Source organism: Canis lupus, chromosome 32, assembly GCF_011100685.1.
Source record: "Canis lupus familiaris isolate Mischka breed German Shepherd chromosome 32, alternate assembly UU_Cfam_GSD_1.0, whole genome shotgun sequence".
In the NCBI taxonomy this organism is placed as follows: Eukaryota; Metazoa; Chordata; class Mammalia; order Carnivora; family Canidae; genus Canis; species Canis lupus.
Window position 1 is genome coordinate 20,495,679 of NC_049253.1, and position 144,179 is coordinate 20,639,857.

The window sequence follows — 144,179 nt, forward strand, 5'->3', positions numbered from 1 at the left end:
TAAATAAAATCTATTTTTAAAAAAAAAAAAGAAACATAGATGAAATAGAACCCCACTGCCTGGAAAATTTGGGTGAAATCTAGGACAGAGATAAAAGACAGTCTTGAAAAATGGGTTTCATGTGCCAGCTATAGGAAGAGAAATTAACAAGTATATTTTTAGAAGGTTGAATAGCATGGTATACTTAGATGAAATTAATTTTCGTTGTTTGTTTTTCTGGGAAAAAAACTTTTTAAATTTATTTATTTATTCATTCATTTATTCATTCATTCATTCATTTATGAGAGACACACACACATAGGCAGAGACACAGGCAGAGGGAGAAGCAGGCTCCATGCAGGGATCCTGATGTGGGACTCGATCCTGGATTTCCAGGATCAGGCCCTGGACTGAAGGTGACACTAAACCACTGAGCCACCTGGGCTACCCTCTCAGAAAAATTGAGTTTGACTTTGAAAGAATTTCCTGTGTTTGTTGAGGCAGTTAGACTAAGTACGTTAGGTGATTTAGCTATCAAATACATATTTTTATCATTTAATTTTAAAGTTAAAAATGATAGAAAAAATAACATTAAAATATATTTTGGCATCCTCCACAATAATACACAACTAGGGGATCCCTGGGTGGCGCAGCGGTTTGGTGCCTGCCTTTGGCCCAGGGCGCGATCCTGGAGACCCGGGATCGAATCCCACGTCAGGCTCCCGGTGCATGGAGCCTGCTTCTCCCTCTGCCTGTGTCTCTGCCTCTCTCTCTCTGTGACTATCATGAATAAATAAATAAAATCTTTAAAAAAAAAATAATACACAACTATTTAGAAATTTGTGTGTTACTGCCAGATGCATGCATAACACTTGCCTACTTATTCTAACATTGCATACAGTATTTTTACTGTTTTACTTAATATTATCTCATAAACATCTTTGTATTTTAAATTCTTTCCTTTTTCAGATATTACTGAGGGATTTTAAGAGCATTTCAGACTTATATTGACATTTTAGAAAGATTCTGTCTTTGTCATGGAAGAAAGAGACATGGAAACAAAGATATTAAGTAAGCAATTGTTGCTATTAGAGTAGAAACATTGGTGGGTTTTTTTATTATTATTATTATTATTATTATTATTATTATTATTATTATTTTAAATATTTTATTTATTCATTCATGAGAGACACACAGAGAGAGACAGAGACATAGGCAGAGAGAGAAGCAGGCTCCCTGTGAGGAGCCTGATGCAGGACTTCATCCCGGGACCTTGGGATTGCGACCTGAGCCAAAGACATACATTCAGCCACTGAGCCACCCAGGCTCCCCTGTTGGTGGGTTTTAGAGAAGCAAGTTGAAATGGACTGTCTTGAGAAATATTTTAGAGATAAATCAATGGCCAGGAAGTATAAGAAAGAAATGCACAGAATGGAGCTTAGCACTAAAGACATAGATTGAGAAGCCATTGTCAAAGTGGCTAGTTTATGAGATTTTAGATAGAGAGCTTATAGAAAGAAGAGAAATCAGCATTGATTGAAAGGTTACCCACTAACATCAGATTCCATAGGCATCAGGGTCACCCATAGTGTAATAGAAGGCAAAATGCTGAGGAAAAATGGAATCCACATTTTCAATATATTTGCTAATAAAAAGAAAAAATATAGTGGTAATTTGAGAGACAAACCAGTGAAGAGAAACAGATTCTCTTTTGTTAGTTTTGTTAGTTTTGTATTTTTAATATTGTATATTTTTGCAAACCTAGCAGGAGTATTAGGAGAAGATAGTTATAAAGCAACATCCAAAAAAATTAGAGAAGAGATAAAACAAGACATGAGAGAGAAATGCAGGGGATGTTAACTTCAATTTATTAAAATCCACTTCTAAAGCATTGGAATTTAAAATGAGAGTAGAGTGAAATATATAATTTGAAACAAATATCTTTTTATGCAAAGTAGAAGCATTTTTTAAAGAAGGGCAATCTTTTGTGTATAATGATCATGTAAGTACTCAAGATATCTAATAACATCTTTCTACTGCTATTTTAAGGCAAAATAGTAATTAATAGACATGTTAAAACTGTAGTTAGATAATTTAAAAATTATCCAGAATCAAAAACGTTAAGAAACTCATAAAGTTGAGAAACCTGGGAAGAAACCAAACAATTGTTGTCAATAAGCTTCACCCTCACTGCCCCACAAACTTTAATGACCCCCATGATTCCACTCTGTGTGTCATGATCGTTATGATTGTGCATCACCATACATACAGCCTCAGCTCAGCTTTGTTCGTGAGACATATTTTAGTGCACTAAAAACAAATTAGTCTAATTCTATTCTTTCATTGTGACTCTTCTCTAGTTTCTCAGTGTTCCTGTCAAATGAGAAAAGAGTTCTTCACAGAAACATGGAAATCATACATTAGCTTATTGGCATATCTCTTCTCCCTTTTCTTTTGGGTCACTATGAGATTTCTCAGAATTCTTTAGGATAATGTGGAATTCTTTCAAGTTTCACGTAAGCACAGAGGTATACAATGAATTAAGTGAACACTGAATTTAGAAATGTAGTGCTTGCATTTGAGCTTCCATTCTGTCATGTAGTTTTTGTATGAACCTAAACAAACCTTTAACCTCTTCAGGTCTCAGTTTCCTCATTTAAAAAATGGAGTTAATAATTCTTCCTTAAAACATGTGTTGGAAGATACTGGCAAATGATCATGTGCAATAAGCCTTTTTTAAACTATGTTCCATTTTTCACATCTCAGGCATTTCCTCTTATTATTATCTATTCTCGTGCCTAGGGCAGAGACTGGATGGATAAAAGGACTGCATTCTCATTTGTCTCCAACTGAAACAGGTTAGGGTCAAACAGTGAGGGATCACTAAAATGGAAAGTATTAGTCCATGTCCAAGGGCTATGAGTGCTAAAACCAGGGAAAGTACACCCAATGGATTCAGCTCAATTCTTCTGGTCCTGGGGCCGTCAGAGCACCAGAGCTACTTTGGAGCTATCCATGGGACCAATGGAATAGTCCATTTGCCTTCTCTCAAAGGCAAGGTCATTTACACAGTCAGTTTCTGAAATCTACCCTTGAAATGTTGAGACAATCTCAACTAAGCAAGCTTTGTCCAGAAAATCCGTCATCATTGTTGGCATATGGCACAAATTGAAATGATTTGGCAGGAAGGAACTTACTTGATATATACTTTATTCTTTCACCTCATTTAATAGTTTATATATATATAATATAAATAAATATATAATATATAATATTATTATATATTATATATATAATTTAGGATTATATATATTCCTAAATTTCTACTAAGACACCCTTTCTGAGCTATGCCCATCCATCCCAACAGAATTCTATAGGTCATATATGAACCTAGTGCTTCTCACATTCAAGGCCCAATTAACTGATATAAATAAGTGAATTACCTAGGATGATGCTACAATATAAAACCAAGACATATAGATCTTATACATTGGATAAGGTGGCTATTTCATGCCCTTACTATAAATATCACCCTCCTTGTGTAGGGAGCATAGGGAGCATAGGGAGGATACAACAGAGAGAAGTTGACATTAGCAGAGATGGCTCCAGGAATAGCACAAAGCAGATGTGAAACTTAGCTTTACCAAGTATTGCCAATTGACATCAAATTTGGTCCTTGCAAATAGCCCTGCCTTCTAAAGTTCCAGGTTTTTCCACATTTTGTTTGATTTATTTTTTTTTTTTCTTTTAAGCCAGATTTCCTGTAACAAATCCATGCTTTTGCAATGTAAGAGGGGTATCACTGAATATATTTACAAACCAAGACTTTGAGGCTCCTAACTTGGGAATTGAAATCAGTCAAGAGGAAACAGTTTTGGGGAGAAAAATCCAGCATTTTCAACAGGGCACTTAAAATTATGAAGCTTTCTCAATGTGTTCTGGCTTTAGAAAGATGGCTTCTACAGTTGGATTATGTGTCTCGGGGAAGAGAATAAAATTGTAGATAGATGTAATTATGGATGGGGGAAAGAGTAATGGTACTAGTGGGCAGCTGGGTGGGTGGAACATTTCTTCTCTGCCTCAGTCCTAATAACTCTCATGCTACTCTACTCTTCCTTTCCTGTTTGCGTGACTAAAATGTCCTAAATTCAGTTAAGGATAATTGAGTTAAATCAGTTTCCTATCCAAATAATATTAAAGTAATGATGTATGGTACCAAAAAAAGGGAACTGCCTTGTAAACCTCTATTTTAAGCCTGAGAAGCTGCCCAATGCAATTTATTCTTCTCTGCCCTCCCTCTGTGTTTGAGAAATGAAGCAGTGTTTTTGCAGAGCAATACATTCTTTTCCTTATGCTCATATCTATCTTCTTCATGTTGGCAAAAGATCATTGAATTCTGTTTTCAAACATCTGAACTCTTACTCTTGCTGTAGTGACTGCCAGGTTCTGCCACAGAGTCAGAGGAGCTGGAAGGAGCCCTGGGAAGCAGCCTGCTGAGCAAATGGCTAATTAATGTAATGCACTTTAAAAAGTATCCATAATTAAAAGCTTTATTGGAGAGCAAGATGAAATCATTCACAGAAGTTTGGCTCCATGTTCCCCAGTTCCCCAGCAGGCATGGTTTCTTAAAAACAGTCTCTTAAAGTAATCATTAATGGTCTGTAATGTAAATGTTGAATTTCATAATCATATGCTTTTTCTTATTATCTTGAAAAGTCTGCTTCTGAAGCTAAGAGGAGTAGCCTTGTTTGTTTGATGTTTTCATGTTTCTAAAGTGAACTCATTGGTATTGTTATTTGGAGCATAAAGTGAAGTTTTCAACAGGGCTGCCAGGTTAAGCATGCTGTGAACTACACAACTCCAGGGAGCATTATTTCCGTGGGAGAAATGTGACTGTGCCTTCTAGAGTTGTGCAACACAGCAATCCTGCTCAGAGCATTATTTTTATCATCCATCTATGGCTCATCCTTCACATCAGCTTTCCTCTGTACACATCAGGATTTTCTTCCCTGGTGCATTTGGGAAGACATCAAGGTTCAGATTTAAGCAGTACTGATTTTTAACCTAAAAAGGCTTAACAAAATCAAAGAATCTCTTCTCCACTTGTCTCTGGATTCCCAATGGTAGAATTACTTTTATACTGTCAGTGTTTAAATACACAAGCAGTGAATGAATAATGAAAATAACCTCACAGTAATAATTTATTCTTTGGGTTTAAGGAATGCTGAGAGAAGCTGAGTGTGAAATTCTGGATATTCTCACAGATAACAAATATGCCAAACTCTTGGAATCCCTATACAAACTTTCAAATTTGAAAAATCAAGTGTAATTGTTACATATCCTAGTGCCACTTTTGTAAAGCACTAAAAGATTAATATGGTTTACATAACTTTGGAGTATTTTTACTGGTAAATACTGTAGATAAGATTACTAAATCAGAAGACAAATCTTTGAGTATATGCAACATATCTTTATCTGATCTTGTAAGCAAAAATAAATTATTTCTTTTTATAATTTAAGAAGAATATGTTTTGCATTGTAAAATAATCCAATTCTAACATTTCCCCTAGGAATTCTTTAGGAAAATGTAGATGATAAGATTTTGCTGGTGACAAGGCAGTGATTTCGTTTTTATTGTTAAGCCATTTTTAAATAGCTTACATGGAGAACTGCTTTTATGTAAAAGCTAGAAACAAAACTATCTATAAGGACTAATATAGTGTGTGTGTGTATAATTCATATATTCAATATAATTTGTATATATATATATACACACAAATTCAACTTTTTCTCTTTCTCTCTGTCTCTATATATATATACAAACACACATACCCACAAAAATTAATTAATTAATTAATTAATTAATTTATTAATTTATTTATTTATAAGATTTTTTTTATTTGGGAGAGACAGAGAGAGCAAGCACAAGTGGGGGAAGGGCAGAGGGAGAGGGACAAGAAGACTCTCTGCTGAGTATGGAGTCTGCACGGGGATCTATCCCACCCTGAGATCATGACCTAAGCCACGTCAGATGTTTAACTGACTGAGCCACCCTGGCCCCCCCCCCGCCATTAATATATAGCTTATATGTACAAAGTTTATAGACCCTTGGCCCATAGATCTACATTAAGTGTTTTCCTTTTTTTTTCTGTTAAAGTTCTGTCCATACCTTTAAAGTATTTATGCTGCCTTGTAACTGTTCATTCAGTTGTGTTCATCACAAGATTACAAGTGCAATGCGAGTTAATAATATAATGAGTGAGACTCCATGGACCCAAATCTTGACCCTATTATTTATAAGGTCTATAATCTTTTTTTTTTTTAATTTTTATTTATTTATGATAGTCACACAGAGAGAGAGACAGAGAGAGGCAGAGACACAGGCAGAGGGAGAAGCAGGCTCCATGATGCACAGGGAGCCTGACGTGGGATTCGATCCCGGGTCTCCAGGATTGCGCCCTGGGCCAAAGGCAGACGCTAAACCGCTGCGCCACCCAGGGATCCCCTCTATAATCTTTTTTTAAAAGATTTCATTTATTTGTCCACGAGAGACACACACACAGAGAGGGAGAAACATAGGCAGAGTGAGAAGCAGGCTCTCTCTGGTGAGCCTGCTGTGGCACTTGATCCCAGGACCCCAGGGTCATGACCTGAGCCAAAGGCAGATGCTCAACCACTGAGCCATGCAGGTGTCCCTATAAGCTCTGTAATCTTCAGCATGTTATTTAGTGTGATTTTGTCTTAGTTTATTCACCTGTAAATTTGGGTGGGGGAGTAATAATGGTGTCTATGCCATAATTTTACTAATTTTAATTAGTAAAATTAAAATAATTTTAATTTTAATTTTTAGTGAGAATTAAATAATTTTTAAATGTAAAACACAAAGAATAACACTTGACATATATTGAGTGCCTAATATCTATTAATATGGTATATTCCAGCATCCAGTGGTACATTTTTTTCTCCCAGCAGAACTCAGTAATCACGTCCTGAATTAATCATATTAATTTATTATAAAACAAATGCTTAATACTAGGTAGCATTAGAAGAAGTATTAAATAAACCAAAAATCCCTACTTTATTGTTCTCAATGAATTTAGAATGCCACTGGAGAAAAATCAATTTGTAAATTATTTTACAAACAGATAAAGCAAGAGGTGATCAGATGGCCATCCTGGTAGAGCAGAATGATTCAGAAGTCCACATAGAGATTGGAAAGGTCTCTAAGAGCATTGTTGGAAAGGAAAGACATGAACTACACCATGAAAAATAGTTGAAATGTGACTAAATACTCACAAAAGCGCTCTTTCCATACAACAGCCTAGTCAGAACAATGTTGTAGGTAAAGTATGAGTCATTTTGCGGTCAAAGAGGTCACCAGTGTCACTGGTACGCAGTCATTTTTGGTAATTATACCTTAAAAATAGCTCTTTTTTTTTTCTTTGAAATTCAGTGAATGCTTTAAATTGCTAATTGATATATTTTGTCCTCAATTTAAAGATGTACATTAGAGGGGAGGTGAGGAAGAAAACAAATGAATACAATGCTTTATTAAAGCCTGTTTTGCTGGCTTCTTTTTCTTCTTTCTCTCCTAAGAAAATAGATCAGTGGTAAGCAGTTTTCTATAACTCTGCTAGACAGCAACCTTTTCGAAAATTTAACTATGACTTTTGTGGTTTTTCTTGGTATATTTATCTTTATACTGAGTAGGAACACCAAATCACTGATGTCTTTTTGTTTATCATATCTGCCTCTATCTTTCATGGTAATGACGTTTATAATAATTCTCAGCCTAGAGTCTAGAAAAAATTTTTTTTAGTCTCAAGATATCTGCCCAACAACATCACTTTAGATAAAATAAATTGGTAGTTTCAAGGTCATTTTAATAGCTCAATAATTGCCTGAAAAATGCCTATTTCCTATTAAATTTGAACAAACTAACAAAAATTAATTAATTGGCATACATGTTAAAAGAAAAAAAGGCACGGCAACTAAAACAAACAAGTACTGAAATGTGTGCAGACTGAACTGAGAGAGAATTTGGTATATTTGAAAAATAGAAAAACAGAGTGAAATGTAGAGGTATAAAGGAGAGATTGGCAGTATCAAATCAGAAAGGATGATATAAGGCATGCCAAAATATTGTTGTTTCATTCTAATCCAACGAGATGCAGTTAGAAGGTTTTAAGCAAGTTCTAGTTCAAGTTAAAAAATATTGTGCTGGCTGCTATGTTCACAATCAGTTTAAGGAAAGTGAAAACAGAAATGCTGGAATCAGAAAGTAGTTTTGCTAAGTAAGAACTAATGATGACTTGGCTTACAATGATGGCAGTCAAGTTGGAGATAAATAGATGGCTGTAAGATAGACTTGGGAAATATGATTTGCATCATTTTATTAGGTATGTGGGATAAAGAATACAAGCATCAGGCTGAGTTTCAGGTTTATGGCTTGTGAAGTGTTGTTAATTATGGTGCTGTTTGCGGACTTAGAGAAGTCTAGGGGAGGCAGAAATTTCAGAGAAAAAATAGAGTCATGAGTTCTTTTTTTAAAGATCTATTTATTTATTTGAGAGAGAGAGAGAGAGAGAGAGCACAAGCTGAGGATAGGGGCAGAGAGAGAGGGAGAATCTCAAGCTGATTCCATGCTGAGCATGGAGCCTGATGCAGGGCTTGATCTCATTACCCTAGATCATTACCTGAGCTGAAACCAAGAGTTGGACACTTAGCTGACTGTGCCACCCAGGCTCTTCCAAAGTCAAGAATTCTTCTAAGGACATTTTATATCTGAGATTCCCATTGAAACTTCAACAGACTATGACAAGAAGACATTTGAAAATATGAGTTTACTGCTGACGTAAGTTTGTTTTTATTTTTATTTTTTTTTAAATTTATTTTTTATTTATTTATTTTTTTTTAATTTTTTTTTTTGTTTTGTTTTTAAAATGTAAATTTGGGAAAGTAAACATATAGATCGCATTTAATCCTGTTAAAGCATTTGGGAACACTTTAGGGAAAGAGCAGTTACAGAATAAAACCCTTGATTGACCTCTAAGTAATTCAAACATTTAGCACAGGTAGAGGGAGGAGGAAAGTAGGACAGTCTTCATTACAAAAGCCAAAATAAGAGCATATGTAAAGATGGAGAAAGTGATCAATGGCATAAGGATAAAAATGTATTCTTTAGATTTTACAATGTGTATTACAACTGGCAACTTGAGTAAGATTTGTTTTAATCAAGTGATGGAGACACAACAAAATAGAAGTTGGTTAAAAGGATATCATCAGGGATCCCTGGATGGCTCAGTGGTTTAGTGCCTGCCTTTGGCCCAGGGCATGATCCTGGAGTCCCTGGATCAAGTCCTGCATCAGGGTCCCTGCATAGAGCCTGCTTCTCCCTCTGCCTGTGTTTCTGCCTCTCTCTCTCTCTGTGTGTGTCTCTCGGAATAAAGAACTAAAATCTTAAAAAAAAAAAAAAAAAAAAAAACAACAACAAGGATATCAGCAGATAGGAAATCAAGAGATTGTCAGCAAATTTGCCTAAGAAAGGAAGTATATTTAGGACAGTTGCTACAGTTTCATGTTATCCATAACACTCTGTTAATATTATTTTGTTTAGGATTTTCATTGTTTACTTATTACAACCAATGCAGGGAATTGGTTATCTTTGCTTTACCAACATGTTACTATATAGCTTTGCTTTTTAATGATGAGCTTGTTTATATTTCAATGGTGTTCTTTTTAAGGAGAGAATAATATAAACATGCCATTGATGTGGAAATTAGTAATACGACAGCTCACCTTGAGACTAGATTTTAATTGACTAAGCTAGATGAATTCCTAACACCAATTGCATGTGTAGGATCCTACAATAGTTGAATTTAAGCTCAGATTTCAATTGCATAGAACCCTGTTTTCAATTTGACTCCTATTTTCTATTTGAAATTCTGTCTTCTGGATGCATTTTGAAAAGTTTCACCCCTTCTCTATGGTTACCTGGTGGTAATGAGGAGATCTCTGTGACCCCACAATGTAAGAGAAAGGAAATTTAACCTCTTGCATAATTTGTCAGTCAACTATTTACAATCTTACCTGCCTCTAAAAATGATCTTAATCAAATTATTATTTCAATATGCCAGTAATCATCACTTTGTAAAAGCTATTTAAAACCTATTCTGGTCAGTCTCTACTTTGTCATTGACTTTACACATACACACACACATACACACGCACACACAAGAGTGGATTCCTTTAAGTAACTTATAAAAAAATTAAAAACACATTGGAATTTACTGTCACTCAGAGCCACAAATCACTATTTAATCTCTGAGGAAGAAGAGGTATAATCCTCCCTTAATAAAATACTCATTCTTAGATGTTCTGCTAAATTACCTACTAACACAATTTTCAACTATACCAGGACTAACCACCCATGCATGAGGAAAACTGGAGGATTTGGAATTTATTTGCATTGTATTCTCACTCTCCAGGCTGCTGCTATATTTTAAACAGAGGCTTTTTTCCCCCTAGCCAATGGTATCAAACTGATATTCTCATTATCCAGACATGGTAGGACTATTCTCTGATATGGTCAATAAAAAGCCCAGCAGGTATAAGCTATGGTAAGATTTTGCATATGAGGCCAGGGGCTCTCAGCACAAAACAGATTTGTACATGGGGTAGGAGTCACAGATGTCAACTTGAATTTCAATTTTTCTTTATCACCTATGTTCACCTATGTTCCTTATTTTTGTTATTTCTCTATTATCTTTCTATTTTCCCTACTTCAATCTTTAAGTGACGAACCATTAAGTAACTTTGGTTGTGAAATTCAACTCAGAAAATAATTGTCCAACAAATTTTCTATTTACTTTAGCTTTGCAGCTGTTCTAAGAATTACCTGTTTAGATCTGTTCTATCTGGAAGGGAAATTTTGCCTGTATTCTACCTAAAATTCCTTAACTTACAGCTTTCTAGTCCAACAGATGCTTTTTATATGCATGAAACAAGTAGAAAATCATGAAAATTGAGTTTGTCATATTCTTCACTTGGCTATGGCTCAAATTTACATAGGCTTACCTTCATTTTCTTTGAATACTTGATATATTACCATTTTATCTTCATAACTGCATTACTGATTTTATAATTTAGAAAATAACAGATATGTCAGAAATTCCCTAGGTTGTGATATATATATATATATATATATATATATATATATATATATATATTATAAATATATATATATATAAAATCGCTCATTCTGAGGGGCTGATGCATTCATAAGGACTAGTCAGGAGTAGAGGTTCACACTTAGTGCCAAAGGGAAGACTGATTTAATGTCTCCATTAAAAAATTGTTGCTCCATCGTGTAGGGTAGATGGATACATTAGAGATTATAGAAAATGGCATCTTTTACCCCAAAGTCACCCGTTGAAATCTGAAGCAAAGCGAGAGTGACTAGTAGTAAATACCATAAGATAATGGTACATAAATTTTTAGTGAAACATCATGAAGACTGCAAATTTCATTTTCTAGTATTTTGTTTTGTTTGCTTATTGCTTATTTTATTTGCTAATGTTTTCATATCATTTATATCATCAGAACTCGGCACTTTTGAGAGTAAAAATCAGTGTTAAAATAACATTATATAACTTAGAATACATATAAAATATTTAGATATAATGACAACTTTAGCTTCTATTTCAACTGGGAAATTATTGCAATTTGTTAGATTCAATAAACAAATAATGAGACCACAACCAAATCAGTTCTATATCTTCCTCATAAGTTTCTGTATTTAGAAAAAAACATTGTTTTTTTTCAAGATACTGTTCTACATAAAAATATTTGTTAATGTTACATAAGTTATTACTGCCAAAAAGCAAATAACTATATATCTTCATTGTTGAACAAAGTATAGTAGTTTCTCTAGCATCCTTTCCAATGTCTGATGTTCAGTGTTTCTTCGGTTGGTTGTGAACCAACCTTTACAACAATTATTTTCAGGTCTTGTTTATATTGGCTATTCTTAATTTCCATAGCAGCATTCCTAATTTAAAATTTGCAAACAGTAAGTAGGACATTTACTCTCACATTTGACTTGCTTTGTGTCAAGTACTATTGGAGTAACTGTAGACATTTGGTATCTGGGTAGGTGGAAGTTAATTTGGGGATACATTTACTTTGGACTTAGTTGAATATATATTTTTTAATTTATACTATATTCTCTATAGAAAATGATATTACAAATTATTATCATATGAAGATGTGATCAAAGACTATATAGCCAAAAAACCCCACCTTAATATATAGTTAAGTTATTGCTATTCATTCCACTGTCAGAATGGTTCCAGAAATATCCTACCACTTTTATCATGACTTGAAAATGCTAAACAGAGGTTTTACCACAATAATGTGAATGTATACTAGAACATCAAGCACTGAAAGTATGAGGATATGAAGAAGCATCAAATATATAAAGGCATGAGCTAGAATCAGGTCTATGGAAAATTATTCCGATCATTAAATGTGTAAAATAATGAAAAGATAATTTTATTCTCATTGACAAAAGTTTTCTCCTGCAGAAATATACTGCATAATTCACTGTTAACTATCACAAACATATCATACATGTTTTTCATTTTTTTAAGAATTATATTAAATAGAATCTGTCAAAATTTTAGAAATAAAACTCGGTACCAGTACTAAAAGATTTCATACTTTGTACATCTCAAGTATAATTTTACTTAATCAGTCAAGAAAGGTTAAATTATATTTCCATTATTGGCAGAAAGTTCTACAAGGCAAGATGGCAAAAGAGTAGGGGTCCTCAACTCATCGGATCCCACAAACTTACCTAGATAACTTTCAAAACATCCTGAACACCTATGAATTTGACCTGAGATGTAAAGAGAGAACAGCTGGAATGCTACAGGGAGAAAAGTTTTCACTTCTAACAATGTAGGAAGGTGAAAAAAATAAAAAAAAGAAATAAAGTGGGGAAGGGGAACTGTGATAGCAAGGCTAAATAAAGTGGAGCAGCAAAAGCCTCCAGGGCACAAAAGCCCAGCCCCAGTAAAGTGGGAACTTTAAAAATCTGCCCCTGAGTTTTCCCTAAGGAAAAAGTGCTTACCAGGGAAATTGGGCAGAATCTCGGGAGGGGGGATCCCTGGGTGGCGCAGTGGTTTGGCGCCTGCCTTTGGCCCAGGGCGCGATCCTGGAGACCCAGGATCGAGTCCCATGTCGGGCTCCCGGTGCATGGAGCCTGCTTCTCTCTCTGCCTATGTCTCTGCCTCTCTCTCTCTCTCTCTCTCCCCCCCTCTCTATCATAAATAAATAAAAATTAAAAAAAAAAAAAGAATCTCGGGAGGGGCAGAGAAGCATCAAGATTCCTGGAGTCTTGGGGGTGCCTGGGTGGCTCAGCAGTTGAGCATCTGCCTTTGGCTCAGGGCATGATCCTGGAGTCCTGGAATTGAGTTCTTCATCCAGCTCCCCTTGGGGAGCCTGCTTCTCCCTCTGCCTATGTCTCTGCCTCTCTTTCTCTCTGTCTCTCATGAATAAACAGATAAATCTTACAAAAAAAAAAAAAAGATAGGAGGGGGCACCTGGGGAAAGCTCAATGCAACTGGAGGAAAGCTCACTGCAAACTCTGGTTCCATCTCAATAAAGAGCACCACAGTCCTCCAGGGCATTTGGGAGAAGCCTACTGGTTATGTGGGCCAGCTCTGGAGCTGCCTTTACCCTAGAGCCTGGCAACAGAGAGAGGTGGCAGTCCTCTGTTCCCTTCTGGAGAGCCAGTCCCCAGGAGCATGGGTGCAGCAGCACAGGGCCCTGGATCTGAGGGAGCCAAAGTGGACAAGGCCAGCTATCCTCCATTACCTTTGGGACAGGCAGAAGCAGGGAGGGCACAGGAAAGCAAGAACTCTCCTGATGCTGGACACCCAGCAAGCTGTGCAGACCAATGCACCCATGCCGGCCCCCAGGAGCATCTAGTCCAGTATGGACTAGGAGACTGCAGTTAGTTACTCTTGGAGAGCTTGACTCCAGAGCTGGAAATCTGGCTGCTGCCTTTTTTTTCTTTTCTTCTTTGTTTCGCCTTGTGCCTGGGAGAGGCAGGGCCACTAGAGAACAAAGGCCTCACAGGATACACAGCTCATACTGAGCCCAGCACCTGGCAGGGGCGGGGCATCTCCACCCAGGCACAGATACCTGAGAATCAGCACAGCAGACCCTCCTCCAGAAGAACTCTGGAAGTATAAAGGAAAAGCAAGTTTACTGAACAAGCAGCATTGGAAAGCTCCAGGACTGAGGGAAAATATACAGAACTAGAGGGTCTTTTTTTTTATCTTTTCTTTTCTTTTTTCTTTTTTCTGTTTTTTTTTTTTTTTTTTTTTTCATTATGACTTGTTTTTATATCAGGTTAAAAATTTCCAATATTTTTTCTCTTTTCCTTCCTTAACTATAATATTTTACCAACTCTCCATTTTTAAGCGTTTTCCTTTTTGACTTTCATATTTCTACAATTACATGTCTTAGATATATTTTTCACTTCTGGATTGCCTTCAATGTGTTTAATTTAATTTTGGTAGATATACAAGATATGTGTTTTTGTTTTTTGTTTTTTCTGTATCATTTTGTTTACAGTGGTGGAAGTTAGTACCTTCTAACACAAGACCAAAATACACCCAGAACTAAGTAGAACACCCTGTTGGTTCATTGTGTGAGACTATATTCTCTCTTCCTTCCCATTATACCCCCTCTCTTTTATCTCATTTATGTTTTTTTGGTCGATGTTGAGTCTTTATATAAGTATTGCTGGTTTATATAAATTTGGGAATGATCATTTTCTAACATACAAAACAAAATACACTCAGAACCAAGAGGATCACCCTCTATGTCCCCTCACGGAGATTATATTCTCCTCCACCACCACTTTCTCACCACCACAATCACTTCTTTTGTTTTTATTTTTCTTCTTTTTTTTTTTTTTAACTATTTTGTTTTAAGATTGTTTTTTCACTTTTGTGGCCCTTTTATTTTGTTCTGTTCCTCTTTTCATTTTATTTTCTGGTCTCTGACCTCTTCAGAATCATGTAAGGTGTATTTTACTTAGGTTGTGGTTGATAGTTTTGAGTCAGCTTGGTCATATAGCCACTCTGTGCTGGACAAAATGACTAGAAGGAAGAATTCACCACAAAAGAAAGAGCCAGAAACAATACTGTCTGCCACAGAGTTACTGAACGTGGATTTAAATATGATATCAGAAATTTAATTCAGAAGTACAATTATAAAGTGACTGATGGCTCTGGAAAAAAAGTGTAAAGGACTCTAGAGACTTCATTACTGTATAATTGAGATCTAATCAAGCCAAAATTAAAATAACTTTAACTGAGATGCAATCCAAACTGGATGCTCTAACTGCTAGGGTTAATGAGGTGGAAGAGAGAATGAGTGACATAGAAGACAAGTTGATGGTAAAGAAGGAAGCTGAGGAAAAAAGTGAAAGAGCCGACAAGGAAAAGGCTTAGGGAAATAAATGGTAGCTTGAGAAGGAAAAATATATGTCTAATTGGGATTCCAGAAGAGGCTGAGAGAGAGAGAGAGGACTGCAAAGGATATTTGAACAAATCATAGCTGAGAAATTCCCAAATCTGTGGAAGGAAACAGACATTCAGATCCAAGAGATGAGAGGACACCCACCAAAATCAATAAAAACCACTCAACACCTAGACATTTGATAGTGAAATTTGCAAATGTCAAAGGTAACAAGAAAATTCTTAAAGCAGCTCAAGACAAGAGATTCTTAACGAATAGGGGGAGAAATATCAGATGAATAGCAAACCTCTCCACAGAGACCTGGCAGGCCAGAAAGGGCTGGCATGATATATACAGGGTACTAAATGAGAAAAACATGCAGCCAAAAATACTTATCCAGGAAGGCTGCCATTATTGACTGAAAGTCGTATTTAATCATTGCCAACATGTGGAAAATAAGGAGTAATATGTCAAAAAAATTAGAGAAAGTGTATTTTATGAGATATTAAATGGCTAAATAATAGAAATTTTGTCATAGATGTCATAATATTCTTATACTTCTCAACTTTACATAGATTGAAATTTGTTGTAACTTCTCTTATTTTAAATATATATTCATTTTGATATTTGATTTTATATTTGTGTTTGCTCTTTATTTTTTAAAGAAGGTCCTCTGGTATCATATTTCCTTAATGCTCCCAACAGGGCTATAAAGGGTTAAGAGCTGGTTAAGAGCTTCAGGAGAGCAGTGTGGCAATTTTTAGCCATATTAAGTGTAGGCCTGTTTTGTGACTCAACAATTCTGATTCTGAGTATATCTATCCTACAGAAACAGCTATCTATAATAGGAATGATGAATGGAAATGAATAGTTCTAAAACAAAAGAGACCTCTTGTGGTAATTTCCTAGGAATTGATAATTGATATTTTTCTAGGACTTGAGAAGCATGTTTGATTTATACCTCTTCACTTAAAGTCAGGGGGAGAAAAGATTGAGTATTTATCATGGAAGAAATATTTAGAGGTTGCATTTGTTAAGTGTGGTGTAAGTATACTTCAGAGGTAATTATTGCTCATGGCTCTTTTTTGTGTATAAAATTACATATTTCATGAATGATAATGATGACATAAAATCAAAATAGACTGAAAAATAGACAATTAATTGAATAGGTATGGTTCTTTTCCCTCTCTGCTTTATTTTTTTTTTAAGTTTTTATTTATTTATGATAGTCACAGAGAGAGAGAGAGAGAGAGGCAGAGACATAGGCAGAGGGAGAAGCAGGCTCCATGCACCGGGAGCCCGATGTGGGATTCGACCCCGGGTCTCCAGGATCGCGCCCTGGGCCAAAGGCAGGCGCCAAACCACTGCGCCACCCAGGGATCCCCCCTCTCTGCTTTAAATTCTTATCTTTGCCATGACTAGCCTTTAATTTTTTTCTCACTCTCTTTTCTCACTTTTTGCTTGATTTCATTTCTACTATAGAGTTCAATAACACTGGTAATTTTAATTTCCAGTTAAATAAACAACTGTTTACCAGAGACAGTTCTGTCAGCTCAAACTAAATAAATATAAATCTGAACTTCATATGGTGTTTTTGCAAAATTTTATCCTCAGCCTGGAAATTGAGATCAACATTATTTGCTAAGAAATTGAGGAACTACCTTAGAGTCCTCTGTCAATCAAGAGCCAAATCCCATTCTCTTGACACCTTAATACCTCTCATCTGCTTCCACCTACATCTTTTGGTGGATATCTTGCATTAGTTTCCTTTCTTTTTCCCTTGTCTCTATTATTTCTATGCTTACTAGTGGCAAGTAGTTTTTCAAATACAAAAACCTAGCTATAAAATTCATATAACTTTATTATTTGGCCCTAGCCTTCATTTGGAACATAATCACTTATTTCTATAACCATATTAAAAACAATATGCATTTGGAATTACTATTTCTAAATCTGCCATTTTTTTCTCTTCTAAATTTATTTCTACATGTTGTTCTCTGTAAGCTTTACTGACTAATGCTCCTAGATCAAAGCTCTCTTGCTCCTCCCTCTTGCTTTGATTTTATTTTGGGGCAGATTTTTTAAAAATATTTTTTCCTTTTTATAGAGATTTTATTTATTTATTCACGAGAGACACAAAGAGAGAGAGGAAGAGACATAGGCAGAGAGAGAAGCAGGCTCCATGCAGGGAGACCAATGTGGGATTCGATCCTGGATCCCAGGATCACGCCCTGAGCCAAAGGCAGATGCTCAACCGCTGAGCTACTCAGGCATCCCATTTTTGGACAGATTTAATGATGTTAATTGCCCCAGTAGACTCCATCTCATTCATATAATCTCATATCACCTCCAGTGGTTACATTTCTTTAACTTTTATTACAGCTAGAAGAGTATAATGCTTTGAGGATACATTTATCTTATCCATATTTTATCTGTACTTAGTACAATGTCTGATGCTATTCAGTAAAGGTGGATCACTCACATTCATACATTCATGAACAAGTGAAACAACACCAGTCTCCTCTAAGATTTATCTGAGGCTCAGACCTGTATGACTCACTACTTAGATCTCTACTTGGAGGACCTCAAGACTAATTCCCAAACTGAACTCACTTTCTTTTCTTCTTGCTGGGCCCATTGCATCACTTGCTTCCTGATTTGGTAAATGGCACTATAAACTATTCAGCTTCCCAAGCCAGAACCCGAGGAGCTAAATTTGACTTGTCCAAGCAATGAATACATTCTGTTGATCATTCTTTGAATAGATCTCTGAATTATGCCCATTTCTCTTCATCTTTACTGCTCTATTCAAGTCCAGGGCATCACACTGTTACCTGCTTCAGTGCTGCAGCAACACTTTGACTGTTTTGCTAGCTTGGCTCTTATCTTCATTCTCTTCTATTTTCTACAACATAGGCAGAATGTTCCTTCTGACTAGCTCCAGGAAACCAAACAAGGGGTGTTTTAAGAATACATTCCCACTGAGGTGAGTTCTGTGAGACAAAGCAAAGAGAGCATTAAAAAATTGGAAAGAGTACCAAATTTCATATATGCCACAAACTTAGGACATTCTATTTATATAGATAAAATCTATCTATCCTAGAATTAACATTCAAGAGGAAAAATTATTTTCTCTGTAATGCATATTAACACAAGGATTAAAATTTTAAAATAAAAGCATGCATTTTCAGACAGAATAGTCCCATTTGGCTGCTTTGTATAACAAAGATTGAAAATTGCCGGATATTTTAGGTGAATTGTATGTCCTAAATTTGTACCTCAAAGACTTTGATGAAGATATATTTAAAGCAGAGATATAATGCATAATTGCTAGAAATTTTATCCTGGTAATTATTAAAATATAAAATTTTAGATCACACAAAAACCTATACCATTTTTAAAAGTATACCATTGTATACCATTTTTAAAAACTATTAGGTGGTTCATAAGCAAAAATGTTTGAAAACTATTGTTTTAGTAGATTAAATGGAAGAAAGACCACACTAACCTATTGGAAGAAGATTTAACCATGAAAATTATCAGAGTAACATGACAATTATTTAAGTGAAGAAGACATACTTTTTTTTTCAGTATTTTCCTTAAGGTAGTAAGCATTTTATATCACAAGTATAAGGTTTTATATGAGGTCTTATTATTTGACATTTCAATATATTGTATAATAGAAAAGAACATCCAACAATTATGACTATGGTATGAAAAACTAAGAGTTTTAATCTGCTTTGTAAGGAAATCCACTCCCATAGATGTGACTATTGTAACTTTCCCTCAATTCAAGCAAGTCAAACTCTCTCTCATAGTATGGGATTCCATCTGAGTAAGAAATAGAAAATCCAGTTCTAAGAACATAATATATCTGTACTGATATAAAGAATATTTGCAGATTAAATTGAAATATTCTGTGTCATGAAAACTAAACAACGCAGACAGAATACAGCTACAAAAGTTAGTGAAATGTGATAGCATTTTGATGTTTTAATTTTGGCTTATCTTTTAATGTACATAATTTTTTATTTTAATGACATAGCCATGACAATCATTTTCACTGTCTACAAATAACATGTGTTTAACTTAATTATCATTAACTACTTATTCAAATATTTTTGAAAAATAATATTTTTTAATTAAATATTTTCTTAAATTCACATATTATTCAAATGTATAATATAAATATGTATCATTTAACAGTTTAAAAATCGTGCTAAAATATCAGTAGAAAAAGTACTATGTAACTTTTTATTTTTAATAAACTTAACTAAATATTTGTTACCACTAATTTTGAGCATCTAATTTCGATCGTCAGATTACATTTTATATACTTCAGATTGAAATACAAAATCTGAACCCAGCAAATAATTTATCCCCATGACAATATGCTGAGCATCTCTCTAATTATAAACCAAGGATTCTTTGTTATTTAGTAAATAATCAAAATAATAACTAATAGCAATTCTAAAATTTTCACAAAGGTAACTAATTTTCTATCATTCCCTAAATGTTTTGGCAAGTGGGCTTATTAACTCAAAAAAGCTTTACCAGTAGTGTAGGTGCCAAACAGACAATGTATTCAGTCCTGGCACAAAATGTCTTATTAAGAATTACCAAGAACAAGATGTATTAAGATGAGACTGCAACACTAAAACACCAAAAACAAATAAATCAAAACTTAAAATAGAAACCATCATAGCCATGGATTCTTACAGAATATTCCAGAATGAAATCTGGATCAGTGGATTTGTTAGGTGGAACAACCACCAAGAGAGATTGAAAATGATATTTCAACTGGTAAATGGAGCAGAGATATTCAGGAAGGAAGAGAAGAAAGAAAACTATAGGTAGTAAAAACAAAAAAAAGAAAACTACTCATCTTTTATATCTTATAGAATTAACAAAGTAGTCACAGATTAAAAGTAGATAATGCCCACCTACAAAATAAATGGTCAACCCAAGAATTTACTGATGACCCTCTGAAGATAAATGTCTTTGTGAGCACATTAGAAAAGCACGAAGCGGGATCCCTGGGTGGCTCAGTGGTTTGGCGCCTGTCTTCCACCCAGGGCTTGATCCTGAAGTCTCAGGATCGAGTCCCACATCAGGCTTCCTGCAGGGAGCCCACTTCTCCCTCCTCCTATGTCTCTGCCTCTCTCTCTCTCAATGTGTCTCTCATGAATAAATAAATAAAATCTTTAAAAAAAGAAAAGAAAAGAAAAGCACGAAACAATAGGAAAGATGACAGAAAGACACGTCCAGGAAAGCCTAAGTCTAGTTGACCCTTGAACAACACAAGCTTGAACTGTGTGTGTCCACTTATACATGATTAAAAAAATATATTAACAGTATAGTACTGTAAATGTATTTTCCCCACCTCCCTGGGATTTTCTTAATAACACTTTCTTTTCTCTAGCTTACTTTATTGTAAAAATATAGTATATAATACACAGAACATACAAAATATGTGTTAACTGTTATGTTATCAGTAAGGTTTCCAATCAACAGTAGGCTGTTAATAATTAAGGGATCAAAAGTTATATGGGTGGAATCAAAAGTTATATGTGGATTTTTTTATTGTGTGTGGGGTTAGAGCCCCTAACTCCATGTTCAAGGGTCACCTGTATATTTAAGATATCTATATATCTTTAAATATTGTATTATTGGAGTAAAAAATATTTAATTTAGGATTGTCAACCTGCTATGCCAAAAACCCAATTAATATCGTTTTAGGATCATTGCACTCACTAGTATAAGTTGGTATTAAGAATTTCTTCCCTATATTTTCTCAAAGATCAGGAAATTGTTGCAGATGCATCAATTTTGCTGTATCATATGAGGTTAATTTATCTGAAGAAATTCAAGAAAATTTGCCGAGACCCCTGGTTGGGTGAGTCTCAGCTCCTATAGTCTAGATTATCAGCACAACATATACTGCTTCAATATGGAATTAATGATCTGAGAATTTTTGGTCACTAGCACCTTAGGTACCAGGATCGGACATAAATCAAAGCCAGTTCAAGAAGAGGGATTTGCTAGTGCTAATGAGGAAAGTTTCCCAGTTAATTCAATTCAGTGCAACATTTCTTTCCTGTTATTTTGGCAGCAATAATGCCTTGGGCTGTTATATGAAAAACAAATTCAGTAGCTCAATATTGATGGGATGGGACTGATAGAGCCATTATCTCACTCCAATACATTGCTGAGAGCAAGCATCTCAGATCCTCTGGATGATTCTTTAAATACCTATGGGAATCATGGAACTTTCACTACAAGGCGGTGACACCAAGATGCCCCTAATGGTAATCACCAGAGAAAGGAGGAGACAAATCCTCAAGAGGGACTCCACACGGCTTTCCAGGGAGAATAGTGGAAGAAGCAAATCTGTATGCTGAGTTGGGAAACAAAGTTGAGACACAGAGTAATGCTAATTGCATGTTTAAATTTAAAGACTCAAGTTGTACCTTCTTAATGAAATTCTGAAAATGAGAAAAAGGAAAGAAGTCCCCAAAGGTGAAGTGAAAAGGACAAGTGAGCCTCAATTACATAAAAAGGAGTCTACAGAAATTTGATTTATATTTTTAGAAAAAAAGAAAAAAGAAAATGACACACACTTGTTACAACTTTGTCAAACCTTTGAGCATTTTTAAGTTTTGTTTGTTTTTACTTTTGTTTATTTTATGGTAGTAATTGCTATGAGTGCACTTGAAATTTTAAACACAAAAGATGCATAGAATACAAAGTACTAGGATAAGGAAAGTGAAATAAATATCCTTTCCTTATTAAGTTATTAAACAAAATTTATTATTTTGATACTTTATTATATGTCAGACTCTGACACAGATGAAGTTCCTGGTCTCATCAAACTTACATTTTCCTGAGGAAAAGAGAAAATAAAGAAACATATTGAATAGAAAAAATAATTAAATATTGTGGTAAATGATGAGAGAAATGAAGATATATGACAGGGTCTGTGTTTTCAAGGCCAGCCTAGATGGGACGGGGATGATTGATCTGGGAAGATAGTGTTGCACCACACAGTCTGGTTTGGGAGATTAAAGTCCCCAAAGCCAAAGTCAGTAGTAGCAGCTACCAGGAAGGAAAGAAAGCAGGAAAATATCTTATCCTTGCTAATAATGAAGAAACTCGAAATACTAGGAGCTTGAAAAGCCATTTGATGAAGCATTGGAAAGCTTGAGTGGTTTTGCACTGGAGAGCTATATTGGTTGATGCTCACAACAAGCAGATCTATGTCTGGGGAACTCAGGGGAGCTGGGCCACTGAGATGTGGGTCCTATTAGCAAAATGTCTAGGAATGTAGAGTATCAAGATTAAATTATTTGATAGGATTGCCATTAAGCACATCTTCTGTTTGATTTATTCACATATCACCTTCACCCTATACTATGTTCAAATGCTATTTATGGGTATGGATTTGGATGAAAGGAGAGAAAAATTCAGTGGTAAGATATTAAACAGTGGCAAATATCTAATTTCCTCTGTAAAAAAAACAAGTTTCATAATACATGATTCCTCCCCCCCCCCCCCAGTGTTTCACATTTGAAACAAAAGAAAAACTTAAAACTTATTGATGAGGAGAAAATAAAGGTAGATGAGAGAAGTGTTATGGAACAATATAAAAGCACAAAATGTGTAAGACCAGTCACTCTTACTTTTATTTAAGCTTTTGCTAGAATAAATTGAGTAGAAATGGAAATGTCTGTGCTCTGGATATGTTGTGACATACACTTAAGGTTTGGCTTTCTTCTCTAATACTAGTTTGGAATGGTCTCCTTGTCCTTGACTTCCCCTTTTCTCACTAAATTTACTATTTCCCTGAACAAAAAGTAAGAACCCCCCACCCCGCCTTTGTTTTTTTTTTACCTATTCTATGCTCTTTTATTTGCATCCAATTTTCTACTTTAGAATAATCTACTCTATATTAATAGTCTCTGTGCCTTAAATGAGGTTTTGCGATTCATGTAGGTAAGACCCATATCTGACCAACATTTTACTCCACTAGTCTAGCAGAGGGCCTTTCACACCGTGTAGTTATTTCACGCCTTAGTGTCTGACTAAAAACGTCACTAGGCAAGTGATCTTTTTCTCCTTTCTTTCTTTTTAATTTTTTTAATTGACCATAATTGACCAAAGGCATACTATAAGCCCTTCCTATAATTATTATTATTATTTTTTGAAACAGTATTGCCACTAAAAGAAAACAAAAGCCACAGTCCTGAATTCAAGTTGCAAAGCACAGGAGACTTAGCATTTCAGACTATGAATTATCCAACATTTTCAATACATCACTAAGTCTTAATCCAAAGAATGCACAACAGATGACTTCCTTTTGCTACATACTGCAAATTTCTTCTGTGTTCTTTTTATTTATTTATTTATTTTAGTTTTATTTTCCTTGAAGCATAGGAAAAAGAAATGTTTCGATTTTTCCTTTTGTTTAGCTTTCAACAAACCCAGTGATTTAGAAGAAGGAAGCTTGCCTGAACTCAGTTTTTATCATCCCTTAGATGAAGCATGACAGAATTGTCAAATAGCACATCTCCTCTCACCTGTTACTTTGTTCATCTTGAAAAGGCACACAGTCCTCAGAAAAGGCTGGCTTTAGAACAAAACACATCATTTATTACCTCTGAATGAACTTTGAAGAGAATGTATATTAATTTTCTTTATATTTCCATTTCTTTTTTTTTCAGTATAAAAATATGGAAATAAACATCCACATAGTAAGCTAGATGCTCTTATGCTCTCTGGGAGACAAGGCAGTGGGAACCTGTGAAGTTTAGGGAAACCAAACTGTTTAGAACCCTGTAAGTCCATACAGTAAGAACATTTTCTATAAGAAACATTTTCCAAACTAGTTCTTGCAAGATGATCTTTAGAAAAAGAATAGGGAAAAAAATCATGGACAAAAGTTTTTGGAAAACTACTTAAAAGCACAAGCATATCTGCTTATGCTGCACAAGCATATCTTAAAAGCGTATCTGCTGTGTAGATTAATGATACATAGGCAGAGGTTAAATATGCTGAGAAGTACTACAGGAAAGAAATGTGTTTAATTTTTGTGACAAAATAATTTATTGAGGTTTGATCTCATTTTTACTCTTTTGCAATGTCCTCTTCTCCTCTTTTAGGCAAGTAGCCAGATCCATTCTGATTTCTTATTCCTTGGCCCAAAGCAGAAGATTCTTCATGTGATTAATTTCTCTTCTCTTTCTCTCTTTGTGAAAGTCTGAAGTTATTAAAGAAAGGATGATAGTGCCCTACAGGGGAAAAGAGTTTTGAACAGAGACATAAATGGGAAAATTTCCCAGACTGGGAAATAGTCCTGACTGAAATCAGCAGGTCCTGGGAAGACTAGGGATGTATCCTCCATGACATCACTTTTGACACATTAAAAACTCAGAGAATAAGGCTGCTAGTAAGAACCTAGATCCCAGGGCTTTTAACATTAGAAAAATAAGTCATGTGGCACAAGCTTGGCACAAAAGCCATGGAGTTGTAGCCTATCATAGGAGATCACATGACCTAGGACAGTGAAGATGTGGGTAGTTACCATGTTGGAGTTAACATGAGCAATAATCCCCACACCTTTTGCTGGAACCTTCTAAACCTTTTCTATTCTTGTGCAACCAAGGATTGTAGGTGAGTAGTCAAGAGACCCTGGTAATAGCTAATGTTCAATTTCCTGCCAAACTATCAGATGGTAATTGAGTTTGACTTGATTTTTAAAATAGGTAAATATATTATTATATTATTATATTATTTCTTATACACTCTTGTTTATAAAATAGAATTCAGATCACCACATTATTTAATCTGAATCCTCTTCTTAAATAACAACATAATTACTGAACACATTTAAAGGATTCAAATACATTAAGTGAAAAAGAGCTGTGGAACTATGATTTCATGAAACATATTTGGTGAATGAAACTTGGTAACACCCCTCTGAAAGAATTTCCTATGTTAGAACTGTATGTTGCCCTAGTGAAACAGTCCTCTCTACTACCACTCAAAGGGTAGGTACATGTATATCCACTTAGATAGCCAAATGAGAGACCCAGCAGAGTGTCACTCCTATGGCTCGACTTATTTTGCAAATATGCTAGTATCTGAGAAAGCTGTATTTCCTGCTGCCAGCCTGATTATGTGCATCTTCATGGGCCCAGCAAAGGAGACTCTTTGCTTTGATGTGCCCTTAAAGCAGTGAAATTTCAGTAGGGAGCCTATGGCTAAGGCTTAAATATGTCCTGATTTACAGTGACCCACACTAACTCTGGAGCTAGACTTCTGTATTCAAATCTTAGCTTTGCTGCTTAATTGGTATGAACAGGTTATTTGTTTTTTTTTTTTAATCTATAAAATGGTAATAATAGCACTTACCTCATAGAATTATTGTGAAGATTAACATAGTTATGTGAAATGCTTTGAAAAGTACCCTGGCACATATTAAGCACTGTGTGCATTTTAGTTACCATGTGTGCTTAATTAGCAAGTACAAAATAAATGCATCATTTCAAAGCCATATGTTTTCTTTCTATGTCTCTATTTTTTTTAATTTCAGACTGCTCTAGGGTAAAAAATGAAAACGCCTGATGATCTCTTCTATTACAGTTTTATAAACCAAATCTATATTTACATGTTTTTATAATCAATATATTCAGTGCTCTAGATAAAAGCTGTACTCTAGATAAAAGCAGAAAATCTGAAGAAATATCCATTTATAAATACAGATTCATAGATGGGTCTTTCTATGAGTAACATTCAAAATTAAATCAGTTGAATTAAATCAAAGTCTGGAAAGCTTCTGAAATACAGGAAGACTCCATCAGTGGAAATCACATTTCGAGTAAGGAATCAGAGGTTCTGAAAGGTGTTTAACACTTTACAGTGCAATTGCAGTGCATCATCACAAAGAAATTTGGTCCAGGTGTTGCATTAATTGTGATGTATGGGAAAAGTCCATAGCTGATTGGTCATCAAATGTGAATTTTTATATGTGAAGTGATTTAAGTCTATTATGCTGTGCGGTAAAAGAATGAATGCTCTAGATTGAGCTCACATTTGTTCTTTACTGACTGTAGCCATTCATAGCTTTTTGAATTTTCCTTTAAAATACTCTTTTTTTCCCCAAATATGTGTTATGAACACATAACACATGTCAGAAAAATAAGACAAACTCTTCTGTTTTTATGTGTTCATTCAGTATTTATGATTCTTTTGTAACTACAACATATATGTGGTTCCCACAAATACAGATAACTCACATGTTTATTCCCTTTCGTATTCCTGTTTTCCTCAGTCCTTATTATTTATGTTTTTTAGCCTCTAAGTTCTGACAACAGTTAATTCAATTTGGAGAAAATCGATATGCTTTTTAAAAAGTTGTGAATTACCATTTTAGCCATTTTTTAAATGTACAATTCTGTGATATTAAGTATATTTGTATTGTTATGAAACTATCACCACTATCAATCTCTAGATCTTTCTTCCTCTTCCCTAACTGAAATTCTATCCATTAAACACTAAATCTACACCTCTCTCCAACCACATCCCCATACCCAGGCAACCACCATTTTACACTCTATGAATTTGACTACTCTGTGTACCTTATATAAGTGAAATAATATAATACTTGTCCTTTGGGATTGGTTTATTTCATTTTGCATAATGACTTCAAGGCTCATCCCTTCTGTCGTATATGTCAGAATTTCCTTCCTTTTGAAGGCCAAATAATATTCCTCTGTGTGTGTGTGTGTGTGTGTGTACATCACATTTGTTTATCCTTTCAATGGATATTTGAGTTACTTCCACCTTCTGGATTTTGAGAGTTCTATTAGAAACCTAGATGTTCAGTATCTATTTGAGTCCATGTTTTAAATTATTTTGAGTATGGAACCAGAAATAGAATTACGGTATCATATGGTAATTTTGTTTAAGTTTTTGAGGAACTTCCACATTTTTATCCAGTATCTGCGCTATTTTACATTCTGCCAGCAATGCCCAAGGGTTCTAGATCTTCACATCCTCACCAACAATTGTTACTTTCTGCTGCTGCTGCTGTTGTTATTTATAATGGTCACCCTACTGGGTGTAAAGTATTATTTCATTGAGATTAAAAGCAATGTTCTTTTTTAAAAGATTTATTTATTCGTTAGAGTGAGAGAGAGAGAGAGAGAGAGAGCAGGAGAAAGAGGGGCAGAGAGAGAGGGAGAGAGACTTTCAAGTAGACTCCTCACTGAGTGCGGAGCCAGACCTGGGGCTCCATGTCACGATCCTGAGAACACTACTTCAGCTGAAACCAAAATTTGGATGTTTAACCAATTGTGCCATTCAGGTGGCCCTAAGGCAATAGTCTTAATGGTTAAGTTAGACTGTGTATTTGAAACTCTAGTCCTTATTTTTACCTCTTTTGTTCCTCATTTTTCCCATGTATAATGAGGAGAGTACCTACCTCCTAGCACTATTGTATGAATAAATATGTTAACATTCATAAACTACTCAGAATAGTGCTTGGCACAGAATAAGTATATAAGTATTATTCAAATATTAGCTTTTATTATTATTCCATGTTTAAATTTTTTCCTTAAACTTTCTGTATTTAATACTCATCTGTTTTCCACTCTTCTCAATTTTTGCTCTACACCAATTTTTGCCATGTTTCTCTATTTTAGAAATTTTTGAATCTCTTTTATAAAGCATTATATGTCTTTTATAATTCTAGTTGTTTCAAACCATTCTTATTTTCCTTATAAAATCCATTTTCCTTCTTTCTCACCCCAAACCTCCCAAACAGAAGTGTTTACATCTATAGGAGGCAGTACTTCTTGTTTTCTAACATTTTCTTTCATCGTACCTTGTTTTTTTATTTTCTCTAGCATAACATAAAAATCATCTTTTTTTATTTCCTTCATGTATTTTTTTTACTCTAAGTTCTATTTCCCTTAGGCTTCTAGGTGACTATTGGCTCACAGCTACCAGCTGTATTGCTTCTGCATTTGTGAAGTCAACCCTGGAACTTTTGCATACACTGAGCCTACTTGTCCGGGATGCTGCTCACAATGCCTGCTGCCCCTCACCACCCACTCTTCCTGAACTTTTTATAATCGCCTTCCTAAAGCATATCTGTAGCTTAGCCTGGAAAAATGCTTACTCTCCGTGACGTGACCCAGAGGTAATTACTCCTCTTTTCCATGGTTACCATATCTGTCTCACAAACCTCTCTGCCAGCTCTCCTGGAGCTCAGAATCGGTCATCATTCACTTTTAGCAGATTGACAGTGTCTCCTATAGTCACTATTCCATTTCTGAAAAGACGAAAATCCCCCTGCAGGTACAAATACTTTCTCTTTTTTCTAACACATTAATGACAAGGGAAAAAAAATCATTCTCTAAGGTCATCCCAAATGAATAATAATCTGTTAAGTAGACACACAAAATCCACAGAAATTTCACTCTTGAAGAAATCCTCCAAATGTCTTCTCTTCCCTTCCAAAATAGCGGTCCGGCAATTTTTTTCTCTCCCCTGAAATCCTCCTCCTCACTGAAACAGCTTCATATAAACTTTGCCAAAGGGCCAATGTAGCTGTTTCTGCTAGGATTGTTTCTGCTTCACTTGTCTGCAAGGCCCTGACTTGCATGTGGTTGATGAGCTCATCTGTCCCTAAATCTCCCCTGCTTTTCCCAAACAGAAGAAACTGTTTTCTGGAAACTCCCATAGCCCTGCTCTGAGAGCACTGTCTGTTTTCTATCATGATTTATACCTATTTCTGTGCATATTTTAGTCCTATTACAAAAAATGAGCTCCTGTTTTGGGATATAAATGTCTCATTTAGTTTTTATGCCCTTCCTATATGGATTGAGACAGAAAAAAAACAAAACTGAAGAAACAGAAAATTATGTGATAGACAGCAAGACATAGCTAACATTCTTCCTGCTACACATATTGCCTTTCATTTGTCTTCAGGATGATTAAAAAACAACAACAATAATAATTTACACAGGTATACCGTAGATACATTGTGGGTTTGGTTGCAAGCCACCACAATAAAGAAAATATTGCAATAAAGCTAGTCAAATGATTTTTTAAAATTTCCCAGGCATGTAAATGTTATGTTTGCAGTATACTGTAGTCTATTAAATGTGCAACAGCATTATGTCTAAAAAAGCAATGAACGTACCTTAATTTAAAAATACTGCTAAAAAATGCTAACCTTTATCTGAGCTTTCAACAAGTCCTAATCTTTTTGCTGGTAGAAGATATTGACTCAATGTTGATGGCTCCTGAATGATTGGAGAGTGGTTACTTAAGGCTGGAATGGCTGTGGCAATTTCTTAAAAGAGGAAAGCACTGATATTTGTCTTATTGATTACCTCTTCCTTTCATGAATGGTTTTTCTGTAGCATGTGATGGTGTTGGATAGCATTTTACCCACAGTAGAACTTCTTTCAAAATTGAAGTCAATGGGACAGCCTGGGTGGCTCAGAGGTTTAGCGCTGCCTTTGGCCCAGGGCATGATCCTGGAGACTGGGATTTAATCCCACTTCAGCCCCCCTGCATGGAGCCTGCTTCTCCCTCTGCCTGTGTCTCTACCTCTTTCTTTTCTCTCTCTCTCTGTTTCTCATGAATAAATAAAATCTTTAAAAATTTGAAGTCCAAAAAAATAATTAAAAAAATAAAAAATTGAAGTCCTCTCAAACCCTTCTGTTGCTTATCAACTAAGTTTGTGTAATATTTTAAATCTTTTGTTATCATTTCAGCAATCAATCTTCACAGCATCTTCAGGTATAGATTCCATCTCAAGAAACTACTTTCATTGCTCATCCATAAGAAGCAACTTGTCATCCATCAGTTTCATCATGAGATTGCAGTTCAGTCCCAACTTCAGGCTCTATTTCTGATTCTTGTTTTCTTGCTGTTTCTACCACATCTGCAGTGACTTCTTCCACTAAAGTCTTTAATTTTCAATATGCACAGTACCTTTGAAGCACAATAAAACAAATATCAATAAAACAAGGTACACCTGCATATTTAAGTTGTGACTATAGGAGATAACTGTGTTAATGTTAACTTCACAGTTGCAATGTACATGAGAACATATGAATATACATATATCAGAATAGAGGGAGTTCTACTTAAAAATGTTTGCTAGACTTGTTTGCAGTGCACAACAAAAATATGATATTCTAAATTTTGAATAAATTCAAAGTAAAGCATTTGAACCATATTTTGTTTGATTTAGATTGATCTGCATATGTTGGCAACATCTTAATAGGTAGTTTGTTTTTTTCTCACATGAATGTAGGAAGTTCAGAGTTGGAATGGCTACTCTGTGATTATAATGGGCCTAACCTCACTCTGTTTTAGAAATCTTTTATCTCAAACATGTATCTTTTATGTAATTGTCTAATATGACCTCTTTAATTTCTTTCAAGATGTTTGCATTCCATTCAACAGGAAAAAAAAAAGGGGTAATAGCAGGTTATAATTTCTCTTTAAGGACATTTCCTGAGGTTGTACACACTATTTCCATTTCTATCACATTGTTCAGAACTTAGTTATATGACAACACATATCTGTACAGGAGGGAGCTCTTCTGTCTAGCCCCAAACCAGGGTTCCTCTGGTGGAAGAAGAAGAAGGAGGAGGAGAAGGAGAAGGAGGAAGAAGAGGAGGAAAAAGAGGAGAAGGAGGAGAAGAAGAGGGAGAAGAAGAGGAGAGAGGAGAAGAAGGAAAAGGTAAAGAAAGAGGAAGAAGAAAAGAAAGATAAGAAGGAGTAAAAGGAGAGAGGGCAAGGAGAAATGGAAAAGGTGGGAAGTAGAATAGACTATGAGAGAGCCAGCTGTCTCTGTACACAGTGAATAGATAGGCTAAGATCATTTTGGGACCTACATACTCAGTATTTTTAGGAAAATTGTTCAGCTGGATGTTGGAACTTAAATTATTCCAAATCAGCAGTATCCAAAGGCCTGTGTATGGATTTGTATTAGGCAGGTCAAAATGAGAAAAATAAGAACACAGTGAGAGTCTGATAAAGCTTAATTATTTTTTTAATTCAGAATTACTCTTTGACTTGATTTTTAAATGCCTTACCTAGTATGCAGTTGTAGGCAGAGAAGAGTGTAGTTACTATTGTTTTTTAAAAATGAAATATCTAATTTGCATAGTATATTACCTTTTAGGATTGTCTTTTTTCACTGAGTATAATTTCCTGGATATTCATCCAAGTTGTTGGGTGTTTCAGTGATTCATTTGTTTTTATTGCTGAGTAGGATTCCATGGCAAGGATATGACATAGTTTATTTAAACATTTCCATATATCACAAATACATATAACACAAATGTTGCTGGGAATATTTGTGTACAGGTTTTTGTGTGAACGTAAGTTTCCTTTATCCTCCCTCCCCTGAAAAAAATGCTCAAGAGAGTAATTGCTTCCTCATATAATACTTGCATGTCTACTTTTGTAAGAAACAGCCAACTATTTCCAAGAGTAGTTGTACCATTTGACATTCTTACCAGTAGTACATAAGTGATCCCATTTCTTTACAATTTTGCTGGAACTTGGTGTTAACTGTTCTGATGAGTATGTAGGGAAAAACTTTTTTTGAAACAACAGCTGATCATGTGGGCATTTAGAAGAAGGGAAATAAGTTATGAGAAATTTTTCTCTTCTTTTTCTTTTTTTAAATTTAAATACATTTGAGGTTATTGTTGGGTACCATCCCTGTATTCTAAGGATGATGTAATCCAACTAGCTTCATAGAGGTGATATGTTACTTGTATAAGTTAGATTAAAAGTGGAATTTTTTAATTGTGGTGCCAAATCTTGCATTTAATCACTTTTAACTCACTCATTCCCAAATATTTACTAAGAGGCTCTTCCTACTTAGATATACACAATATCAATTAACAAATTTAGTGATAATTATTGCCATAAAAAAGGCATATTTTGCTGTTGGGAGAAATCCCAGCCCAATAAACTAGCAAGGTGCAAATCCAATAAAAATTCAGATATTAAGACAGCCTCAGATCTTTTGCAAAATATTCCTGATGACTATAAAACATGAAAGAGAAGTCAAATAGCCAAAAAGATTATACCTATAATTAAGAGATACTCAATATGCCAAATTTCAATAAACACTACAAGATCTGGATGAGTTGCTAAGAATGCTGGAACTGATATGGTAAAAACATTGTTTTAAAACAAAACAAACATTTTTAGCATGATTCTACTTTAGTTGGTCATTTTCTTAAAAATGAAAACAATGTGGGAATTATCTCAACAGAAGAATTTTAGGATATGTCTTCAAATATTACCTTCAAATTTCAGGAATATTTTCTAGATTAAATGGCTGTACTTAAAAATCACATGTTTAACTAAGTTACTCCCTCTGCTTCAAGAAGATTTACTCTGAGATATGGATGCTATTAAGATTATTTCCTGACATTTTAAGAATTAAATATTGATGCAGAGAGTATTGGTATGATGAGATTCTCAGAACTGGAAATCCGAAATATCATTTAACTGCACCTGTTGGCAGTATATATGTTCGGTTTGCCAACATATAGTATAACACCTAGTGCTCATCCCATCAAGTGCCCTCCTCAGTGCCCATCACCCCAGTCACCCCATCCCCCCTCCCACCTCCCATTCCACTTCCCCTTGTTTGCTTCCCAGAATTAGGAGTCTCTCATGTTTTGTCTCCCTCTCTAATTTTTCCCACTCATTTTCCCTCCTTTCCCTTATAATCCCTTTCACTATTTCTTATATTCTCCATATGAGTGAAACCACATAATGATTGCCCTCCAGTTGACTTACTTCACTCTGCATAACACCCTCCAGTTCCATCCACGTCGAAGCAAATGGTGGGTATTCATCCTTTCTAATGGCTGAGTAATATTTCATTGTGTGTGTGTGTGTGTGTGTGTGTGTATGTATATATACCACATCCGCATTATCCATTCATCTGTTGATAGACATCGAGGCTCACCTAATTCTACTTATTGGTGCACCACACCAGCATCCTTTCAGTTCTTTGAACATGCTGAGTCCATTCCCATTCAAGTATCCCTGTGCACATAGATTCTTGTCTTTGCAATAATCTTTCCTTACTCCTTACATATATTGCAGATATATTTTTGTTGCTTCAGTTTAAATTCCACTTCCTCAGAAAAGGCTTTCCTAACCACACTATTAAATCAATACTCATCTAACTCATACTTTCCCTATCAGGGCATCCATTTTGTTTTAATAGTACTTTTGCTAACTTCTACGTTTCTCATTTTCTTTGTTCTATTTATTCCCTCACTAGACTGTTATTTCCAGAAGGGCACAGTTTTTTGTTATCATATTTCCCATCATATCTTCAATACCTGCCCAGTTTCTGTAGTATAAAGAATAAAAGTTTGTGAAAACTTAAGCACATATTAAAAATAGGCTCCATTGGAAGACCTAGGTATCCAGGAATTAGAAAGATCCATTTGGTTATTGAAATAAGTCTAAGACACCTAACTTGTAAATGATAGGAAGAAATATAGGCAAGAAAGAGGACTCATGGGAGTCAGAAAGCCAGAATGATGCAGTGCCCCAGAAAGATGTTCTAGTGGCATCAAAAGGATCTGGTATTGTATAGGAAGACCAGACCTGGGATCTGAAAGAAATAAACTGCAATACATGTAGTTCTAGAAAGTGCTCTAAGGTTCTATATTCAGGAAATGAGCTCCAAATTCATATTACGAAAATGGTATGCATGATTTTTTTTTAGTGCTGGGTTACAAGAGACCAGAGGAGAACCCTGGCATTAGAACTATGACTAGCTGAAAGAGTGGCATAATGTGAGTCATTGACGATTTCATTTAGGGATTCCCAAATTCTACTTGGCTCTGAAGAGGAATTTTCCTAGTACTGAAAGACAACATCTGAGTACTAAGTATGCAGACATGGTTTTATGAAGTTGAGCCAGAATAGCTTCTGGCTTTGGGATTGAATTGACCTGAGTTCTTATTGAAAGTCAGATATTAAAAAAAAAAAAAAAAAAAAAAAAAAAGAAAGTCAGATATTTAGAATCTAGTAGACCTTAGAAAGCAGTTTATGAAACTTCTTATACTTATTTTATTAATCATAAAGTTCAGATAAAATATTAACTTCTTAGAATTATTGTGGAGAATAAATGGTTAGCATGTATAAAAGGCTTGCCATGATACATAGCACATTGCAATCATTCAGTAAATACTGGTTGCTGCTATCATTCATATTTTAGATCCTGGGAGAGATGAATAAGAATAAGGTTATTGACAGGGCTCTAGCCTGTCCCTTTTGCTCTTATCTGCTCTCCATCTCCACATTCTCTCACAGTAGGTACATCATGGCAACATGTATGTGTGAAGAAGACATATTCTTACCTACTCTACGGATGTTCTCCTCAGTCTTTCTGAAGATATGTATATGGAATGTTCAGTGCTTCACTGCAGGAAATTAAATAGTGCTCTCTAAGAAGAAAAACTAATTATGATTGAAAAATCATGCAATGAAAGAAACACTGAATATTACACTCAACTGCAGTAGATTACTTTTTTGAGTATTTATTATTTCTGCATTTAAAAAGAGTAAATGGGCTTGTAACAAAGGTTCTGCGGATTGTTTAAAGTCTTAATAAAAGTCAATCACAAAGGTAGAAATAAAACCAAGGATGAGTGAATCTCAGTATGGGGATGGAATTACTAAGCACAGAGCTATTGTTCTTTGGCATTCCACACTACCCAGCATTTAGATTTTGTAGTTTATATTCATATCAGAAAGAAAAGAAACATTCTTTCAGCTCCCAAGCTGCATAAAATTGAACAATACAAGTAGGTAAATTTGGAAACAAATTATCATATAGCATCAGATGCAGGTGATATAGATTTGGGGAGTTCTTCAATCACAAATAAAGAAAATTTGGGAGAAGATGAAAATGTTCTAGGCATGAAGGTCACTGCTGAACATTCATGAGCAAGCATAAATACCACTTACAGTGCTGCCAGTGGAAATGGCACTGACTTGTCACACAGAGCAAATAAAATTGCCATAAGATCAGGAAAAAGAATCAAAGAAGAAAGTCAACTGGAAATTTTCATATGCTCAGGCAGATATTAATTTATTTTTCTTCCTGGGCCTGACTCCCAGAGTGCCATCATCATTAGACATCCATCTTGATTGCTGCTCATCAAATAGGGCCAAAAAAGAGTTGAGAGGGAGGAAAAGAGAAAGAGAGAGACAGAGAAAGGGAGAGAGAGAGTGCGAGAAGGATGGAAAAGAGAGAAGAGATATATGTTCTTAGAGGCAATTGAGGGGAAAGCCTGGAGTACTATAGCAGTGGGCACTTTACCTTCTCCTCTAACTTTGGGTACTGTATCTCTTTCTACTAACAAAATTACTCATGTGATTCAGTGATTTTGTAAAACTACATCAGCCTAAAAAATGCTTTGAAATTCTAAATTTTGATACTGAATCATTTTCAAAAGAGAAGAAAATTTGAGAAGTATTGTATTTGAGAAGCCTATGTTTTATAATGTGGAAAAAATTCATGTTTATCAGAACCATGTCATATTACAGTAAATATCCAGAATTTTGAATTGTAAGAGAAAAGATGGAAATTAAGTTATATTTTAGCATAAAAATATTGAAAGAAGGTATGCATTTATGGTAGATATAAAATGGCCCTGAATGTAAAATTATGTATTTTTGAAATGTTGTAGAATATCTCTGCTTAGATGATAACCATCTAAAGGTTTATGAGATGAAATGATAAAATTTTAGTGCACCAGAAAATGAAGGCAGAAATCCATGTAAAAATTTTATTAGTGCCCTGTCTACCATATGATAAATCATTAGTACTACATTTGAAAAACTAGAATTTGTTAATTTGGCTTCCATTTTATAGCAGTTTTTTGCATCAATTATTTATGGATATATTATACAGTATGAAAATAGAAGTATGCATCTCTATGTGGCACAATTAATTTACAAAAAGATGGGAGGATAGCACATCAGTGGTAGCCATCTATACTGGAAAAATAAGCACAAAAAGTCTTATGTAAAATAAATGTAAATGAAGAGGTAATTTTAGAAAGGATAAGTAGAATTTGTGCTGAAAAATGAGGCAGTGTGACAGAGTAGAAGCACTAGTAGGTCAGATGGGAGACCAGAGTGACCTCAGTATGAATTTTGGAAGGCTCATATATCCTCTTTGAACCTCAATTTCTCAAATTGTAAATAGAGTTAATAATACTTACCAAGTTTTTATGGGGATTACAAACAATGTATATATAACACCTAGACAGGGAATAGGAAAATACATTATTTGCTGCTCTGTACATTGTAGATTTCCTAACATTCCTGACCCCCCAAAATGCAAAAAGAATCATCTGCTGATTATTGTGACAAAAATTATTCCCCCAAACATTTAAAAACGTTTTCTAAAAGAAGATAACGTTTTGTTTAGAATCACTGCGCTGGTTCACATCTCAGTCTCCTTCTGTACTCACTAATGTCTTCCATTTTAGATCAAGTAGTAGTCAAGCTTATTTGGATTTTGAGCTATATACCTAAAAGAAATGAAATAAACTCAGAGGGAAAAGCAAACCAATACAAAAGCAAGGATGTGCCCTCATTCAGCCATGAGCACTGAGTTACCAATCACAAGAGGTTCTGGTTTAGTTGAGCAATTTTACATATTCATACATGCCCTTTTTACTCAAGTAGTTATCATATTCAGTAACATGGGGATTATTTAAGAACTTTTAGAGAAAGTTCTGAGGGTACTGTTGTCAATGACAGATCAGACTCCTGCCCCGGGTGCAGACTGGACTAGGGCTTCCATGCCAAAATGTTGTCCTTTATTGCATTCAGACCTCCATCCTAATATTGACCTGTTTTCTGACATTTCAGTAATTTCAGAGAAGATAAACTCAAAGCAGTCCGATTTATTTAAAAATCTACATCTTAAATGAGTGTTAATTTCAAGTGAAACAACAGAGGTTAAGGCTAAAAAGACCTTGTATGTAGGTAAGACTAGGTAGACTCTGGGTGGAAAGTATGAGGAATAGCTCTTGACAACAATATTTATATGGAGAAAAAACTACACACAATTGTCTAAAGACTCACCTAATAAACATTGCTTCTTTGTCTTATTTAAACATTTGGATATGTGGAATATATCCTCAATGATTCACTAAATAAGTAAAATTTTGAAGTTCCTTTATATTTTCTTGAAGGAAAACTGAAATCTGCCTATCTTAGACCACTTGGCTATGTCAACCCTAAAATCTGCCTATCTTGAAAGAATAGAAGAATATTAGCCACATTTAATGGATATGTACATTTAATATAGTAGCCTGATATATTAGAGAAAGGTAAATATCAAACAAAGTGTGTGTGTGTGTGTGCATGTGTTTGTGAGTGTGCGTGTGTAAACAACTTGGGAAGAAAACCTGGTACTCCATAGTCTTATAGCAAAGAAACTGAAACACGCTCAAATGTTCTAGAAAGTAAGAGAAATTCTAAGCTCTAATTATCATTATTTTTTTTTACAGTTGGGAAATGAAGAAGGAGGTTAATAGGGTTTATTTCTTTTAGATTCCATAACTGATGATGGAATACAGCAGATGTATCAACATACAGCAAACGTGAATATAAATATTTTAAGCTTAGTTGTTCATTGTTTTAAGGCACTCCAGAGAAAAAGTCACTTAAGATTTAAAAAGTTAGAAATCCTATATAATCTAAGCTCAATATTTCAGTGTTTTGAACAGTTTATTACAAGAATGTTTAGATCTTAGGAATAAGGGGGACTATTTTAAGCCTGGAAATTCTTCAAAAGAAAAAAAAGAGAAAAATAGTAGAAATAAAATTGGTAGTTGGAATATATTCTATTTATTATATTAATGAGGACCCTTTGTTCCCTGACTTCCCACTCTCTCCAATTATAAACCAGTAGACTGTCTCCCTGAAGTTCAAACTTCATCTAATCCTAGAGCCATCATGTGTAACAATTGTTAGAAATCACATCTATAATAGCACAGCCAGGTCTAGAATTAGTCATACTGTTTGAAGTTATCAAATATATGTATGATGGAAATTGGTCATCTATGTACCATGCAAATGACAACTTATTTTATGAATATGAAATGTTATGTCAATTCTTAGAAAAGCTTCAATAGTATAGGAGAATGATAAGGAGAATAATGGTTCTCCAAGATGTTAACATGCTAATCCCTAGAACCTGTAAATGTGTTATATGACAAAAAGGAATTAATTTTAGAAATGTGATTAAGGCTGCTGATCAGCTACCTTAAAATAAGGAGTTTATTCTGGATTAATCAGATGGCCTCAAAGTGATTACAAGATCTTTTAAATTGCCAAGTCAGAAACAGAAGAATCAGAATGAGATGCTGTCTTGATAAAGACTTGGCCTGCCAATGCTGGCTTTACAGATCCAACTATTTGGATATTATCTTCATCTGAGCAATATGGCCTTGTAATCAAATCAGATCCAAGTCTGAGATGCAAAGCAAACGAGGTAGAGAGCCAGAAATACAGCTTAGTCATTTGAGATATGACATGAGATTAAATGACCTACTTTATCTGTTCATCCAACATTCATACTATATAAGATAATTTAGTTGGTTAGGACAGATTGTCACCAACCAGTTGTATGCATTCTCATATTTAGTTGTAACTATAACTTCTTCAAATATTTCATCTTGGGCAGCCAAGGTGGCTCAGTGGTTTAGTGCCACCTTCAGCCCCGGGTGTGATCCTGGGGACCCAGGATAGAGTCCCATGTCAGGTTCCCTGCATGGAGCCTGCTTCTCCCTCTGCCTGTGTCTCTGCCTCGCTCTCTCTCTGTGTCTCTCATGAATAAATAAATAAAATCGTTTAAAAACAAACACTTCATCTTGATGTTATTAATTTTGGCATGGTAACACAAATGGATTCCACTTTACACATATGGCTCAAACAGCAGCCACATTTTTCAGATATCAGTATTTAGAACAGGGTATTTGCTTTGCTCTTTTAGATTCCTTGAGATATGTTGCTGGAAAGTGACTTCATGGATGAATAGAAGCAGGGAGAAGGAAGTTTGGTAATGTAAATCTAATATCTTTTCTACTATTGTTAGTTTGAGAGCAGGCAACTGGGGAAGGCATGCTGTGTAGCAATATGAAGTTCCTGTACTCCTGAACATTAGCACTGCCACTCATCTGCTATTTATATGAGGCCCTCACACAAAATCTTGTGGGTAGCTGCCCTGTGCTAGGTCCACTGCTTTAGCTCGGTTCCTGATCTTTTGGATCTGTCATCTTTTCCTTCCTACTCTCAAATTAGCCCTTTACTAACAATGTAATTAAAGAAAGAAAAAAGAAATAGAATGAATATATCAAAACACACAAAAATAGTCTTTTTGTCTCTGTCTCCCTTTACCCTGGTTAGGGAGATCTTTTTGTTAGAAACAAAACTGTTTTCTGCTTCCCATCCAGGAGGGGAAAATTATGCACACAACCTTGAGGGTATGAGAGGGTGCATGATGGGTCAATTGGCTTCTTCTAATAAAGTAGACATGAGACAGAACAAACAAATAAAGGTCAAGTTTTTACACCAAAAAAGATTATATATTCTTATATCTCTATCCTCTGCTGACATCAATCAACTTGAGATTCAAAAGGGAACATTTTACTTATTAGGAACGAAACAATGATGTACATTAAGCAGTTGACATTCTTGGAAATGGGGGATGGTAAAAGTGTGACCCAAGGACAAAGTCTAATCCAAAAGCAACATTCTTCTCAGTCAATGCTCCCCTTTCTGATAATGAAATGTAATAGATTTCTCAAGAGTAGTCAATATATGTATATTATTTAAGCCTTTGGCACATAATTCTATCATAAGTAAGAGACATCTTTTGCAAAGAAAAATTTGTATCAGCGTCCTTAATTTTTGTATTGTGTTTGTTTTTATTTAGTTTCTTCATATCACTGTATTTTAATAAAAGAGTCTAGTTATGTGATAACTTTGATAATAGCATTTTTCAAATTGTGCTAGGTTATGATAAAAGAGGAATATGAATAAAATGGAGGCATATCAACATTTGTATGTTTGTGGGATAGCAGTGTTTTGTGTAGTAACAACTACTTTGTTATCAATCCCCAAAATAAAAACTTTAAAAAATGGCACAATACATTAATAGTATCATTTAAGTTGCCTAGCAGAAAGATCATGCTAAATATTTCCATTTTGCTGGGATTCACTTTTATGATACAGCACTATGAAATTGTCCCTTTTTTTTAACATAGCCAGAGATATTGAAGTTAGTATCTAATATTTTTTTATTCTTAGATATCCCATATTAATAAGGAAAACCATTCTCTGTTTCTGAGCAAACAAGTAGTGGTGTCAGAATGATTATCTTTAAGCCTGATAAAATTTTATCTGGAATAAAATTTTCTTCCTAATACATAAATAGTAGTTTTCAATATCAATCAAATTTAATCTAATAACAAAACTGGTTAAATACCAAAATTAGCTAAACAGAAAAATGTAAGAAACTTGAAAAAAATGTATTTGAAAATGTTTACTTTTATTTTTTATTTAAGTGAGTGATTAAATGAATGTTTTGCTAGTTAAGTAAAGCTGCTCCCCTAAAAAGTGTCAAAGTTATTTTAAAGTAAATAGGCAAGGAAATTATTTATTTTCCCAGTTTTTTCCATTGCTAGTAAGAGATTCTATCTATAATTAAATTAAATAATTAAATTAAATTAAATTAAATTAAGCTAAACAAATATTTAATGAGTACTAATTTACAAACCATTGTAGACACTGCAGGCAACATAAATATGACAAAGTTGATCATGTAGTAATAAAACAACATTCATCCTTATTGAGTCATATCTTTAAAAAATACACAAAGGTCCATAAGATGCAGATGCGTAGGAATGTTAGGCTCATGGATGATTTATTGAAACAATCCTTGAACGTTTGTCATATGTCAAACCTTTCCATACTTCATGTCCATTCAGTTCCTCAATCTCATCTTCCTCTTTAATCTCCTTGGATTTTAGTAAGATTTCTTTATGCAGACTCCACATCTCCATAGACCTAGTGACAGGTCTTTTTTCCTTGGCACTACCTAGAACTTTCCACAGCTGGTTGCTTTGCTGGGTAGCTGTTGTGGCTCAGCAGCACAGGCAGGCCACCTTGAAAGACATATTTTTAGTTAGACATAGCTTGGGAGATACCTGCTTTTCTACATTTTAGCTAAGCAATAAAAAATAACCAAAACAAAAACAGAACAACTTTTCATATCTTTTATTTTTTTGCATAATCCTTTGTTTTTATATCTGATTGTAATAGAGATCTTCAATTCTAAAATAATTGATTTGATAGTCTAATGTCAACAAGGAGAGAAAACAAAACAAAACACAAAAAGACAATCAATAAACTTAATATTAGTAGTAGTTTAGTAAGACATCTCTCTCCCTCTCCTGCAGTTTCTCTCTCTCTCTTTAGAACTAAAAAAAAAAAATATGGAATATGAAGTAGAAAGGCAAAAAGTTAATGAATGAAACAGATGAAACAAAAAGCTCAATGAATCTACCCTTGAATTTGTTCCCTCCCCTAATAGCTGATATGACCATTTGGATTTTGATTTTCAAATATAATCTTTGCAGATGTTCTGAAATTTAAAACTGGATGCTTTGCCTTTAACTGAGGTCACTTAATTAATATAAAAAAGGCAAAAATACTGTATAAATCCTCTGAAGCCCTTTCTTGCATTCTTCATTTCTCTTGTGTTTAAATGCTTTTCTTAAAGGAAAAGAAAACTATTTTATGTTGTTTATACATCTATCTCAAAGCAGTTAACAGGTATTGAAATTCTGTATTTCTTTTTCTTTTTTTTAAGACTAGGTATCAGCCTAGGTCAATTTTTCCAAAAGAAGTTAGAAGAAGTTCTATTTGAAAAATTACTGAAAGTTTGTCCTTGCTTCTTTTTTTTTTTCCATTATAGGATAATAAGGAGAGATGCTGCTCTTTTCAGAGCGACAGTTTTTGTATTTGCAAGTGTTATTTTTCCATGTTAATGTAAAAAAAATGATTTTCATGTTTTAACTCATCTTTTCATCCATAATTTCCTCCAATGTCATTGTTAATTCTTTGTGACTTACTTTTTCTCTCATATAAGAGGTTGAAAAGATGGATAGAAAATGATGTGTTTTTCTCTTATTTTATTAGGAATTATATTTTAGAAGAAAAATATAGATTTTAATGAGAAATAAAATTGTGAATCCATTTATTTAATGAGAAATAAAATTGTGAATCCGTTTATTTAAAAGCCCATAGTCTGACCAGAAGACCATTCCAAAGTCCACATTTCAACTGGAATTTAGTCAGAGATTTAAATAATCAATATACAAATGGATAGTTAAGAATATTTGAAGTATGAATATGCTGTATGAGTGTTAAATAAAAACAAGCAAACAGAATCCATTTACAAACATTTATTGAGCACTGTCTATGTGACAGGCACTGAGGTAATCACTAAGATATGAACAAGACAAAGATGATCATGTTCACATAAAGATTATAGTCTGGGATAGAGCTATATGCTAAACATATAATACTACCTGCTTAATCTCACAGACTCTTGGTCTGATTTTTCAATATATCATGATTCATAGAATATTGACATAGAAATATCCAACATTTCTGGAGTATTCCCAATTTATAATCTAAGAGACCAGTTACAATAACAACATATAAAAATAGAAACAAAAAAGATCGAGTTGTGTAAGTAAGAGAAGTTGATGAAGTGCCCAAAAGACACAGAAAAATCAGATAAGAGGCCTATGAGCTAGAGATTTAAGTGCAAAAGAAACAAAACAGATGAAAATGACAAAAGTTTCACAAGTTGGGAACCAGATAAGAGTGTCTTACTGAGTTAAATCTTGATCTTGATTTAACAAGATAACCTGGTGTGTACTCTTCCATGGTAATGATTTCAAATTCTAATAAAAATAATAAATCAGTGGAAGGTGACCTGCTGTGTTTATCCATAGCTCCATGGAAATGCTTTCAAGCAGGTCATGGACCAATTCTGATCAAGGGGAAAAAGGACAGTCTGAGTGCTGATGGTGGAGTGTTCATAATGAAGAAACAAATCAGCCAGCTATGAATGAGAACTACCTATGGACAATAACTCATGAAGCAAATGGTGAGGCTAGAGCATTTTAATAGGACTCCTTAGAAGAGGGAAATCTTAATTCCAAGCATATATAGAATTTGTGTCCGGGCTAATAAAACATCCTGCATAATATCTGTAAAGAAACAAATGAGATATATGATATGGTTGTAGAAGGAATAAAATTAGTTTTGGACAAAATATGTAGAATCAGAGAGAGTAATTTTCTTTCAAATAATGCATATCATGTTTTTATTGATCATAAAGAAGAAATAGCATCTAAATTATACCGAATGATGGGGCATCTGAGTGGCTCAGTCAGTTGAGCAACCACCTCTTGATTTCAGCTCAATTCATGATTTCAGGGTCCTGAGATCAAGCCCTATGTCTGGCTCCATGCTCAGCAATGGAGTCTCCTTGAGATTCTCTCTCTCCCTCTGACCCTTACCCCCCCACTCTTTCTCAAATAAACAAACAAACAAATAAATCTTTAATAAATAAACAAAGAATACTGAATAATTATTCAAATTATACAAATATATACATATATGTATACATATATATATATATATATATATATATCAGATTTGTTTTCACAGAAGCAAGGGTAATGGTAATTGTTACTTTGTTCCACCATTTTATAATGTCCCTTTGACTGCATTTAATTTTAATAAGTAATTGATTTTGAATTACATTGCTTAAACTATTTAATTTTTGAGAAAGACAGCTATGCAGTCTGTACTTACATAATAAGAGAGAACTACTTTGAGGATAAAGAAACAATGACATTTTTCTTTCTCTGATATGGTGGTTATCTACCAAACTGTATTTCAAAAATCATTGTGATCTATTAAACTGAAGTGTTAATTCAAAACATTAGATTAATATTAGTAAATGTTTGCTAACTTGGGATATTTTTATCTTTATTTATAATTTAGAGTAACCCACAAATTATTCTCTTTGACAGTTTTCCATTTCCTAAAAGTTGTAAGTGGTAAGATAATACTGAAGCCTAATAATAAGAGAAAAACTGATAAATTCATTCTCTTCAAGCAAATACTTACTGACAACCTACTACATAACAGGCAGTATTTCAAATAAAGGAATAAAAAAGAAAACAAACGCAGAAAATAAATCCATGCCCTTGGGGCACCTGGGTGGCTCAGTGGTTGAGTGTCTACCTTTGGCTTAGGGTGTGATCCGGGGTCCTGGGATGGAGTCCTGTATCAGCCTCCCCACAGGGAGTCCGCTTCTCTCTCTGCCTATGTCTCTGCCTCTCTGTGTCTCACATGAATAAATAAATAAAATCTTAAAAAAAAAAATCCATGCCTTTGAAGGGCTTATCTGTAGTAGGCTAGGGGCATCGAGTGAATGGATATCCAATAAATATGGTGTTAAATAATTACTGAGAATGAAGCAGAAAAAGGAGAATGGAGAATGTGTGGAGGAGGGTTATTATGTTACTGTGTTAGATAGGGAGGTCAAGGAGGACCTCATTAGAAAGTAATGTCTGGTCGGACACCTGTCGTAAGTAAGAAACTAAGCCCTGAGGTTATGCAAAGGCCCTGAGGTGAAAGCAAGCTTAGAATATTGGAGGAATGGCCAGGAGGCCTATATGAGCAAAGGTGAATGCAGTATAAGGTCAAGTCAGAGAGGTAGTAGATACTTGGATGGCATGAGTTGAGGAAGGTCTTCAGCTTTTTTTTCTGAAGAGAAATTATAAATTTAGGATGTTTTGAATAGAGTGATGTGTTTGCCTTGTATTTTTTTAAGCTACAAACAAACCTTCATAATGACTTAAAACATTTTTGGAAATGTTTCACTCTGAATTTGAGGTGAACTATATACTGAAGAATAATACACATACAGAAAAGCTTATGACTCATAAATTTCCAACTTAGTTTTTGCAAAACCCATATAGTCATGTCACCAGTACCCAAAGAAGAGATAAACACTTCAGTAATGCAGAGTAACCTCTTACCCCCTCCTAGTTACTACCTCTTTCCTCCCCAATGGAATCACTATCTCAATTTCTTTCATAATAATCACCCCTATTTTTGAATTTCACAGGAAATGAAACCATGCAGTGTATGCTTTTTCATATCTGGCATTTTCTCAGCATTGTTTGTAAGATTTATTTATGTTTTTGTATGTAATAATTATGTTTATTTAGTATCTCCAAAAGTGATACACAGTAAAAATAAATAAATAAATAAATAAATAAATAAATAAATAAATAAATAAATACAAACCACAATCCATTTGTCTTTTCTACTGACCTATTTGGGCTATTAAGACTGGCTCTGGTATGAATATTATTGTTCATGTCCATTGTGAACATTTTACACTTCAGGAGTGAAGGAATTAGATTATAGGATATGTTTTCTGCTTCAGTAGATACTACCAAATATGTTCCAGAGTGGTTGTGCCAATTTCTCATCAGCTGTGTGAAGATACAGTTTTTTCTACAACTTTGCCAACAGTTGGTATTGTTATTATATTAGTTTTCCAAGGCTACCCCAGCAAAATTCCATAGACTGCGTGGCTTATACAACAGAATTAATTTTCTCATCAGACTGGAGTTTGGAAGTCTGAGATCAGTGTCCACAAAGTTGGTTTCTTCTCCTTGGCTTATACATGGTCATCTTCCATATCTTCCCATGATCTTTCCTCTGTCTATGTGTGTCTATGTCCTAATCTCATCTCATAAAGATAACAGTCATACTGGATTAAGGCCTATCCTAATCACCTCATTTTAATTTAATTACTTACATCTTTAAAGATCCTATCTCCTAATCATCATAGTCTGAGGTACTGGGGGATTAGGACTTCAACATATGAATTTTGTAGGACATAATTCAGCTTATAAGAGTAGTTTTAAATTTTAGCTATCTTGGTACAAATTATCCCACTGTGGTTGCATTATATTTACCTGATGACCAATAAGATTGAGTACCTTTTTACATGGCTAGCAAGCCTTTGGATAACTTTTCTGTGAACTGTAAGATTATTTACTTTGCCTATTTTTCTATTTTTTAATTTTTTTTCATTGGGAGTTCTTTATATTTTCTGGATGTGAACCCTTCAACAGATATAAATATTTTCAACTCTGTGGGTTACTTATTCCTCTCTGAATATAATCTTTTTGAGAAATGGAAATTCTTAATTTTAATATGGTCCAAATTATCAACCTTTCCATTGAAGTTAATATTTATTTTTTCATGTGCAAAAAATTTCTGATTACTTCCAAACTCATGAAGATATTTGGCTGTTTTCCATAAGAAGTATAATTGCTTCACATTGCATATTTAGGTTCACATCCAATCATACTGGAATTTAGTTTATGTTTGTAAATATAGTCCAGTTGCATTTTCACATATTATATGTAATTATTTGGCACCATTATTAAAAAGACCATCCTTTCTTTACTGCACTACAGTAATTATTTGACATATTCTGTTTCTTATATGTTTGGGCCTTTTTTGCTGTGTTTTCTGTTCCACTGGCCAATTTTTCTATCCCTGGGCCAATGTCATTCTGTTTTAAAATTTGCAATTTCAAAATCCTTTGAATAAATTTAATTTGCCTCATAGTCATTTTATCTAGAAAGGTGAAGACAACTTTCATACACTCACATCATTTGGTGTTGCAAGTTCAACAGTGTAGCATAAAACTAGCAACCTATTTTACAAGTAACATGAATTTAAAAATATTTCTTACATGTATTATCTAGAACTTTATATTTTTGAGGTTATTTATAAATATTAATCTTGAGTTTCTCATTATAATATTCCCAGAAGGTAATTGGGTAGTATTTGTTCCATTTTATACTCAAGGAAACCAAACCTAATTGCCTCACCTAATGTGAGATGAATCATTACTTAAAATTAGAATTCACAGTTCTGTTCTTCTCATTCTGTTGTTTAACCAGTGAGGCAGGATGCCATTTTAAGCCATTAGTCTTCCTTAACAAAAGAGAAAGCTGTGTTTCTTGGATCAAATGTTGTTTACAGACTCCCATTAACTCTTAATTTATAGTTAACAAAAATCTGAATTTCTTTACTAACTGGCATGTGCTTTCATGAGTCTTACCTTATGATATAACGTATTCAGTTATATCTCAGTAATTTAAGTTAATTGAGTCAAATAACAACATGTCACAGAAACTGAATGTAGAAGATTTCAGAATCTGTCTTTGCTGTCTGTTCAATTATCAAATCACACTAATCACCTTTACTATCCAAATTGACATCTGTATGTTTTAGATTATTTATCTTACTCCCAGGATTTAGTCCAATGGTTCCATTTGCATTTTTATCCATATCTCAGAAATAGTCATATTCCTTGTTTTGGTCCCTCTGAATGTGAAATATGTCACTCCCTAACTCTGCCATATGCCAGTGCCTGCCTTATTTCAAGTTGTTTCTATTCAATAATAATCACATATTTTCTTCATTTATTTGGTCTTTGTACATTTCTCATTATTAGTTAAATGATGACTTAGATATTCTAACCAATGTATTTATTAAATTTTATTGGGAGAGAAATAATTTAGTTCAAGATATTGCATCTACTGGCAACTTTTTGCTTGACTGACAGGCCTACAATAAAATATACTTGGGTGATTTGTGCATACATTGTGGAATTTGACACACATACAGATACATGCCTGCACACACACACACGTATTATAATTTGCATATTTTTGATACTTTGAGACTCTTGTTGATTACTTCATCTATTGTTCACCTACTTCTTTTTTTTATTCTTTAAATATATTTTTATTTAGAAGTTAGTTTTTCTTTTTCCTCAGACAACATTATTTTCCTCTCTCTTGGATTTAAAAAAAAATAAGGGATCCCTGGGTGGCGCAGCGGTTTGGCGCCTGCCTTTGGCCCAGGGCGCGATCCTGGTAGACCAGGGATCGAATCCCACATCGGGCTCCTGGTGCATGGAGCCTGCTTCTTCCTCTGCCTGTGTCTCTGCGCCTCTCTCTCTCTCTGTGACTATCATAAATAAATAAAAATTAAAAATAAAATAAAATAAAATAAAATAAATAAAAAAATAAAATAATGGAAAGAGTCAAATCTTGGAATATTATTTTGATACAGCCACCATCAGTTATAACCTTTTTTTTTTCTTTTAAGATTTTATTTATTTATTCATGAGACACAGAGAGAGAGAGAGAGAGAGAGAGGCAAAGACACAGGCAGACGGAGAAGCAGGCTCCACACAGGAAGCCCAACACGGGACTTGATCTGGGGTCTCCAGGATCACACCCTGGGCTGAAGGCAGGCGCTAAACCGCTGGGCCACCAGGGCTGCTCCAAGTTATATTTGTAATTGATTTTTATGCTTCCTTATTATCTATAGCTCCAAACTTTTTTTTGCATTTAGGACTGCAATAAAAATAGTAACCCATTCAATACTTTTAAGACATACAAAAGACTCTGGGAAATTCTATTAAAGGAATTCAAAGTTCTTTTGCAGTAAAAGTGTAATGTATAGTGTATCTTTGTTTAACTTAGCCTTTAAAATTTTGAGATTCAAAATTCTATTTAAATATGTGTTTAAGGGCAGCCCGGGTGGCTCGGTGGTTTAGTGCTGCCTTCTGCCCCGGGCCTAATCCTGGAGACCCGGGATGGAATCCCACATTGGGCTCCCTGCATGGAGCATGCTTCTCCCTCTGCCTGTGTCTCTGCCTCTCTCTCTCTGTGTTTCTCATGAATAAATGAATACAATCTTAAAATAAATAAATAAATAAATAAATAAATAAATAAATAAATAAATAAATAATAAGTGTTTAATGGTGTTGAATAGTTTATAACTATTGATTCAAAGACACCAATCTACTTGTAAAAATTTTTTAAAATACTATGTGTGTAATATCTGGTGTTGTGTAATGGTTAATAGAGAGAAGAAATAATACTACTATTATGAAGTTTATTGAGACAAAATAGTTATATTTTGATTGTGGAAGTATGAATTAACATTATTTGGAATATGGTATTTCTATAAAGGAGAACGAACATAAGATTGATTTGATGATATGTTTTTCTAGCAATTGCAATCATACCAGCCAACCACACACAAACACACTGACAACACATTTAAAGAAGAAGATTTAAATAAATAAATAAATAAATAAATAAATAAATAATAAATAAATAAAGAAGAAGATTTTCAATTCATTCGTTTATAAACAAATAAGTAATGACTTTAAAAATGTAATAATGTCTACCCACCATGGGCCATCTACACCTCCTTTTACCTATATGGAATCAGACTTTTCATGGTATTTCAGTCTAAAATCATGACTTTTCAATAGTTATTCCCCATTAGAAAAATCTCACTTCCAACTCTAAGACCCAATCAAGTCATTCTAAATTTTCTATCTCATATTATATTTAAACCTCCTACCTCACCACGCATGAATGTTCTCCTGCATTTTCTCCTTTCTCTTTTCCAGCAAATATTACTAACATATACTTTAGGAAGGGGTAAAAAGCCACATTTCTTACAAAACTGACCAAGGAGACGTTGCTGTTCTGTCCCCAGTTAGCTATAACTGCTTGTCAAATGGGTTGGGTTTCTGAATCCTGGAATCAGAGGAGTTTGGCCTATAGAATGTTTATCCAGAAACTTAAGTGAAGTAGAGGAAATAATGCTGACTTGCACTACTACATTGTTTATCTCAAGCTATATGAACAATTCCTGTGGAGGGTCCTTTCCTTCCTTTCATGATACTCCATTGTCTTTATTCTTTCTCCTTCTTAGTTCTTCTCTAACATTATCTGTGAGTATAGAGAGGAATATTGGTTCTGCACAAATGACAACCTTCAGTAAGCCCATACAGGGATGTGTCTGAATCTCTCTGAACTTAAAATATATGAATTAAGAAATGTTTTCTCTCAACATGGGTCAATACTAGTTCGCCCATTTAATAACAAGTATAGTTTTGTTACACATTTTTAATTCCATGACTTCCTCAGCATGATGGCTGGATATTATTAGTTCTAATTTAGCAAAGCCATATTTCTACAAAGATGTTTTTATTCATTATTGAATTTAGCTCTATCATATGAAGGTCTTCAAAATGTTTTTACTCTCAGCACTTCTGACATCAGTTGTGTGGGTTTTTTTTTCCAAATCAACAACCAGTGCTCCAACTCTCTGAACACCAACAAGGTGTCCTACAATTCAATTCTGATACTAACCACTTGGCGTTAGCACAGACGTACAGTTTAAGAACTCAGTCCCATATGGCTACTCTCCACTTCAGATGCCAGTTGCAAGTCCAGGTTGTCACTTGTACCATGACCAACCAGATATAAATTGGAGGTTTCTACAATCCCCTTCTCAATTTGATAATTTGCTATATTGATTTATAGAACTCAGGGAAATACTTTGCCTATATTTACTGGTTCACTAAAAAAAATATTATAAAGGATAGAAATGAACAGCCAAATGAATAACTACATAGAGTGAGGTCCAAAACGATCCCAAGTGCAAGAGCTTCTGGCTCTGTTTGCCTGTGTACCATCCCCCTGGCATGTGATTGTGTTCAACAACCTGGAAGTTTTCCCAAAACCCATAGTTTACTGGTTTTATAGAGGTTTCCTTGTTTAGGCACAGGTGATTAAATTGTTGGCTACTGGTGATTAACTGGATCTCCAACCTCTCTCCTCTCCCTGGAGGAGGTAAGGGGTAGGCACTGAAAGTTCCAATCCTCTAATTGTATTTTGGTTTTCCTGGAAACCACCCCCATCATGAAGCTAACTAGGGACCCCAGGCACAGTCATTCATTAGCATACAAAAGACTCTCTTATCATTCCTGTACTGAAGATTCTAAGGGTTTTAGAAGCTCTTCTGTGGAAACACAGGACTAAGGCCAAAGAGTATTATGAAGCTTGACAGAAGCAGGAAAATACTACTCCTAATAAGAATAAAAACTTTCATTTAAAATCAACCCAGATTCGGGATCCCTGGGTGGCACAGCGGTTTAGCACCTACCTTTGGCCCAGGGCGTGATCCCAGAATCAAGTCCTGCATCAGGCTCCCTGCATGGAACCTACTTCTCCCTCTGCCTGTGTCACTGCCTCTCTCTCTCTGTGTGTGTGTCTCTCATGAATACATAAAATCTTAGAAAAAAAATAATAAAAATTATAATATCTAAGAAGAATACTACACTGAATGAGATTAACAAGGTTTTAAATATGGAAAAATAGATTAATAAGTTTGTAGATACATTAATAAGTTTGTAGCAATAGAAACTAGTAAAGAGTAAAACATTCAGGGGGGAAAAAGACTAAACAAAATGAATAGAACATCAGGACTCCAAATAGCCAGATATACGTGTAACTGGTATCCTTAAAAAGATGGGGGAAATGGAAAATATTTGTAGAAAAATATCCAAATTTTTTTCCAAATGTAAGGGAAATAATAAATCTACAGATACAAAAAGCTTATAGAACCCAACCATAAGAAACATGAAAAATACTACACCAATTCACATCATAATAAAATTGCTTAAACTCAGTGATAATGTAAAAGCCTTTAAAGCAGCCAGAGAGAGAAAAAAGATAATAAATTTGAGGATAAAAACAAGGATGTTGGGGCACCTGGGTGGTTCAGCGTTTGAGCATCTGCCTTTGGCTCAGGTTGTGATCCTGGGGCCCTGAGATCCAGTCCCACATCGGGCTCCCCACAGGGAGCCTGCTTCTCCCTTTGCCTATGTCTCTGCCTCTCTCTCTTTGTCTCTCATGAATAAATAAATAATATCTTAGACAACAACAACAAAAAACAAGGATGTTGGCAGCACATTATGTACTGAGGAGAAACAAATTGTTATCAGATTTCTCATTAGGAAACAATGTAAACAAGAGGCAACACTTGTTTGCAAGAGCAACATTTTTAAATTATTGAAAGAATGTAAAATTCAATGTAGACATTTTTACCAAGAAAATATAGTTTTCAAAAACGAAGTTTAAATGTCTTTATACACACAAAATCTGAAAGAATTTACCACTTGTGGGACTATACTATAATAAATATTAAAATAAACTATTCAAACAGGAGGAAAATATTATCAGATGAAAATTTATACTAGAATGAAGGTCGTCAGAATTGGTAACTATGTAAATATATATTTATATATAAATAAAATATATAGTCATTGGAATTGGTAACTGTACATGTATATATTTATATATAAATATATATACATAAAATATATATTCCATGTTATTTAAATCTTCTTAAAAGATATTTGACTACTTAAAACAAAAATAATGACAATGTATTTTATATATATATACACATACATATTAGGTGTGTTTGTGTAGAACAGTATGGCAACAATTACACAATGATTAGGAGAGAAATTAAAATATACTGTTGTGTATTTCTTATAGTATGTATAGAAGAGTACAACTTGAAGTTACTTCAGTATAGTTAAAGATTGACTGTGATAAGTTATAGATGTATACTATAAATCCATGAATAGGTAGATTTATAGAATAGAGTAGAATACTGAAACACAGAGTTATATCTATTAAGTCAACAAAAAACCTAGAATGGTAATCTAAAACAAAACAAAGCAAAACAAAGAACAAAACCAAAAAACTTAATCCTAAAGTAGATATAAAAGGAACAGAAAGTGAAAAAAAGAACAAATAGAACAAAGCAAAAACAACAAAATGATAGACTTAAAGGCAACGGAATTTATAATCATACTGAAAAGTAAATTAAAGGACAGAGATTATCAAATTAGATAAAAAATAAAGACCTGGCAATGTACTACCTACTAAAAATACTATTCTTTTAATATAAAACAGAAATATGTTAATTAAAGTGATAGAAAATGATACACTAAATTTAAAAGATGAAAGCAGCTGTATTAATATCAAAGTTGATTTCAGAACAAAAGATACTAAAAAGATTAGCAAGAGTTAGCACGTAATGGTAAAAGTGTTAGTTAATTAAGAGGATTAACAATTTTAAGTTTATGTACCTAATAACACTTTCAAAATAAATGAAGCAATAATTAGTAGAATTTTGAGAAATGGACAAATCCAAACCTATAGTTGAATAATCATCTTAAAAATTGATAGAAAAAGGTAACAAAACCAAAGCAACAATAGTGCCAACAAAATTAACCCAAATAACATATATAGACTATGCCACTGACAATAGCAGAATACATACTTTATAAAATATGCGTTTTAATAAAATAAAATTTTAATTTAGAAAAGTAGTTTTAGGGATGTCTGGATGACTCAGAAGTTGAGCATTTGCCTTCAGCTCAGGGCATGATCCTGGAGTCCCAGGATCTAGTCCCGCATCAGGTTCCCTTCGTGAAGCCTGCTTCTCCCTCTGCTTGTGTCTCTGCCTCTCTCTTTGTGTATCCCATGAATAAATAAATAAATAATCGTAAAAAGAAGAAAAGTAGTTTTATTTTAAAAAGTGTAGTAAATAAAATTTTAATGCAATTCATATTTTAAAGTGCACATAAAGTGTCAAGATAGATAATGCTATGTGCTGTAAAACAAGTTGTACTAAATTTAAAAAGATTTAAGTCATACAAAGTATGTTCTGTGGTCATGGTGGAATCAAGTTACTTATCAAAAGAAAGCTGTTAAGAAACTCTTTAATGCTTTGGAACTGAAGAACACACTTCTAAACAACTCTTGGGTCAAAGAAGAAGAAAAAGCAAATTAAGAAGTACTGTGCTAAATGAAATTAATATTATAACATTTCAGTTTATGAGTTGCAAATAAATTTATTATCAATAGGGAAATGTATAGCATTAGATGAATGTATTACAGCAGAAGAAACTTCTCAAATTAATAACTTCATTTTCCATTCCACCTTACATTTTTATGTGAAAGAACATTAAAGCAAAAGAAATTAGAAAAAGAAGTATTAAAGATCAGAGTAGGGGATCCCTGGGTGGCGTAGCAGTTTGACGCCTGCCTTTGGCCTAGGGCGCGATCCTGGAGACCCGGGATCGAATCCCACATCAGGCTCCCGGTGCATGGAGCCTGCTTCTCCCTCTCCCTGTGTCTCTGCCTCTCTCTCTCTCTCTCTGTGTGACTATCATAAATAAATAAAAATTAAAAAAAAAAAGATCAGAGTGGAAATAAAGGAAAAACAGACCAAAAAAAAAAAAAAGGAAGGAAAGCTGGTTCCTTATAAAGATTAAGTTTATAGACAAGTAAAAATATTCAGGAAAAGAGAGATAAAAGTAAAAGAGAGAGAGAAGATGGGAATTCTAATATCGGGAATAAGAATGATGACATCACTATAGATTTTCCAGATATTAAGAGTAATATAAGAATATTATTAGCAACTTTATACCAATAGATTCAAGAACTTAAAGAAATGACCAAATCCTTGAAAGACACAAACTATCAAAGTTTATTAGAGAAAGATAAATAAGTATCCCCATATCTATGCAATAAATTTAATCATTTAAAATTTATTCCCAGAAAATCTCCACACCAAAATAATTTCACCGAGAAATTCTAACAAACGCTTCAGGAAGAATAATAGGCAGCATTTCTCTTAAAATGGAAGAAGATGAATTATCTTTTTATGACATCTATATATATTTTATTTGTTTTGTTTCAAAGTTTTATATAAATTCCCATTAGTTAACACATAGTGTAATATTAGTTTCAGGAGCAGAATTTAGTGATTCATCACTTGCATATAATACCCATTGCTCATTATAATGAGTGCCCTCCTTAATACCCATCACCCATTTAGCCCATCCCCCTCCCACCTACCTCCCCTCCAGCATCTCTCAGTTTGTTCTCCATAGTTAAGAATCTATTTTATGGTTTGCCTCCCTTTATTCCCCCTGTGTTCATTTCCTTTATTTCCTAATTCCACATATGAGTGAAATCATATGATAGTTTCTTTCTCTGACTGATTTACTTCATTTTGCATAAGACTCTCTAGCTCCATCTATATCATTGCAAATGGCAAAATTTTAGTCTTTTATATGGCTGAGTAATATTCCATTGTGTGTGTGTGTGTGTGTGTGTTTACCACCCCTTCTTTATCCATTCATCAGTCAATGGGCATTGGGGCTGTTTCTATATAGCATGGCTATTGTTGATAATACTGCTATAAACATTGGAGTGCGTGTGTCCTTTAAAATCAGTATTTAAGCCCAGAATTACTGTGACATAGAATCACACAAAAATCTGAAAAGTGTAGACAGTAATCTCTAATGAACATGGATGCAAAAGGTCTAAACACATTTTTAACACAACAAATCTGACAGTTATAAAAAAGGATAATATATTATGATCAAGTAGGGTTTATTCAAGGAATGCAAGGTTTAACAGTTAAAAATTGATCAATGTAATTTATCTTATTAACAGACTAAAAGCAAAAAAAAAAAGTCATGATGATTTCAGTAGATACAGAAAAATCACTAGACACAATATAATGGACATGTCTGATAAAACTCTTAGCAAATCAGAAATACTTTTCTGAAAAACTTTCTTTACCTGATCAAAGGCAACTACAAAAAAAAGCTATAGCTTAATGGTGAGAGGTTGAAAGCATTCCTCCTAAGATAAAAAAAAAACAAAAAACAAAAAAAAACAAAAACAGGAATGCCCTTTTCACCACTTCTATTAAAGCTTTTGTTTTTTTCTCCCTCTACCTTGGAAGTCCTTGCTAATGCAGTAAGTCAAGAAAAGAAAAAGTAGAAGGAATCCAGACTAAATATGAACAAATTAAATGGTTCCTACATGCAGATGACATAATTGTCTACATTGAAAATCCAGTAGAATCTACACACACACACACACAAAAAAAAAAAAAAAAAAAAAACTACTGAAACTAATAAGTGATCTGGCAAGGCTGCAAGATATAGATCAATATAAAAATTATTTTATTTCTACATACCAGAAACAAAGAATTGAAAATAAAAATAACATGTATAATAACATCAAAAATATGTACTATTTTATAGATAAATGATATGTGAAAATCCTAAATGCTTAAAACTTCATAGCGCTTCTAAAAGAGGTTAAAAAACAAAAAAGTAGATAAATAATTTTCTTGGATCAAAAGATCCAAAAGTTTTAATTTTTAATTTTTTAAATAGATTTATTTATTTATTTGATATATAGAGAGTAGTAGGAAGGGTAGGGGGGAAGTATCTTCAAGCAGATTCCTTGCTGAACAAGTAGCCAGATGCAGGCTCCATCTCACCACCCATGAGATCATAACCTGAGCCAAAACCAAGAGCCAAATGCTCAACCAACTGAGCCACCCATGCTTTCTAAGATCCCAAATTTTTAAGTGCCAGTTTTCCCCAAGTGGTTCTATAGATTCAACATAATACCAGTCAAAATTCCAGAAAGGTTTTAGAGAAATTTGCCAGATAATTTTAGTACTCACATGGAAATGCAAAGGACACAGAATAGGCCAAATAACTTTGGAAATAGAAAACAAAGTTGTAGAACTTAAACTACCTGACTTCAAGACATTAAAGTAAAATTAAACAAGACGTGATAATGTTGGCATCAAGTAGACAGACAAATAAGTCTATGAAACAAAATACAAAGTCAAGTAATAGAAGCATATATACCCAATCAACTGATTTTACAAGTTACAATGCAATTCAACATAAAAAATATGAACCTGTCAAAAAATGGTGCTGGAACAATTGAATATCCATATGAATAAACAAACAAAAAAAACCTTGAACCATACTTTGTACCATATTCAAAAATTAACTCAAATTGATTTAGAGACCTTAAGGTACTTTGTAAAATCACAAAAATTCTAGTAAAAAATATAAAAATAAAAAATGTTACCTTGGGCTAGTCCAAGATTTTTGGAAAATGATAACCAAAAGCACAATCCATTTAAGAAAAAAAACTTTTTGTGTCTTTGTGTGTGTATTTGCATGAATTATCTGTTGAAATAATTTGTCATTGTTTCATTAGGTTATTTCATTTTATTATTGTTTTCTTTCTCCTCCTGCTTCACTCTACATAGCCTGTTTCTCTTCTAACTGGGTGAGGGAAATAGTGAGAAGAGAGAAATCAGGTGCTTCTTATTTGAAATCAGGTGGCTACATATATTCTAGAACTGGAATATGGTTAACTTAGACTTTACTGCTTGTTTCTTGTGGAGTATTCTTGGGGAAATCCCATTGGCAGGAACTTTTTACCTCTTGGCAATGTTTTGTATTTCTCAGATTCACAGGATCAATCTCAGCTCCTGGCTAGATGGTATTTAACTCCACCCAGGTTCATGATGTGGGATTCCCTTCAGTCTCTTTGATCATCCACTTGGAGAGAATTTTAAGTGGTTCTAGATTCACTTGCTCCTTTGGATGGGGCATCAGTGGTGCCTAGGAAACACAAAGACAACATTTAACCCAAGAAAATTATGTAGTTGAGCCTTGCCGTAACACAGTTACCTCTAGCCTACTGCTTCAGGACTTACTGCAGCTTGTTTTTTGTTATTGTTGTTGTTGTTTGTTTGTGTTGTTTGTTTTGTTTTTTTCCCTTTCCTTTTCTCCTGCATAAATCTGTTCTCTGTTTTTTCTTGGCCTCTTTTTTTTTTTTTTTTTTTTCTTGGCCTTTACTTGCAAGGAACCCATTTCAAAGTCTCTGATTGCTCCCTCAAAACCCTGTCACTAAGTTTATGGTAAAGGAAGTACTGACAACTCTTTCCCCTCTGTACAGTGTGGCAACAAATCTCCAAATAAATATCCTCACAAGTTCAACTTTTTTCTCCACACCATCACAATTATTTCATATTTTCAAAATGCATAATGGAGTTAGGAGTCATCAAATTGGCTCTCAAACATTTCCATCGTAAATACTGCCTACGGGGATGTGATTTAGGCTTTCTTATCCATTTTTGTTCTTTTTGTGGGGTATCTTGTTTGTGACAATTTTAATTTTTATGATTTTCTCTTATGTAAAATTAAGATTCTGAAACTCACTCCCAATGTCAAAAATAGCTATGCTAAAAAGGTATAGTATTTCAAAGGTTACATTGCAGTGTCACCGTACTTGGACAGTATGACTTAAGTTTTGTTCACTTACCAGATGGGTGACTTGGATTGCATACTTAGCTTAAATTATCTTTTTATAATACAAGTTGATGTCATGAAATGATACTCAAAGTCCCTTATAATTCTAACATTGTTTTACTTTTAAAAATACAGCAATATTATTTTTATCATAAGAGTAAGTGCTATGTGGGAAAAAGAAAGGTTGTAAAGAACAATGCTACCGAAAAATGCAAAGAGTGAAAAATCTCATACCACTAACTCTTAAAATTACTAACAAGAACAAGTTATAGTTAGAACAAAGTAAAATGTATAACAAATATATCTTAGCTAATGTCCTGATTATACCTCTTATTTTAGCCATTTGTGAATTTATATTTCTTGGTAATTTCTTCAATATCTTGTGTAAGACTTTTAGTACCTCAAAAGTTTCCCCAGCCCAGTTAATTAATTCTAGGCATTCCTAGGGTATGTTTTAGATGTGAACAGAAGTTATTTATCATTCAACTTTATCTGTCTTCAATACATTGGCAACCTCTAGTAACAGCTGTTCATTCCTTAAACGCCCATAGTGAGGTCATTCTAGTGGGTTCTGTCCCTCCCACTATGCTATTTATCATCAGGCATCACTGTCATTACCTCTCTCTGGGTATCACCATTACTACTGTCACTATCCACTCTTGTGTGTGCTTTTTAAAGGCCTTGGTTTGATAAAATCAACTTGTGAGCCTTATAGAAGCTGGCAGCTTTCCTCTCTCAGCTTGAGTATCGTTTTTATCCTCAGGAGTACCAAAAGCTTTAATGCTTATACCACAATATCTTACAAACAACTTTTGTGAAATTAAGTTTTTGGCTTTTATTTGTAGCCATTGTTACCTTCATTCACCACAGATACATTCCATTTCTCCTATCCTTTGTTAAGAATCATAGGAATGGGTGAAATGAGAGTAAACAAAAATTATTTATTGTGAATAATTTGCACTTGGATTCTGAATCGATTGTGAGGAAAGAGAAACAAGAGCAGACATAGGCACAAGAAGATTTCGTGAGTGTGTGGTGTCCATGTAATGCTGGGCTTAAGATATGTTGTCAAATCATAATGAAGTATACTTAAGGGATATTTCATCCAAGAGCTAAATCAAGAGAGAATTGTTGGGACACCTGGGTGGCTCAGTGGTTGAGCTTCTGCCTTAGGCTTAGGGTGTGATCCCGGGGTCCTGGGATAGAGTCCCACATTGGGCTCCCTGTGGGGAGCCTACTTTTCCTCTGCCTATGTCTCTGCCTCTCTCTCTGTGTTTCTCATGAATAAATAAATAAAATCATAAAAAAAGAGAGAGAGAGAGAATTGTCTTGGAGTAATATGGTCCGTATTCATCAGAGGTAAATGACTGGGAAATGTAGAGTTTATTTAATGCATTCATTATTCAATAACTATTTTTGACAATCTGTTGGATGAAAATAAAAAGAGTATATCAAATTTATATATGATACAAAGCTTTAGATATAGTGATATAGAATTGTAAAGGAAATTGCTACTACACTTACAATCGGGAGAAGATAAAAATACTGAATTGTCAATGCTTTGGTTTTTAAATACATTAGCTCAGTAACTTGTGCTGTGACCTTCAGTATAATTTTGGATGGATGCCTTAAGATTTTGAAGGAATGACCCATCTCCCATGAAAGAGTAAATCTGAAGATAAATTTGAGTTACAAACATTATGCTAAATTCTCCTTGTCCCCTGTCTCTGATGACTAAACTTTTATTACTAGATCAAATGTGTCTGCTTCATTCTCAACTCTTGGTATAAGTATACTCCTGAGAGACTTCTAAGTTACTCATGGAAATAGTCAGTCTGACCTAATTTGATAAAATTTCCAGGATATGCATGAATACTAGTATTGGATTTAGTAGAAATACAAATTGAGCTGTCCCCATCAATCCAACCTGTATCTAGATAAATTATCCAACTCCTTTGTGCCTCTTCTCTCCTACTTGTAAATCAAAGTGAAGAGTTATGATATATATTTTAAAACTTTAACCCGCTTCATATCACAAAAAATGTTAAATATAGTAAAATAAAGATACATACCAAGTTAATGATATAGTAGAAATAGAGAAATTAAAAATAAGCATAAATAGGGCAGCCCCGGTGGTTGCAGCAGTATAGCGCCGCCTGCAGCCTAGGGTGTGATCCTGGAGACCCTGGATTGAGTCCCACCTCAGGCTCCCTGCATGGAGCCTGCTTCTCCCTCTGCCTGTGTCTCTGCCTCTCTCTCTGTGTCTCTAAAAATAAATAAATAAATAAATAATCTTTTTTTAAAAAAGAATAAGCATAAATAGAAATAAAACATTAAAATGAAATATTTTAAAAGCATAAATAATTCATTTTTTGTTATGAGTTTTTATAATTTTAAACTGAGCAGCACAGTCAATTATAAAGTTGGCACTATAAAAAAAAAAGCTTGAGTCCTGCTTGTACTTAGAAAGCCATAATAAAAGGATGTTGCTCCCACACCAAGAACAAAAAACATATAAATTACATGATTATAATCTTTTTAACCCATTAGACATTTTACAAATGGCTGAGATTGTAAGGCAGGCACGTGAACTGAATTCAAAAAATAATAAGCACTTTGAGGAGATACAGAACATATTGGATGTTATACTTTTGGCAGATTGTAGGAGAGAGAAGTGGTAGACATGAACACAGATACAGAATAAACTGCATGCAAGCATGCAGGTGGTAATTGTCTGATGATAGAGGACAGAACTAAATAATGTCCATGTACTAGACTCTTCTTTCATGCAAAGCAAAAGTTATCTTCTCCTTGGGGGCAGCGGGGGGGATAAGAAGAAAATATTTTACTCCATGCTCTCAGAACAACACCCACTACCATTGATAGAAGGATAAAAACAAAATCCCTCTGGCATTAAGAGCTACAAACTCCCCCATGTCTCTTACCCAAAGCTGCTGAAGAAAGGGAAGATCCCCCCTTCTCTCATCCTTTTCACACTGATTCAAAAGAAAGAGCAGGAAACTCACTATTGTTGAGGATCCTTTGTTGATTCAAAGCAAAGATTGTTTGCTGCTGGGGAAGAGACAGGACACATGCTCATACTTAGGACTCTTTACCAGTATAAGGAAGAATTGTACTTTCATGAGAAAGAAGACCGAAAGTTAGAGTCTCAGGTAAACAGAGTGATTGAAATTGACAAGAATAGGAGACCAAGAAAACTTCTAACTCATTGAGTCCTCTGGGTCAACTAAAAAGTGGTGGCAATTAACTGCTGGAAGAGGAGAATAATCAAACATGTGGTGCAGTTCCTTAGGTACTCCTGAAACCTTACAATGGACTAGGAACACTGAGAAAACCCCCCCAGCATTTTAGACCCATTAAATTGCACAATGAACACAGATCCTCCCCATATGGATTCATATGAAATCCATGGTGTATGGAGATAACTATGGCAGCACAAGCCTCAAACTCAATTTCTAATTAGATGGACTCCAACTATGATGCTAACAACAGATAAAAGGAAAGATATAACCTTTTTCTAGACATAAATTAGATTTACCTAAGTTCTAATAATCTTTTATACACACATTTTACCATTTAATAAAAATTAGAAATTAGAAAAATAATTAAAAATTAATTATTAAGCAATAAATCAATCAATAGAACTAGACCAGAGATCAGTGGTCCTTATATTGGAACCATCAGATAGAGGCTTTGAAATAATTATAGTTATTTATTTATATTAACAAATATAGCAGAAAAAGGTTAAAACACAAATGAAAAGAGTAAGAATTTCATGAGAAAAATGGAAAAGATTATAAAAGTGAGTTACATAATAATGCTTGGAATTTAACTAATCAAAAAAGAAAACAAAAAGCACTTAACAGTTTGTGTATTCAATGTTGTCTGAAGAGAAAATACCAAGGTATTATTTTTTTAAAGATTTATTTAGTTATTTATGACACACACAAAGAGAGAGAAGCAGAGACATAGACAGAGGGAGAAACAGGCTCCTCACAGAGAGCCCCATGCAGGACTCGATTCCAGATCCTGGGATCACGCCCTGAACTGAAGGCAGATGCTCAATCGCTGAGCCACTCAGACATCCCTCAAGATGGTATTAATCATGGAAGAAATATATAAATGGGAAGCCCTATGAGAGACAATGAAGTGTGGTGAGTCAGAGAATGCTAGCAGAGCCTTAGACCACAACTGGAATGTGATTCTAAATGAGGAGAAAAGAAGGAAGGAAGGAAGGTTAAGTGGAAGTTTGTTCCACATATGTGTTATAAAGAAACTCTCCAAGGGTGCAAAAGATGACTTAATACAAAGAAGAAAGTTCAAAACATTTTTTATTGTAACAAAGAACTGCAAGCAACCTAGGTGGCCCTTGCTATAAATAAATGATAAATTAAGTGTGATATATGCATATAATGGAAGACTTAACACAAGTCTCTCTCCCTCACAAACACATTGCACAAAATACTACATGTTTTCAAGGATACATTTACATCTAAATAAGAAAATTGGCAATGGAATATGTGTAAAATCATTCAATACACTAAAAATAGGAATGGAAGGCAAGAGGAATGGGACTGGAGAAAAAGAGGATGAAGAAAAGATAAAATACAATTAAAATAAATTAGAGGGTGGTTTGGATGTAATGATGCTGATATTATCTTATGAACCTAATTCTGTGTATGTAAGGTTTCTAAAAAAAGAAAGAGAGAGAGAAAGAGCATATGTCAGAGAAAGAAAGACCTAACATATGCTCTTCACTCATCCACTAATATTTTTCAGCACTCAGTTATATTATCTATTATGTGGAACTTAGTCCAATATTCTTGACAACATTCTTGATACTGATTTTTTCAACATCACATAAAAAATTATAAAAAGGAAAATACATGAAAAATATTAGAAAAAATAAACACTAAAAATTGAGAGTAAAACCATATTAATTTCTTTCTGAATTAGCAATAATTAAATCTGATTAGGGGATAATTTATTCTGGCCCTGTGAAATAACTTATTGTGTAATTAGTGAATAAGAAAAATGACCACATACATTGTACACTTGCTACTTAATACACTGTGTGCTAAAAGTTTACATGTCTCATCTCATTTATTTTTCACAGCATTTCTAGTTATGGGGTTTAATCATTATTTCCATTGAATAGATAGAATGAGACTTTGACAGATCATATAATTTTTCCTAGGGCACATAGCTTGAAATGTAAAATGATTCTGGTTGTCATATTCTGAGGTATTACATATGTGGAGGATATTGTTGTTATTGCATACTTTTATTAGTTAGGATTATAGGTGACTATATATAATAGTTTGCTCTGGCTGCCATAACAAAATACTACAGACTTGGTGGTACAAACAACAGAAATTTATTTTCTCACAGTTCTGATTAATACCTCAAGATGGTATTAATCATGGAAGAGGCTAGAAGAGGCTAGAAGTCTAAGATCAAGTGTGAGCAGGTTTGCTTTCATCTGAGGCCTCACTGCTTGTCTTGCAGATGGCCACCTTTTTGCTGTGGCCTCATGATTATCCCCAAAGCTGTGTTGTCTGTGTCCTAATCTTTCCTTCTTATAAGGACATCAGTTATACTGGATTAGGACTCACCTATAATTACCTTAAACTCTCTTCTATCTCCAAATATAGTCACAAGGACTTTAAATTTATGGATTACCCAATTTAAAGCCTATAACTCTAAATATTCTGAATATATTGAGAAGCAACTGGAGTATAGTAATTGAGAAAACTCTTAAACCCAGTCTGCCTGGACTCAAACTCTGCTCTGTGGGATTTCCCTGACCTATGCTGGATTTCTCCATTTATAAAGTGGGAATAAAAATAGAATCTTACTTGGTCACCTGGGGTGGTTCAGTGGTTGAGTATATGCCTTTGGCTCAGGTCGTGATCCTTGGGGTCCTGGGATTCAGTCCCAAATCAGGGGAGCCTGCTTCTCCCTCCGCCTATGTCTCTGCCTTTCTCTGTGTGTATCTCATGAATAAATAAATAAATAATCTATAAATAAATAAATAAATAAATAAATAAATAAATAAATAAAATCTTATATAAAAGGTCTATTTAAAAGATTTTCCTCAATACATATATTTATTATGTGACTTTGTTTATAATAAGTAGTGAATAAAATTTAGCTTAAGAAAACTTCACAAAGGGTAGCCCTGGTGGCTCAGCAGTTTAGCACCACCTGCCGCCCAGGGTGTGATCCTGGAGATCCGGGATCAAGTCCCATGTCAAGCTCCTGGCATGGAACCTGCTTCTCCCTCTGCCTGTGTCTCTGCCTCTCTCAATCTCTCTCTCATGAATAAATAAATAAAATCTTAAAAAAAAAAAAAACTTCACAAAGAGGAAAAAATTTCTGAATGGGTTAGATATACATGGCAGAAAGTTAAGTTTGCCACCATGTACTATAAGGACAATTAAAGTGGAAAATTCATGTCAAAAATCACCCATGATTAGACTTTATATCCAATATTTTAATGCACTTGACTCTCAGCCTACAATCTGTAGTGGTTTTGACTCTGTATGTTTGTGTATCTGTATTTCTTGACTGACTAATGAAAATTCTGATTTTTTTTTTTTTTTTTGGTTTGCACTTGACCTTATATTTATTTCCAATTAGACTGCATTAAGGTAAAAAAATATGTATTTTATGTAGTAATTCTCAGCAGAGAGTATTACTTATCCTAAGAACTAATGAGTTATAAATGAGAAGTGAAAGTTACAAAAGTAGTATTTCTAGGACGTATTATGTCCTAGTATGTATGTATGTATGTATGTATTTATTTATTTATTTATTTATTTATTTATTTATTTATTTTTATGTCCTAGTATTTAACAAAGATTTCATTAATGGAGAAGTTAAGCACTTTGGTCATGATTACATAACTAACTGTCAGAATTCCAATGATTATTTAACTCCAAGCCGCATGAAGACTTGTTGAATATATTCATGACAATCACATCTTTTCTTATTGTTTTGTAACACTTTTAATTTTATATTTTGATTATTTTGTATTTATGTAATGAAACCATAGAGGAGAAAAATTTCTTCTACACTGCTAGGTTCTATGGGTCTATGAAGTAAGCTGACAACAGGCAGAGTAACAGAAGAAATGATATAAAAGGGGACCTTGCAGGACAACACAAGTGACATCTGTAATACTGATTTGGAGGCTTCCCTACCATCCTAGGCAACTTAGAGGAGGGTGAATGATCTCTTAGGAAAAATGAATGAGTCCTTAGCAGAAAAGTGGGAGGAATGATAGCTTGTGACAAAGCTTGTCCGAGTATGGTGTAAACTTCTACTTTCCTTTCCTGTGATAAGATTTCATCTTCCCTTGTTGGTGAAACTCTCCAGGAGAGCATTGATGACAATTTAATTGGTTTTGGAGAATCTATCTCCAGGCAGATACCAGGAGTTCATAGAAAGCCTCCCCCTGCATTTGCCACTTTCCTGTGTCTTCAAGCTCTAAATAATCTGTAAACCGATGCAGCATATTTGGGGTGGCATGTCCTAAACCCCTTCAAAACAAATAGCATTATATCTTTATTATCTAGCATGTGTATAGAATGGAATGTTCTGATAATTCAAAGTCATTTTTGAAGAGGTTTAACTTTTATATATATGCACAAAATATACCTAATAGTATTTCCAAATATGCTTTCTATGCTGCTGATAGAAAGTTAATGTAGGAGTTTTAAAAATATTTTTGAGATTCTAAAAATTCAATTGTTTATATCAACTCAATGTCAAAATAACAAAAAAAGTAGCAAGAAATTGTAAAAAGGATTATACAGGTTCACCAATTAATAAAATTTAAGTTTACTTTTTCATATTCTCTATATGCACATTATTACAATTTTTGAAACCATTTGAGAATAAGTTGCTATATATTATGTACCTTTTGTAACATTTGATTTTCATATATTTCTCTATAATCTTTGAAATTGATACAACTTTAATATATACAAATGATGTGGTGCTATTATCATTAGATTTGCTGATCTATGCATTATTTATTTAAAACATATTTTTTAAGTACCCAATATGTGTGGTTACAGTCATGAACAAATTAAGTAAAATCCCCCTCCTCATATCCTCATAGGTTTTACAAAGAAGAATAAGTACAATGAAAGTTATCATGAGGGTTAGGATAATGAAAATAAAATTGATACATATGCACGAAGCAAGAACATTTAATAAATATTCATGTATCTCAGAAGTCTGTAGAAAAGTACATGTAAGCAAGGGCTGAAGAATTAATAGAAGTGGGAAGAGGAGATCTTAAGATTACTTAAAATGTTTCTTTATATACATAAAGAAATCAAGATAAGCTTTTTCACTAGTGATCTCAAGCAACAGAAGCAATAATATTTATGCCCTTTTATTTATGAATGTCAAAGTAGAGAAAGATGGTCTTTTCTGAAAGGTAGTATGCTCTGCTCTCCTCATGTTGTGATTTAAACAGATGAGAGAGGAACTTTAGATAGGCATTTCCAGGAGTTTGGAAGAATGACTATTGCAGTGAGACACTTTATGGACTTTTCCCAGAAAAAGAGATTTCCCCTTGCCACATATGAGTTAATGTTCCCCATGAGCACTCTGACCTGGAGAACAGAGATAAGTGCCCACCCTCAGAATAGGAAGCAATTCCCCCATCCACTGAGCCATCATTATGGAAGGCAGCCAAGGAAGAAGACATTAGTCAAATGCTCTTCATTTACACAACCAGGCACAACCAGAGATGCCTCAGGATAACCTCAGACCAATCTTTTTATGGTATGACTTGAGACTGTGGAATCCTGTAAAATGGCATGGCTACTTCAAACTCTGTCTCTTGACATTCTGTGAGAGTGCTAGAGATAGACATCATGATAATTTCACTTCAAGTCTTCCCTGGTCAAAAGTAAGCTTTGTATTTTGTGCTGAAGGCACCTCTTTGTAAGATGGACTATCAAGAAAACTGGAAGGATTTTGAATTCTTGCATTGAGATATAAGATGCGTGAAATTCAGGTATTCTTGTGAAATTCAAACACTCCTAAAATTAAACATAAATACTAATCACTTCAGTGAAAATAAAGTATCATAAAGCAAATCTCTGATGAATATTAGAGCTATAAGAGCTCTACAATTATACATACAATCATATATGTATACATATGTATTTATTTTTCTATTATAGTACTTAATACAGTGTTGTAATTATTTGCTGTTTTCCTGTCTCTTCAATTTAAAGGTCAGTACCACATATCATTTTTCTCTATATTTTCACTCTCCAATATAGTAAGGGGACACTAATTAATGTGTGAATGAATAAATCCATTCAATTGTCCCAAAGTCACATATTGATTGGTATTGATTGAACTGAATTATTGGAATGACTATACACACTAATCATAACACAATTAGCATGTAGACAGTAGATACTAGATTTTTTAAAATTCCCCAGTATTTAAAGTAGGAGATTTGTATTTTAGCTATCACTCTTTCAGTAAGCTAAATTTATAACTAAAAATAATAGATGAGTTGAGGATCTATTCCCTTTCACCTCTACTTTCATTTTAGAGTTGTAGGAACATTTTGAGAAAATTTTCAGGAAGGGATACAATGAATTTATATCAGTTCCTAGAGACAGCATTTACTAGGGGATAAATGAGCTTCCAACTGAATAGCAACTGGAACTTTCCTGAATCTCCTCGTCTGTCCCACAATTTTAAAGCTTCTCAATTGATGGGTCATATTTCCCATACAGAGTTCTCCAGTCAGTTAGCTAATGAGATTTTTCTGTCCCAACTGTAATAAGAATAAAGAAAGAGCAGTTATGTTTTACTAGACTGGGTCATTCAATCACCTGACCATGCTGGAACTTGAAGCAGAGATGAAATGTTCAGCAAATCCTGACTCATTATCTCTGCAAGCCTGGGTCTAAAGGGCAAAGTTATTAGAAGTGACTTTCAAAACAATTTAATGTGTGTCTCATGGAAATGGTCAAAAAGATCATTTTAGTAAAGAAGATGCCACATCATTTACTTCAGAGACTCAGTTGCAAAAAAGGCCAGAATTATAATAAAGAACAAATTATTGTTTTAGCCTGATGATTTTCAGGAAGTTGATTAGCATTTCTAGGAATTCTTTGTATTAAATTATTATTTTATTATGTATAGATGATAGTTTTTAAAGTTAGTTTTCCTGTAGGAATACTTTAAATGTAAACTTTTCTTCCTTTTATTCTGCTCAAGCACCCATCGCAAAGGTAACTTGGGGGAAAATTTTGCAAATCTGTCTGAAAATATGAAATACTGGGGAGATGCTCGGAAGTATGAGCATTTACTATTTTCATTTGGAAGCTTCTTATGTTCCAAGAAAGCTCCACAGATTAATGAATACTACATTAGAGTAGCAAGTTGAGTCATATGCAAATATTTTAGGTCTTAACCCAAAAGAAATCTGCTATTCAAACCTGTCTCTGTGTGTTTGTGTGAGCAAAAGACAAAGATGGTTTCAGAAAAAATTACCTATTTTATTTTTCTGCTGTGACCGTTTTAGTAGGGATAGTTTAACATACATGGATGTAAGTAAATAATAGACTCAAGGAAGTGACTTGTAAGAACATCATCCAAAGTATCATTTTAATTAATGCCCCTTAACAGGTGCTGGTTGAATGTGGCATTCATTTTGGTGCACATGCATCTGTCTGAGTTCATCTCTGCCCAGGCTTGTCTGTATTTAAAAAACATTAATAATGAAACTAATTTCTTTCATCTCCATGGGCACTGACAATGAAAAATGAGCAAACAAGTTGAAGGGAATATAAATATTACATGCCCAAATATTGCTTTTCATCATGGTGCAGGGGCCGGGCATTGTGTTGATCTGGATATATTCTACATTTCACAAAGCCAATGCAGTTTCTTTCAAAATGATAAATAGGTCAAAGAGTTCAACCATATACTAGTAACTCATAAAGGATCTAACTCTCATACAAAAGAAAGGACCTTCTAAGTATAAAAGGAGTTATAGACCCTAAGCTTATTGTCTCATTTTTTTTTCTCTAGTAGCTTGTGAAGAGACAAATTTCTGTCTAATATAGGGCTTTTGAGATGAAAACAAAATATAGTCAAGTTAATGTTTTAAAATAATATCAACATACAATAGTCCATTCTTTGTTTCATTCTGACCTCAAAGAATTACTTGCCTATTCACAAACCTCCACTGGCTCTTCAGGACCAGCAAGTTCAGTACAAAAACCTTGGACTTTGCATTTAAAGTCTCTACAGTGTGAATCCCAGCCCCTACATCCAGCTCCATTGGCATCTCCCACAGCTCGCTTATATTCCATTTAAAGCACAAGGTACCTGATCCATTTTCCAAAATTACCCTGCTTGTCCTCACTAGTGCTCTTCTGCTCACATTACACCATAATAAATATGCTCTTATAATAGCCATAACTTCACAATTTTTTCCTCTTCAGGAAGCCTTATCTACTTCTCAAGCTTTTTAAGGGTAGGGAATTATCTCTGTTTTGCTTTGAGCAACATCTGGATGTAGCAGGAGCTTGACAATAATTGTTGATTGAATAGATAACTCATTTATTCTATAAGCTATTCAGTCCCTCCTAACTTTGCACATAATAGACATTCAGTAAATACCTATTGTACTGTGGTCTTTCTTTCTTTCTTTCTTTCTTTCTTTCTTTCTTTCTTTCTTTCTTTCTTTCTTTCCTTTCTTCTTTCTTTCTTTTTTCTTTCTTCTTTCATGATAAAGATGCAAATGTTAGTTGTGGAGGTTTAGTTTTCAAACCTAATTGATGTGTACTTCTTTGGAGCCATGTATGCTATGGAAGGAGTTCTATCTAGGTAGGAGTGGGAGTTAGGATTTGGACTCTCCTCAAGACAGATGGGCCCTCCTAAAGTCTTTCTGTTTTAGTATAGACCCACCTAGGTAAGAGTATCCCTTGTTTAAGAGTCTTATAGTGGAAAACAGCCTTCACCACAGCCTGATTCCTTCCTTTCTTTTTTTTTTTTTTTTTTTAAATCTGGTTAAATGAAAGTTATCTTCTTTTGAGACCTAGATTCTTCTACTTTATGGATTGTCTACTTGGGTTTTATGAAGTTTTATGTTGTGCAGAGATACTTGAAGGATTTATACGAGTACTTGAATATAATATCATAGATATTTGGAATATTTTTAAAACTTCAAGTAAATCTATAAAGTATTTAAATATTTTTTAGAGTTTTTATTTAAATCCCAGTTAGTTAACATACAATGTAATATAACTTTCAGGTGTATAATATAGTGATTCAGAACTTCCATACAGCACCTGATGCTCATCATAAGCAGTATACTCCTTAAAATGTAGCACATTTAACATGGAGACCACATATTATGTAAATCTATATTTTCCATTTAGCTATTTTTTTTATGCTGTTCTTTAGAATGGTTATTGATGTATTTAGAAGATTTATGAAAGGCATCATGGATAAGGATGTGAGAAAGCATGCACTGTTTTTTGCTTTTGTGGAGGCCTGGAATATTAAGGCCATTCCACTTTAAATTCAGCGTTAGCACAGGTACAGCCATCCCAGGCCCCTGTGAATAAGAGCTGAAATTTACATTACAGCTCTTACAGGAAGAAAACAGCTTACAGCTTAACGTCCTGGAAAGCCCCATATTAGAATAAAAACAGAGCCCAAGCCAAGGGCAGGAAGCTCCTATTAGAATGAGAACAGAGCCCAAGTCAGTGGCAGGAAGCCCCATATTAGAATAAGAACAGAGCTCAATGCCCTTAAAAGCCCCATATCAGAATGTAAACAGAACTTGAGAAATTCCTCCACCCCTACAGGAGGTCCCCTAGACCAGCCCTTAAAACTAAGCTAAAACCCACCTCGGGGTCCAAGTCCCTGCTCTGCTGTGTTGGGTATACTTGGACCCAAGCTCTAGCTTGTAAATAAACCCTCATGTGTTTGCATTGGTGTCGGCTCCTGGGTGCTTTCTCAGATTCGCAATCTTGGGCACAACAGCTTTGTCTTGAAAAACTCAAGTTGTATAGGTTTGTATAAGTGTACAAATATATGATACTTCAAAGTGTATGTGTGTGTGTGAGCAATTAATATCAATGCAAACTTATTTACATCAGTTCAGAGCATGTTCCCCTCATTAATTCATCCAGTAAATATATCAAATAGTATATCCTAAGTGTCTACTACCTGCTGGTAGAACTCTAGGCTCTGGGGTTATAGAAGTAAACAAAATGGACAGTCTGTGATCTCATGGAAATTGAATATTAATAGAAATCAAGATGGAAAACAAATAGGAAATGCACATATAATACGTTAGGTCATGATAAGAGAATATGAACAAAAAAATAAGCAGAGTAAATGATCTGGTAAAGCCTCTCGGATAAGATGATATTTGAGGGATGCCTGAGTGGCCCAGCAGTTGAGTGTTTGCCTTCGGCTGAGGGAGTGATCCCAGGGTCTGGATAAAGTGCCTATGGTGGGCTTCCCACAGGGAGCCTGCTTCTCCCTCTGCTTATGTCTCTGTCTCTCTTTGTGTCTGTCATAAATAAATAAATAAAATCTTTAATTTTTTTTAAATATAATATTTTAACAGAAATCTGAGAGCAGGACAAAAGTCCTGAGCATTTCTAAGTATTCTGGGAAGTGCAAGTGTGAAAACCCTAAAAGGGGAGGCCTGCTAATCAAAGAATAGTGAAAAGATCTGGTGGCCAGAGCAAAGTGAGCAAGTAAAAAATCAAAAGGAAATAAACTCAGAGGGTTCAGCGGGGAAGCAGTGTGGAATTGAAGAATATTTTGAAGTTATAAGAAGAACTATTAAAATGAAGTAACAGCTATTTTTCTGTGGGAAACCAGAATATTCTATGAGTTAACCTAAACAAAAATGGGTTCTAAGTCTAGTAGAAGAGTAGACCTACTAATAAACTAAAATCAAACTGTTGCTGTCTTCAAAAGAATTAAGATTTTCACTGATTTACTTTATGACTATTTACTTCAAACCAAAAGTGAATGCATATATATCAAATAATCACTTTTATCTCTTTTTTTGTGTTTCAAAGTTCAATATTATAAATATTGAAATATAATATATATATTTATATATAAGCAAAATATAATTCTTAGCTTGAAAGGACTTAAAATATATATCTCTACAATCACTGATATAATCATTTGGAACTTGGATAACTTAAATGTGGATATTGTTAACTGTTCGTATGATAATAATTTATAAGAAGATAGAAATTACATTCATGTACCAGAAAAGTAAATCATTTGAACCATCTATTTTACTTCACCTAATAATATGTTATTTTTTATCCCACATTAGGGTAATATAGATGACTATAACAATGAAAGAGATACAACTAAAAAGACATGGAGAATATAGTGAATGTTCCCTTGCTCTGATTTGCCAGTGAGATTATGACTTGTTTCCAAAATGCAATAGGTTATGATAAGGTCATGATAAGATTAAATATCTCATGATTCTGTAAACCCTAGTATTTGTATACTAGGCTGAATATGTGGATAAAATTTGGACTAGATATTTAATTTCTATGTACAAAATAAAGATAAAATAGGGGGTTTTAGTTTTTAAAAAAATATTGACAAGATTTGCAAGAAAGTAGATCCACTAACAAAGAATCTCTGATGTTCTAATTACCTCTTCTTGAATATATATTCATATATGTCTGAATCTATATAACATAACATATAAGGGAAACAGACATATGAAAGTGATTTGATACATAAATTATTTACTCAATCTATGTAGATTATTTAGAATAATAACTATAATGCAATAATAATACAATAATCTACTTCATTGAGTAATTTACTTCATTGAATAATAATTTCATAGAGAATATAATAAGAGTATTTAGATTATAATTTAAGACTAGCTTTTAAAACTACTTTTATTTGAAACTATACTTTATCCAAAGAAATAAAGTCACTGCTCCATATTAAACAATAAATAATATGTGATTAAAAGTATTTGGAGAGAGAACCCTGGGTGGTTCAGTGGTTTAGCACCTGCTGTTGGCCCAGGGCATGATCCTGGAGTCCTGGGATCGAGTCCCACATCAAGCTCCCTGCATGTAGCCTGCTTCTTCTTCTGCCTGTGTCTCTGCCTCTCTCTCTCTCTCTGTTTGTCTCTCATGAATAAATAAATAAAATATTTTTTTAAAAAGTATTTGGAGAGTTAAACACTCTTCTCTTTAAATGATAAAACAGACAGAAAATCAGTAATGGTATAGAAGAGCTGAATAATATAATCAATCAAATTGATCTAATTGACTCTACTCAACAATAATAGAATACACATTTCCTCAAGTGTGTCTGAAATACTCAACTAGACCATTTTCTGGGCCATTAAACAAACCACAATAAACTAAGAATATATAATTATGCAAAGTATGTTCTTGGCTTACAATACATAAAACTGAAAATCAACAACAAAAAGATATCTAGAAACCCAAACATGAAAATTAAATAAAACACTCATAAATAACTCAGTGGTAAATGGGAAGTTTTGAGGGAAATTACCAAATATTTTGACCTGAATGAAATTAAAAAAAACATATTAAAATGTCTGAGATGCAACTGTGACTGGAAGGATATGTAAAGTATTAGAAACTTATATCAGAAGAGAAGAAGGGTCTCAAATCAATAACCTAAAAATCTTCCTTAATAAACAAGTAAAATATGAGAAATTAAACTCAAAGCAAGAAAGGAGAGTAGAATCAATAAAATTGAAAACAGAAAAAAATAGAGAATATCAATTTTAAAATCACGGAAATTGTTGAAAATTACTTATAAATCTCTAGCTAGATTGGTCAAGTAAAAAGAGAGAGTATGTATATGAACTTTAGGAATGAGTTGTACTATTGTACTTGTATTGAATGAGTTGCACTACACAGCCCATAGATATTACAATTATTAGAAAGGGATCCAACAAACAATTCCATGTCCATAAATTTGAGAACCTGGATGAAATGGGTCAATTTCTTAAAAGAACAAATTACCAAAACTTACTCAAAAAGTTGATAACCTTAATAGACCTATATCCACTGAAGAGATTTAATATGTGATTAAAAATCTTTTAAGAAGAAATCAGGCTTAGATGTGTTCAGAGTTAATTCACTCATACATTTATGGAAGAAATAAACCAAATTCTTCAAATCTCTTTCAGAAATAGACAAGACGTGGACAGCCCAGGTGGCTCAGCAGTTTAGCACTGCCTTCAGCCCAGAGCATGATCCTGGAGACCTGGGATCGAGTCCATGTTCGGCTCCCTGCATGGAGCCTGCTTCTCCCTCTGTGTCTCCTCCTCTCTTCTCTCTCTCTCTCTCTGTCATTCATGAATAAATAAATCTTAAAAAAAAAAAAAAGAAAATAGACAAGAAGAAAATAATATATGTTCTTGTTATGAGTCCCACTTACCCTAGTGCTAGAAGTAGAGAAAGATATTACAAGAAATAAAACTACGGACCAGTATACCTCATGAATATAGACATAAAAATTCTCAATAAAATATTAATATGTTGAATCCAGAAAAATATAAAAGCACTAATGCATCACAAACAAGTAAGGTGTACCCCAAGAATACAAACCTGGTCCAAACTAAAAAACAAATCAATATAATTCACCATATTAACAAACCAAAAATAAAAGTCATATTATCTTAAAATATGAAAAAACTACTGTCAATCTGAATTTTCTGCCTGTAAATTCAAAAACAAGAATTACATTATTCTCACCATTCTCCCTTAAATTGTTTAGGAAATCACAGCCAGTGTGTTATGGTAAGAAGAATAAATAATCTTGAATATGAAATCCTTATGCTATGTCTTAAAATCAGAGAGTATGAAATCCTTTAACTTTTTCTTTTTATTTTGTTGTTTTGGCTATTCTGGGTCATTTTTTTTTCCATATAAATTTAAGAATCAGCTTATCATTTTTTATTAAAAATTCCACTGCAGTTTTGTTTGGGTTTGTATAAAATCTATAAATCAATTTAGGAAAATTGATATCTTAATAATATTGAGTCTTCCTGTCAATGAAAAATATGATATATCACTCAATTTGGGGGGTCTCCTTTAATTTCATTCAATAATGTTTTAAATTTGTATACATATATTGTTAAATATATATATAAAAGGTATATATTTTATAAGGTATATATTTTATACCTATATATTTAACATATTGATGTTATTTTTAACATTTTGATTTAATTTCAAATTTCAGTTGTTGAATGTCAATATATAAATATATACAACTGATTTTTTCTATTATCTTTGAACAGTATGACTTTGCTGAATTCATGAATTAATTCTTGTAGATTTCTTAGGATACTCATGACATTTGAATATAGAGAACTTTATTTCTTCCTTTTTAAAATGTGTGCATTTTTTTCTATTTTTTTATCCTTAATATACTATTTATAGCTTCTAGCATAATATTTTATTGTTTTTTTTTTTCAAGATTTTACTTAAATTCAAGTTAGTCAACATACAGTGTAGTGTTGGTTTCAGGGGTAGGATTTAGTGTTTCATCACTTGCATATAACACCCAGCACTCATTACAAGTACCCTCTTTAATACCCATCATCTATTTATCCCATACACCCACTCACCTCCCTTATAGCAACCCTCAGTTTTTTCCCTATAGTTAAGAGTCTCTATGGTTTGCTGCTTTTTCTGCATCTATTGAGAGGATCATATGGTTTTTATTTTTCTTTTATTAATATGGTTTATCACTTTGATTGATTTGCAGATTTGAAACAACTCTGCAGCCCAAGAATAAATCTCATTTCATCATGGCAAATAATCCTTTTAATGTATTGGTGGATTCAATTAGCTAGTATCTTTTTGAGAACTTTTGCATCCATGTTCATCAAGGATATTGATCTGTAATTCTTTTCAGTGAGGTCTTTGGTTTTGGGATCAAGATAATGCTGGCCTTATAGAATAATTTTGGAATGTTTCCTTCCATTTCTATTTCTCAGAATCATTTCAGAAAAATGTATGTTAATTCTTCTTTAAATGCTTGGTGGAATTCCCCTAGGAAGCCATCTGGCCATTTGTTGGTAGATTTTTGATTATTGATTGAATTTCATTGCTGGTTTTGGGTGTGTTCAGATATTCTATTTAATTTCAGTAGTTTATGTTTCTGGGAATTTCCATTTCTTCCAGATTCCATATTTTTGGGCAAATAATTGCTCATAATAATCTCTTACAATTGTATTTCTGTGGTGTTGGTTGTGATCTTTTCACTTTCATTCATGATTTTATTTTATTTTAAAAATTTTATTTATTTATTCATGATAGACAGGGGCAGGGCATAGACACAGGTAGAGGGAGAAGCAAGCTCCATGCTGAGAGCCCGACGCAGGACTCGATCCTGGGACTCCAGGATCACGCCCTGGGCCAAAGACAGGCGCTAAACCACTGAGTCACCCAGGGATTCCCCCATGATTTTGTTTTAGTCCTTTCTCTTTTCTTTCTAGTAAGTCTGTCTAGGGGCTTATCAATTTTGTTAATTCTTTCAAATCACTAGCTCCTAGTTTCATTGATCTGCTCTACTGATTTTTAAAATTTTCTATATCATTTCTTTCTGATCTAATATTTATTATTTCCCTTCTTCTGCTGGATCTAGGTTTTATTTGCTGTTCTTTTTCCAGCTCCTTTAGGTAAAAGGTTAGGTTGTGTATTTGAGACTTTTTCTTGCTTCTTGAGGAAGGCTTATATTGCTATATATTTCCCTCTTATGACAGATTTTGCTGCATTCCAAAGGTTTTGGACTGTCATATTTTCACTTTCATTTGCTTCCATGTATTTTTTAAATTCTTCTTTAATTTCCTGATTAACCCATTCATTCTTTTCTGGGATGTTCTTTAACCTCTGTGTATTTGTGGTCTTTCCACATGCTTTTTTTCAAGCCCAGAAAAAGTCTTATGGCTATTATTCTAAATTCTTATTCAGATATATTGCCTGTATCTATTTTGAGCAAGTCTCTGGCTATGACTTCTTCTCGACCTTTCCTTTGAGAGGAGTTCTGCCGTCTTGTCATTTTGGCTAAGTTTCTGTCTTTTGCATGTTTTGAAAGCTTTGTCATATTTCCCACACCCAAAATAATGCTTTCTTAGAAAGGTAACATACACTATCCAGCTCCTGGCACTTTAGGAGGTGTTTCTGCTGTATGGTGTTTGCACTCTGCTCTTGTGTTTTGGCTGCTCTTTTTCACTGGTCAGAGTTCCTTCTTGCTTGAAGTGGGGAATGGCAGGGTCTTTAACTAGGTGGGATTTGATTTGTTTGTTAAAACAAGGATAAAAAATGGAAAAAAAGTCTGAACCCAAAAAAAAAATAATAGAAAGAAAGAAAGAAAGAAAGAAAGAAGAAAGAAAGAGAAAGAAAAAAAAGGAAAAAAGAACAAAAAAACTCCAGACAATCAAAATAGTAAAAATCCAATTGCAAAGAAAAAGATAGGAAAGAGAGAGAGAGTGAGAGAGATAGAGAGAGAGAAGGAAAAAAAAAAAAACCCTAAAAAACAAACAGCAAAAAAAACTGTAAGTATGATTCCAAAGAAAAAAAGAGAAAAAGAAAAGGAAAAGAAAAGAAACAGCAAAAGTAAAAGTAAAGTAAAGCCTGTTTTATTTCTGCCAGAACTGCAGGTGATATTTTGAGGCACTATATGACTTGGCGCATGAGGTGCTCCTTTTGCTGGCCCACTGCCCTGGCTCAGTCAGACCAGCACAATATATACGCACTTGCCAGCACAGGGGTGTGGAGTTTGCTGTAAGTGGCTCCCGCCTCTGCTGGGAGCTGCTCTATTGCTCTCTGAAGTCCTACCATGGTAAGGTGGCAAGCAGAAAAATGGCACCACCCTATTCTCAACCCGATTGGGGGATCTCACACCCCTCACTGTTTAGGGATTCCTCACAGAACAGCAAGGCCCATCAGTGCACCTAGTGCCACAGCTCTCCTGTGTTTTATCTTTGGCACATAGCTGGGATTCAAAACTCCAAATCTCTAAGGATCCACACTGCATGGACCTGCTCCTCTCTTCCTGAGGAGAGCCTTGCTGAGCTGTGTCTGGTATCCTTTGTCCCAGAAAAACAATTCCTTGCCTGTTCAGCGCATGGAAATCTATGGTGTAGCATAGCAAAAAGCAGGGACAAGGTTATCTAGTCTCTCTACATGCCTCTGTCCCCTGCCAATAAAGGGCCATTTGCTGGCACCTGCAGCATCTCTTGTCCTTGGAGAGGCAATAGAACCTCTTCCAAAGGTACTCCAGGAAGGGGAACATTCTTTTCCAGTGTGACCAGGGATCCCTACACCTTGTGGTCCACTCCTGGCCCAGCACCTTCCTTCTTTCCAAGAGCTTATGTCACACTCAGCAACACTCCAGTTAAAGACTTGCAATTCCAAAACCTCAGAATTTGAACTCCACATGCTATTTGTAAAAGAAAGCAAACAACTACAACACAAACACAAAAAAACTGTGACATTCAGTACTCCTTGCTCTCCAGTCCATGATCTCAAGAGGTTTTCTTGTGTGAACCTGATATTGCACTCTTTCAATCCCTCTCTTTCTATCCCTTTTCTCTCCCTCTGGAAAGGGCTACCTCTCACTGACACAATAATTTTTCTCTCCCCTAATTCACTTCCACGTACTTGTCACTTTCCACTCTTTCTCCAACTGGGGAGATCCTTCTCTCAGTCCTCAGATTGATTTCTTGGATGTTCCAAGTATTCTGGCCTCAATACAGCTGTGTTCAAGTGATGAGGAATGCCCAGGGTCCCCTACATCTCTGCCATCTTAACTCCTCCCCTCACTTCTAGCACAATCTTGATAGACAGATATCTTGACTTATTCTAATCTTAAGGGGAAAGAATTCAGCCTTTCACCATGAAGTATAATCATAGTTTTAGGTTTTTCATTGATGTTTCACTGGATGTTCTTTTCTATTTCTAAATTGCTCAGAGTTTTTAACATGCATGAGCCTTGAATTTTGTCAAATGGTATTTCTGCATCTATTGAGATATCTTGTGTTTCTTTTTTCCTCAATTATTCTGTTAATATGATGACTTTATTCACAAGATAAACCACAGATGTTCAAATTGCATTATCCCTTTTATACATTTCTGGTTCTCTTTGCCAAAAATGAAAAAAGGATTTTCAAGTTTCTTTCACACTGCAAAGGCAGACCTAGTAGGAACAGCAGTAGATTACAAAGCCTAATGTATTTCCCATCTGGTTCTTTACAAAAAAATAATTGTGAATTCTTGCCATAGACAATTGATATAAATTTTTGTTAGTTTGTTTTTGATACAAATATTTAAGCTATAAATTTACCTTTGAACAGATTTGTTTAATGCTGTGTTTTCATTTTTATTTAATTTAAAATATGTTCTAATTTGTCTCCTTATTTCTTTTTGACCCATGGGATATTTAGAAATGCTTTATTTAACTTAAAATATTAGGAAATTCTCAAATATCTTTCTATTATTAGTTTCTAGTTTATTTTTGCTGTAGCAAGAGAACATTGTGTTTTCAAAATTTGTAAAAATTTGATGAAATGGTCTATTTTGTTAAATGTTCCACATATACATGAAGATTATGCTATTTAGGTTACAATATTCTATAAATATCAGGTAGGTCCACTTGGTTGATATTGTTAAAATTTTTCTATCTTTATAGATATGTTTGTTGTTGTTTTATTAATTACTGAAAAGAATGTGAAAAACTTCAATCATCATTCTGAATTTATCTATTTCTCTGCTCTTTACTACTAGTTTTTGCTTTATGTATTTTGAAGTTCTGTTATTGGTACATAGCCATGAAGGACTGTTAAGCCTCCTTGGTTACTTTACTTCCTTATCATTATGAAATTCTCGTCTTTGTCACTAATAATATGTTTATTTTGTGGTAATTTTCCCCTGTTTTTATTATAACTTTTTCAGCTTTCTTATGCTCAGTCTTTGCCGGGTTCATATATATTATTCATTCTCTTACTTACGTTATATCTCTATGTATTTTTAAATTGTGTTTCTTATATTCATCATACAATATTTGCCTTTTTATTTATATAGTTAGATAATTTACTATTAAATTAAATATCAGTGTGTTCAGGTTATCATCTTATAATTTGCTTAATATTTATTGCATCTGTTTCTTATTTTTTCCCTCTTTCTGTTTTTTAAAACATATTTTTAGGGACACATGGGGAGCTCAGTGGTTGAGCATCTGCCTTTGGCTCAGGCTGTGATCCCAGAGTTCTGGGATCGAGTCCCGCATCAGGCTCCCCACAGGAGGCTTGCTTCTCCCTCTGGCTATGTCTCTGCCTCTCTCTTTGTGTCTCTCATAAATAAATAAATAAAATCTTAAAAAAAAAATAAAATAATACATACTTTCAATGTTTCCATTATTTATTAGTTAGGTATGACTCTTCTGGTTTTAATGGTTGCTTTAATATTTAGAAACCATATATTCAATTTATTACAATCTATCTTGAAATAATATACTCTTCATGTACAATGTATAAGATACATTCTTAAAAAATAATGCTTTCATTCCTCCTTGTACTTTATACTATTATTTTCAAACAATTTATTTCTGCATATATCATAAACCTCACAATATATTATTTTAATTTTTAGTCAATAGCATAATTATCTTTTTAAAAATTTAATATTAGAACTAATATTTTGTATTTACTCACATGTTTAGTTTCTGGTACTTTTATTCTTTGGGGAAGATCTAAGTTTTATGTGGTATATTTTTTCTGACTGAAGAATTTCTTTTAATATTTGTTTTAGTTTTGATCAGCTTATAATGAATCCTCTACCTTCTCTTTTCTGGAAATGTTTATATTACAATGTTATTTTTTGAAGAAGGTTTTTGTTGGATATAGAATTCTAAATTGACAAGTTTTCTTCTTTTATTACTTGAACATAGTTACCATTATCTTCTGGCTTTCATTATTCATTATGAGTTGTTCAGTCACTCTGTTTCTCTGTATATAATGTGTTCTGTTTTTCACTCTGGTGCTTTTTGGAAATGTAGTTATATATTCCTTGTATTTGTGTTTCCAGTTCATAGTTCTTTGAACTTTTATAATTTATAAGGTTTATAATTTTTTGTTTATTAGGTCTTTTTAATCAAATTTTATCTTCTTCAGCCATTATTCTAAAACTCTTTCTGTATTCCCTTTTATGCTAGGACTCTTATTGTATCAGTTCACAGTGCTTCAATTTATTCCATAGTCCCAGAGGATCAATTTATGGGTTGTTCGGTTTTTGTTTGGTTTGGAGTTTTTGTTTGTTTGTTTTCTCTTTTCTTCATTTTGGTTAGATTGTATTGCTCTGTTTCCAAGATCATTGATCCTTTCCTTTCCTTTTTTTTTTTTTTTTTCTACAATGTCTAATCTACATTTAGTGTCATTCAATAAAAATGTATTTTAAATAGATTCTAAAATTTTGGTCTTTTTAAAATGCTCCATTTTTAACTTATTATATTCCTATTTAATGTTAAATGTATGTTTATAACTATAATAGCTTTTAATGGCATTGTTTTATAATTCCATAATTTCTAAGATTTCTTGGTCTGTTTTTGTTAAGTGAATGCTATTCTGATTACGTGTCACAATTTCTGGCTATTTGACTTGTTTAGAATTTTTTTTAAAGATTTTATTTATTAATGTATTAGTGAGAGACACAGAGAGAGAGATACAGAGAGAGAGAGAGAGAATGAGAGAGAGGCAGAGACACAGGCAGAGGGAGAAGCAGGCTCCATGCAGGGAGCCTGACATGGGACTCAATCCCGGGTCTCCAGGATCAGGCCTGGGCTGAAGGTGGTGCAAAACCGCTGAGCCACCCGGGCTGCCCTTGTTTAGAATTTTTATTAGATATTGAACATTGTGATTTTTTTCATTTTCCTTAAATAGTGTGATTTTTTGGTGTTTTTTGGCCTAAAATTAATATTTTTGTATTAATTTTATTCCTGCTTGTTTTTAAGCTTTGTTAGGTTAGGAACATTCACAGGAGTAGAAGAGTATTCATTTCAGAGAGAGCTCAGGCATATACTTAGGTATTGTCTCCCTTGGATCTCTACTGAATGCTATATGTTGTTATGGAAGAGTCTGCCGTGGTGGGATGGAGCTTGAACATCTATTTAGTCTCTCTAAGCTCTTGGAATTGTTATGCTTCTATATCCTTTGTCTTTTTTTGTCCTGCATTTTAGAGTTTTACTCTATGTATACACAGCCTCTTAGTCAGTAAAGACACAAGAATCCCTAAACAGATTTCCAGTAATTTTTCAACATAGCTCTCTCCTCTTCAGAATCCTGGCTTACATTTTTAGCTGACACAAATTCCAAAAAATCCGATCACCATGTCCTCATTTCAATCATGTAAAGATGCTGAGGCTATGGTTCTCCCCTCTTAAATAAGTGGTCTATAAATTATCTCCAGGCAGTGAAATGAGGAATTCTATGTACCACATGATTTATGCCTCCTTTTTCAAGAATCACAAACCTACACTGGTTGATGTACAATACGCGGAAAGAGTTTTATGTATTTTGCACAGTTTCTAGTTGTTTCTGAGGGGAGGTTCTGTCTTTGTTTTACCTTTATAGATAGAAGCACAATTCATTAAGTAAAATTGATATAAGGATCAATCTTTAGTTTTAAATTAAAGGCTCATACTAGTGGTAAAATCTACATGATCTTAGTTCTAACAATGAAGATAGGGCTTTAGAAAATGGAAGAACCTGGGCCCAAGTGTCATACACCTGTATTTGAATGTTGACTGTGTTACAAAATGTAAGTTACTTAACCTTTTCACTTTCAATTTCTTAAACTACAAAATGTTATTAAAAACCTACCTCATGTTGTTGTGTTTAGTGAGGTATTTGCGTACATCTTAGCTTGTCATTACCTTCAGATTTGGTAAATGAAATAAAATAAAAATTTAATCTAAAATATTCATTTACTTTTGTTTCTGTTATAAGTTGAATAATTTAATTCATTTAAATGTAAAAGATCCTAATTCTCAAATGTAAATAAGTAGGAAATAGATTAACATTTGTCCTAAGTCTATTTTATTTATTATGTTCTCTACAAGATTTAATAGCAAATCAAGCACAAATTCTCAGGTAGATGACTTGTCAACTACAAAGCAGAATACTTTCATTTCTATTAGCTACATGTGTACCTAAGCTTAATTTCTACATTACACATTGTCTAAGTAGACAGCTATTTTTAATCCAACATGTTATAATTTACCTTCAAAAAAAGATTGGCTTGTTTTTACAATTATAGTACTTTTTGTTTACTTCATTTTATGTTATTGGCTTTGTCCTTTCAACCATGAGTAATGACAAAAGATGGTCACTAAAAATGTGTATTAAAAATAGAAGGCAATCTTAAAATCCCTCCAATTTGATTGCAAATGTTGTCACCTTTACTCCACTCTTCTTTCCCCCATTTTGAAGTTTTGAAAAGACTAGTTGGAGGACATGATGGTTTCTAAAAGATCAAATTAAGGTATTTGTGACAAAAGAAAAATCAGAGAACCTTTGGCAGGTAAGGATAAACTTATTTAAGCAAGCCTTTTACTGTCTGCCATGTGCTAGACATATTACAGGTTCTAGAGATACAGTCGTGAAAAAAATCTTTGTCAATATGAAGATTAAAGTTTACACTTGCATTGTGTTTACTTTGAGCTAAGTACTTTAAAAAATATCAGCATATAAAACCACAGGAGAGCCCTATGAGGTTGGTAACCTTATTATTCCCACAGACACTGAGGCACAGGAAGGTTATTAATTTGTCCCAACTTTCACAGTTAGTAACAGGCAGAGCTGTAATAAAACCTAACACATTAGATCCTAAAGTTCATAATTTTATATGTGCTAGTGGATAGAGAGAAGAATATTAAATATAAAGTAATAAAATACATAGTACATTAGATAGTTGTTCATGATATGAACTAAAATAGAGCAAGGAAAGATAAGAAAGGAAAATATGTGTGGAAGACTATTGTTTCAAAGAGAATTATCAAGAAAGGCCTCACTGAGAAAGTGGCATTGGAGTATACCTGTTGAATTTATATATATAAATTTTGATTAAATAGATGAAAAAAAATAAAAATTATAAGCCACTGAAAATATTAGTATACAACATTTTTCAATTTGCAAATACTAGTTTAAATGTAACTAGTTCTGTCAATCAACATAAATTCAAACTAAAAAAATTTTAAAACATTCAGATACAGATTAGTAATGGAAAATATTAATAATTCCAAATGGGAGCAAATGGCTTATTTTCTTAAGTTTCTGAATGATTACTAATGCACTGTATTAGGATCAACTCTGGTCATAAAACTGAATGTGACTGACCACTATAAAGTGTACAATAATGATGATTAATCGCACTAATTAAATACAATGGCTAAATCCTGCTATTATTCAGCTTGTCATTGATGAAAAAAAGATAAATCTAATAATAAGCTGATACAACTTATTTTACCCAAATATAATATTTTTTCTAGGTTTGAATTGCATAAATAATCTTGCATGGTTCCCTAAATAACTAATAATGACTGGTACTTAATATTGTCTTTTTATAAATATCTCTTTAAAAAGGCCAAAAGCATCATGATTTGGTTTATAGTAAATAATTCACTTTGTAAAAAAAGAGTTTAGCAATTATAAGAAGCTATTTACTTAGGCTTATTTTCTATATCTAATATTTTATACAGTAGTCATTCATTTTGCTCTAAGTCAATTAGCTTGCAGAAACATAACTTTAAAGCACACAAAGAAAGAAAAAGTAAAATGTTTTTGATAGTGTGATCTTTCTTTCCTTTTTTTTTTTTTTTATAATGTGATTTTTCAAATGAAAACATCACCAATATCAACAAGGGTTGATGAGCAAACAGAGGGCAGAGTTTCTCAAGCTCAGCATTCATTCCAATTTGGGATGGATGACCACGCATTGTGGATGATTGTCCCAAGCATTGTAAGATATTTGACATCATTCCTGTCCTCTACTCATTGGATGCTAGTAGAAACCCTTCAACCACTGGCCTGGTTGTGACAACCAAGTATCTTCACAGACCTTGGGATAAAGTGTTCTCTGAGGGAGACTCTAAAATCACCCTTGGCTAAGAATCAATGGTATTAAAAATGCCTTCTTATTTTAATAGTTACATTGATAATAATAAATACTATTTATTAAGCATAAATTATATTCCAAAATGCTTTAGTAAGTGCTAAAAATATACCATCTCTTTCATTTATTTTATCTACCACATGAAGAAACATTCTAATGATGCTCATTTTAGAAATGAGGGAACTGAGTTTCAAAAGATTGAATTTCATTTCAAAAACCATGTAGCCAGTGAATAGTAGAGAAAGCATTTGAAGCCAGGAAGTCAGACCTGTCTAATTTCAGGAATTATACTCCTGCCTATTTTTCTATAATGTCCTCATTTCCTTGAAACTTGAATTTGAAATGCCTTCAAAAATATCAAGAATAAAAATATAAAGAGAGAAATTTATAACCAATACAAATGCTTTAGACTTTTTACAGATTCAAATAAAATGGTAGGATTCAGAATATATAAAAAATAGAAACAGGAAACCACTGCACCATGTCACATTGTTCATCAGTGGATATGGGAAAAAGTGTTTCACAGGATTTGCCTGACAATCCAAGAGGGAGGAGGGCATGGGCAGGAGCACCTCTCAAGAGGTTGCAAAGCCCTAAAGACCGGGACAAGTGCCAGGAAGAAATGAAAAACCTAGCCGAGTGAAAAAAAACAGCCTCTCTATAGAGAATATGTTAAGTCTGCCAAATTAACAGAAAAAAAATAGAGACATCTGCCAGATTCTGTTAACCAAGAAATTAGATTGATGAATTAAAAACAGAAATGAAATAAAAAGCCAAGTATCATTATAATTTTTATAATAATGGGCTTTTAAAGTAGAAATACTAGACAAAGAAATCTCATCATTCAGGTGGAAGAGCTCTTGAACATGCATATCTTATGTTTGATGCTGCCAAAACTTGTATCATGATGGCAGTTTTCTCATTATGACAATCACTCCTTCAACTACAGGCAGCTGCCAACCTAAAAACTTTTTTATTAAAAAATTAGCTTATGGGACACCAGGGAAGCTCAGTAGGTTAATTGTCTGACTCTTGATTTCAGCTCAGGTCATGATCTTAAGGCTGTGAGATCGAGCCCCATGTGGGGCTCTGCATTGGGTGTGGAACCTGCTTAAGACTCTCTCTCTCTCTCCTTCTGCCTCCTCCCTTCCCAGAAAATTGGCTTGTAACACAATTGCAAAATAAATTTTCCCAATGATACAATGCATGTCTATGCTAATGAGTTTCATATGTGAATTACCAAATAGAATTTAAGAGGAATGAATATGAATTACACTTAAAACCACATCAAATGAAGACAAACAAAAAACCTTATTACCACACAAATATTTTCCAATTTAGAGCACAAAGGTACAGGATTTCTGAACAAGTCACCATTAGAGTAGATTCAAGATCAAAATGGAAACAAATGGAGCAGAAAGAAGATACAAAATGATTTAATTTTGTACAAAATAGTTTAATTCATATTAAAAGCCCACAATGTAGATCAAGAAGAAGAGTGGACTTACCATTAATATTGTTGAAAAGTTCATTACTGTATTAATTTCTATTGCAATTTAAAACAATTTATTTATTTATTCATGAAAGACACAGGCAGAGGGAGAAGCAGGCTCCACGCAGGAAGCCCAACGTGGGACTTGATCCCAGGACTCCAGGACTACGCCCTGGGCTGAAGGCAGGTGCTAAACCGCTGAGCCACCCAGGGATCTCATTTTGCAGATTTTTATAATAAATTATAACCAATTTAGCAGCTTAAAACAATACATGTTTACTTACTCAGTTTCCATCATGGGTCAAGGCTAGACTGTAATCCAAGTTTGGCCAGGACTGCATTCTTATCAGAATCTTGATTGGAGGAAAATTCATTTCTGAATTTTCTCAGGCTGTTGGCAGCCTTAGTCTCCTTACAATTAATTCAGAGCTAAGTCCTCCCTTTTTCTGATGGTCTTTGACCAGGAACCATAGGTTGTTTGAAAATCCTTTACTCAGTGCTTTCCATAGGCCCTTTCATCAAATGAAAGCTCATGAAACCAGGAAGTGGGAGAAATCTTCCTGACAAGCTTGCATACAAACACATGCTTGTATATTTCTGCAGAGAAGCACATGCTTGCGTGCAAATATATGTCCATATTCATATATATAATATATATATATGCAACCAATACACAGAGACAGATATGTAGATACAGATACAAAAATAAATAGGTAAAAATATAGATACATAGATATAAATGTAATCATGGGAATGCCAGGTTTTATTAATTACAAACAAATCACAGATCCAGGCTACAAACAGGGTTGAGGGATTATACAGGATATAAATATAGGGGACATGCTAGGTTCTGTAGATCACAACTATGATGAAAAACATCAACTCAGAATAACTTATGCCAGATAAACAACTTTTTTTCTTGGGCTTAAAACTTTCGATGAGATGGGACACTTGGGTGGCTCAGTTGTTGAGCATCTGCCTTTGGCTCAGGACATGATTCTGGAGTCACATCGGGGTCCTTGCATGAAGCCTGCTTCTCCCTTTGCCTATGTCTCTGCTTCTCTCTCTCTCTGTGTCTCTCAGAATAAATAAATAAAACCTTAAAAAAAAAAAACCTTCCGATGAGAAAGTAAACAAATAAAACACTAAGAACATAACAATACAAATAGAAGAAATACTCATTTTAAATGAAAAATTAAATTTACCTCTCTATAGGATAGCATTTCCTAAGCATAACATTAGCATCTGTTTCAGAATAAACTTCTTCACTGGGAATCATATATTCTTGTCAGTTCTGGCAAGTGACAATGTGACATTTCTAGGTCTCTGCATGAGAAAGAAGCAATCCTTGAAAAAATGTTTTGCAAAAACTCCTATCTCCTTTTAACTAACATAGCCTATATGACAATCACAGATATGTCACAAATATAAATTTAAGAATCAATGACAAAATACATCATTACTTTGTGTTCTAAGATGAAAAAATCTGATAATTAAACTGTTACCATACATTATTGTTCGATTTGTTAACAGTTTTACTTACTAATAGAGCTCTTTTAGACCTGTTTAACCACATGTTTTTCACTCTAATCATTAAAAAAGAAAGTATATGTAAAATATTGATTAGATGGTCCTAATATTTATGTACTTTTTGAGTATCACCCTTTTGTATCACCTGTGAACTCAGAGTTAATGGTAAGTGCTTTGACCAAACACTACAGGTACTCTATAGTGTATCAAGGGAAATGGTAAAGCAGCATATATTAAAATAATATTTTATTCTTGTTTCAAAGCCAATGATGCCCATATCAAATCAGTTACTTAGTTTTCATCTTGGGAAAATAAGAATCTCTGTGGTTTGGTGTTTCTATTAAATGAGGCAGTATTACTTTCCTAGGGGTGCCATAACATGTTATCATAAACTTGATGGATTTTTTTAAAAGATTATTTATTTATTTATTTATGAGAGACACAGAAGGAGACAGAGGCAGAGACACAGGCAGAGGGAGAAGTAGGCTCCATGCAGGGAGCCCAACGTGGGACTCAATCCCAGGTCTCCAGGATCACGCCCCAGGTTGAAGGCATCACTAAACCACTGAGCCACCAAGGCTGCCCGAACTTGATGGATTAAAGCAAAGAAAATTTATTCTTTCACAGTTCTGGAGGCTAGACATCTGAAATCAAAATGTAGGCAAGGATGGCACCTTCTGAGGGATCTAAAGAATAATCCTATCTTGTCTCCTACTTTCTGATAGTCCAGTAATTCTTGGTGTTTCTTGGCTCATAGATGCATCCCTCCAGTCTCTGCTTCTGTCTTCACATGGTCTTCCTCTTTGTACCCCTGGGTATCTCAAATATCCCTCTTCTCTCCCTCATAAGGACACTAGTCATTGGGTTTAAGGTCCACCCTAAATTGAGGAAGATTTCATCTGAGAATTCCTAACTTAATTACATGTAAGAATCATGTTTCCAAATGAGGTCACAATAACAGGTGGCAGGTTAGGACTTGGACATATCTCTTTGGGAGATGCTATCCAAACCATTAAAGCAGACAATGATAACTACATTGAATGATTACTGTGTGTAAATAAAAGCAAATTCTAAATATAAAGAGCTATAAAATATTATTTTTGCATTTTAAAATCACATGTCTTTATGGTATTAGTACTAAGAATTATTAGTTGATTTTCTTATACCAAATTTATATTTCATTTTATTAAAGGAATTTCATGGATGCAAATCAGGAATCAGAAGCCCTGGCGATACATGCTAAAATTTCAAATGCACCAACAAGAAAATAGCATTTAGTTATACATATTAGAATTAGAAACAAAACATTTCTTGGAGATATGAATGACAGATTACGTCTTTTGAATTTGGTCACTCTTCCGTTTCAGTGAAAACATGTAAAAAGTTGATGAATTGTATTGGTTACTGAAAAAGAAGAGTGTTTAAAACTAATCTCCTTCTTCAGTTGATACTTATCTTTCTTTTCCTCAAAGTTAGCCATATTATTACTAGGTGTTTTATAATAAAGAGAGACCCATATTAATTTTTTGATGAATTTGAGAAGTAATTTCAATGTCTTGGCTATTAGTTTTCTAGATATTTTAGTTAAATACTCAAAGATTAACAATTTCACTTATTTGAGAACAATTGATGTCACCTATATCCTTAATTTTTAATTCTTACTGTCAAAGAAAAGCACACAATAGAACTGGTAGCAGCATTTAAAAATTGCTGAGGGAAATTCCATTCAAGTAGAAAACAATAAATTTATTACTTCCTATAAATATATTGATATTTTTCAATGCACACTTTGCTTTGGAATGCCTATATTTGAAAGTTAGCAGAAACAGGTTCAAATAAGTATTTGTACACATACACAACTTTTGATCCTGAGAATATACATCTCCATTCATTCCAAGGTTGATTGGTCCTAGCAAGCCGCTTGCTCAGGAAGTACTGCATTAAAGTGACCACCATCAATATTTTCATATAAAAATGTGATATTAATATTAAACCAAGATATTTGTGGTTACCTACAGAAAGTAGATTTCTTTGTAAATATCTTACCGTCTTCTTGACAGGTCACCAAGCTAAGCCAGGTTATGAATAGTAATGATTAGATACGTATATTGAATTCTTCACTGGATTAAGTGATTAAAGCAAAGGTTATGCTACTTAGATCTAGCCCAGTTGGTTTTAGAAATACAGAGTTATTCGTCAATATAGAAACTATTTTATTTTGGTATCATTTGAACTCTTTTGTTGATTCAGAGATTTTTTATATTTTTTTGAGATTTTTTATAATAAGAAAAACAGTTATTTTGGAAATATTTATTAAGTGCTGACTATAGTCTATGCACTGAGTAGGAGGCAGCCTTAAGATGGCTTGCCTCCCATTTTTCATTGCCTTGTGTAAGCCTTTCCACTTGAGTATGAGCTGGATCTGGAGACCCATGTCCTATAAAGAGAATTGGGTAAAATAACCAGGTTGTCACTTCTGAGAGGTTATCAAAGAGTTGTGACTCCTGTCTTTTTCATCCTCTCTTACCCTCTTGCTTTCTTGCTTAGATGAAGCTACCTGCGATGTGTAAGCTGCCTTACAGAGACTCACATGGAAAAAACAATGGAGACTTTTGGCCAATTACTGGCAAGGTACTGAAATTCTCTGTCCATCAAGTTGTAAGGAACTGGCTCCTGCCAAAAACAGGTGAGTGAGATTGGGAAAGCATCCTGCCTCACCAGAACCTTGAGATAGCTGTAGCCTTAGCAAATACCTTGATTGCCTCATTGTAAGAGACTGAGTAGATGTACCAGCTAAGCTGCATTCACAGGAACTGTGAGAAAACAAATGTGCATCGTTCTAAGCTGCTACATTTTTAAATAATTTGTTATGCAGGAATAGATATCTAGCATACTATTTGTGAATACTAGTGAGAAAATCAGAAATAGTAAAGAATGCAGGAAGCAGGTAAAGTCCAGTAAAGTTGGGGTGGTTGAGAGTATTTTGATGTAGGAATGTGTGTTCATGTGCACGCACACGATTGTGTTTTTTTACACTTGATGTAAACTACATGACTATTTTCTTGAAACACATTATTTGCCTCATAACTTTATAGGCATGAAGAATGTGACATTTTGAGTTAGCTCTTATTAAATAAAAGATTCTAGCATGTAAGAAAACTTCTGTAGCCTCTCTGACATGAAATGGTTAGTTCTTAATTTCAAATACACTCCTCTACTGTGTTTTCTCTCTCTGCAGTGTATTCTTTCAATTGTAAAAAAAGTGGATTGAAGATATGACAATTACAGAAACTACAAATGAGGCAAAAGAAAGATTGTAGCTGGGTAAGCAATTTAAGAAATAACCTGCTGTGTAACTTATTGGGACTCTGACATTGACTTGAATAAAACAATTATTCAGAAAAATATTTGATATAAATTATTTCTCATGCCTTGTCTTAGTTTTGAAAATAAAGATAGCATTTTTGTGCCACATTCATCAAGCATTCATCTGTTTAAAACATGAATCAGTACCAGTCAAGTACTACATTTATTATATAAATTGATCGTTTAAAACATGTGGTTGGGATGAATTTGAAAGATGGGGAAAGTATGACAGAATGATCAGCGTTCTTGAAAATGTTTTAGAGTAGCTCTAGCCAGAAAAACTCGCTTCACTTTGTCCATTGCTGAGAGATGAAGCTTGTGGGGAGCTGTCTGTTTAGATTGTTTATAGCTGAGGCTGATAAATATTTTCTTCCTTCACAATTATATACTTTGAATATATCCACATCCATTAATCATTTGTTTTTGTTTGGTATGAAAAAAAAACATATCTTACAATGAAGACACTTCCTTTTCTAGATCAAATATGACCTCTTGTGGGAAGTCGCCTCCAGCAGACAGAGTTAGACGTTTCTTTGTTTATATTTATAACATGTATTATGATTTTTGCTTGTTTGTTTTGTTTTGTCTCCAAAAAAGAAAATAGAGGCTGGGAATACTTGATTCTCTATCAAAAATGCATATAATAATTTCGACAAAATGAAACTTAATTATATTTTTTTGGAACAATTATGTCATTACACTTACTTATGCTTGGTAGTGTATTAGTAGGAAAACATTAACGATTAGCTCTAGTAATAGACCTATCAGCTGCTTTCAAGGAAGAAATGCTACCAAAAATCTGAGAAAATGTTTTATTTATTTTTTATATATTTCTTGGGGTGGGAGATTTGAGGAGGTATATGTAGTATAATCCTTTTTGTTCTGATGTAGAATCTATATCTAGTTTTAAGAAAGAAACATGCCATCATGGTTTCGGAATATTTAACCCCATTTTTTATTGACTATTATGTTGGAGAATTCCTCTTTCCCAAATGAAAATAAACATCTGACAGGGGGGAAAAAAGTTAATTTACTTGAAAGATTCACATATTCTTACCCCTTTTTTGATAACTTGATTTGGCTTGTAAATTATGAAAAGTCTGTAGAGTTTTTTTTTTTTAATGACTTCTATATGTTTTAAGAGTTATTGAATTCACTTTATATCCTTATGTACTTATGTTTTTCTTGTGAGTAATAGATACTAAGTAGAGGGAAAAAGGAAATAGAAAACAAAATTATACTGATCTCCCATGTATTTGGAGGTCAATCTATCTGAATATCTTAATACATGATGTTTCCTTTACTAAAGCAATACAGACAGTAGAGACCTCTGAAGTATTATCTTTATTACTTTAGATAATTTATTTTATTCAAGTCATTGTCCAGCATGTTCAGCTACCAATATGTTCCATTGGAGACTAAATCTTAAATAGCTATCTCCACTAGTTTACTAAAGATCTTTTCAAAAGTTGAATCTTTTTTTATAAAGATGAATACTAGAACACCATTTGTGAGTTTTTAATGACAATATATAGTGTCATTTATAAAGATAATTCTAAATGAGGCCCTCTAAATATTTTTGAATAATGTTAACACTTTAATTTTATAGACATCCAAGTTGACTCTTTTGCAATAAATATTTAATTTACAAATTCCAGGATTTCTTATAAATCATTTATGTTACTACACATGCAATCCTACCACTTTCAGTGTTTTGGACTCATACTGCTTAAATATGGCATGATTGTCATTTTGGTATAATTTCTGGGATCCTTTGAAAGCATGTTCTTTTATTTGAATGTCACTGTGATTGAAGTAATTTGCACTGTCCTTAACTAAATTTATGCTTTCAGATGAAATAGTTTTTGTTAATAGATAAAATGAATTAGTGGAAATGTCATCAAAATAAAACTAGTTTTTATCTTAAAAGTTGCCCAAAGCTATGAAATTACATCAAGAAATAACCTTTACTTTGCCAAATGAGTAGATTAATTGTATAAGAATATATATAAACTTTCTGGCAAATTTAGCAGGTCAAACATATTTACATAATCAACATTTAAATAATTTTAATGATTGATATCAGTGATGTAAATGATAAAAATGAGATGACCCTTGTTATGTAGAAATTTCCTGTATTTATAGAAAAGATATAAGTGGTATTTATTAATGCTGTTTATATGGATTGACTATAATTACACTATCCCAGGCTAATCCCTGTGATTGTTACAAATTGAAACAGGTAACAATCAATATTACAGTGAGTGCATAAATATATATCAAAAACAACAACAGCAATACAGCAACATGACTGCTGATGGAATGGAATATAACCTTCTGGGTAACTTCTCATTTATTCTTTTTCTTTTTTTTTTTTTAATTAATTAATTAATTAATTAATTATTTATTTATGATAGTCACACAGAGAGAGAGAGAGGCAGAGACACAGGCAGAGGGAGGAGCAGGCTCCATGCACCGGGAGCCCGATGTGGGATTCGATCCTGGGTCTCCAGAATTGCGCCCTGGGCCAAAGGCAGGCACGAAACCGCTGCGCCACCCAGGGATCCCCTTCTCATTTATTCTTGCTGACTTCTATCTCTTTCAATAATAAACTCTTTCTTGTTATTGCTATTGCTATCAAACGTTTTCATTGGGAGAGACAAATTTGGTTTACTTTATAAACAAAATTCAATAAAAGAAGGGCTAAGTAGACTAGGATTTACATATTGTCAAGAACTGCTTCTCAAATATTAATATGTATGAAAATACAAATACATAAATAAAATACATAAATAATACTTTTGGATAGGATCTGTATTTGGAATTTTTAACAAACTCTGTTATTGTAAATATTGCTGCTTGATAAGCAAATTTTAAAGAACAAGGACATAGTCCTTGGGATTTACTAGTACAGATGTGTATAAAGTTTAGATAATTGTAATAAAATTATATATTTTCCCAAAAAGCAATATCAAGACACTTATTTATAGTTCTTCTTTTCTTTCATAGAGTCACTTTTTTCTATTCCAATCACTAGTGAAAATTCTTCCTTGTGAATCCTAAGATGAAAAAAGAAACATTTCAAACTCTTTCTTACATGATCTCCTCAATCTATTAAATGGATGCTTTCTCATTTGTCCTCTTAGCCTTTTAGAACTTCCCCTATTTACATAGTTTTCATTTTTATTTCCCCTAGATTTGTACAAAAGACATGTTTTTCATTTGGATGAAAAATAAACACTCAATACTAATTGTAGATTATCATGCTAGATATTATATTTTACATTTGGGAAACAGGAATGTGTTCACTATCCAGGAAAAACATAATGAGATTTCTTTGTTCCCTCCCAAATTGCCTGTCCATCTCCATCCCAAGACTTCCTTGGCAGTAATGAGCTCTGTGCCAAGGGGATGCTCTGAAGTTTCTTTCAAAGGGCTACCACAGGGAGTGTATATAAGATGTCCCCTTGAGAACCAGCTGCTTTCCCCCATTGCCTTTACCTGAATCAATCAGAAAAAAATAAATAAAATTGTTGTAAGAATGGTATAATGGTATAAGTAAAGTTACTTGTCTTTACTGTAGAGTCTGAAAGGAAGTTAATACTGTAATCACCTTGTAGACAATATCTAGCTATTTCAAGAACTAAGAACTAAGAACTAACATGTGGGCAATGTCTGAGGAGTGCAAAAGTTTTCTGATTTGAATAGGCCTAGACCTTGAGAGTGTATTTGAAGAAGGCAGCTCCACAGAATTCAATTTGAGAAGTTCTTGCTAAAGTACCTAAAATCTTAATTTGTAAATGTGAATTCCAATTGGGCATTGCTATTGACTTAAAAATCTAAAGTCTTATGCTATGATTTTAAAGTTCAGATACTCATCTGAAGATTGAATTTGAAGATAGATGCTTGCCAACCTAATGCTGGCAATACTTACTTCCTCTTGCTTATATGCCCAATTTCAAATATAGTTTGCATGGAAAATTATTTAAAATCTAATACTTTCACTTACACTGAATTTTGATGACTATAAAATGGAATCTGAACCTAAGACCACATGGCAATATTCAGTTTTAAGGAGTTTACACAGATGATTAATAAATATTTATTAGTTTTAGATAATGAAATAAAAGCATAAATTAAATAGAAATCTGATAAAGAACCCAGAAATCCATATATTCATATACCAGTTTGCAAATACTGGTACAGATTGGGGCTCAATAAACTTTTAAAAAATGTAAAAATCATTTTTAGGTTGCAGGAAATCCAGAAAGGGGTGGAAGGGTAAAATTAGCCCATGGATGTCATCTGCCAACTCTTGGTGTAGACAGTGCATTCGAGGTTCAATATTTGAATGATCAATTATCAGTATATTCTGAAAATAGTGCTGGATTTCAAAAGGTAGATGGATTTTGGAAATGGAGAGGCTTTGAGGAAGGTATTGTGTATAATAGAAAGAAATATATCTGGAAATATAGGGAAAGGGAATTAGACCAAAAAAATGTGTTTTGGTCAGGAAGGACATGAATCTGAATGTTATCTAGAAGTATTTTAGTTTGTTTTCATCAAGGATAAGTCCCTGTCAGGAACACTGCAGGGGAAAATCAATCTGATGGTGATATGCCATGAAAATGTTTTACTAAAGGCTGGAAACCCCGTTAGAATACTAGTTCAATTATCCAAGCAGGAGACATTGATCTAGAAATGTGGTAATAAAGATATAGAAGAAAAAATAATAATATAGAGGAACAGATAATAGCAATGATACCAGTATGAAAATAATCGACTTGGAGTCTAACCTAATAATCTATCTTAAATTAAACAGTAAGTTGAAGAAATTCAAAATATTACTGAAGGTTTGAATTTGTGTAACAAGAAAAATCATAGTACAGTTGTATTGACAGTGAAATCTAGAAAGATGAGCAATTTGAAAGACTGTGGTTTTAGTTAGACTTACTTTAGTTAATGATCCTATGACTTCTAAATGAAAATGCACAACTGCCAGTTAAATATAACAAATCCAATATTTATCAAGCCTAGAAGACAAAAGGGAAAACTTTGGGGAGAGACTGGAGGAGTAATTAGCCTGGAAAAATAATAAAACATGGTAGTGTCTCCAAGATTAGGGAGGAGTTTGAAGGAGACAGAGGAGGTCCATTGTGTCAAATTTATATCTTATAAAGGTTTGTTTTTGGCCTCAGGCTTACAATTCCATTTTGAAGGTGCAAATAGCCATATTCTCACCCTTTGGGAATGTTCAATTTCTATTCAAACATAAGCACTTGCTGTGAGTTGACTACATCTCGCTGTTTGCTAGTGTGAGGCAAAGTTGTAACAGAAGGTTAACAAAAGATTTTTCTGGTAGGTGTATTTTCCTGTTAGAAAAAATATAAACTTCATAAGCTGAGCATTATAATCTCAAGAAGGATTTTGCTTCAGGCTCATCTCTTCTCCCAAGGGCTGTGGAGATGTGTGTATGAGCCAATTTGCACCCCTTCAAAACACTTTCATTCATCTAAAATTACAATACTATCCTTACGTGAATTTTATGCACCCAGAGGAATTAAGCTCATCATTACTATTATGACAGTAAAGCTCTCTTCAGAAGTTGCTATGCTGGAAGTTTTCCCAAATGATTCATTTGGATTTTCATGCCCTACCTCCAAGTATATAATTTCCCATTTCTACTTTTAAGATACTTAACATGTGTAGTAACTGGTATTTTAAAAATATTTATTTAAGAAGATTTTGGTAAGATTCACATAGTTTATATGAAACAGACTGTACTATATTTTGCCTAGCAAATTTTCTGTGTTCACAAATTATGCATGTGAAAGCAAGAGTTTAGAATTACACGGTTAGCCCCAGTAAGGATATGTTAAGGGCTTTTATTTCCCTATTAATGCAAGCTAAATGTCTGCTGAACACCTCTTCTAATCAGAATTCATCTGTCTCTCACTCACATATTAAATAGAGATCATCGAAACACCTACATTTAATCATCCAGAACAATTCAGAACACAGGATCTGTGTTAATGTAATTGGAAGTTTTTTGTACGCAGAGTAGACATCCCTTTCTGATTATATAAACTGCTTTGTTTTTAAAGAAATAGAAATTAAAATTTTAGGAATATTTTATTAAAAGTGATATTCAAATTTCTATAAGATAAATTTCTAAGTAAAATGGAAAATAAACTTTCATTCGACAGTTTATTATCCAATTATCTTTGTCACCCAGGAATGAATTATTCCCGTAGCTGTGTTTAGAAATAGTAGTGAACAAGGGAAGACTGTACACTATGCTTCCCCATCCAGAGGAAGGGGTAAACATAAAAATATAATAGACTATAATGCACAATATGTACTTGAAATGAATTATGTATATATGTCATGTACTTATGCCTGCACACACACACAAATATATGTTAATGCTTATTTTTTCCTAAAACACTGAAACAGTAATGTTTTTATTCTATAAATTAAAGCCAAGAAAGAACTTCAAGCTCCATTTTATGAAACTACTTACTATCAGCTCGTGATCTTATACCTTGTCCTCACTGTACCCAATTGATATCTGTGAGAAATGGTAGCTTCAGAAAAAGAACGTTTCAGGGCACCTGGGTGGCTCAGTTGGTTAAGAGTCTGCCTTCAGCTCAGGTCATGATCCCAGGGTCCTGAGATGCAGCCCCACGTTGGAGTCTCTGCTCTGAGGAAAGGCTGCTTCTCCCTCTCTGTTTACCTACCACTTTGCCTGTTTGTGCTCTCTCTCTGTCAAATAAATAAAATCTTAAAAAAGTAGATAGAAAAATAGAAAAACAATATAAATAGAAAAAATAGAGAAAAGTTTCTGAGGAGGTAGTATGCTCATAAGAACATAAGTATGTTCATATTATTAATTTAGAGTCATCTCTAAATATTATTACCCTACACATTATATCATTTCCTCAGTAAACAGGCAAAACAGATTTTTTTCCAATTTTATCATTCAAGGCCAGAGCAGAAACCTATGCTTTTGTAAAAAGCATCTCACTAGAGGGAAAGTAATTAAAAGTGATGTGTCCTGACCCCTGCAAATGAGGAACCAAAGTTTAGATCAAAGTCTAAGCAGAAAGAATCTTTCTCCATTGCCTAGCACTTCTATATTTTAGCAGGAATGTTCAGAGTAGGAAAACACTGGTCACTATGGAGAAAGTTTAGACACACTCATGTAGCTCAGAGAAACAATGTGGGAGCGTTGTCTAGCTGTCCCTGGAATGAAAAAGAAAAAACTGAGAATTCAATGGTAAGGTGCCCAGACTGTAACTCAGCTACTCCATGGCATTTTTGCCTCAGCATCCATTTTGTCTGGCCAAGTGGACCGCAGGGGACCTTAAACTGACACGAACTCTTCATGCAAATGCATCCTTTTAACAGCACCACTGGGACTCAGAAGCAAATTTAAGTTCCTAGTCTGACTTCCCCAAATCTCTTGTAATAAAGAGTGTCCCCTGCCTCCCAGGTCTTTAACCTTGTACATTTCTTAGGTAAAACCCTTGGAGAGCTTACCAAAACCCTGCACGTTTTTGGGTTGAATTGACCAATCTGGCCTTTCTTAGACAGCCTCAAAGTACTCCACTCACAGATCCTAAAACCTTAGTTGCCCAAGGTCCTACCCATTTATCTGCTTGTATCCCACCTTGACCTCCTCCTGTAGTCCGTCAAGCATACTGTACACTTCCTCCAGGACCCGTGAGTAAGATAATTCTTTATCTCATTTTTTTTTTTGTGGTCTTTTGTTGAACCTGGCCCACCATCCGACACACCAGGAATTTACTTAATAAATGTTAATTTAGCAAAGTCACATGATAAAGACTATGAACAGGAGGCATCCTCTTATATATTTGGCTGATTAAGGGTCATGTCAGTTGCTTTAGTAACAAGAAACATAAAAAGAAATATCATTGCGGTGCCTGGGTGGCTCAGTCGGTTGGTAAAGTGTCTGCCTTTGGCTCAGGTCATGATCCTGGGGTCCTAGGATTGAGCCCCACATGGCACTCCCTGGTCAGCAGGGAGTCTGCTTCTCCCTCTTGCTGTGCCCCTGCCCCTGCTCATGCTTATTCTTACTCTCGCTCATAAATTTAAAAAAAAATCTTCAGAAGTGTCATTAATCCTTTATATTCTTTATTGTTCATTGTACCTAAGTATAAACACCAGCAATTATGTTGTTTTCATTATCAAATATAGGTTCTGTTATTTTTTTTAAATCCCTTTGTTTTCTTCACAGTCTTGAATTAAATGAATCTGGGATATAAAATTGTATTTGGATTGCTGAACTGAATGAATCAAAATTTGTTATCACATTGGAGAATATCATTCAATTTGGTGGGAGTACAAATTATAAAAAGCATTGTTCTATTAGTGTATAAATAAAAAAGTCTGGAGAGAATGGACATCAAAAAATAGCAGTTATTTTTGCTGAGTGAGGTTAAAATAACTTATTATTATTTTTTGTATGCTTTTGTATAGCTTTCAACTGTTTTATTATGAATGGAAGTAAGGTACTTAAGAACTCAGCTCTGGCTTACATTGCCAAAATTTGATTCCCAATTCTGTCATTTATTAACTATCTGCTGAAGTTAATCTTTTTATGTTAAGATGCTTTATTTTTTTTGAATATTTTTTTTATTTATTTATTCATCAGAGCACAAGCATGGGGAGCAGGAGAGGGAGAAACAGGCTCTCCACTGAGTAAGGAGTCTTGGGGCTGGATCCCAGGACCCTGAGATCATGACCTGAGACAAAGACAGACATTTAACTGACTGAGCCATCCAGGCATCCCTAAGATATCTCATTTGAATGGATTGGTTGTTGTGAAGCTAAATTTTAATACATTTAGACATGGAGAGTTAATAATGTTAGGATTAATTTATTGTTAGCTGAGAAAATAGACTTATTTTTTCTTTTAAAGTGTTGGAAACCTTGAGAACTAAGAAATAGATCACATGAATCTCTTCTCCTATTTTCTTTTTCTTTCTTTGTCTTTTTAAGAAAAAGAAACTTTTTCTAAGTTTAAGGTATACAACATGATGAATTGATATATTATATATTGCAAAATGATTACCACCATAGCATTAGCTAACACCTCCATAACATCACATAATTACCATTTCTTGTCCTATCTATGCATTAGATACCCAGAACTTAATCATCTTATAAGTGGAATTTTGTACTCTTTGACCAATATTTCCTGATTTCCCCCACTCCCTAGCGCCTGATAATCATTATTCTACTTTCTATTTCTTTGAGTTTGACTTTTATTATTCTTTTAACCAGGCTTATTTCACCAGATGATTTCAAGATTTATTATAAAGATACAGTAACCAAAACAGTATAGTACTGGTTCAAACAGACAATTCAATAAATGGAGTAGAGAATCCAGAACCAGGGCTGATACGTATTTAGACAACTAATTTTGAAAAGCTGAAAAGTCTTTTGGAGTTAAAATCTTGGGGTTTATTTTAAAATTAATATAAAGCTTATTTAACTCTTAAATAGGATTGAAGCCTACTTTTTCTAAATTGATTTTAACCAAACACATACATATTCAAACTCACCTCTGACAATGAACTCCTGTGTATGAGTATTACAATCTATAATATTTATATATAGCAATCTATATATCATGTGCTATTAACTCCAGACAATTGATTAAAAAAAGAAAACTACATAGAAAAAAGAAAACAATAGAAAATAAAAGTATCGCTGACTCTCAGGAGTTAGGAAGTGCTGACTTTCTTTTTTTTTTTTTTCTTTTTTTGCTGACTTTCTATATAGTAAAATATCTGTATATAACTTCTGACTCCCCCAAACCTTAACCACTAATAGCCTACTATTCACTAGAATCCTTACCAATAATATAAAAAGTTGATTAACACATTTGTATGTTACATGTATTATACACTGTATTCTTACAATAAAGCAAGCCACAGAAAAGAAAATGTTATTAAGAAAATCCTAAGGAAAAGAAAACACATGTACAGTACTGTATTATATGTATAGAAAAATATCTGCATGTAAATAGAACCATATAGTTTGAACCCATGCTGTTCAAGGGCCAACTGTATAGTGAAATAGAGGATTACTTTACCAACTATGTGACCATAAAAAAGTTATTTAATCTTGCTTCATCTACAACTGTTTGTCTGTAAAGTTGGGATATGAAAGGCTAACCATAGAGAATTCTGATTCAGGTGATGTCAAAACAAACAGTTTCTAACATGACCACAGATAAAAATTATAAACTCTGTAAAATAGATATATACACAGATACATTCACGCACATGTACATTATTTTAAGGCAGTAGAGAGTGATAAAGGCAGGAAGAATTGATGGGGATTTGACACAAAAGCAGATAGAAGCTAGTTGAGTGTATCTCTTATTGAGGTCTACATCGATACTAGTTTTTTGCATACAATGTCCAGAATGCTAGAAGAAATCAATGATCTTTATCAGCATGAAGGGTCAAAAGATATAGATTAAGGCTACCAGGGAAGCTGAAAAATTAAGCATAGGGAAATACCAGAAAGGAGAGAATCCAGAAAAAAATCTTTTCATGTATTTGGTCACAGAATTGTGTGAGTGTTGAGGAGAGTCAAGGCACCATTTGGAAAGAAACAGATAAATGCTGAAAACCCTGACCAGAAGGTTCAGCTGATTCTGAATGACAGACATAGTTGAGATCTACCAAGGAATGAGTACTTATAAAAATCTTGGGCTTTCTTGGGCAGCCCGGATGGCTCAGCAGTTTAGTGCTGCCTTGGGCCCAGTGCATGGTCCTGGAGACCCGGGATCGATTCCCATGTCAGGGTCCCTGCATGGGGCCTGCTTCTCCCTCTGCCTGTGTCTGTCTGTCTGTCTGTCTCTCTCTGTGTCTCTCATGAAAAAATAAATTAAGTTTAAAAAAAAAAAAAAGGCTATGCCATTAAAAAAAAAAAAAAATCTTGGGCTTTCCACTAAAAGCCCAAAAGACACATCATGCACAAAGAGTACATCCCTGAGCTAAGGGGTTCACTCCAGGAATAGGAGAAGATCCAAAATAGCCTACCTTAACAAAACACAAATACAAGTTCCAATTTACACAAGGTAATAGACCAGCAATTCAACTGAGTGCTAAACAAAAATTAATATTCCTCAGAAGAAAACAGAAGCCAGAGTCTCTACAATGTATTATACATATAGCAATTCTTGTACATATGAAGAAACAGGAAAATCTATTCTATGATGTTGGAATTAATATAAGTGGAATTTAAAGATACTATCAAAGGATTAGAGCAGTGTTTCTCACCTGGGATGATTCCTGATTTCCAAAATGGATATTTGGCAATATCTAGTGGTATTTTTGTCGCAATTGATAGGCCTTCTGCTGGCATCCAATGAGTAGAGTCCAAGGATGTTCCTAAATATCCTATAATGCACATGATATCCTCCCCAGACAAGCCATTATCTGGTTTAACATGATAATCTGCTTAGAAACTGTGACTTAGAGAAATATAATATCATAATAAAGGAAAGTCTGGGGATTCTCAGCAGAGAATCCTTGTAATTAAGGAAATGAAATTTAAAGCCACAATAAGATAACATTTTACAACTACTAGAGTGGCTATAATTTTTAAAATGTAGAAAATTACAAGTGTTGGTAAGGATGTGGAGAACTATAACTCTCATGTTTTAAGGATTGTATAAAATGGCATGGCAACGTGAGAAAACAGTTTGTTATTCATAAAAAGTAAAACCTAAATTCATTATAGGACACAGAAATACAACTCATAGGAATATACACAAGGTAAGTTAAACTGATGTACAAAGACTTTTATATTTAGTTCTAGAGTAACATTATGCATAAAAAGAAAAATTCAAAACAATCCAAATGTCCATCAACTGGTGAATGAAAAATGTGAAAAAGAAACAAAATGTTACATGTTGTAATATGAGTAAATTTCATAAACGTTACCTTTAGTGAATAAAATCATATGTAAAAGATTTCATATTGTATGATACCATTTATAAGAAATGTACAAAGAAGGAAGTCTTTAAAGACAGGAAGCAGAATTGCTGCTGCCTGGATTTTAAGGTAGGGATGGGGATCAACTGCAAACAGGAATCATTTTAAAATGAAGTAAATGTTCTAAAACTAGTTTCTCAATTCTATAAATTTATTTGAAAGCATTAAGTTACATACCTGCCGCTAGTGAATTATATCCTGTATGGATTACATCCTAATACTCCTATTTTTTAAAGTAACAAATAAAAATAGAAAATTACAAATCTGAAATGAAAATTCCACCAGATGTGTTTAATTGTAATTGGAAAAGAGTCAGGTAAATTGAAACCAGATCAACAGAAATAACAGAGTCTGAAGAATAAAGAAAAAAAATTCAACAGACCTTGAGGGGACTTATAGAACTATATTAAACAGCCTGATCTATCTGTAAATGGAATCCAAGATGGAAAGAGAAGGGGGCGAAAAATATATTTGAAGATATAATATCTGAAAATGTTCCAATTTCATGAAAGAAATGTACTTACAAATTGAAACTCAAGCAATCCCAAATAGAATCAACGCAAACAAAACCACATCCATATCAGTGCAAACAAAACCACATCATAGTCAAAATACAGGAAACAAAAGTTACAAAGAAAACTAAGAAGTGACAGAGGGAAAAAAGACACAAAAGGTAAGCAGTGATATATAATATAAGACTACTGATAATCTTATTTGAACCGATGGATAAAAAAACATGGAATAACATCTCTAAAGTACTAAAAGAAAACATCAACACAGAATTCTCTAGCAAAAATAGTCTCCTAAAAAGAAGACAAACAGTTTCAACTAAATGAAATATGAGGAAATTTACTACCACCAAACTGCTCTAAAGGAAATGTTAAATGAAGTTATTCAGGATGAAGGGAATGATAACAGATGGAAACTTGGATCTAAATTAAGGAGAGTAGAACACTGGGAATATATATTTAAGATTGAATATAAAACATTGTTTTCTTAATCTTATTAAAAGAGAAACCATTTAAAATAAAACATAGCTATTTTGTGGAGGTGATAACATAGGTATTTGTAAATATATGAAAAGAATTGTGCAAAGTCAGGAGGGTAGGAATAGCCTTACATTGCACATGAGATGGTATCAAATTAATTTAGCTAGATAGAGTTAAGGATGAATATTACTATCACTAGAAAAGGTATTATAAAAGTAACATAAAAATAAATACCCAAAAGTTAAATAGAGGACATAGACTAAAAACTGCTGAGTTAATACAAAAAAAAATGACAAGATACAAAAAACAAAGAAAGGATAAGTCTAAGAAAAATAAATATAATATGGTGGATTAAACCCAACTGTATAGGCAGCCCCATGGCTCAGCGGTTTAGCACCGCCTTCAGGCCAGAGCATGATCCTGGCGACCCGGGATCGAGTCCCACGTTGGGGTCCCTGCATTGGAGCCTGCTTCTCCCTCTGCCTGTGTTTCTGCCTCTCTCTCTCCTCTCTGTGTATTCTCATAAATAAATAAATAAATAAATAAATAAATAAATAAATTCTTTTTAAAAAATTAAAAAAATAAACCCAACTCTATAAATAATTATATAAATTTTAAATGGACTAATGACTTTGATTTAAAGGCAATGATTGTCAGACTGAGATAAAGAAAGAAGACCAAAATAGTCTTTGTAAGAGACAAATATTAGTTAAACATAAAGATAGAGCCATGTCAAAAGTAAAACATTACTCATAAGAAAGCTAATGTGGCTCTATTAGTATCAGAGAGCTTTACTTGTCTATATTTCCATGAATATTTTCAAAAGAAAAGATAAATTTCATAAAAATTATGATGTATATTGAACAATTATAAATGTCCATTTGCCTAACAATTAAAAAATGCATAAAGGAAAAATGACAAAATATTTTTGCAGTCTCTCTCAGTGATTTATAGGACTAGTAGACAAATTCTATAAGGACTTAGAATGATTTAAATAACCAAATAAACCACCTTTACCTGATTGACATTTATAAAACATCACTCTTTTTTTTAAACAGTTTTTTTACTTTTTAATGCATTTCATTACTTTTTTTAAGATTTATTTATTTATTTCTCCATGATAGACAGAGAGAGAGAGAGAGAGAGAGAGGCAGAGACACAGGAGGAGGGAGAAGCAGGCTCCATGCCCAGAGCCCGACGTGGGACTTGATTCCAGGACTCCAGGATCGCGCCCTGGGCCAAAGGCAGGCACTAAACCGCTGAGCCACCCAGGGATCCCTAAAACATCACTCTTAATAACTGTAGCCGACACATTGTTTTCAAGTGCATTTTTTTTTTTTTCAAGTGCATGTTTTTAACATGCAACAAATTTGGCACCTTGAAACAAGTTTCTGTTAATTTCAAGTGTCAAAATAATACAAAGTATATACTCTGACGAAAACAGAATTGGAATAGAAAATAATAGCAATATAGATACATATGTCGTCAATATATATACATATATACATATAATGTATACATATATATATCATGTAAAGCATGTAATCACAGTCATCATTCCTATAGTGATTCTAGAGAAAAATGACTGATAAAGTTTATATGAAAATGCAAATGGATTAAAATAGTGAAAACAACTTAAAAAGAGATAAAAGGATAGATGATTTTTTCTGCTTGACTTTAAAAAGTACTTTAAAGGGACAAAAGTTAATAAAGATATATAAATAGGTTAATATAACTGAACATAAAGCCTAGTCATAAGCTCACAGAACTGTGGAAAATTGATTTTTAACAAAGGTGGGAAAACCATTCAAAGAGAAATCAAAGTCCTTTCAAATAATGGTGCAGGAACAATTGAATACTGAAATTGAGAAAAATGAAAAAAAATGAAACTTCCTCCATATCTTAACAATATACAAAATTAATCAAAGATGTATCACAGTCCTAAATATAAAAAGTAAAATTGTAAAGATTATAGAAGAAACCATAAAAGGATATTGCATAAACCTGGGGTAGGCGAGATTGTCTTAGGATACAAAAGTACTAACAATATATTTTAGGATGTAATAAATTGTTTCATTAAAACAGAAAACTTCTCCCATTTATAGACACTATTAAGTAACTAAAAAAGCAAAACATAGACCAGAAAAAAATGTTTGCAACATTTTCTGGCAAATGACTTGAATCCTGAATATATAAACAACTCCTTCAATTTCTAATTGAAAACACCAACTACTCAATTAAAAGACTTGAACAAATACTTTACAAAAGAAAATAAACATGTGGAAGGGGCTAAATATCATGGTTCATCAAGAAATGTAGATTAAAACAACAGTGAGATATCACTACACTTTTGCTACAACAAAATTTTAAAAATGATTTAAAAAATAATATAAAGATATGAAGGAGCTGGGAGTTCACATGCTATGCATTGCTGGTGGAAGCATAAAACAGAGAAGCTTTTGATTCTCTTACAAAGGTAAACATGCACCTGCCCTATAACCTGTTACTTCCACTTCTTGATGTATAATGAAAATAAGTGAATGTATGCATATCCCCCCACCAACAATGTATGAAGAAGTTTTTAGCATTTTTATTTATAATAACTCCAAACTAGAGTGGGAGAATTACCTAGCGACAGGAAAATAAATATCCAAATTTTGATATATTTATGTAGTAGTATAAACTAAGCAAGAAAAATGATTATTAATATATGTAACAACATGGATTAATCTTACAACTATTACATTGTATGAAAATATCAAGAAAAAAGTAATATATGCCCTATGATTTCATTTATATAAAATTCTAGAAGAGGCAAAAATAATAGTCTATGGCGATAAAATCAAAACAGTGGCTGCCTCTGTGGAAAGAGACTGACACAAAAGGACAATGAAAAGACTTTCTAGGGTGTAGAAACATTCTGTTTGATGTTGTATACACAGGTGTATAGATTTGTCAAAATCCACCAAGTAAATGCTTCAGATCTCTTCATTTAATGACTATATCTTAACTTTTAATAAAATGTTTTCATTACCAACATAAACTCAGTGTGTATACTTTTCTTTTTTTACTTCCATTCATATTCTGCCTTATGCTATGATTTGAGTCAAATGGGTCAACTGTCTAGAGTCATATATTTTTAACATGGGATTGATATTACAGACTAAATTTTGGTGATTACTAATAATTTCTCTTTTGTTAATACCAACATTTGTAAATATACAAAGGTCTTGTTGGTAAGCTATCCTCAACAAATATTTTCTGGAATGATTAAATGAAAGTTCATTTCCTCAAGGTTTCTATTTTCCTTTTATATTAGGTACTATATATTATATTTGATTATTTTTAAGATTGACAAAGTAATATTTGACTGTTAATTTCATGTAATGAACTTGCCCTTGTAGTTAGAATAATTGTTTTCTTCACAGAGGAGATAAAAGGAAAGTCAATCCTATGGCACAGTAAAGGATTGCTTATGTGAGATCTGTTATGTCTCTGAATTCTTGAGAGAGCATGGCAACTAATTTATAACTAATTGCAGTGGAGGCAAGAAAGAGGTTGTGACCTGGAAAGCCAGGGAATAAACCCAGTGCCCAGGTCCTGGTGACTAAGGAGATCCAGTCTAGAAGACTTTCTCAAATGAGATGGGCAATCTCTGGTCATGATTAAGGCAAATGGCAAAAAAGTACTTAAAGAGGAACAAAGAAAAGTAGTGATTTGTCTTAATACATAGGTGCAGAAATGTCATAGATTAGCCAAAGGCTGATGCTCAGAACTCTGGTCATAAGTTTGTATCATTGCTTGTAGGAGTTAGAGCAAGGACAATTTGTGGATCCAGATAGGTAATGGGATCCAGATTCTCAAGACAGATCCAGATCATTTTCATTATTCATTAAGAAACTAGCCAGGCTGCTGGCACAGAGACTTGATTGAGCAGGACTGTTGGGATGTGAATGACAGAACCAGAGCAGAAAGATGAGAGAGGGTATGCTTTGTGGTTTGCCATGCAGTTCCAGAGTTCCTGTGTAGCACAGGGGTATTCCACAGTCAGTTTAAGGAGAGGCACATCGTAGCTGCTTGGTAAATATACTTTGAATAGAAGTTAGTGAGCTATTAAAAGGCCATCAGAAGGAAGTCTCTAGCAATATCAGGTTTTCTAGGAATGGATAGTATATGAGAGCATAAACAAGACAGAACTGACTGAAGTGTTTAATCAATAAAACATATTTCTCTTTATTTTATTAAATATCAAATAGTGTAAATATTGTTATTCCGTTTTCACCAATGCAAGTGGAAAAAATATAGCGAGAAAATAAAATCTTCGGTAAACATCAATTTATATGAATATAAATAATGGCATTCTAATTGGTGGGTTTATTTTCTTTATTCCATAATTATTTGAAAGGATACTTTGAAAATCCATGATTGTATTATGCTTTCACAAAAGATATGTGAAGAAAATAGTTGTTTTCAGGTTTTTGTTTTTAAAGATTTATTTATTTATTTATTCATTTATTCATGATAGACACACAGAGAGGGAGAGAGAGAGAGAGAGAGAGAGAGAGGCAGAGGCACAGGCAGAGGGAGAAGCAGGCTCCGGGAGCCTGACGCTGGACTCCATCCCAGGACTCCAGGATCATGCCATGGGCCGAAGGCAGGAGCCAAACTGCTGAGCCACCCAGGGATCCCCTGTTTTCAGGCTTTTGAGTGGGCAGTAAAATAAAAACTTTAAGCCACCTTCAAAATTAAGCCAGATTTTACAATTAAAAAAAAAAAATATATATATATAATTCTTCATACTCATGGTCAAATATGATTACCAAATAAAGATTTTATTATTTTAATGATTATTCTAATTTAACAAATTATTATTTCTAAAACCAACCCGAAGGAAAAATAAGTTGTTTGGTTATATAATTCCTTAATAGATTTGTCTTTAACTAAGGGACAGATACAGTCATACAAAAGATGACTTGAAATTATAAAGAATAATTCTATATTTCCATTTAAAATTTAATAACTTAATATAGTTACATTTATATACCAAATACAGACTACTTTATGAAAATATTGTTTGACTTTTATATTCACATTCAGATTGTAGTCTCAAATAATTTTATAGTAATTGTCTATAAGTCTTTAGAAACAAAGCCCTAGCATGGTATTAGGAACCTTAAAAACTCCATATATGGATTTTCAAAGTTACAAAAAATACAAAAATACTAATTCAAAAGAATATGTGCACCCTGATGTTTATAGCAGCATTATCTACAATAGCCAAACTATGGAAGCAGCCCAAGTATCTATTAACTGATAAATGTATAAAGAAGATGTGGTAGTCATATATAGTGGAATATTACTCAGCCATAAACAAATAAAATCTCGCTATTTGCAATAACATGGATGGAGCTAAAAAGCAATATGCTATGCACAATAAGTCAGAGAAAGACAAGTACATATGATTTCACTCATATGTGGAATTTAAGAAACAAATGAAAAGGAGTGAAAGGAAAAAAAGAGGGGGGCTAACCGAGAAATGGACTATCAACTCTAGAGAACAAACTGATGGTTACCAGAGAGGAGGTGGAGTGGGGAGAGATGAGTAAAACAGATGATGGGGATTAAAGTGGGCACTTGCTAAGATGTATGCCAAGTGTCATATGGAAGTGTTGAATCACCATATTGTACTTCTGAAACTAATATTACACTGTATCTTAACTGGAATTTAAATAAAAACTAAAAAACAAAAGCAAAAGCCCACAACCCCAGGAATACCAGGATACAAGACAAAGTGACTGAAACCTAACTGAAAAACCAGAAAATACAAATGAAATGACATAAAAAATATTGTTGGTATCAGACATAAGTTTTTAAATAAGTGAAACTAACATACTAATATATAAAAATATACTAAAATATGTCAAAAGATGGAGAATTTTAACAAGAAATTACAATTATAGAAAATAGTTCAAAAAATATGCTAGCATTAGAAAAACATACTATCTACAATTAAGAACTTGATAAATTGGATTAATAGTACACTATACACAGCTTGAATAAGGACAATGATCTGAAAGATAAATCAATGAAAAAATCCAAACTGAAGTACAGAGAGGTCAAAGTTTTAGAAATGCAGAGAAAAGGGAAGGGCACATACAGGGCATGGTAAAAAAAAAAATATATATATATATATGTTTGTAATTAATGTAACAAAGGGAAGAAAGAAAGACAATGGGACAAAAACAATATTTGAAGAAAAAAAGTACCGAGTTTCCAAAAATGGTACAAGATATCAAACAACAAATAGCACTAAAAATTTCAAGCTGGTGTTATAATGACTTTGTTGATCTTTTTGCAATTATTTACAAAACATAAACATATGAGCACTCTGTATCTAAGCAATTTTATTCCTAAGTAAAAAAAAAAAAAAAACAAGGGAAATATCTGCATTTGTGCATCACAAAACATGTTCAAAAATGTCCCTAACAACATTCTTTGAAATGACCCCAACTTGGAAGCAACACATTTTTTTCACAAGAATATAATGGATAAATAAACCGTGTAATATTTATACAATAGATATAGAAATGAAAAGGCAGCTACCTGCAACAATAAGGATTTGATGTCAAAATCATAATTTTGAAGTCTGAAATAAAAGGATATTCCATCTGAAATGCTTGAATAAAAGTCCACTTGAAATCATGTTTAAAAACAATCTAATTTCCAGGAAAGTGGTTATCTGAAAAAAAGAGGTTTGTTACAGAGGCAGGCTTGAGGGGAGCTTCCAAAATGTGGGTAGTGTCCTGTTTCTTGTTTTCATTTTCCCTGGATGTGTCAACTTTGTGAAAATGATTAAACTAGTAAACTTACTACTATTTAACACTTTTAAAATGTAAATTGTATTTTAATAAAAGTATTTTCAAAATAGGAATAATTATGATGTTTGCAGAAAGATTAAGTAATATGATACATTTACCAAAAACAAAAACGTGGGACAGTTCTGGCACATTTTCAAATTTATGGGGCTAGTTGTAGAATGTTTTTAGTGAAAAAAAAAAAAAGAAGAGTAGGAAAATCCTTTTAGCTCAAGGAAATCATTCTATATTAGCCAAAAGAACTTCTTAAAAAGTCTCTTCCTGTTGGAATTTGGTGTGTGTGTGTGTGTGTGTATTGTATAATATTCTTCAATTAAGGAACTAGCAGTTTCAAAGCATTTGCAAAAGTTTGGTCATAGATTGATCACACAGAAAAAAAAAAATGTCCCTTTTCTCAATTCACCAGATAAACTATATTGAAAATTCCTTGTCACATCTTGCCAAAGTATGAGATTTGGATACCTACCCAAATTTCACTGGGTGCCATTCACCTTTTTTTTCTACATGGAAGTTGCCTTCAAGAAGTACACAAACATGGTGGTAATGGTAAATCAAAATTATTCATCTGGCTGTATAACATTGTAAGTTGCCACATGGAAGGCAGACTCAGGTTTATGACAGTTGATTATAGCAATGAAATCTAATTGTAAGTGTGAATCAGTCACACCATCTTCCACTACAGTGAACATAGATTATGCATATTTAAAAATACACTATCTAAATAAAAATAGCTTCAACTTCCCTGAGGTATTCACTGAAAATAAGCATATAATATATAAAGATAATTGTGATCACAGAGATTATTTACAAATATATGACATGTATCTTTATTTTTACGCTCATACACGTATATTTACATCTTTATGTACTTCTCTCTGCTTATTAGAGCATCAGCATATAGGCAAAGTTCTAAATTTAGATTTCAAGTATGTATTCAACATCATGAGGTAGAGAAGACAGTCTCTTCAAGTAACAGCCTTTTATTGGAGATAGAATTTGTTTAGCATATGAGCATCTTTATTTGGCCTTCTCCCTGGGTGAATAGCAAAGAGATATATGAGAGTGATTATTATAGAGCTATACCATGCTAGCATAGTCAGTTCAAGTAAATAAATTATCTTATCTGTCTTCTTCTTCTTCTTCTTCTTCTTCTTCTTCTTCTTCTTCTTCTTCTTCTTCTTCTTCTTTCTTCTTCTTCTTTCTTCTTCTTCTTTTACCTTTCAATATCAGCTCCTTTTGCTATTTAGGGTAAGCAGAGAAGGTTTGGTTTAAAGTCTTTTGATTTGTACACTTTGAGATTTTCTCAATACTATGAGCTCTTTTTCTATTGTGTCTAGTTTTGCCATGGGCCATTGCCCATTGTACAACTGGCATACTGTTCCCTAAGGTGAACTTTCCTGAGAGTCTGTAAAAAAGGAATCTAAGGAATTAAAGCCCTTCATCAAAAGGTTTCCACATGAGCACACATTCAATTTTTCAACTGTTCTGATAAGGTACAGCCTTTCTTTTCTCAAGTCTAAACTGTATAACACTCTTACAATAATTGTCACCACATTTATAAAAATGCAAATCTTATTCTATTTCTTTAGCAGTCCAATTTTTTCCCAGATTTGAGACATTTGGGATTAAACCAATTCTTAAGCTTTTAAAAGGATAATCAATGATACCCTATATTCCCAAGGCCCCTTTCTAGGGGAGGAAGAGTGTTCTCTTGGCCATTGGGCTTCTATGTCAGGTCTTTTTTTTACCAGATTCCTGTTTAATGCTTCACAGTAAACCATTGGCAATTCAGAAACTATGAATCATATAGCAAAATTATTCCTCATATTATTTCATTTATTGTGCTCACTGGCATTATGTATAACAGAAAGACTCAAGGAAAAAAAGCATTCTTTGCAAAAATGAATTTCGAGTAACATGAGTTTTTCAAAACATTCATTGCTGAATCAAGGGTCATAATTAAAAGATAACAAAGCCTAATTTTTAGTTCAGCACATCCACAGTAGGAAAGAAAACAAATGTTTTTCTGGTTATAATACAGCTTTCTGAATGTAAGCAAGTAAGAAATACTTCCTTTCTCAAAATGGGTTTAAATAACACCGTCAATGTTCTATTAGCAATGTCCAGTGTCCAGCAGAGGTAAAGTACGAGTGTGCGCATGCATGTGTGTGTGTGCATGAGCACACAGATTTCAAAAGATGCAATAATGAAACAGGTCGGTCTGTAGTTCAGGTTAGTAGGTATTTTGACCTATGACAGAAATGGAGAGATGGAGTGCTTCTGGGTGTGATTTTTAGCATCCTGCAGGTCGTGTTGGGCCAGTCCAGGGAGGTAGCAAAGAATCAGCAACAACTATTTTGTTGTCATTCTGGTAAGATTTTTAGAAGGAAATGATAGGTCTATAGAGTTTTCCAACCCCATATGTAAGTAGCAGATGCTGCATAATGTTTACGGAATGAATAATAAATGGGAACATATCCTTGTTCCCTTTGCAGTATTTTCTGTTTTCAAAGGAAATGATATTCAACATTTAAGAAAGAAAGTTCTCCCATGGAAACATTTTTTCAAACTGTATCAGAATAATGAAAATTTAAAAATCACATCTGTATAAGTGGAACACAAAACTATAGTTTAGAAAGTGATAAGATTAATGTATGCAATTGTCATTGAAATCACAAAATTGTACAGGGTAAGTTACAAATTGGACTGGAGAGAAGAAAACAGCAGCCCTGACAAAAAGAAAACACGGGGTCTCTAATCAAACATTCAGAAACATGTAATTATCTTCTCTGTAAGTTAATTTTACTGAACCTTGTTTTATTCAATAAATATATTTTTTTAAATTTTTATGATAGTCACACAGAGAGAGAATGAGAGAGAGAGAGGCAGAGACACACACAGGCAGAGGGAGAAGCAGGCTCCACGCACCGGGAGCCCGACGTGGGATTCGATCCCTGGTCTCCAGGATCGCGCGCTGGGCCAAAGGCAGGCGCCAAACCGCTGCGCCACCCAGGGATCCCGAATAAATAATTTTTAAACAACTGGTGTTTTTAGTTTTCCGTTGGATTGATAATTTGTTTCCATGTAACCTCTGGTTGAGTCTATATCATCATCAGAGTTTCCTTCATTACTTAAAAAGATTTCAGGCATTTTGTGAAAGATTATACATTTAAAAAAAAGAAAATCATAAAGCTTACAAATATGTTATGTTTATATGATATGTATGTTTGACATGTATATGTAATAAAAGTCATCTGCAAGTTAAGTGATCAAAATGTCTTCATTTCCTATTTCTCTGCCTCTCAAAAACATTTCATAAAGATTTCTTCAGACATTAATTTAACATAACAATTTTCTTTCAATTCGCTATCAAAGGTCAGCTTCTAACTTCTAAGGAAAAAAAGGATTCTGTAGTTTGCAAGTTCCCAATTATATGCATGATTGGAATGGATAAGAAAGCACCTTCTAAGAGATCCTTATTTGCTAAAAAGAGAGAGGAAAGTTTTAAGTCACCTAATACTGAATCAATATTTCATAAAAGATTGTTACTATGAGAATTATTATGGAATTCTGAACTGGTTAGTTTTCTTTGAGTAAAGTTAACTTAAATAAAGAAAACATGACAGACATTTTGCCCTCCCTCAAATTCACCATTTTAGAGTTTCCCTGAATTTATTCCTATGTATGAAGTTGACTAAATGATACACTCATTTGCTCAAATCAACAGACCTACTTTCAACTTATCAGTGGAGTTTATAATTCCTTTAGATATTTGTACATAGACTTGTCAATATTTGACTTTAGCTTTTAATTTTTGTTCTTTATGGTAAGAAATTATAAAAGAGCAATTTTTATGACACCTATAAAAGACAAAAGCCAATTACAGAATATGAAGCACAAGTAAATATATAATTTATTCCGAATTAAAATATGTGGTTTATATAAAAGTAAAAATGGCAATGATGCATCATGCTTCTATAGTTATGTTACATACACACTCATACATACACCCAGTACCATGAGTTCTAGCCAAAAGATGTAAAAGAAAGCAGCAGCCCACTAAAACATCAGCATGATAAGAAATGGAAATGAAACCATTCGCATTTTACATAATACTAGGTATAAAATATGATCTTAAACTAAGTGAAATCTGGGTTTCTTCCAAACACATGATTGGTGAGGACAGACTGGATCTATGTTAGATTTGCTTTAAAAAGAAGAAAAAAAATTCCTCTTGTACCCATAGATGTCAACCATTCTCTTTTCTCCTGTCATCAAAATTTAGTTACAAGTGAGAAACACTGACTTCAAGACTCAGCTGATTTATACATTGTCTCCACAGTTTGGTCCAGATTAAAATATATCATTTTGATTGCTTTTTGAGAAACAGGCTCATGGAAAATGAACTATCCTGAGAAGTTATTAGGACAGAAATTTGGAGCAGATTGATTTCAGTGCCTCATTAGAAAGCTATAGTACTTAAAGAGTTCTCAGTTTTCCGAGGGTCTAAAATGTAATTTTAATTTTCAGGGCTCTCCAAACCTAACACAGGTTTTTTGACATTTTTTGGTTGCCACCACAATGGAATTTAGTTCAGATCTGCATCTAGGACTAGGTCACTCAATTGTGATGAGCTCAACTTTTGACTTCAGTTTAGTATTGATCCATCCTTGAGAAATGGAGACTCCAGAGGGATTTAAGGGAGATTGTCGACATGCAGCATAGCACCTTCTTATCTTCCCTCCCCAAAGTGATTTCAATACATTGGAATTATTAAAGACACACAAAACACTTGTAGGTGGAAACATCTAACTCTGGGAGATGTCATCTATTTACATTAGATTCCACCTATACAGTGCTCTTAGAGCTACTTGATTCCCCATGCGAGGCTCTATAAAAATTTTTGCTTCATGGTAATGTTACTAACTAAAATTCATTGACCACTTACTATGAATCAGGCACTGATCAAAGTGTCGATATCACTCATTATTTAATTTTCACAAATATAGTCTTATTCTTACCACTTTTCAGATCTCACTGTTAGGCAAAAAGAAGTTAGGTAAGCAGAGATTGAATAACTAACCCAGTATGGATCCATGTTACACTTACTGACTAATAAGGAGAAAATTGTTGATTTCAGCTGAAATGATTAAGCACTAAAGTCCATGGCATCAACTACACTACTCATGACCTCAAATGTGACTACTGGTGTGAGAGATGACACTGGAGACAGAATTGATTCTGAAATATTCTAAAAAGTTTTAATTTGAGCTACTATAATACTATAGCAGTGGGATTATCTGATACTTCACTTTGAAGAAGATTCTCTGTAGGGTCTCTTCACTTTGCTTTTACTGATAATGTGGATTTTTCTAGTTCTGGTAAGATACTTTGACCAGTTGTCTGAATTGTTACTAATTTTTCCTGGTTGGTTTCTAGATAGACTAGGTTAATCTATCATTTTGTTTAAAGAGGTGAATTTTATTTTAGCATAATTTAAGCTTGCATAGACTCTGTTGCTATAAATCTCTAATGGCATATTTTTTGTCAACTGAAATATGTATCATTCATACAGTTTTAGTAGTATTATTGTACCATCTTATTTGAATCTTGAAATGATTCTGTAAAATAGGTTTTATCAAAAGTACACAGATGGGAAAAATGTATACCAGAAAGTTAAGAAAGTCCATGCAAGGTCACACATAGCTGCTAACAAGACCATAGTTAATATATGAACAAAACCCTGAAGCAAATTGTAGAATAACCCAAGCAGGAATGCCAAGGATGAACTTCAAGACAGAAGGACCAGGGAAGCAAAAATGAGAGACTGTTGGGCCTGATGTAGGAACAGCATGAATCCAAAGTGATAGCTATTTAATGAGCAAAGGAAAAAGTAAGGGATGGCAAATTTAGAGTTAGTAGTAAAATAAACCTCATCTTGTAGCCTATTGGAAGAAGACATGTATTTTGTTTTGTTTTGTTTTTTGCTCTTTTTACATTTGATCAACATGGGACACCATTGACAGTTTGGAGCAGAAAAGTGACACAATTGGCCTTGCGTTATAAAAAGATCATTCTTGTTCTTGTGCTAAAACATTGCTGATATGTCAAGTGTGGAGAGTTTAGAGTCAGAAGTTAGATGAATCCAAGGTTTTTTGTTTCAGCAATGATAAAATGGATTTCCCATTTATGGGGTTTAAGAAACCTCAGGAGGAGCATATTTGGGAAAAGATCAGATTTGTTTTGAGTATGTTAAGTATGGGATGCTTACAGGTATAAATTTGGAGTATGGAGTACAAGATAGATATGTAGGATAAAATTTTCTGGGGTCTGGGATCGAGTCCCACATTAGTCTCCCCACAGGGAGCTGCTTCTCCCTCTACCTATATCTCTGCCTCTCTCTCAATGTCTCTCATGAATAAATAAATAAAATCTTAAAAAATAAATAAAATATTAAAAAAATCAATTTCAGAATCACAAAAATATAGATGGTATTTCGATCTATGTGGCTGAGTGAGATCTGTAAGGGGACCTATGTAGAGAGGAAAGATCTAAGCAGTAGGATATTTGAATGATTAGAAATCAAGAGAATGTTCATAAACCAACAAAATCAGAATAAGCCAAAACTGGTCAGCAATGTGGCATAAAAATCAGGAAAGAATGGTCACTGAAGTCCAGGAAGCAAATATTCAAGATGAAGGGCCTGAAAAATCATGACAGATGCCACTAATAGGTCAACCAAGAATATAATTGAGAATTGACCATTATTAATTTTTAGCAACAGGGAACAACTTGATAACACAAAGACATTTTGGTGAAGTAGTGGAAGTAATTCCTGGCTAGCAGAGGTTCTCAAGAGAAAACAAGAGATAAATTAGAGATTAATATAGAACTTTGAATCTTAAGGTTTGTTCTTGGTTTCCAGATTCCATCATATCATTATGACTTGCTCTTCCATTTTATCAGTAAAATTTTTAATGTATAGATAGTGCATTAAATTAAAGAGGATAGGGATTTTGTAAATATTTTTCTAAATAAACATAGAGATTTTCTAAATATTTTACTTTATTTGGGCGATAGAGAATAGAGTGATTATACTTATGATATTCCAAATTTACGTCCTAGAAATCACTGGCATTCTAAATAAGAAGTTGTTGCAAACTTTTCTGACATTGGGGCTCAATTTAGATAAAATAATTGAACTGAGACTAAAAGAATGACTTGTTTTCCCTTAACATTATATTTAATTTTCTTTTGTTCAAATACTCCATCAAAAAAATCTCAACATTCACATTCTTTAAAAAATATCTGAACTAGATTATAAACATTCAATATATGCACCCAATAAAGTAGCATAGTTTGTCTTCAGCTATCTCACAGTTTTAAGGAAACCCTAAACTAGTTTAAAAATGTTATTCACACATGTCATAGTCTCCAAAAGTATGAAATTTATCTTTATTTAAGAAAAAATAAGGGATTCATATTTCCAGTCTGAGAATTCTTTTATGTTAAAAATATCATTGTGGTTTATTCTCTATTTATAGATAAATCACGTGTGAATAAATCATGGAACACATTTATCTTCTGAAATTTACTTAAAGATGTAAAGAAAAATCAATGTGACATTTGAATAGACTTTGAAGTTCTTTCACAATCCAACATTTCACAACTTTTATCTTTCTTTTGCATCAGTTGCTTTCAAATTCTATTTCTTTATAAATAGAATTTTTGTTGAGAACCGTTTTCCCTTCTTCTTACTTTATTTTCTCCGTATTGTATTTTCCTCTACCACTTTTGCTTTTCACAAGGACTAAATATTTCCTGTCACAGGTAACAAAACACCACTCTCATAAATCCTTGGCCTTTTAAAAGAGTGATAATAACTTTGATCACTGTATTTGTATAATTACCATGAGGGCCTTTGCTTGAAAAGAGTCCATCCCTTGCTTTGAATCTGGACGGGTACGATGCATTTGCGGAGATGAGCACTCTGTTGGAAAGTCCCTGGTCTCCTTTGGTGTCACATCTATCTATGTCCCCAGACTGCTCATCCAATGTTCCAATGACAGTGATTAGCGGGACCCCCCACGAACCGCAGATGGAATGAGGCAGAGCGATAAGGCACGCTGCCTTTCACATCAGCAGAGAGAAAGGCCTTCTTCACAGGAAGCCCAAGAGGAAGCCGTTTAAACAAGCGTGCAGAAAATATTGGGGTAATTACCAAGCACCAGGAGGGGGTCTCAGCATTGAGAATGGATTCAAAAATTCATTCAGCAGATTAATTGATGTTTTCCCTGCAGCTTGTCTTTGGAAATAATTCCCATGAAAATTCACAACTGAGAGTGGGAAAGTGTATTATAAAAAGATATTTTCATTACGGCATACATATTTACGAGTGTTTGAACCACATTTACTTCTGCCAGAAAAACTCTGGTGCTTTGCATCACTAAGCTTTGCAGTTTTGCTCTCTAAAATAAGACTTTTTTGCCTACAAAGGCCAGAAAGCCTTGATGTGTGCAGATATATTATAAGAAGCTTCTTAAAGTACGCGGTTGGAAATACTGAGGCAAGGTTTTGTGATTTAAGTTCTTTTCTAACATAACAGCCTTGAATGCCACTCTGGTGTCTGACTCATCTAGAAAAAAATCTGTTGTATGCGTATTTGAATAGGAAGTGCCCTAAAGGAGGAGGACTGGTATCCCTCACTCCTACAGGTTACTGTAGTGGAACAGCAGTGTTATGACAGATTTGTTCCTGGGGAGAACCAAATCAACCTTTGCCTCCTTTCCTAACCAGCTGGCAAATAGGGACCTTGACAGCAAAAATACAGAGATAGCCATTTATCAGATGTACAAGTTTGGAAAAGATATCAAGAAATAAAAATATGTGTGTGTATTCTGTGCACTTTTGTCTATGGCACAGTGTTGATGGAACATAGAGTTAGCCACAAGAAGGGCGCATCTTTCTTTTTGGAGCTATTGATCTATTGTTTTGAAAAATAGGAAGGAAAAACTGTTAAAATTATGTTGCTGCATTATGTTCATTTGCATCCCTGGGAAAATCTGTTTATTATGTCGTTTAATTGTATATTGACTTGGAATTCATTAATCTGAGTATCCTCACTGCAGATGTCTGCTCATGCACATAATGATTCTGGGACCATTTGAGAATTTGAGAGTGTGGATATCCATTCCTCTGAAATGGGATGATTCACCTTTCCCATGAGCAATGCATATGCTGTTCCCTCTGCCTTGAATATATTTTCTGTTTCAGCACCTGGAATGCTAGATGCATGCAACCAGGGCTGTGTTATGATTTCCATTGGCCTTTCCCTCTATAGAAAAATATTAAAATTTATGGTCCACAATTACATTGAAATAAAAACAAATATAACGATGTTATAAACATAGAAGAAGAAATGTTAAGACATTTTCTTCTACCTAATTTTTTTTTCTTTTTATTTGAAAGAAAATGGAAAACTCTTCTTGGCTCCAAAGATACTGTGGGTCTGGGGGTTCTATTTGTGCCTAATAGATTAGTAGGTCTTGCATGTATCAAGGCAGAATGTTGACAGTTCTGTGTAAGTTTCCTATGGTAGATTCTCCTGAAGGACTCATAATGATACTTTCCTTCTTTTCCTGGCTAACACATAACTGTATTTTGTTTAGATTTTAGGCAGTAAAAGGCTCGAGGAGTAAACTAATCCCTGATACAAAGAAATAGATCATAACTAGCCCAGTGCCATCATGGAAATTCAACTCTTTTTTTTTTTTTTTTTAATCACTGAACAAGGGTTCGTCTGTTGACCATAAGGGGAGACATGGTTGAGCAGACTAGTGGAAGGAACATAAATAATAAGTACGCGATGACATTGTTGAACCACTTAGGATTCTTTTTAAGTTATCTGATAAATGTCCTGGTGTTTATGCCATGTTTAGTTCAATATTTGCTGTTGTCAGCTTAGCTAAATATACTTCCTTTGCAGTTTCTAGGAGTTGTAGGCATGTTTCTTTTTAATTCTATGTATACACTGCATATACTATCATCATAATATTCACCACTATGTCTAATTAATGTTTAACATGATGATGTTCCCACTAAATGGTAAACTCTGCAGGTTCCTGTAATATCTTGCTCAATAAATATGGAGATATTTGTTTAGTTAGTGAGGTTGAAGTTACTAATCTCTCTTTATATTTTTAATATGTTTCCCTTTCCTTAATTAAAAGTCAGGGATCCCTGGGTGGCGCAGCAGTTTGGCGCCTGCCTTTGGCCCAGGGGCGTGATCCTGGAGACCCGGGATCGAATCCCACATCGGGGTCCCAGTGCATGGAGCCTGCTTCTCCCTCTGCCTGTGTCTCTGCCTCCCTCTCTCTCACTGTGTGCCTATCATAAATAAATTAAAAAAAAAAAAAAGTCAGGATGGTAGGGTCACCAGGGTGGTCCAACTGGTTAAGTGTCTGACTCTTGATCTCAGCTCAAGTCTTTATCTTAGGGTCTTGAGTTCATATGCTATGTTGGGCTCAATGTTGGGTGTGGAGCCTCCTAAAAGTAATAAACAGTGGTTCATGGCACAATTGGTTAAGTGACTGACTCTTGGTTTTGGCTCAGGTCATGATCTTGGGTCTTGGGATAGAGTATGTCAAGCCCCACATCAGGCTCTGCACTCAGCACAGAGTCTGCTTGAGATTCTTTCTCCTTCTCCCTCTGCCCATCCTGTTTGTGAGCTCTCTCTCTCTCTCTCTCAAAATAAATAAATAATTTTGAAAAAATAAGTAAAAATAAAATAATAAAATCTTAAAAACAAAAAACTACAAGTTAAGATGGTAATGCTTTGATACCTTTCTCATTTTCAAATTGCTAGCAGGTTCTGAGATATAATTTGTCTGAGCCCAAAAACTTTAAATTAGTTAATCCCTTCATCCACTCTTCACATATTTAGGGCTCTATTTGTTATGCCATTTTTTTTTAAAGATTTTATTTATTTATTTATTCATGATAATCACAGAGAGAGAGAGAGAGAGAGAGAGGCAGCAACACAGGCAGAGGGAGAAGCAGGCTCCATGCACCGGGAGCCCGACGTGGGATTCGATCCCGGGTCTCCAGGATCACGCCCTGGGCCAAAGGCAGGCGCCAAACCGCTGCGCCACCCAGGGATCCCTTGTTATGCCATTTGTAACTGAGAACCAGTATCCTTGTTACCAAAGACATAAAGAATTATAATTGGAAGTTATGTTCTCTCTGCTATAGGTTTTATCCCTTACTATATACTGAATACAGAAGATGGCTAAATGGCAGATATTAGACAATTTGAAAATAAACTGTTGGCTGAATGAATTATAAACTTCTTATTATCATTTATCGTCAGCAATAGTTCTGTTGAATTTTTATTACCTCAGTTTCAAAATGACCGATCTTCACACCTTATATTTTTCCCTAGCTTCAATCTTCACACTTTTGGCAAGCTCTCTGTAGAACATTACTCTGAAATTATAAAGCTATGTGTCCATATTTTCATCTTATGCATTTAAAAAATAACTTGTGCTCTGGATATCTTTCTCCAGATTGGCTAGTGCTATGTAGAAGAATCAAGTGGTTTAGAAAAGGAATTATATTTCTTGCCATTTTAGAAAAGGCTAAATGCTATTAAGGTAAAGTTTGGCATGTTAGGGGTAGATAAGAAGATAGTGGCCTCACATTTTTCTCACTTCATTTCTGTACATTTTCCTGAGTAAAATATGGCATAGTTCACAAGGTTAGAGTCATAACCAGTCTATAGGATGTATGCCAAACACTCTGGATTTATAAAGCTTTCTAAGCCTAAAATGATATTGGATTCATACCAGGCTGACTCAACAGGGTGCATTCTTCAAGATGGGTTCTTCTGCTTTATTTATGTTTATACTTCACATCCAGCTTCTAAAGGTATCTTGCTTCCCAACTCTTGTTCACTGGGTACTGAAATCTCAATTCTCCCCCTTGCTTCTGTTTCCTGACATGACTTCTTGGTGATAGTCTCTAAGAATCCTTTTTATACAACTAGCTCATCTAAAATTACAACTCAAAGTTAGGTGGCCTAACCCAGAAAATCATCTTTTCTAATTTACGGTCTATATGCCATAATATCGAGTAGATACTTTTAGTTTTCTAGCTTCAGGAGATTGGCTGCATTAAAAGCGATGGCTTTTATGGAAACAAGTCTGGTAGCTGGTCAAACTTGTGTGTTAAGGTCAATAGTTGCATGTTTTATAATATAATAGACTCCATGGAGAGTCTGAAGACAAATGGAGAGTTGGGGTGGGATGTGGTGGCTAAAGTTAATCCTTTAATGTGGTTGGGTTGGAATTTAATAAGTCTAGTTCAAAGTTTATTTGTACAACAAATCACTGAAAAAAATGAATTACTAATAACATTTGTGCACTACTAAGTGAGGAATCCTTGCTAATGTACAATTCTTAAATGGTGTGCTTTATGTGATTACGCTTAATAATCAACACTAACTGTTGACTATCCAAAGAGGACAATCATGACTTGCTTTAAATATCAGTGAAATTTTAGCCATAATGGTGACAGCAACGTTCAATGACCCTTTTGATTTACATTTTTAAAAATTATCTTAAAAAATAAGATTTAATGAAGTTCAATAGCAGTCTGACTCATTCAATTCCTCTTTTTTTTTTTTTTCCTGTCACAATATCAATACCAAAGGAAACACTAACAGAAATGAATATTGGCAGGTACTAATTTGTTTAATGCATGAGGTAAACACAGACACACACAATGGAACAAAACAACAAGAACAAAGGCATAAATTCAGTGTATAAAATTTCTAAAAACTACTAAAAACGTTTAAGTGTGAATTACTAGGAATAAAATATCTTTGGAGAATCTTTAACAAAAGAAGTAAAATGTCTCAAAATAGTCAAAAGAGATGAAAGAAAACATGTACCTATAAGAAAAAAATCAGAAAATATTGCTTTAATACATTTATATTAAAAATGCAAAAATAAGTGTAAAGACACTTTTAGATTTATTGATTAAATAATTCCAAGAATTCAACAAGGATGTCAATAATTCAAAATAATACAATATTAACAAAAACAAGAGGTCTCAAAAAATAGCTCCTACAATTATTTAAAGGGAAGCTGAAGCTAACTGACCATTTGGCAGATCAGTCTTTAGACAAATGTCTCTAGGAAATGTGAATTTGAGTCTTTTTTTTTTTTTTTTTTTTTTGAGAATCATTTAATTACCCAAATGTGAGTTGGACTTTTTGAATACATTTGAATAGATGCATACAGGATACTTGTCTTTCATAACCTATGCCTCTGTGGATGTAAGGGTTTAAGGATATCTGACTGGGGAAAGCAAACTTGGCAAGGAAAATAGGCTGGCCATTTTAGGCTCTGTTACCTTTAGAGGTTATCTTTCTTCTGAACATGATTCAAATTTTTTTTGTAACTTGTCTTAAGTCCTGGGATGCCTAGGTGGCTCAGTAGTTGAGCTTCTGCCTTTGGCTCAGGGCGTGATCCCGCAGTCCCAGGATCGAGTTCCTGCATCGGGCTCCCTGCATGGAGCCTGCTTCTCCCTCTGCCTGTGTCTTTGCCTCTCTGTGTCTCTCATGAATAAATAAGTAAAACCCTTTTAAGACAAATTTGTCTTAAGTCTTCAATGTTCCTAGTGAGAGTACATATAATCCTCCTTTCCTTTTATTTGTTTTAAATATCCCAAAGATATGAATTTATAAGCAGCTGGTTTGGTTTTCATAGACTTCTTATATCTCCTTTAGTAACATTTCAAATTATAGAAATTTAATTATGCAGTGCCTCTATTGTAACTCTGTATCCATTTTCTCTTTGAGAAGTTCTTGCTATAGAGGCTGTTTTTGTGTTGTTGTTTTGAAGTCTTTCACATGATTTAATATAATGTAGGGTGCCAGGTATTTTTTAGAACCGAAAGTTAAAAGTTTCAATTCATGCAGTAGTTCTTTATGTTCATATTTAGAATTAGAAGAATCATCATCTTTCTATTTTTCTTAACTTAGAGGATCAATTATTTATAAGTCTAGCCAAGAATTTATCGGCATTCTGAGTAATGCGTGCAATCTCTACAGACTATCTCAGATCAAAAAACTAAATTAAAAAAAGGAAGGAGGATGACTGGGTGCCTCAGTTGGTTAAGCGTCTGCCTTCTGTTCAGATCATGATCCTAGGTTCCTGGAATCTGTTCCCGTATGGGGCATGGGGCATGGGACTCCCTGCTCAGTAGCAAGCCTGTTTCTTCCTCTCCCTCTGCCCCTCCCCCTTCTTGTGCACGCTCTCTCTCTCTCTCTCTGTCAAATAAATAAAATATCTTTTAAAAAGAAAGGAAATGGGTAATAGTCTTCAGTGTTAAATTTTTAAATCAACACATTATGGGAGAGTATACTTGTGTAAAATTTGGGGAGATACTATAGACACAAAGGTAGGCCACGCCTTGATTTAAGATCTGAACTTCAAATCTTGTTGCACCCTCTACCTTCATCCTGAGGAGAAATATATGTCAGACAACTTCAGTCTGATGCCATTAAACATTGAGTTCTCTAATTCTCCTTTTTTCACCAGACAACAAACCTAGTGATGATAATATGATTTTTCATCATCAGAGGAAAAATGAATTAGCTGGTGGATATAACCATCTGGTTTAACTAGCCAGTTGGATATATTTCCTTGATAAATCTTTTACTTTTTAAAAATTTTTTTTTCTTGATAAATCTTTTAAACTAAACTAGCCAATTCAATGTTTTCCTTTATATATCCTTTCTTTTTTATTAACTTAAGTAGGCTGGGAAAGATGGATATAATCTTGATGAGTTGACAATGTAACCTGTAACACTGTAACATTGTAAGCCTGTAACACTGGAGCACAAAGTCCAAACCAAAAGAAATTAAAACAATGTCAAAAGAAATTAAAGCAATGTCATGCCATCTTAGGATAAATCCATCTGGTCTTGTATGAAAATCTCTCTTCATCACTGTGCATCATGAGCTTTTTCTATTTTCAATTTGTACAAGTCGTTGCTATTTAATTAACATTAAATGTTTAGGTCAAAATTACTTTTTACTAGTGCACGAATTTGTGATTTTTTTTTTTTACTTGGAACGAATTTGTGATTTTAAGAAAGTATTCCCTTTTACTATATTAATGGGCCATAGTACATTCCCTCTGTTTTGCTCTGTGTTATCCTGAAATATTTTCTGCTATGTTTCTGGCTTTTTATGGCTCCGTGGACCTCTCAGGTATATAGTGCTTTCCACTACCCTTTCTAAGAATCACAAAACATTCAGTTAAACCATTGTGATATCTGTGTGTTGCAGCTAAGAACAATTTTTCCATTGCTCATTTCAGTTTATTTGACCCTCAATCTTCAATATATCCCAGTCTATTATCAATATATAATTTCAACATCTACTTACTGTATATCTGATTTGAACTATTTTATTTTTCCACCAAATGTGTTAGGGAAACATTATTTTCCCTTTGTTATATGTCTATGCATAGGTGGTCATTCCATTCTCCAAGCAGAAGCAGTAATGAGGTAATATTTCTAGGCATTCTGTGTATTTTCCTTACTTATTCCACCCTAAGAAAGAAGAAAAGAAAATATTCATTGACCATCCTGTTGTGGAATTAATGTATTAAAAAATAGCACTCATTCAGAGACCAATTTCTTGATACCTTCTCTGTCTCTCTCTTTTTTTACTTCTCTCCCTCTCAGTAGTTGCTCTACTTGCAATTTAATGGTTATGTATAGCTCCCTGCAGGGAGCCTGATGCAGGACTTGATCTCAGGACCCAGGGCCAGAGGTAGATGATCAACTACTGAGCCACCCAGGTGCCCCAGGCTGCTTTTTCAATTCAGGTTTAACAGCAATTAAAATGATATATCATTCAAATTTTTACTTCAATACAATGTCTACATCTCAATTGGTTCAAAACTTAAAAGAACTGTAAGTAATTCCTCTCAAAACCTCCAACATTAAAAAAAAAGACATTCTGATAGTAATATATTGGCATCAGAATCTTTATTTTAAAGTATATACTTAGAAAAAGTGTAATGAGAAATGTGTACATGATGAAGAATTAACTTTATTACAGCAAACAACTCATTAATTTACTGGTCAATCTGTGAGTTCATTGATTAGATGCTTTGTATTTACAGAAAAAGAACTAGCAGATGCATATCTTATAAAACTCTTTGTCTCATTTCTGTTGCCAAAGTTCCTCAAAGCTAACAACAGAAATATAACCTTTTTTTTTTTTTTTTTTCTGGCAAGAATCTATTCCAGTACTAAATAGTACTTAGAGATGTGGATTTTCTTGACATTTGTGGCCATAGGCATATTTACTTATTGCCTCAATTTTGGCTTAATTTATGTCCTGTGGGAGTTGCCTCCACATCCTTAAAGAAGAAGTGGTTAAATACTAACTTGAAATGTTGAGGATAGTAGAAATAACCTAAATTTTGGTTCTTTTAGAGTCCTATAGACTCAAAATACAATGTTCCCTATAATTCATATTAGATTTCATATCTCCAAAATTATAATTTTCTGTTTCCTCATTTGAAAAGTGGAGATAATAATAATAATAATAATAATAATAACAAAAATAAAATTACTGTGAAGATTATATAAGGCTATCCATTTATATGTGTGTATGTGTGTATCTATCTACCTACTGGTCTATCAGTCACTTAAAGCAATGCATCGATTCCTAGTAGACACACTCAATAAATAATAGACATTACTCATTTTTTTTATAATTGCTATTACTTCAGGATGATAGCCTATTTAAAATTAAGTCAAAAATCCATGTGCTTATCCAGAAAAACACAACAAAAACCAAAAGCCATTAATTCAAAAAAATAAAAAATTTTTAAAAAGCCATTAATTCAACTGGGAATAGCCTTTTTGACAGTAAGTGATAAATATAGTATATTGATCTATTTCAGGAATGGGTCAGCAGTTCCCCTATCTTTTAGAGCAAATTACTGGGTTGTCTATTATTTATTATATAGAAATCCTTGAAAAAACATGTTCATCTTTTGTGATATAAAATGGACTTACCCTTTAACAACAACAATGCTAGTAGTTAAGCCTATTGATCTCCAAGAATCTGTATATTTAAATAAAAGAGATCGGCATCTTTAATTGGTAGTTAAAATGTGTTCAGTTTCAGAATGTCATAAAACATATTCAAAAGCATGTTGAACACGTAATCAACAATAGGACGAAAAACTAGGGAGACACAGCAGACCAGCTGAAACTAATAGTAAAGAGGTAGAAGGAAAACCTAAGCTAGTTCTTTAAGACTGTATGTGAATGAAATTCAGAAACTAATTCCAAATATGTAGATCAACCCAAGGATAATAAAGGATAATATTGATTATAACATTTAATTTTACACAAATTTTTAAAGAGTTACTTCTTTTTATTCTCCTGATACTTATGAGAAGTTATTTCTCTTTATGCTTATGATACTTAAGTACTTATTATACTGCTATTTGTCAAAATCATGTTATGAGTGAATAATCTAAGTGGCAATTCAAAAGTGAGAGAGGACACAATTTTCTAAAGTTCAAGCAGGCATATTGTCAGAAATAGGCGTGGCCACCAGCAGTATATTAGGGGTAGAAAAAATAAGATATTCACCAGAGAAATACAATTCATAAGAAGTCAATATAGAGAGGGCTCTAAGTGCATGAAAATGACCTACTGGCTGCCTATAATCCAGACTATACATTTCTCCTTTAGGGGGTCTAAATCTGTGCAGGGTGGTTAATTTGATTAACTGTCAGGATTTGAGAACTACAGGGCATAGAGTCCAAAAAGCTCTTATGAAAAGTACTGTTTGAATCACAGTGTCTTCAGGATTTTATCAACATTATGGGTACCAGCACAGGCCCTTAGCTTGTCTGCAGTATTCAAGCAGCTACATGGTCAGTTGGGTTCTCTCCTCCAGATGCACGTGCCTCTGGGTAATGACATCAAAATAAGAATTTCCTCCTGGATTGGCTTCATTCTCATTCACAACCTTAAATTGATTCCTTATGTCATTTCTTATAAAAAGTACATTTTTCTATTGGTAGTAGTTCCATAAATACTTCCCCTGATGCACTGAAAAAGGAGAAAATGAGAGAGTACCAAAATCCATGAATGTGCAGAAAAATTTTATTGAATAATTATCCAGAAAAAAACGAAACAATATCTTGCTATTTATTTCTTTTTTTGTATGTTACCAGAACAATCTGTGACATCAATCATAGAATGACCCTACAGTCACTTTAAATAAAAACCTGTGATCATTAGAATGAATGCCTACAGCTTGTTGAAATAAATGTCTCTAAAGTCCATTTCTGTTATTCCATACCAGAATTTTTGATCAAGGAAACAGACATTCAGACTCTCTTATTTAAGCATGTTAGCTTTTAAAATTGAGTATCATTATTATTAATTTTTAAATTTTTGCTATCAGTGGGAAAACCATTTCTGCATAGTAGACTGCGATGTATTCAACTGTTCTACTTCTGAGATAGCTTGTAAGGATTCAGAAGTGACTTTCATGAAGCTGAGATGTCCATTACTGAAAGCTTCATTTTCCATCTAGATGAAAACACAAGTGTATTTTATTTAAGTTCTAAAATAATTGTGGGCAGGCTTGGCCTAATTACTTCAGTTTGCTATTCTTTATATGCTCTAAAATGTATTGAACTATAGAGCATCCAGTGCAGTTTTGATAACAATTGATAAGAATATTTGTTTCCATTTGGTCCACTGACAGAGTCCAGGAAAAGTTACTGCTATAACATGCATCTAAGAGAGTTTGGCTAAAATTGCATTACAGTTTTCTTTCTTTCTTTTCTTTATGGAAGGTCGCGAGGGGGAGGAGGGAGGAGGGAGGGAGGCGGGAGGGCGGGAGGGAGGGAGGGAGGGGGGAGGGCGGGCGTGGGGGGAGAGGGGGGCTGGAAGGAGGAGGGAGGGGGGGATGAGAGCGGTGGGGTTGGGCGGGATTTGGGAGTCTTGCACGTTCGGGTCTGAGTAGGGGATTAGGTCTTTCTTTCGTCGTTGTTCTTTTATTCATTTTTTTTCTTTCTTAGTTCTCTTTCTTCTTTCTTTCTTTCTTTTCTTTTTCTTTTTTCTTCTTATTTTCTTGTTTCTTTTTTTTCTCTTCATTCCTTCTCTTCCTCCTTCTTCCTCTTTGATGTTTTAGATGCAATTTGGGCTAAAACACCTAGGTACTACTTTAGATCTGACCTAACAAATTTCTAAAATATACTATGTAGGATACCCTCAAAAAGGGTTGCGTCAGATTCCCAAATAATCACAGAGGGAATGGATTAAAGGTTTAAATTCACTTTTGAGGATTGCTTTAGAATAATAAGCCTTAATCACCTTAGTTTTACACTCTCGTAATTTTACAACAAATAATACACAAATGTTCTTTATTGCTTACAACATAAAGTTATGTTTCTATCATCAACTAATGGTTCTATTGAGTTCTCCTAAATTCATCCTAATAGAGTAGGTATTTAAAATTTTATCTGGAATTTAAACTAATCTTTTCTAATATTTCTCTAAACAGAGAAGCATGGAGAAGGTTCTAAAATATTTCCATGAGTATATATCTGTCACCTATTTATAACTTCTAAATGTGCCAGCCAAAGCTAACAACTATGTGCAGAAAAATGAAAAAAAAGTGTTTGTCATAAACTCAAATTCTGATCTGAAGCAGGTGTCACTTCTCCATTTCTTGTTAGTTCATTTTCCAGGATTTCTTGTGAGGATCCATCATAGAATTCTAAGTGTTGTGTCCACTGGGATTTACACCACTTGTTCAATCTATTTATACCGAGTTAATTAAGTGATAATCCCAAAGTATCAGAGGACATATGAAGTAATAAATGCCTGGTTCTCTCACAGACATACCAAGACCACATGGTGAGGAGTCACAGGATGAAAGACTGTTTTATTATCTAATGTCATATTCTTCTGTATAGGGAGTATAGCTATTAATCTGTTTTCTTATTTTTAAAGGTTTTATGTCTTTTATTTGATAAATATTCTTCTGACAACTGATGTGATGCTTCTGAAGGAGATTCAAGCCAAAGGCATGCATACTTAAAATTTTACAATTTAAATAAGGCATTGGCCCCTACCTAATAAACTTGGTCAAATCTATCGTCAAAATAAATGAAAATATAGCTTAATTTTCTAGTTGTTAAATGATTTGCATGAATAGACAGAAACATTTCCAAGATGTCTTTACTTTGAACTCCACAATGATCCCACATGTACATGCAAACACACGTACACAGAGAAAAACAAAAATAATCTATTTGCTAGTTTAATATACCTGCTTGCCTGCTTGTTTATTAAATTTCTCAGTTTTGTTGAATAAGCAAGAAGGAACTAAAAATCATTGTTGAATTAGCACTAAAAGTAGTTATGAAAGATAAGAATATCTGAATGTATTTGTGTCTTAGAAATCTCATGAGTGGTTTTCAACTATAAACTATATATAAAACTATTTGCAACAATTTTGTTTTAAAATTCAAAAGATCAGCCAAACTAGAAAGCATACTATAACCTTAAGAGTTGTTCAGTCTCTAGATGAAATAAAGAATTAGGATAGAGTTGATTCAAAGGTAACCACAGAGTAATCCTCCTTAAAAGATGAAGGACTCCCTTTACCCTGATTTAAAATGCTGATAATAAAAAACAAAGGAGCTTAAATGAAGCCTGCAAGTTTATAAGTCTGTGGAATTGGGAAATTTGGGAATTATTTAAGTCTTAGTTCTGCTACGACTAATTAGGTTCAAAAATAATAAACATTTAACCACTTCAGCCACAATTTTTTTCCTTTATTAAATGTGCATGGAGGGGTTGAATTGTATTAGCTCTTAAGTCTTTTTGTTCTAAAATTACATTATTTGAAGTTTAGAATTTTGAAGAAAATGAGTATCAGTTATAATTATTTGAGTAAAGTATGACTTAAGGAGTGGCTTTGAAAACGAAGCTCTGATTATGCAAACCAACCAACCAACCAACCAACCAACCAACCAGAATTTACCCAATGAAGCTATGGATATTGAATTATTTGGTTCTAGATGACTATTCAGTTGTGTCTATTTTTATTCATATAAACTAATCAGAGGTTTCTGGAGCAGCATTACATAATAGGAATTTTAGGGATGGTTTGTAAGCACAATGTGCTAACATTGTGTCCCTGTTATTATTGTTAGTCTTAGATTGTAAACTTTGATAAAACAAAGGCTTTTTTTTTACCATAAACAATACAATACTACACTAAAATATTACCAAATAAATGCTTTTGCTTTGATTATAGAATAATGCTTAAATATGTTTTCTTGTATTAGGCAGTATCAGGGCTTTAATTTCCTGCAATAAATATATTTTATTTGTTGCATGATGAAATGAAATTTGAAGTAAAAAATAGTGCTTGAAAGATGAGCAATTGATATAAAAAGGTATTGATATAAATGCACACTGTTTAAAGAGTAACAAGAAGCCCCAAATGGGATCATTTACCCCAGTAACAACAAACCAAGATTTAATTACAGTTTCAACCTATCCCAGGAATGTGACTTTTTAACAATCTGGAATTTCCTGCTCAACACTAGTAAAGTAATCTGTAGGATAAAAAACGCTGCTGTTCTCCTACCCACAAAATGCAATTGTCTTGACCTGAAGCAACCCTTTATATTCTTTTGCTAATAACTTCCCCACCCTCCTTCCTATAGAAACCTTTCATTTTGTATAGCTCTTTGGAAGGTCTTCACTTGCTAGATGGCATGTTGTCTAATTCATGAGTCACTTAATAAAGCCAATTAGATCTTCAAATTTTCTCAGTTGAATTTTGTTTTTTAACAAATAATTTCATTGTTAAAGTGTCTTTGGGTGTCTCCATCAGAATGTAAGCTCCATGAAAGGAGAGTTTCTGTTTTTATTTTTGCTGTTCTGGTCTTGCTGCATTCCATGTATACCAAGTATGTTCAACAGTGCCTGCTACAAAGCCGATGCCTCCTTAATATTTAATGAATAAATGAGTTTCCTTAATAGTAATGCTGTGTGTTTTTCGATTCTTGAATATTTTAGAATATGTAGTTAGAGGAAATGAAATGACTAGAAGACTTTTTTTTAGGAAAAAAAAACATAAAAATGAAATTGATTCCATGATTCAGAGTACCATAACCTTAAATATTGTACAAAATGTATGTATTCAAAGATTATGAAAACAACTTTTTTGGGGGATCCCTGGGTGGCGCAGCGGTTTGGCGCCTGCCTCTGGCCCAGGGCGCGATCCTGGAGACCCGGGATCGAATCCCACGTCGGGCTCCCTGCATGGAGCCTGCTTCTCCCTCTGCCTGTGTCTCTGCCTCTCTGTCTCTCTCTGTGTGACTATCATGAATAAATAAATAAAATCTTTAAAAAAAAAAAAAAAAAAAAAAAAAAAAAAAAAAAGAAAACAACTTTTTTGGGATTTTAATTAATATTAGTTATTTGATTGATTAGTTATAATGATGGAAAAAATTAATTCCATTATTTCATCATCATATAATGCTTTTATACACCATTACTAGTTTGACTTTATTTTCACCACATCTCTCTGAACCAGGCTGGATGTGTGCACACACATTAGCATGAAGAAATAGGAGTATATTGTTAATGTCTAGTAAGTAAAGAAAGAAGATTGGGATCTTTTGAATTCAATTTTTGCATTATTTATATACTAAATAAACAACAGGGCCATAATTGCAAGGCAGTTTTTGATACATTAATGAAATATATCTGCACACTGTCTCCAACCCAAACTAATAGCTCCAGTGCTGGGTTGTATGACATTTGCTGAAGGATGGCATCACAGGCATATTGGACCAAAACAATGGGTGAATTTCTGGCTTCTGAATTTCAAAATAGATTTTGTATACCTATGGCCAAAACTGTCCCATGACAAGAAATAGTTTGTGCTCTAAGAACTTTTTTATTTTTTTTTATTTTTATTTTTTATTTTTTATTTTTTTTAATTTTTTTTATTTATTTATGATAGTCACAGAGAGAGAGAGAGGAGGCAGAGACACAGGCAGAGGGAGAAGCAGGCTCCATGCACCGGGAACCCAACATGGGATTCGATCCCGGGTATCCGGGATCGCGCCCTGGGCCAAAGGCAGGCGCCAAACCGCTGCGCCACCCAGGGATCCCTCTAAGAACTTTTTTAATTAAATATCTGGTTGACCTGTGACCCAGTCAAGTTGACACATAAAACTAACCATTTCACTCAGTAAATGTTTGTCAGATAAATAAGAGAAGTTGAGATCTAAAGGATGAGTGGACTTAGCAGTATCAAAAGTAGTAAAGAACATTCTGGAAAAATGAAACTACATGCAACAGTATGGACATGTGGATGAGCTTGATGTTCTCAGGAAAGGTAGGAAGCCAAGGGGCTTGGACTCAAGGAATCAGATGGAGAATGTGATGTGATGAATTTTAAGAAACTGCAAAGGGGCCAGATTATGTAGGACACCATATGATCTTGTTATTCAAAGTGTGGTTCTCAAACCATGAGTGCTGGCATCCCTCAGGATCTTATTAAAATGTATTGCTGCAAGTGCGCCCTAAACCCACTTAATCAGAATCTCCACTTTAATAAGATCTGAATATAAGACATGTCTCAGATATGTACATTTGGTGGACATTATATACTGGTGATGATGACTCAAAGGTAACTCCTAGATTATATCCATGATCAAAAGGGTTAGTAAAGGGGTTCTATATTCAGATAAAGAACACTATAGGAAAGGCAGATATATATGAGTGTGTTTGTGTGTGTCTCTGTGTGTGTGTGTGTTTGATGCGGAATTCAGGTTTCCAGTTTTGCCTTATGTGTATGAATTGGCTATGAGATATTTGAGTGATGTCCAACATGTAGGTTAAGAAGGCCTAGAATTCAAGAAAGATACCTGTGTTGCATTAACAGAGAAATAAACTAGGAACATGCAAATAAGTTAGAAAAATATTAAACAGTAGAAGTAAACATTAATGAGAATCTAAAACTATGATTTAGAGGTAAGAATTTTAACTTTTTTATATTTATTTTTGAAGTTTTTATTTTAATTACAATTAGTTAACACAAAGTGTTATATTAGGTGTATAATATACTAATGTAAACCTTTCATATATCGCCCAGTGCTCATCACAACAAGTGCACTCTCTAATCCCTATCATTTGTTTAACTCCCCCGACCCCCTCTGGTACTATCAGGTTAGTTCTCTACAGTTAATAGTCTGCTTCATGGTTTGCCTTTCACTTTTTTCTGTTTGCTTATTTGTATTGTTTCTTAAGTTTCACATGTGAGTGAAATTATATGGTATTTGTCTTTCTCTGACTGACATATTTCATTTAGCGTCATACTCTCTAGCTCTATCCACATCATTGCAAATGGCAAGATTTTACTCTTTTCAATGGCTAAGTAATTGTCCATCAAATATATGTACTACATCTTCTTTATCCATTCATTAGTCTACGAACCACAGTGTAGTTTCCATAGTTTGGCTATTATTGGTAATGCTGCTATTAACACTGGGGTGCATATTTCCATTTGAATTAATATTTTGTATTCTTTAAGTAAATACCAGTCATCTGGAGAGGATTTGAACAGCAAATACCAGGCACATACCCATTACGCTAACACAACCCTAACACTAACCCAAACCTGAACTCTTAGCCCCTTATTCCAATCCCTAATCTCTAAACATAATCATTAATTTTATAACCTTAACCCTAACCCTAGCACTAACACTAATGCTAAGCCTAAACCTCTAGAGATGTCTCTGAACTGCAAAATACCAGGCAGATACCCTAACTCTAGACCTAAACATAAGCCTACATCTGAAAACATAACTTCCTGAATACACAACTAGAAAAGCTGAGAAGCAGCCTAGTTTTCTTGGAGAGCACTCCAAACATTTAAGAGTTCATAGTATTTCTGAAAATAAGAATGAAGGTAGAAGTAAAAACTGAAAAACCAATTGAATATCTATTTAAATAGTATTTAAAGCCCCAAATTCCCTTCTTGACTCATCTCAGTAGATGGCTGCCATGTCTGTTTTCACCACAGTAGAAGTCTGGCATTTTATAGAGGTAAGAATTTTAAAAAGAAAAATTTAAGAGATTAAACTATTGAAAAGATAAAACTAATTTAATACAGGAAGAAGGTCAGAGAGATCAATCAAAGATGACTTTAAAATTTCCACCCTGGGACACCTGGGTGGCTCAGCAGTTGAGCATCTGCCTTTGGCCTGTGGTGTGATCCTGGGACCCGAGTTCAAGTCCCACATTGGGCTCCTTGCAGGAAGCCTGCTTCTCCCTCAGCCTGCGTCTCTGCCTCTCTCTCTCTCTCTCACTGTGTCTATCATTAATAAATAAATAAAATTAAAAAAATTTCCACCCTTTATAATTAGAATGAGGATATACTAACAGAGATAAAAAATGCGGGAAGACGTTTAAGTGCATACATAACATACTCTGAAAATAGAGAATTTGAAGCAATAACAGCAGGATATTCATGTGTAGAGGTGAAAATGTGTATATGTGTACACACACAAATATGCAAATATATATGTGTTTTGTGCCTGTGTGTATGTGTAAAAGTGGACCTCAGAATGATAAACCTGGAATTAAATATTTGGAAACTATGTGCATGAAGAAAAGAATTGAGCCATGGATCTATAGCTTCACTTTTTATTGGCTCTGTTAAATTGCATATGACTTCAATGGAATGATTTCACAAAAGGGAATACCCCATGCCAAAGAGCTGGCTGGTTATTGCTCAATTGTCACTTGGCCCAGGGAAAATATTGGGAAAACAAAAAGTCCGACATCCATGAAAAGAAGAAAGGTAAAATATCAGTCTGAATGGTTGAAGATTTTTTTTTTGTATTGCTATTAGAAAAATCCCTACAATTTTGAAGGATAAAGGAATCCTGTATACAATGATTTTGACTCAGCTTGCATAAGGAAGAGGAGGAAACATTAATGTGGCATGACCCTACATCTGGTGATTGCCTGGACATTAATCAGGGTTAGCACTGGAGAAAAGAATGGATAATGGTCTTTCAGATTGCCCCTGGATCACCAGTTAAAATACTGAAATACATTCTTATTGGTTGGAAATTTGTTTCTGCTTAGAGTCTTCAAAAGATGGTCCCCACCACACAAACTCATAAGTCAGCTGCCTCTCCCTTCATACTCCAGCTTCCCTAGTATCAAGCAACATAATAACTGGTTAAAGCTTGGATCAGTCATAGGTTATCTATATCCTGACTCTCTGAGTTACTTGTGTCCATTCTGATTGGTAGGTGCTCATAGAAAAAGGGCTAAAGGCCCTAACCCTGCAGACACCCAGTGCAGGGAGCCATGGAAGGGGACAATCAGCTGACAAGATGCCAAATATGAATAACAACACTTAATAAAATTGGAAAGTACTGATTAAACCACAGAACATCCAACTTTTTTGGCTATCAACATTATTAAATATATTGATAAAATCATACCCAACATTAGGCCATGTCCTAAACATGTTAGCTCATTTAGGTACTACAATTACTCAATTAGAGTCAGAACTATAATTTTATAAGTGAGAAGCTGAGTTATATTGAGATTTAAAAACTTAAATGTCAGAGTTTCAACTTAACTGCCAATATCCAGCAACAAGTTTCCACTTATAATTGTACCAGTATTTCTAGTCTCATCTGGAAGATTGTTAACCGTTTATATATGCTTTCAAAGAAGTGAGTTGTGTGTATAGTCAATAATAAAAAGAATAAATATACTAAATATTAAGCATAATTATAAGGAATAGAAAAAAGGTGGGTTTAATTATTGCTAATTCACCAGAAGGTGAGGCATGATTCAGTACCATGAAAAATTATCATTGATGATGGCCAAGAAGAAGACTAGTTTGGACAAAGCTACAGTATGTGAAGAAGAAACAATGAAGGGGCTCCTTTTAAATTGTTATATTCTTTTAATATGAATATAGGAGGTCATTTGAAAAAAAGAAGAAACAACTCCAAGAGGAATTGGAAAGTTTTAGAAGTAGTACTGAAGTTAATGGTGTGGAAACATTTAAAATCCTTCATAGTGTACCAGCTACCCACATTTCTAAAGAGATCCTGAGAAAACAAACAGTAGTGCTTCCTCTTCTTATGGACTATAAATGGGGAATTTGTTACAGGAATATTTAGTACACAATTCTTAGTTTCAGGAATAAATAATTTTCCAAATGTGTGAGATAGAACAAAACTTTACATATAGATAGTACAAAACCTTACATATAGATAGAACAAAACCTTACATATAAACCATCTACATCATGAGATTTCATGCATTCATTTAAAGGAAGAAAATATTGTAGGCTGGATGAAGTAGGATATGAATGAGCAAGCATTATAAACCAGTAAAATTTAATTAAGCAATTTAGCACTCCATAAAAGCAGCAACATGTAAACGTAAGAGGTAAACAACAGAGGGGATGTGCACTACAATTCCAATATTTTAGGAACCCAGAAAGGGCCACCGAGTGTAGCAAACAGACATGCTTTTTTCTATACATGGCACATTTAAACACAAATAGTGATTGAAGCAACCTTAATCCATGGAAATTCTGTCCACTTCGTTATTTGCTTTTACCTTGCAGAGGTGGAGCAACAAGAATAGGCACAGAAGGATCTTTGTATACAATCACAAGGAACAATTATAGGTATAAAATCTCATTTTACTGTAACCAGACAGGAAAATCACTCATTCATTAATAGTCTAATTTTCAAAATTTTGTGACTGCATGTATGACCGCTGAAAAATATTAGGAACTCAGACATGAAAAGTACAAAGCAACTCTGCCTGAAGAGAGACTGAAAGGATAAACAGTGTCCTTTGCTTCAAGAATCTGACTTGTATTTTCATATCTCAGGATTATTGTGATACCGTATCTCTTTTAAATCAAAACTGATTGTCACAGCTTGTAACCTGACCAGTGTATTTCCTATTAGTTCCCAAAATGTCGTCAGGAATCACATTCAAACAAAAGTATTTTAAATATTCAAACCTTTAAATTCAAAAATCAAACTTGAATCTTTAATATATAACCACGGACTATCTTAAACTCTTCTAAACTACAATGATATATCTGATAAACTACAAACTTGTATCTTTTATATACATTCTTAAGCTACTTGTTTGTTTTCTGATTCTTATTTTTAAATTAAAATTTATATATTGTGTAATTATATATTATTTGCTATTTTAATTTACAGTTTAATTTTTTATCACACATTTTATAAATTACTCTAAATATACTTGGCATAAGACAAGAAATGAAAAAGTAGGTAGGTAAATAAAGATTGTGGTATTTTAAATATAGCTATTAACACCAAATTTAGTTTTATTTCCCCACAGAGTATGGAAGGTTTTTGAGCTGAAGACCATATACTATTCTTCCTCTAGCTATCTTACAGGTCTTAACATAATCATAAGCACACAGCAAATATTATTCAGTTTATTATATGGATCAAGCCTCTCATCTCTGTTTATTAAACATTATGCATTTTATTCTATTTTAAATTTAATCAATTTTTCTTTCCTTTAAATGTGGTTTATTTACGTTTTATTTTTAAATAATTTTACACATTCAGAAAAGTTGTAAGAATACTCCAAAGAACTCACAAATCTCTATATTTCATTCACTCAGATTCCCCAATTGTTAACATTTTATCATGTTTGTTCCATCACCATGTCCCTCTCACTTGAGAGCATGACATAGACACAATCTCCAAAATCCCCGTTTGCTTACTGGTAAAACAAAAACACTCTACCTCTTAAACCACAAACAACCACAATGCAACTATTTCAAACTAGAAAATTATACACTACCATCCAGTTTATATACTGCTATTAAATTGTGCCAACTGCTGCGATGAGTGTATTTTTCTCGTTTGGATCCTGAATAGGATAGATTGTCCTGTTTCTTTAGTTCCCTTCAAACTGCTAGAGTTCATCAATTTTTATCCTTCATGAATCTGACAGCTGTAGAGAATATTCCTTTCATATTTCATATTTCATAGCCTTTTGATAAGTGCTGTGTGGAAAAATATTCCTAAGAAAATCTTATCATCTTTTCAAATCCAATCCCTATTTCTTATTAAATCTCTACCCACCAACTCTAGCACTATTCATGACTTCTGTGAAAATCACACACCAAAATGAGAGTTCCCAAATGGTGGTTTTCTACTTTGGACATTCCTTCTATATTCATTATTTGACATTTTACTCTAAGCAAAGCTTTTTCTTCTCTCCCATTTATTTGTACATCCTTTTATTTGTATTAGTGGAGTCCTAGATTTCTATTGTATTTATTGAGTGTTACCACCTTATTTTTTATATTTATTTAAAGCTATGATTGTCCCAGTTTTGGCCAGTGAAAACCCCTTTAAGGCTGGATCTTCTGTCTTCATGTTTTTCTTCACCATTCTTGAAGTATTTCTTTACTTTCTGGGTCAGTAAGGTCTTCCAGCCTCTTTTTGTTCTTTTCTTACTCCAGACTTAATTCCAGAGATTTTCCCAAGGATTCCTAGTTTTTTTGCTGTTATTGTTGAGAATGGTATCTAAAACCAAGATTTGAATGTCTAGTGTGCTCATACTCCCATAGTGTCATTACTTCTATGACTTATAGACTAAGGAAATGTATACATGTGTGCATGTTGTGTATCTGACACAGAAACATATACACATATTTATATTTATATCAATTTTATATCTATTCTATAAGACAGCTATACCTTCTATTTCCAATTTAATGCCTTATATTCTTTCTTTCTACATTTATAAATTCTTTTCTAATAATGAGAAATGTGGACCCATTATCCTCAATACTATTTGTTTATTTCTTGTTCATGTACCCATCTCCCAACAGGCCATCTGCCTCCTCATCTGGTCCCATAGTCACCTGTGTAGCTGTCGTCCCTCCCTGCCCCTGAAGGAAAAGGGGAAAGGAAACAGACAGGTTCTGCTACCTTTTTAAAGGAAAACTCAGGTAAGCTGCTCTCTTATGTATTATTTTGTGTTATTTCTTAGTTTTCTATGCTCAAATTTTTTTCATCGATTCATTTGCAAGATATGTGAGCATATGTCCTGTACTAGGTACTATTGTGTGTGTGTGTTTGTGTGTGTGTAATCTGATTGTATGAAACATACATTATAGAAAACAATAATATATATATCTCTAATCTTTGTTCCTAATTATGAAAGTGATTTACCTGGGAAAAATTAAAGCCTTTAAATTATACAAATAAAGCTAAGATTTCCTTTGACAGTTATGCTCGAGTCTTGTCTCATCCCCAAGTTGTATCCCTTCTCAGAGGTAACTACTTTTATCAATTTGATGTATAATATTTCAGATATTTTTACAGTACATTTACAGACACACACACCCACATCACCAATGTATAATGCTTTAATACAATTTTCATGTGTATTTTTCTTTATGCAGAGATATCATATTCCATATATAACACGGAGACAGTCTTTATATTGTCAGTCTTCACATGTTAGTTAATTGTAATTCTTCATTTTTAAAACATCTGCACAGTCTTTCTTGGCACATAAAATACTAAAATATATTTATATGTTCATTTGCCATATATAAATATTTTCTGTGAATTACTATCTTTAATTTTGCCCTATTTTCCTAATTTCCCATTTTCATTTTTCTTTTATGGCATTGTACTAATTCTTTTTTTTTTTAAAGATTTACTTATTTATTTGAGAGAGAGAGAAAGTGTGAACAGAGCAAGGGTAGGGGCAGAGAAGGAGGGAAAGTGACATGCAGCAGACTCTATGCTGAGGGCATGCCTGATGGAGGGCTCTATCTCACAATCCTGAGATCATGACCTAAGCTGAAACCAAGAGTCGGATGCTTAACTGACTGAGCCACCCAGGCATTCCTTTACTAATTCTTTATATATCCTGGAAACAAGCCATTTGACTTTTTATGATTTACTATTTCATGGTGCCATTTGCTATGTAGATAATAAATTTGATAGTGTAACATATCAATATTTTTTTCTGTTATGAAAACCTTTCTTACTCCAATAACAATATTACACATATATATATATACATATATTTTTTTAAAGATTTTATTTATTTATTCATGAGAGACAGAGAGAGAGAGACGCAGAGACACAGGCAGAGGGAGAAGCAGGCTCCTTGCAGGGAGCCGGATGTGGGACTGGATCCCAGGTCTTCAGAATCCCGTGCTGGGCTGAAGGTGGCGCTAGACCGCTAAGCCACCCAGGCTGCCCGCCAATAACAATATTTATACTGTCAATATGTTCCTAGACTTTAAAAATATTTAGATATTTAATTCATTGGAAATTTATTTTTACAAGTGATATGATATAAAATTGTTATTACATATTTTTCCAAAGAATTAAATAAAATAAGTTAAATATAAATATAATATAAATATAACATAAATATAAGTATAATATAATTATCCTTTCTTTACTAACTTGAAATATTATTTTTATCATTTATAATATTTTCTGTTGTGTGTTTATAAGTAACTTTATGAAATTTCTAATATGTTTTAATTATCTATTCTTTTTTTTCAATCAAATGACACTATTGTATTTAGTTTTATAAGATGCTATAATAAGTCATAGATGAGGCCACTATACTTCTTTGTTCAATTAAAACGTTCTTGGT